Source organism: Staurois parvus, unplaced genomic scaffold (assembly GCF_062004578.1).
Source record: "Staurois parvus isolate SC_StPar_1 unplaced genomic scaffold, SC_StPar_1.0 ptg000414l, whole genome shotgun sequence".
NCBI lineage: Eukaryota > Metazoa > Chordata > Amphibia > Anura > Ranidae > Staurois > Staurois parvus.
Window position 1 is genome coordinate 6567744 of NW_028318210.1, and position 141194 is coordinate 6708937.

The 141194-nt window shown below is 42.2% G+C and overlaps 2 protein-coding genes across 2 annotated transcripts; both read left to right on the forward strand.

Moving 5' to 3' along the window:
* The first annotated feature begins 509 nt into the window (after nucleotides 1-509).
* On the forward strand, nucleotides 510-78192 carry EHD4 (EH domain containing 4). Its single transcript, XM_089686900.1, has 6 exons — nucleotides 510-852; nucleotides 16887-17063; nucleotides 38086-38183; nucleotides 53432-53844; nucleotides 73323-73487; nucleotides 75778-78192. Exons 1-6 carry the CDS (start codon nucleotides 623-625, stop codon nucleotides 76312-76314), a joined length of 1620 nt encoding a protein of 539 aa, XP_089543026.1. The 5' UTR covers nucleotides 510-622; the 3' UTR covers nucleotides 76315-78192.
* An 8492-nt stretch (nucleotides 78193-86684) lies between these two features.
* Nucleotides 86685-94049, forward strand: LOC149454956 (protein NYNRIN-like). Its single transcript, XM_089686827.1, has 3 exons — nucleotides 86685-86738; nucleotides 91346-92611; nucleotides 93132-94049. Exons 1-3 carry the CDS (start codon nucleotides 86685-86687, stop codon nucleotides 94047-94049), a joined length of 2238 nt encoding a protein of 745 aa, XP_089542953.1.
* The last annotated feature ends 47145 nt before the right edge of the window (nucleotides 94050-141194 follow it).

Here is a 141194-nt window from a genome sequence, read left to right on the forward strand (position 1 = left end):
AAGTGCTGGACGTGTGTGTGAACAAATGACAAATACACCGGCCAGCTTGGCCATAGCAGAGTGTATTAGGCTATGTATGTCAGGGTGGTTGGGTGGGGGCTGGGGGTGCAGCATTCACATTTATCGATCATGGACTTGCTGAGTGTTCAGACATCATTATTTGGAGCACAGACATTCAAATCAGAAGATTGCAATAAGAGCATAGAGTGACTGTGACATTCACCAAGCATCCACTGCTGATTATTCATTCCCTGTAAACACAAGCACCAGGGAGATTCACCTGCAGTGAATGTTTAGCGAATGTCACATTCCCAGTGTGAGATATGATAGTAGATCAGTGACAGTGTCAGGTCTGATCGGTGACACCAATGCGGGAACACAGTGATGAGCAGGAAGGTTGGTGGGCTCCTCCTGCTGCTCCTCTGCTCACCACTAGATGTCCCAATAGGTGCAGCCAGGATGAGATGACGTGTGATTGGCAGGTCGGTGCGGTGCAGGGCGGGGTTTGGGCTCAGGTGACGTGGCCCTGTATGGTGATAGGCGGATCCCCGTACACCGGGGATAACAAGGAAGTGATCGCGGTCCATGCCGGAGAGCGGAGGAGAGCTGGCACGGAGCGGACATGTTCAGTTGGATGGGGAAGGAGAGCGGCTCTGGCCGTCAGCAGCAGGATGTTCACCAGACGGTGACGGGCGGCCTGCAGGCTCTGTACACCGGGAAGCTGCTGCCTCTGGAGGAACATTACCGCTTCCATGAGTTCCATTCCCCGGCGCTGGAGGAGGCCGACTTCCAGAACCGGCCCATGGTGCTGCTGGTGGGACAGTACAGTACCGGGAAGACCACCTTCATCAGGTGAGGGACCTGGTGGGAGGGGGGTGTTCAGTAGGTGGCCTTTTGGAGGAGGGGGGTGCTCAATGAGGGGCCCCTGGGGGGAGGGGGTGCTCAGTAGGGGGCCTTTTGGGGGGGTGCTCAATGAGGGGCCCCCTGGGGGGTGCTAATGAGGGGCCCCTGGGGTGTACTCAATGAGGGGCCACTGGGAGTACTTAGTGCTGGAACCCTTGGGGGGAGGGGCGTGCTCAGTGCTGGACCCCTGTTGGGGGTGGGCGCTCCGTGCTGGACCCCTGGGGGTGAGGTCTTTGCGTGCGCTCAGTGCCGGACCCCTGGGTGGGGAGGGAGAGTCGGGGCGTGCTCTCAGTGCTGGACCCCTGGGCGGGGGGGGGAGAGTCGGGGCGTGCGCTCAGTGCTGGACCCCTGGGCGGGGGGGGGGGGGAGAGTCGGGGCGTGCGCTCAGTGCCGGACCCCTGGGGGAGGGGAGAGTCGGGGCGTGCGCTCAGTGCCGGACCCCTGGGGGAGGGGAGAGTCGGGGCGTGCGCTCAGTGCCGGACCCCTGGGGGGGGGGGAGAGTCGGGGCGTGCGCTCAGTGCCGGACCCCCGGGGGGGGGGGGAAGTCGGGGCGTGCGCTCAGTGCCGGACCCCGGGGGGGGGGGGGGGAGTCGGGGCGTGCGCTCAGTGCCGGACCCCCGGGGGGGGGGGGGAGTCGGGGCGTGCGCTCAGTGCCGGACCCCGGGGGGGGGGGGGGGAGAGTCGGGGCGTGCGCTCAGTGCCGGACCCCGGGGGGGGGGGGGGGGAGAGTCGGGGCGTGCGCTCAGTGCCGGACCCCGGGGGGGGGGGGAAGTCGGGGCGTGCGCTCAGTGCCGGACCCCTGGGCGGGGGGGGGAGAGTCGGGGCGTGCGCTCAGTGCCGGACCCCTGGGCGGGGGGGGGAGAGTCGGGGCGTGCGCTCAGTGCCGGACCCCTGGGCGGGGGGGGAGAGTCGGGGCGTGCGCTCAGTGCCGGACCCCTGGGGGGGGGGGGGAGAGTCGGGGCGTGCGCTCAGTTCCGGACCCCTGGGGGGGGGGAGAGTCGGGGCGTGCGCTCAGTGCCGGACCCCTGGGGGGGGGGGAGAGTCGGGGCGTGCGCTCAGTGCCGGACCCCTGGGGGGGGGGGGGAGAGTCGGGGCGTGCGCTCAGTGCCGGACCCCTGGGGGGGGGGAGAGTCGGGGCGTGCGCTCAGTGCCGGACCCCTGGGGGGGGGGGGAGAGTCGGGGCGTGCGCTCGGTGCCGGACCCCTAGGGGGGGGGAGAGTCGGGGCGTGCGCTCGGTGCCGGACCCCTGGGGGAGGGTCGGCCAATTAGATGTTGTCACCTATATGTAATCGTACTTTGCCACTTTCCTGAAGTTTAAAAAAGGAACGCAGACGTTTCGGCTTCATGAAACCAGGGGGGCCCCGATCTGAGGAGCGCTAAAAGTATATACATACATCAAAGGAGTATGTTGGGGGTCAGGCCATGCGCTCAGGGCTGGATCCCTGGGGGGGGGGGGGGGCGGGGTCGGGGCTTGCGCTCAGTGAGGGGCGCCTATGATGAGGGTGCACACTGTGGGGCACCGGGGGGGAGGGGTGTGCCACCTCTGCCTTACATACCATGTGCCCTGTAACATCGTTGTGTGTGACTACTGTGGCTCTCGCCCTCACTGTACCTCCATGCATCCCACACACCCCTGTCCTGGTATGCTTCCTTCTGTGAATAATGTGTAACTGGAATGTGTGGTTTTTTTTTTTTTTTTTAAACTTGCTATGCCCTGAACTGCCATGTTCTATGATTGTCCCCCTCAGTGTGCCAGGGTTTTACCGCACCCCAACTTTACATGTGAACGAACCCTAAGGGTGCCGCTGCAGAATGCAACTAAGGGCTCATTCACAAGTGCAACAGGCACTGTCGCTCCTCTGAAAAGCGATCCAAGTGTTTGACAAGTGGTGAGGAGGCGATACGATGCCTCCTCACTCTCTGATTTAAACTCCTGATTGCTGTTCAGTGCACATGATTGCGACATGCGGCTGTGACCTTTGACTTCTCCCATGTTGTTCAGGTAGATCTTCCCTCTTTAAGGTTGCCTACCTCTTTGTTTTCTAAACATGATAGTGTTTTAAAGAGAGAAACTGAGAACAGAGTTAACATTCGTATTTGATTTATTACAGGCATTTATATAGTACCGATAATTTAGGTAGTGCTTTAGATACTGTACATCCACATCAGTAAACCGGATCAAACTGCGCAAATCTCCAATCACCTTATCCCACAAAGCTGCAAATTTAGAGGATATCCTCTTTTCAAAAACTATGTATAATATATTGCGCTATGTAAAACAGTAAACCTCATTAAACATGCATGTGCACTATGAAGGCCCTCATACCTATAAAAAGCGATCAAATCAGTAAAAACAAATGAATATAAAATGTGTGAACTTCACTAGTTATATACATACATTATAAAGACACTCAAATCTGTGAAAAGTGATCAAATTAAAACCAGTGACATATAGTCCATATAGATACATAATAAAGTCCATATGAAGATAGAACCCCACAACCAATGATACCACTGTATGTCAGTGCTGTTAGTATCATGGATAGTCTTCCTCCAGATAATTCACCAACGTGTGCACCACCACCACTTGATTAAATGGAGGCTTTACCAGAAATAGAGACCCCTTAATTATAGGGGGGTCTCAAACAGCATTTCAGTATAGAATGTTAGCAGATTCTCCTATGCATGCCTGAATCATGAATCTTCCAAACATCCAAGACCCAAATGTGAACTCCAAAAAAATCCTACTTACAGACTGTAGAACAATAAAAAGCATTCAAAAAGACCACTTTCAAAATAGCCAACAGCATGATGACGTCAGGAGGAGCTTACAGTCTAAGGAGTTTCTCTCCTTCTCCCGGCCAGGATTTGAACAGAGGCCCCCAGTTCTCCTTGAGTTGCTGTCTGTGTCTCTCATCCTTTATAACGCACAATGGGAACTCTCCCTAATGAAGTCACAAATGACAATAAGGTCTCAATCACATGGGCATACTTAAGCGTAAGCCAGGGCCATGGCTGAGTTTGCCTTCATGGGGGTGCACAGGTGTTCTGCACATGCCCATGCAGGCAGTCCGATACTTGCCAATTGGGATGCAGCGGCTGCACAGACACAGTCACTGTTAATAATTTGACAGCCGTGTGGATGCAGGTGTTCTAATTCATGCCAGCTGTATTCTCAACCCCCAAAAGGAAGTCAGTTCCACTTTGACCCTGCAAGCAGGGTTTTCTGTTTTTAATTTTTAGCTCTGCCCCATTCCACCCTAGGTCAGAAAGACATTTACCTGGTCCTGCAGCAGTTACAGTTTTTGTAGCTGATGACTTTTATTTTTTGACAGCGTGAGTTGAACTCCGCTTTAAGATGGCAGGGCAGGACCCACTGTCTGGCTCCCACAGGGGGAAAATGCTGCATTTGCTGTGGATGAGTATGTGCTTTAAACAATGTCTGAGTTGGTTTAAATTAGGGGTGTATTGAAATTTTGGTGGCCGAAACGTTTCAGTCAAAAACACCCCTATTGGCCGTTGGCCAATGTAAAAAAAAAATGCACCTATACAGGTGCTGAAAATAACCCCACCCCCTTGCCCCTGCCACCCCTCGCCGCCACCATCACTGGCCTCTGCTCAGTAGTTCTCAGCCTTACCTGAGAAACCACTTAACGATCCTGGAGCTGGGCATAGAGATTAGTGAAGGAAAGATATCCTCCACTTATCTCTATGCTCTTGGAGGACCGGAGCGATGTCACTTCCGTTCCTTCGCCTTTTTTTTTTTTTTTTTTAAGCACTAGATCAATGCTTTTTTTGATCTAATGCTTTACATTGTAGGAGACATATGGTTTCTTATTATCCCCATATCTCTCCATGAAGAGGACCTATCAATACTTATTTCTGTCACAAGGGATGCATGCGTTCCTTGTGATAGGAATAAAATTGATACTTTTTTTTTTTTTTTGTAAAGGCACAGTGTAAAAAAGAAAAATAAATAACAATAAAGTTTAAAGTGCCCCCCTGCCCCCCCCCCCCCCCCCCCCGTGCTTGTACATGGTGCTGAACACATATGTAGGCCACGCCCACATATGTAAATTGTGTTCAAACCACACATGTGAGGTGTTGCCACGAACATCAGAGCAAGAATTCTCCTCTTAAAATTTCTACAGGTTAGCAGTGTAAAATTTCAAAGCGTCGCCTATGGAGATTAAGTACCATAGTTTGACGCCATTCCACGAGGGTGCGCACTTTTAAAGCATGACATGTTGGATATCTATTTACTCACCGTAACATCCTCTTTCATATTTTACAAAAAAATTGGGGTATATATTGTGGGTTGTTGTTTGTTTTTTTTTTTTTTTTTATTATAATCCATTTAAAGTGTGTTTTTTTTTGTTTTTTTTTTTTTTTTTTCCAAAAATGTATATTTAATTTTTTAAAATTGCCCATTTCGGTTTTTGGCCACGTGCATTCTGAATTTTTGGTTTAAGCACCAGAATTTTCATTTCAGCGCACTACTAGTTTAAATGTACATGCTGCTTGCATGCTCTGTTATCCTCCCATGATCCTTTGTACAACATTAACCAGGCTCAGGGTAGGAGTGCTGGCACTGCGATTTGTCTTCTTAGCAGGTTTTAGAATTGGAGATGGAGGTGTTCATGCAGACAAATGCATAGGAAGGAGCCCAAAGCAACTCCAGGAGTTTTTAAAAAAAGTGTCCTTGCAATGGGGCCCATCTGCACTGCAAGAGTTAAAAGCTTATTATGGCTAAGGCTTGCTTCACATCTGTGCGGGGGGGGGGTACTGCTGCGAGACCCACACAAATACCTGCAACCGCACCACCCACACAGAGGAATGAGGGACCTGCAGGTGGGTGCCGTTAATTCTAATGGCATGCTGCCCGCACTGGAAATTGCATCCGTACTGAGAACCTTGGTTCCTGTGTGGGCTGCGATTTCCCAAGTAGTGCAGGGACTTCTTCCCTGCGAGTCCCGGGCATGGGAGTCCATTAAAATGAATGGGCTCTCGTATCCGTGCAATTCGTGACTGCACGGCCGCACATGTGTGAACCAGGGGTAAGATTTAAAGGACAAGTTTACTTTTTGGAGTATGTTACACCTATATTTAGGGTGCAACATGCTCCAGAACATGTTCTCCACATCCCCCCAGCATTATGTCAATACAAGAACTACAGTTCTTGTCTGCCAACTTGGCAAAGCACTTTTTGATCCCAATGAACTTTTGAGGGTGCCAATGAGCATGCTTGTACTTCATTCACAAGCCTAGCAGATTTTAAACGACAGCCCATACAGAGGTACAGGCTGAAAGCTATAGGGCTTGTCTGCAGGAGCCTAACATTGAACCCCGATCCACTGATCACGGGTACAATGCTTTGCTGACCCCTGTAGAAAAAAAAATAATAATGCACTTTATTTTTTTTTTCAAAATTTGTGCATTTTTTTAATATTTTTTCCCAAAAGGCAGTACAGGCTGTAGTGCTTGACCTAACACAGCCACTTAGGCCCTATCCTCCTCTGCCTGAAGCTCTGGTCTGTGGTCTTACAGAGCAGACTCTGTGGGACTGTTCACAGTGCTGGAGGAACCTTGCCAGAGTGAGAAACAAGGTATGTATTTACTTCCTCATGCACCCCCAGACATGACAAGCCTCACTGCATGGGTGGATTTTTAAGAATTTTGTGAAGTTGGGCTATAAAGTGTACCTGTGCCCAAGGTATGGTCATGCAATACATTTACATATAGCAAGCAAGCCCTCACAGACCTCTTTAGCTGTAGGCACTGTGGAGTAATTGATACTCAAATATCACAGCAGAGACTCTGAAGTTTGTCTCCTAATGTAAAAAATGGCTATATGAAACAGGCGAAGACTAGTAAGCTGCTAAGTCCCTGCTGCCACTGAAGATGCTTTTTTTTATTTATGTATTTTATTTATTTTTTCAATAAGTCCGTGCAGCTACATAGGTCAGCCATGGCTTGCTTTAAAGCTCTATTGCTGCTTGTAAAAAAATATCTATAATCCAGGCATATGCGCTTGTAGGGGTGTTGGTGCTATTTTCATAATCCAGTGAGCAAGCCGAATGCAGAAAAGTGACTGAGGAAGGTGCAGCACTATATGTGCAGAATATTGGTATGGCTGGGCAGTGTTTATAAATACCTTGGAAAATTAAAAAAAAAAAAAAAAAAAGTTCACAGATGTATGTTAGTGGTATTTTCCTATTTGGCTTCAAGTTTTGACTGGAAGGAAACCTGTCACTGAGGAAAGAACACTGGAACATACAAAAGTAGCATGCTCCTGCCAAGTCTTTCTGTGAACAAATGAATGTTTCTGTGTAATACTAAATATCTTGTAGGTACAGACTTCTTAAAGTGATCCGGTACAAAAACAAAACTGCTGTCGGGTATAATGTGCAGGCAGCTACAGCTACACATACTTGCAGCAGCCTCTGCTTCATGTGAATTCTGGGCTATTCTGATCTTCAAAGATCTGATATTTCCTGGTAGTGCCAGAGATTTGCCATTTCACCATTACTCCTACTGACCAATCACATTGACGGGCTGCCTCAGTAGCCAATAACAATGTGTTGGATCAGCACCAGGAACTGCTTTCTAAGCATAAGTTCACTGTAAGTACTGAGTAGCAATGACGTCCTTGCAGTGCTGCATAGCAGGTCCACAGGCTGTGTGCAGAAAATACAGGAGGGGGCAGATAAAAGACCAGTTACCCTGCAGAAGGAAAGAACAGCATTGAATGGTCTCTTTACAGGAAATTCCTACACAGAGGTAACATTTCATGCTGTATTACTGCACAGATCAGGAAGAAATGCACAAAGCAAACAATCGAATAAAAAAAAAAAAAAAAAAAAAAAAAAAAATACACATGCCTTTTGTATTTAGAAAATTTGTTTAGCCTGGAGCTCAACTTTAAACTTTTTTTTGTTTAAAGTTCCTGGTGCTGTTTTTGTGATTATTAAAAAACCTTTGCACCTAAGAAATGCCCAGTGGGGTTGACTGTTGTCCCCGGCATTTGATGAATGAAGGTATGCAAACACAACCACCAGGAATGTACAGAATGCAGGACGGTTCTAACACCATCAGGAGGTTTCAGTGCTTTGTCTGTAAGGATGGACCAGAATTTGGTTGTTGTAGTTGCCTTAGGGCCCATTCACACCAGAAACTGTGCATTTTTGACTGCATGTTTACATGCATTTGAAGCACGTTTGTTGCACGCTTGACTTACATTTGCATGCGTCTTGCACTGCATTTATCACGCAGTTGCAGTGCATTTTTCTATGTGTTGGGCTTGGCTTTCTTCTGTTTCCTCTGAGGTCCCCTTTTCTTCATAGTGTATAGAGAGAAGCATGTCCCATCATTGGTACAGGCAGAGGAAGGGTCTGTGTGATCCCTGCATTCTGTTCTGGAACACTTCATGACTGATACGACTATCCTGATAAACACATGCAGTAATCAACTTACCAGTGAGTGTTCTCGTTTCTGTGTGTCCATTTGTTCATGATATGGGTACATTTCTTGCTGTAATGTTCACCCAGATGAGGCCTTTTCTTCTGTTGTCAGCATAATGTTTGTCTGGGGTCACAGAGCACAGGGTACTCCTGGAACATTGTGATGATGTCCTCTGCAGCTATGGGTGACCTGTATGCCATTATGGTTTACACTGCTCGCCACATGCACAGATCCAGGAAGTGTGTGTGTGTGTGTGTGTGTGTTAGTGCAGTGAGGTGCAATGCATTTGGAGTGCAAAAAAAATGCAGCATGCTCCTACTTTCCCCCTCCCTAACTGCACAGCATTGCAATGATTGATGTATATGTTATGCCCATAGGATTACATTGATTTTGGACTGTCCATGAAGTTGAAGTGCAGTCCAAAATGCAGCCAACTACATCCTACTGCATTGGGTGTGAAAGGGCCCCTGACCTTAACTTAAAGTGTTACTAAACTCACAACAGTAAAACCAGTCTGTATACGCAGTAAAGTATACTTGTGGAGCCTAAGGGGTTAATCCTGCGCATTGTGTAAACAGGCTGTTTGATCCTGTTTTCTCTGATCCTCCCCTTCCTCCACAGTCCCCAATCCATCTGCTGATAGTACAGAGCACTAGGAGGCACTTTGCACATGCTCCGTTTGGTGTGTATTGCTAGAGAGGTGTATGGGTTGTGTGTTGTTTTTTTTTTTTTTTTTTTTTTTTTTTTTTTTGGGAGGGTGCATGTAGTCAGCACAGGGCCAATCGGCGCTGTCCAGACAGAGGGTCATGGGTCATGCTACTCATAGGACAGTAAGAGGAGAATGCAAACTCCTCCTACAAGCTTTAACCTGTGCTCGGCCAGACACTGATAGAAGTCGCAAGACTGTTATTTAATGCTGATCAGAAAAGGTATTCAGCAGTTTAGATTTACTAAAATATTTGCATTCCCATGTTCTATGTACTGTGGAAGACCGAACATGGTGAATACAGGGTCCTGGGTTTAGTAACACTTTAAAAGTACTGCTAATCTGCTGCCCCCCTACACACGTACACGCGCACCTATTTTGGGAGCTGGTACCCCCCTCCCAAGCAGTGCTTGCAACCTCCTGTGTTCATTGTAATTCCCAAACCTAACTGTGTACAAAGCAGCAAACACACCAAGAGGATATCCCCTCTAAATCATAAATCAAAATAAATACCTAGTGTTGTGCTAAGTGAAATTATAAATAGTATACAATTGATATATATCCATACATTGGAGGCTTACCAGATCCTGTAACCCCTTAATTATAGGGGGTCAATATACACCTGATATGTATAATTCCATCCAGACCCATGAATCAGATAATGTGTATCATCTGACGCTCCTCAAACCGTCCTGGTCTTATGGGGTTGACTTAAGCTCATATAAAAATAATAAAGTGCCTCTCATAGTGCAGTAAGTTGAAATACCATTTATTAAGTAAATAAAATCGCCCTTACAAGCATTAAAAAATAAAAAAAGCAACCATAGACCATCAATCAGCACAAACAACGGTAGAAATGGCGATTCTTGCATGATGATGTCAGAAGGGAAGCTCTGCCCGATGTTTCGTCATAGCAGACGTCTTTCGGGGCTAGGAGACCGCCATCGCGCTTAAATAAGATGCAACCAAGCCTCGATTTGGAATAATTCAGCCCCCATCTTCGTGGCATAGCCGTGAATAAACCCGTGACTAGAAGTAAGAGAGGCCGCGTGAGTAGGCAGTGACCTCATTGCGACCAAGCTTCTTTCGCATCCATACTGAGAACAGAAACCAAGCCTCGCTCTGTGGATGGAATCTCAAACATAACCCCGGATAGTGGGGAAGAGACTCGGAAGCGAGGACATTATTTAGCCTAAACTATTTAAAACCTTGGATACAAATCAAAAATGTACTAGTATCAAATTGGGTATATTGTAAAATTAATCCAATTGGTATATAAGATGGATATTCCAAATTGATTACAATAAACACAATGGAACAAGTCCTCATGCACACTGGACTTTTTTACAGCGGCTGTTTTTGGCTTTTGGCATTTCTACAGCCAGTAATTTCCCCAGCATGTTACAAAGACTGTAATCAGCGTTTTTTGGCTGGAAAGACCCCCCCGAAATAGTGTTTCTAGAGGTGTTTTTAAGATGTAAAAGTGCTCTAATGCTGAAAAACGCGGCAAACTGGCATTTTTGGACTTTACGTTTTTTTTTTTTTTTTTTTTTTTTTTTTAAGCAAAAAAGAAAATGTTAAACATGAAATGCTGAAAAATGCACGTTCTTAACATAACTTTACACAGCTAATGTTACCAGCATTAATAAAATGCCCCGTGTGCATAGAGCCTAAGACTTCCAAAGAGCCATCTAGTGGCTGACATACCTCAATGATCATTCATTGACAAAACTGTAATTCTAGTATATAATCTAAATCTATAATGGTAGATCTATAATGAATAAATTAAACATAATGATAAGCCATGAAATAAGTAGCAATCTAATATGAAAAGGGAAAATTATATTCATTCCTGCACTCAATGTACAACCAATTGACTATAGAAAGAGAGGGTGACCAAAATGGGGGAAATACTCCTAATTAGTATTGTTAACCCTAAAATGATCAATTCAGTAAGGGGCCAAGTTTGTAGGACTAAGCATTGTTGATAAAGGAGGCTGCATGACCAATTTGACAGCGCAGTGCGATCTTGCACATGCGCAGTAGGGTGCCGGCTGTAAAACAGCAGGATGTCACGGCTGGCTTCCACAGCCAAAAGGGCAGTGCCATGGATCCAAAGACTGGTGAAGACATCACAGGACTCCTGCGCTGGTGATTGTCTGAAAAAAATGGAGCTCCTTTTTCAAGTAAATTTTTCCTGTCCAGGCAATGGAAAATCACAATCGGAGTAAGCACGTGTTTTTGTGTGTGCAGTATTTAATTTATATATCTTATAAACATTCTATATATACATATGTGCACATCTTTGTTAGCCATGTCTATTATTAGTTATCCCCTAATAATTTGACTTGGCATACCAAACCATTCCAACTAATAATTCTTGGACTCTGATCTTTGGGAAGGTGTATTTTCTCCCTCTGAACTTCCATGCACCCTCTGGGCAGGAATAAGCATTGTTTTTGGTTGACAGTTGCAGAGGACATGTTTAGATTAATAGAACTGCGGTGGAGCAGAGGAAGCAGAACCTTGTGTTGTGGAGTTCAGACCTAGGACATGCTAGTTCACATGAGTCTGAAGTTTTTTTTTTTACCAGCGGACAGGGATTGCTAACACAGGCAAGTTTTAAAAACTGCACACTCTCTAAAATGCTTCTGTTGAATAGCCTGTGTGATGTAGTTTCTACTAGTCAAAAGTTCGTTTCATGTGACTAATGTGGGGTTTAGGCCAGGCGTTTGTTTTACCAGCTGAAATGGTTAGTACCATCATTCAGAAAAGTTCAGTTTTTAAATAAGTTTTGGATCTCCTGTATAGAAATGGAGCATAAAATGGCAACCCATCGTATTACCACTATCTGCTTGGTAGGGCAGAAAATGGAAGCAGGGTTCCGATTTAATAGGTAAAGGAAGCCCAGACATCTGCCTCCATATTTACAAGGGCTGTACCGCTTTGCTTTTTTGCTGCAGCTTTTAGATTTTCAACTGTAACAATGGAAATACCCAAAAAATAGGTGTGCAATTGTTTCCTGGATATCCTGGCTCTGCCTAATCTGCATATTGCAGAATGTAGACATGGTTCAGAGACTCTTGTCTGTTGTGATGTACAGAGGATCTTAATGGAACATATGACTGCAAGAGGTGTTGGTAGCTGATGTGATGTGTTGCAATGACTACATGAATAAGTGGGTTCAAGCTGTGGAAGATACACCTGCTCACTGCTTTCACTTCCTTGATAGTCCGCCACATCTGTTCTTATATACAGTGAGGAACAGAAGTATTTGAACACCCTGCGATATTGCAAGTTCTCCCACTTAGAAATCATGGAGGGGTCTGAAATTCACATTTTAGATGCATTCCCACTCTGAGAGACAGAATAAAAAAAAAAAATTCAGGAAATCATTGTATGATTTTTAAAGAATTTTATTTGTCTTGCACTGCTGAACATAAGTATTTGAACACCTAAGAAACAGCAAGAATTCTGGCTCTCAAAGACCTGTTACTGTGCCTTTTAAATATTCTACCTCTACTCCACTCATTAATCTAACTTAGTAGCACCTGTCTGAGCTCTTTAAAGACACCTGTCCACCCCACAGTCAGTCAGACGCCAACTACTACCATGGGCAAGACCAAAGAGCTGTCAAAAGACACCAGAGACAACATTGTGGACCTCCACAAGGCTGGAAAGGGCTATGGGCCAAATAGCCAAGCAGCTTGGTGAAAATAGATCAACTGTTGGAGCAATTGTTAGAAAATAGAAGAGGCTAAAGACGACTGTCAGTCTCCCTCGGACTGGGGCTCCATGCAAGATCTCACCTCGTGGGGTATCACTGATAAGAAAGGTGAGGAATCAGCCCAGAACTACAAGGGAGGAGCTGGTCAATGACATGAAGAGAGCTGGGACCACAGTTTCAAAGGTCACTTTCGGTAGAACACTACGCCGTCATGGTTTCAAATCATGCATTGCACGGAAGGTTCCCCTGCTCAAGTCATCACATGTCCAGACCCGTCTGAAGTTTTCCAATGACCATGTGGATGAACTAGAGGAGGCATGGGAGAAAGTCATGTGGTCAGATGAGACCAAAGTAGAACTTTTTGGTCTAAACTTCACTCGTTGTGCTTGGAGGAAAAAGGATGAGTTGCATCCCAAGAACACCATCCCTACTGTGAAGCATGGGGGTGGTAACATCATGCTTTGGGGGTGCATTTCTGCGAAGGGGACAGGACGTCTGCACTGTATTAAGGAGAGGATGAATGGGGCCATTTATTGTGAGATTTTGAGCAACAACCTCCTTCCCTCAGTCAGAGCATTGAAGATGGGTCGTGGCTGGGTCTTCCAACATGACAATGACCCGAAGCACACAGCCAGGATAACCAAGGAGTGGCTCCATAAGAAGCATATCAAGGTTCTGGAGTGGCCTAGCCAGTCTCCAGACCTAAATCCAATAGAACATCTTTGGAGGGAGCTGAAACTCCGTGTTACTCAGCTACAGCCCCGAAACCTGACAGATCTAGAGGAGATCTGTGTGGAGGAGTGGGCCAAAATCCCTGTTGCAGTGTGTGCAAACCTGGTCAAGAACTACAGGAAACGTTTGACCTCTGTAATTGCAAACAAAGGCTTCTGTACCAAATATTAACACTGATTTTCTTAGGTGTTCAAATACTTATGTTCAGCAGTGCAAGACAAATAAATTCTTTTAAAAATCATACAATGTGATTTCCTGAAATTATTTTTTTTTTTTTTTAAATTCTGTCCCTGAGTGGGAATGCACCTACAATGTGAATTTCAGACTCCTCCATGATTTCTAAGTGGGAGAACTTGCAAAATCGCAGGGTGTTCAAATACTTCTGTTCCTCACTGTATTAGGGATGCTGGTACCTAAAAATGTATGTGATCTTTTAAAGACTAAGTTTAGTCGGTAAATAAATGTAAATTGGCACAAGGAACTTGGCTTACTATCAGTCCAATATATCCCTTGTGCTACTGGCTCCTTGTGCATATCAAGAGTGAAAGCTATGCTTGCCCTTTCCACCCACCTTCTTCATTCATAGAAGCTGTACAGTTGCTTCTATGAATAAAAATACTACCTAATGGAAGATGAGCAGAGGAAGGAAAAGTCCACCTCCTCCATTCATAAGTCATTTTTCATTCATAGAAGCAACTATACAGCTTTTATGAGTGGAGGAGGTGGTCGGAAAGGGAGGGCACAGTCGGTACTCTTGAGTGTAAATGACAGGTCCCTGAGGAGGAATTCAGCTGAGAAGCCAGCACAAGGGATTTATTGAATTGATAGTCATATTCCTTTAAACTTTTTAATTTCTGTGTTCACACTACCAATTCAACATAAGGGCTGCTCACATTTGTTGGATTTCTTGCAAATTGCTTAGTGTATGGCCTTCATTACTCTTTTCCCAAGTGTTCTAAAATGCAGTTTTTCTGCAACTTGTCCTGACAGATGAGTAATGTGAGAGCTGTAAAGTCAGGAGCACTGAGATGTTGTGGTTACTACAAAGTCATACTTGGTCATGCATCCAGTATCCTTAGTTTTTGGACCACAAATGCATCTCCCCATTGAAATTATTGGAAAATGTGGCAAAAATATATCTGCACTAGCGTTGCGTTTTTGGTGTGGTTTTTGAGTCACATGTCCTTTTTTTAAAAAAGGTGGCAAAAAAGCATGTGCATTTTTGCCTGCCCATACCTTGTGTGGGTGGGCAGTTACTGAATGACAGGAAGAATCAAACTACCTAGAGTGCTTATCAGCACCCTGTTAGTTCATTGAGAACTAAAATCTGTCAGCTGCAATAGCTGACAATTGTTGTAGTTCTTCCATTCACAGAACTCTGTCTATCAGTACCCATCAGTGCCAGTAAGTAGTGCCCATCAGTGCCATCTGGCAGTGACGCCTATCAGTACCACATAGTGCCCATCAGTTCTGCCTTTCAGTGCCCATCTATGCCTGTCTGTACCACCCAGCAGTGCCCATCAATGATGCCTGTCAGTACCCATCAGTGCCAAATAGTGCCTGTCAGTGAAGGAGAAAAATTACTTATTTACAACATTTCATAAAATTTTTTTTTCAAAATTTAGTTTGTTTAGCAAAAAATAAAAATCCAGTGGCGATTAAATAGCACCAAAAGAAAGCTGTCTCAAAAAAAAAAAAAATTAAAGTTTTCGGTAATGTTGCATGACCGTGCAATTGTCAAAGTGCAACAGTGCCGAAAGCTGAAAAATTGGCCTGGGCAGAGAGGGGGTGAAAGTGCCCAGTAGGCAAGTGGTTAAAGTATGGAAGAAAGAGGTCAGCATGACATTCAGCCAAATAGCATTTGCAGTATGGGAAGTCTGTTTCTTTCCTTTAAAAGGGTATGTTCACCATTCTTAACATGTTACCGATGCAAAAGTCCCCACACCCCCATCAGATCCCCCATTGTGATAGCAGGCCGGGGATCTTCTCCCTGCACCGTCACAATTTTGAGAGGGGGAAAAAAAAAAAAAGGGGGAGTGTAGGGCGCTGCCCACTCGGCCGAGTCATTCATTCACAGAGTTCTGTGAATGGAAGAACTACAACAATTGTCAGCTATTGCAGCTGACAGATTTTAGTACTCACTGATCTAACAGGGTGCTAACAGGTTGCTAAAAGCAACTTCTTTTCCCTTACGCATGTGACGGTGCTGAGCCAATTACCAAGCTTCAGTTAGAACTCTTTTTGTCTTTTGCAGCTAACATGACATTTCATCTTTATTGCATAAAAATTGAATTCTCACTTTTTAGTGGATCTGCAGTGGCCTAGGAAGGCAAATAACTTTTTGAGTTTCATGACTTTGTTTTCCATTTGTTTTGTTATCGGCTATGTAATTTAACCTCCCTAGCGGTCTGATCATGTCCATATTTCTGTGCTCAAAGCAGTACATTTTTTTTTTTTGCATGGAAATATTATTATTTTTTTTTTAAATTGTAGGCCTGTCATTTTTAGGAATAACTCACTGAAATCTGTCCGAACAAGAGTCTAGTAAACATCTGTGGTAGGATAAAACTTGAAACACAAAATCATAAATTATTATTTAATAAATAATATAATAAATTTAATTCAATAATATAATCAAACCAAAAACACTGAAATTTGAAATGGAGCACCAAGTTAGCACATCGCTGAGCAAAGTCGCAAAATCGTTTTCAGTGTCTGATGACGAATTTCCTCACGAATCATTATCACTCAATTCTGCAAGTAGTTCTAATTTACTGTCGCTGTTCTCTAGCTGATCTAAAACCGCTTTTGACCTAAAGGGACACTTTTTGGATACCATGGATGTTTCTCAGTTTCCAGGCAGAAAAAACAGTAAAAATGTAGGCAGGACAAAGCAGTAGGGACAAAATGTATGTGAAATGGTTTGATACAGTAATGGAATACTATGTGATTTTAGTGAATGTCACTTTTTGTCATTTTCAAATTTCCCGCCGTTCCGTCCCCCGTACGTCCCGACGCTTGCAAGGGACGGGACCCGGATGACAGATGCCGGATTACATTGCCAGGGACACTGCAGGAGGGACATCGCAGGAGCGCAGGACAAGGTAAGTGATCGAGGGATCGTGGAGCAGGGCCGCATGGTAAGCCTGAGTGTAGCTCGGGGTTACCGCTTGTGGTACTGAAACTTTACCCCGAGCTACACTCGGGAATACCGCCAGGGAGGTTAATATGACTGCCCTACGCAACACTTCTTTTTTTTTTTTTTTTTTTTTTTTTTTTTTTTTCTTCTTTTTAAGACTTTTTACTGAACTGTTTTTTTGTATCAATAAAATGTAATTGAATTCTCCTTATTTACAGATACTTACTAGAACAAGATTTTCCAGGAATGCGAATTGGACCAGAGCCTACAACAGATTCGTTCATTGCTGTCATGTACGGTGAAAAAGAAGGAAGCATTCCAGGAAATGCATTGGTTGTCGACCCAAAAAAACCCTTTAGAAAACTAAATAGTTTTGGAAATGCCTTTCTGAACAGGTAAGCTCCCTTTACTGTTAAACAATTTTACTGTAAAATGTACAGAATACTCCAGAAACATTTATGCTTTTATACTGGATGTAAGTTATTTATTTACTTTGGTTTAGATGTCCATGTCCAACAAATGTTCTAACTCCATAAGCAGCTTTGAACTACAATGCAAGTGACATTTAAGGGATCACATGATGGTTAATGGAAGATTCCTCTAAGATGCTAAAGAAGGATGTTTTTTGTGGCATACAGTTTGTAAAGTCTGTAATTTTGTACTAAAGCTCAGCTGAGCTCAATTTTTGCAATATGTAAAAAAGATAATTTTTGTTTCGCGTTTTATTTTCCAATTTCTTGCAAATATTCTAAGATGGTAACCTAGGCAACTTAAACAATCTGCAATCTTCCAGCAGACTGTGGCTACTGTAGTGTGTAAGGGGGAGTACATTTGCTTAGCTTTACTACATAAAGTGGTTGTACGACATACAATATGAACAAAGCATATCCCTCTACAGTGTGTACTTGTCTCAATTAAGAGCCCTAAGTGTCATTTCTGCCTTCTGCTTCATTTTCTCTTCTATCAGTATGAATCACTTCTGAAAAGTTTTCCTGACACCAAGAGAAAAATGGTGACGGGGAGGGACCTCCCAGCTAATTGGCAGCCTCTGCTCTGTTCCTGTGAGCTGTGTGCAGGGGTGTGTGTCCCTTCCCTCCAGTCAGCTCTCTGAGCTTTCCTTACAGACTTCTACAGAGTAACTTCATCTCTCCACCCCTTCTTCTTTTTTTTTTTTTTTTTTTTTTTTTTTTTTTCTGAACTCCAGCCAAGCTTTATAAATTCTGCATTGTGAACGGTTGTAGAGAAGACTGCAGACAAACAGGTACAACTTATGTAGGAGAATTTGATTAATCTCTGTATATCACCTGAGGCTGGTTGATTTACTGGGTATATTGTAGGGGATTACAACCACTTTAACGTAATTATTACTGCTGGGTGAATTAAAGTAGTCATGCGCTCACAACAAGCACTGGCTGGCCTCTCTTTTCTTCTTGAAAGTTTTCGTGGATATATTTGGGGGCTTGGTGATCTTGGCAGTACTGATGTTTTCCAAAATATTGTTTGCTCTGAGCATGGTCATGTTTTGTCTTGAGCTTGGTGCGTGTTCCATGGACAGATGTTGTTCTCTGTGGATGTGCCCAGTGCACGTGCAACATTTTGGTGAAGATCAGTACACCACTGCTTAGTGGTGCACCGAAATGAAAATTCTGGACTGAAACCAAAAATTCAAGATGCACTTGGCTGAAAATTGAAACTGAAATGGACAGTGTTGTTTTTTTTTTTTTTTTTTTTTTTTAAATTTAATATCATGAATTTAAATGAATATGAATTTAAAAAATACAATCCAGTAATGTAAAATAACTATTGAAAGTAGCACACAAAAATTGGACAGAAAATAAAATGAAAGCTCGCTGAAAACCCTACTTGTCAGCCGATATATCAGTGCATCACTACTCATAAATGCATCCTCTGTCCCAGAGCTGGTTGGGCAGTGAGAGGAATGCTAAAGACTCATTACCTTTAGCTAAAACACTGGTAATTTCAGTCTTCTGACTGTTGTGTTTTATTCCTCTTAGGCCTCATTCACACTGCAGCTCACAAATTCCTGTTTTACAGGCGTTTAGAAGCAGGAAAAAAAAAACCTGTCACCTGCACATTCTGAAGAGGAGTGTTTGGGCTGAAAAAATGCATAAACGTGCGTTAATACATTCTTATGGCCAGAATAGATTAACATTTTGACCAGTACAATGCATTAACACCAAAGGCACAAACACTCATGCAAAAATGTGGCTTTTACTGCATGTTCCTGCTGCTTTTCTCCTAGGCGTCCTTTGGAGTTCAGTGTACATGGAGGCTTAATGCTGAAAATAAGGGTTGTTCTAGAAAATGCCAATCATTTTAGCTTGGTGAATTAAGGCTTAAAGCAGGGCTCGACAATTCCCAGGTCGCCATGGCAACAAGAAAATGCGTCCTGGCGCCTTGGCTGTAAGCCCATTTACTGTTCCGCACCTGCCGCCCGACTCCTGAGTGTGCTGTGTGCTCTCTGCCTGTCACTCCATGACTGCGCTCCCGGTTTCCTTTTGTTTGGCCGGCAGCAGCGGGTTGGTGGGGGCATTGGGTCACAGGACCGCTGGTGGAGCACTGTTCACTCAGACTGAGAGAAGGGCTGCATCTTGTATCACTGAGCCAGGGTCGGCGCGTAGTTGGTCGGTGGCGGTAAAGAGGAAGGGGGGAGCTTTCGTGGACTGGACTACCCATTGAATGTGTAAGTGCTACATTGCTGCTGCACAATTCCCATACCTGTGAGCTGAGTTTTATGATCTTTGCTACATGGGGCTGTCTCCCTCCCCCTGCAGTGAAATAAATGGTGCCATCATGTACGTGCTTTTTTGCTGTTTATAGATGTGCCCTCCTTTTGACCTCCCAGATATAGATGGAAGTAATGTGAAAGATCCTTCACTAGGGCCTGTTGCACAGAGAGGACCATATAAAAACTCCCCAGCAAGACCACTATATGGAAAGAAGACACTTCAGAGGCATGGCATTGTGAAGTTAATTTGTTTGCTGGAGCCTGGAGTGTAGTGATTTCTTTCTTTAATGATCAACTCGCCAGAGGGATTTTGCAGTGGAGGCTATGCGGCAGGGATGATGGTATTCTGCCACTGCTTGTTTATCTGAAAGTTGCTGGAATTACTGCTGACTGGAGCTGATTTGCCCAATAAGAGTGGCGCCATTGAAAAACTGCTTGAGGTCCTGCTGTGTTGCTACTTCGCTTTTCTCGGGCAGTAAAAGGCAGTTTGCTTGGTTTGGAGGTGGAGGTCCTTCCTTTGTGTGTTCTATCCCTCTGAACAACAACTATGGCTTATTCAGTAGGGATCTCTATGGATTGTCAGCTCTTCTTAGTTTATTTGCACCATCTTTTTGGACCATTTTATGTTGCACCTTTTTATAAGGAGATGCTTATGGACTGATGTTATGTCTGTTTTATAGTTAGCACTGCACCGCCACTTTGTATATTCTTGATTTATATTGTTACCTTCAATGCTGTAGCTGCTTTCCTTTTTAGGAGTGGAAATTTGTTCCCTAGTGTGATTATTTTTGTTTATCTCTTGGCTATATTGAAATCTCTATTTGCTGGATTGCAATGTCTCTTTGAGTATATATGAGGCTGTCAACTTGCTGTCAAATTCCTAATGCCTGATGTCCCGAGCATGCAATTCCAGGTGCCTGGCTCCTAGATTCAAAGCAAATTCGTCAAGCCCGGCCTTAAAGTAGATCTAAAGCAAAGGTGTCAAACTCTGTTTCATTTGTGGGTTACATCCGCATTATGGTTGTATCTGTAAGACTATAGAAATAGATGTACTCTTTATCACATTAAATGATTGCCTCTGCATTCCATTGTTACTGGTTTTAAATAATAACTTGGGACGTTAGCTGTGAAGGGCAGATGCAGTCTGTCACAGAGCTCATTCACACCTGTAGCAGATGAGGCAAGTCTGAAAAGGAACGTCGCACATTTCTGGCATCATCCACAAGAAACGTCCTTGGAGACTGCTTAGACAGAACTTATTTATGTGATCGTGTTCTGTCTTATCAGTCTCCAAAAAACTATTTTGTGGATGATGCCAGTGGTGTGTTACCCTCCATTTTTGAAACTGGCATAGCATTGTACAGTGCCTTGAAAAAGTGTTCATACCCCTTGACCTTTTCCACATTTTGTCATGTTTTGCAACCAAAAACGTAAATGTATTTTGTTTGGATTTTATATGATAGACCAACACAAAGTGGCACATAATTGGGGAAGTTTACGGTAAATGACAAATGGTTTTCAAAATGTTTTACAAATATCTGAAAAGTGTGGCTTGCATTTCTATTCAGCCCCCTTTTATTGATACCCCTAACTAAAATCTAATGGAACCAATTGCCTTCAGAAGTCACCTAATTAGTAAATTGGGTCCACTTGTGTGTAATTTTAATCTCAGTATAAACATAGCTGTTCTGTGAAGCCGTCAGAGGTTTGTTAGTGAACAAACAACATCATGAAGGCCAAGGAACACACCAGGCAGGTCAGGGATAATGTTCTGGAGAAGTTTAAAGCAGGGTTAGGTTATAAAGAAAATATCCAAGATTTGAACATCTCACGGAGCACTGTTCAATCAACCATCTGAAAATGGGAAAGCGTATGGCACAACTTCAAACCTACCAAGACATGGCCATCCACCGAAACTGACAGGCCGGGCAAGGAGAGCATTAATAAGAGAAGCAGCCAAGAGGCCCATGGTAACTCTGGAGGAGCTGCAGAGATTCACAGCTCAGGTGGGAGAATCTGACCACAGGACAACTATTAGTCGTGCACTCCACAAATCTGGCCTTATTGAAGTGTGGCAAGAAAGCCATAAGCAGTCCTGTTAGCGAGAAGCCATGTGAGGGACACATCAAACATGTGGTAGAAGGTGCTCTGGTCAGATGAGACCAAAACTCAATTTTTTGGCCTAAAAATAAAACGCTATGTGTGGTGAAAACTACCACTGCACATCACCCTGAACACACCATCCCCACCGTGAAACACGGTGGAGGCAGCATCATGTTGTGGGATGCTTTTCTTCAGCACAGACAGGAAAGCTGGTCAGAGTTGATGGGAAGATGGATGGAGCCAAATACAGGGCAATCTTAGAAGAAAACCTCTTTTAGAGTCTGCAAAAGACTTGAGACTGGGGCGTAGGTTCACCTTCCAGAAGGACAACAACACTAAACATACAGCCAGAGCTACAATGGAATGGTTTAGATCACTGCAAATTCATGTGTTAGAATGGCCCAATCAAAGTCCAGACCTAAATCCAATTGAGAATCTGTGGTAAGATTTGAAAATTACTGTTCACAGACGCTCTCCATCCAATCTGACAGAGCTTGAACTATTTTGCAAAGAAGAATGGGCAAAAATATCACTCTCTAGATGTGCAAAGCTGGTAGATACCCAAAAAGACTTGCAGCTGCATTTGCAGCAAAAATTGGTTCTACAAAGTATTGACTCCGGGGGGGCTGAATACAAATGCACGCCACACTTTTCACGTATTTATATGCAAAAAATCTTAAACCATTTATCATTTTCCTTCCACGTCACAATTATTTGCCACATTTTGTTGGTCTATCACATAAAATCTCAATAAAATACATTTACGTTTTTGGTTGTAGCATGACAAAATGTGAAAAATTTTCAAGGGGTATGAATACTTTTTCAAGGCACTGTATTATTCCCCTTACAGCAGATGTAAGGGAAGGGACTCATGATTTTTGATTGTGGGGTCTCTTGACATCACAGTGCCCTTACCATGTGCTGCTGGGGGAAAAAAAAAAAAAAAACTTGGGGAAGAGTGGGAAAGCAGAAAGTGCAGGGCCTGGAGGAGGAGGGCTGGAGTTAGCTGAATGCTAAGACCAGCCTCTCTACAGCCGCACGGAGGTGTGTGTGTTTGTTTTTATTAAAGTTTTTTTTGGATAGAGTGGATATGGATTAGAACACCTGTCAGGTTAGTATTGATGTCTGTGCTCTGTTAGGGAGATTCACAATTTCTATTGGTACTGTTTATCGCTATTAGTCCAGGTAGCTACGATAATCCAGACACGCAATAGGCAGTCCGAGCAAGTATTAGTCCCGGCACACCATAGGGGCAGTTCAGGCAGCAATAATCCGAGCACACAATAGGGGCAGTTCAGGCAAGGGTAATCTGGGCGCACAATAGGGGCAGTTCAGGGCACTCCACAACATGCGGCTTGTAGGGAAACTCACGGTAGGCAGCTTGCAGACACTCAGCAGCAGGTGGCTTCCAGGGACACTCATGATAGGCAGCTTGCAGACACTCAGCAGCAGGTGGCTTCCAGGGACACAGTGATCAGCAGACAGTGACCCTCACGGTGCTCAGCTTTCTAGGGACTCAGCGGTCAGCAGGCAGGGGCAGCTCCCCAGGGACACAGCGATCAGCAGACAGCGACCCTCGCGATGCTCAAACTTCTAGGGACACAGCGGTCACCAGGCAGGGGGCAGCTTCCCAGGGACACAGGGACCCTCAGCGGTGTCTGGGCTGTGGGGGTCTGACCTCAGCTGTGGGGTCTGGCCTCAGCTCAGACCTCACACAGCACCCTGTCCCGAGCGGGGGACAAACACACGGGCTGGGTCCCACTCCGGCCTTCTTAAAGCCGGAGCAGAACGCTTCCCAGTTGCCCTGGCGTCGTCCTTCCCAGCGTCTCATTGCCGGGGCAACAAGGCACGCCCCCCTGACGCGGGCCGCGTTCTCGTGAGCGCGGCCTTTGTCTCCGGGCGCAGAGCACGGTAAGTATCATGCCCGCGCTGCGCCCGCCGGGGGGGATGCGCTGAGACATCCTGGCGGCCTGCGCTGGAGGTCTCCTCTTGGGGCGTCGCAACTCTCCAGCGACATTGCCGGGAGAGGTGCAACCCGCACCACAGGGGCCGCTTCCTCCCATCCTGCACAGCCTTTGAAGTAGGTTGTGATAAGATGTGAGGAATCTGCAAGGGGGGGGGGGGAGGGGTGAAGGGACAAGCAGAGGGACAGCAGGCACAGCTTTTAAGCTTGTTCAGTTAGGCTTTGACAATAAAACTAGAAACTATGCAAAGCTGCACTGGATTTTGCACTCTAGTTTTAGTAAATCAATCCCAACGTATAGCTGTTTGTTATTGTGATTCTAAGGCAGGCCATAGACGGGTCATTTATCAGCCGATAAACGAAAAATCGGTCGGCCCCGTTGACTATGCTGCCACCCATGTCTGCGAAAAACGGCTGTTTATCGCGGATTTTCCAGCATGGCTAATAAAAATAAATGAGATCCATGAAAAACGGCCGACGGGCTGGCCCCACTAACTGCGTGATTATCGGCCGATTTTTCGTTTATGGCCTGCATTTGGCTAGCCTTAAGAGTATGAGGGAGCAGAAGACCAAGAGGAGCAGCAAGTGTACATCCAACCTTCATAAACCAGAAGACCCTTCCATGTGTGATCAGCTGAGAAATGACAGGGGTCAGTCACATCCTTTTAAGTCCTACATTAGACCGGTTTGCTAAAGTTTTGATTAGTGTTAGAAATGTGTGAGCTTCAGCAAATGCTCCAGTGATCTTTTCTTCTGACTAAGCTGCTTGTCAGTCTGAGAGGTTTCCTCCGTTACTCATTACCAAGCTATATAGATGACCATGGAAACCGCAATGTGGAAACTTTTTTTATTTGTTTTCCCTACTATGGTTTTACTTTTGAAGGAGTTCTGCAATAATCACTCTTCATATCTGTTGCATGGCTTTCTCCTTCTTCAGGGAGAGGATGTTACATTAAAATATGTTACCTTTGCAGACTGGCCTTTAGAGAATATAACTTGCATTGTATTAAATGACCGTGGCCTAGTTGTTAGTTCGTTCATTCATAATGTTCCCAGACCGTGGGAGGAGTTAACATTCTGTAATGGAGCAGATAGTATTTTGTAATGATGATGACGTTCCTTCTATCTAATGTTAGTGGCAGTAAAGGTGTGTCTGTCATGTGCTTCATGTGCTTCATGTGTATGAGTCAGCCCAGCGGTTACTTCAGTGAAATAGTGACTCTTATGTGCATACACTGATGAGTTCACCTTTGTTACTTGATCACATGGTTTGCTATATAAATTCAGTTAATTATACAGATTATCTTTATGTAGCGTGTGTGTGTGTGTGTGTGTGTGTGTGTTTAATCCGATCCTTCCACCACACCACTGGGAATGATTGCACACCTTGCTTTTGTTGTACAGGGACTATACAAGACCCACAGGTGCAGATGTGTTGTATTTTCTTCCAAGGTGATCACCTAATGAGCAAACTCCCTTCCCTTTTTTTTTTTTTTTTTTTTTTTTGTCTTTTAGCATATTGAATACATTACTGTATATCTGATTGCACCCAACTCTTCCTTTTTGGTTGCTGTTGGGACATGGTTTTATTCTTTCGTGTTCATGCAGTCATCACTGTGTCCACTTTGTGCCTACCCTAAGGCTTATAAATAGCATTGTTGAAAGCTTAGTGGGCATCACTTCGGGTTTAAAAGCACAACAGACTAAAACCTGTCGCATATGATGTTCTATACTTGCCTTTCCAGTGGCTCGTGTGTTAAAATCCTGCTGTGCTACTGATCTCTGGCTGCTGCAGGTATCCACAAGTGAGTGTGCGTGGAATACCTGCCCACCCCACTGTACACGGATTCCTCCAACCAGCTTCTATATTCTGTAGCAGAAGAAATTGCAACATTGTGTGAAGTAATAATTTTGTGACTTGCAATATGCAAGGATGTCATCTGCCACTCTGTCTAAAGTAGCTTGCTGATGTATTCTGCTTAGAACCAGAAGAGGAACGCAAAGTGCCCATCTGAATTGGCTCAAAAAATCTTTCAGAGTTTCTTTGGAAGTGTATGTTTGCTGACAATGCTGGATTCTTGGGTTTCATTTTCTTTAGAACTTCTCACTTTACTGATTATTTCTGGGGTGGAGACTTGATGTCTGATTAAGCAAAGAGGTACAAGGGAAAATTGCAAAATATGAACTTAAGTGACACAATATTTGTTTAAAAGCTCAACTCCAGGCATATTGCTAAATATAGATGAAATGCATACATCAGAGCTGGTTTAGTTGCTAAAGGATTTGTATTTCTGTCCAAGTTTTTTGATTAATACAGCTCTGCTACAAAGCACGGCCCTATATGGTAGGGCAGGGGACTGGTGTATTTTGTGTGTGTGTAAGTATGTTACTTGTGATGCAAAACAGCAGTTCTGTGTTTGTCTGGGCAACGCTTTCTTCCCACCCCTTGTGTGTGATCAGATGTGCCACAGGGCTCGGTCCCAAGAGAGCTCGGTGTGCAAGTGCTGGGGTCCCTGGCCATCTTGCACATGCAGGGGTTCATACTACCAGGTAAGACTGAAACCTTCCCTGTCTTTTTGCATGCGTGGAAAACACCCCGCATATGTGCTGATGGGCTTTGCCGAGACCCAAAGGCTGGGTAAAGCCCATGGGCGCCTCTTCGTATGTGCCATCTGAGTGGGAGAGTGAAGCCACCTAGGAGGCAGACTGAAGTTCTTAGACAAGACCTATAAGTCTGAGAAGCTGCCCCTCCCTCTGTCTGAAATCTGCTGTATGGAGACTGCAAAAGGCAGATTCCAGGTCAAATTCCGGTATTTAAACTGCTTCCATTAAGAAAATACCTTTTTAATAATTGAACACAGAGCCTCATTAGGGCCTTATGAACAACCGGGGCTTTTCTAAAGGCTTTTCTCCTGGTAGGGGAAAAGCACCTTCAAAAACGTGCCTAAGCTGCTCTTGCTAAGCTCAAGTGCTCCCTAAACGCTCTATGTACGGTTTTGAGCGTTAAAACCACATCACAAACGCCTATAATGAAGTTAAATGGTATTAACACTCCACAACCACCTTGCAACTGCGTTGCAAATGCCTGCCAGGCGTTTGAGGAGCGGCACCATAGACTTGAATGGGAGGCTTCAACTCCTCCTGACTCAACAAGAGGCGTCAGTTTTGACATGACGCTAACGCTTCAGTGTGAACAGCACTGTGTGCTGCCATGTGCAGCATTTTCATAGGCGTTTTGAGAAGCTTTAAAAACGCTTCCCAGACTCCTACTGACAAAGCTAGTGTGAACTGAGTCGTAATGACACCCCAAGCATCTCAACCCGCAGTGGGTTTGCGGGTGCGGGAACCACAGAGGAATCTCATGGTGCAAAAGCGACATGTGATTTCCCTGCTGCCGCATTTTTGAAAGGTTAATGTAATTTTTTTTTTTTTTTTTTTTCCTGTAGGAAATGCAAACACAGCAGCCTATTCGGATGATCAGGCTGCTGTACCCACACAAACACAGGCCACAAACCTGCACGGGTATGAACCAGGCCTTGTTCTATCTGCCTGGAGTTCAACTCTTTTTCACAATATTACATTTCCTCATAAGGCCTTGCAGATTGGCTTTGAATTTTAGAGTGTAGCATGTCATCTCCCCATAATGGGGGCTATATGTGTGAAAGGCTGAATCCTTAGATATACTAAGGGCTATAGTGGAACAAGTTTTTGCACATTCCTGGGCTGTAGCTTGTAAATGAATTCACCTTCTGCTAACCCCGTGTAGGGAGAGTCCAGACCAGTGACTTCATTCTCTGCTGTAATTGCACTGCTTCTATAGTGTGTTCATTCTCTGCTCCCTTAATCTCTATACAGAATGCCTGTAAAAGTAAGAGAACTGTCACCTGATCTAAGGAATATGGAGGCTGCAATTTTTATATCTCATTCTGTATATGCTGCTTCAATACTTTTGTGTCACAGGAAACCAGTATTCAAATAGTGATGTCTGCTTTATTTTCACTCTTCTGATTTGCATGCTTGTTCCTGTTCAGTAAATCATACCTTGTTGAAGCCAACGGGTCCATGTAGTAGCCAGGCAGTTAGTATCTTCAGAAGAAGGTTGACAGTGGCAGCCCCTATGTGGCTCTTGGTTAAGCCTGAACTCCAGGGTTTATTGAAATTTAAATAGTTTGCTTGGACCAAACAAATCATTTCCTTTCACTAACTAACTGATTTGCATGCTGTATGAACTGTATGTGTAATTGACTACATACAGTGCTGTGTTCTGGTGGTGGGGTGGAGACTTCTGTCCATCTCTGGGAACAAAGTAAAGTCCTGCTGAGCACGACTTTTCTATTTTCGATTAAGCTTTATATTTTCTAAATCAATGCAAGGCCTTCTCTGATAGGCTGAGGTAGAGGGGCGGGCAGATGTCACTGTCTCTACTTCAGCTAATTAGAGGAAGCCTTGTATTCATTCACAAAATGCAAAGCTTTCTGTGAATGGCTGAGTAGCCCTCAGCCAGACTAAATTTTGTTCTGGAAACAGAATGAAAAGTCCTTGTACTGCTGCTGGAAGACCATGCTGTATATAGCTGATGTTGTATACGGTGCTCACAGTTTGTACACGTATTCATGAAGGAAATGGTTCACTTGGTCCAAAAAAATTACAGTGAGGAACAGAAGTATTTGAACACCCTCCGATTTTGCAAGTTCTCCCACTTAAAAATCATGGAGGGGTCTGAAATTCACATTGTAGGTGCATTCCCACTCTGAGAGACAGAATTTTAAAAAAAAATCTGGAAATCACATTGTATGATTTTTAAAGAATTTGTCTTTCACTGCTGAACATAAGTATTTAAACGCCTAAGAAACAGTAAGAATTCTGGCTCTCAAAGACCTGTTACTGTGCCTTTTTAAAAAGTCTACCTCTACTCCACTCCTTAATCTAACTTAGTAGCACCTGTCTGAGCTCGTTAAAGACACCTGTCCACCCCACAGTCAGTCAGACGCCAACTACTACCATGGGCAAGACCAAAGAGCTGTCAAGACACCAGAGACAAAATTGTGGACCTCCACAAGGCTGGAAAGGGCTATGGGACAATTGCCAAGCAGCTCGGTGAAATAGATCAACTGTTGGAGCAATTGTTAGAAAATAGAAGAGGCTAAAGACGACTGTCAGTCTCCCTCGGACTGGGGCTCCATGCAAGATCTCACCTCGTGGGGTATCACTGATAAGAAAGGTGAGGAATCAGCCCAGAACTACAAGGGAGGAGCTGGTCAATGACATGAAGAGAGCTGGGACCACAGTTTCAAAGGTCACTGTCGGTAGAACACTACGCCGTCATGGTTTCAAATCATGCATTGCACAGAAGGTTCCCCTGCTCAAGTCATCACATGTCCAGGCCCGTCTGAAGTTTGCCAATGACCATCTGGACGATCCAGAGGAGGCATGGGATCAAGTCATGTGGTCAGATGAGACCAAAGTAGAACTTTTTGGTCTAAACTTCACTTGTCGTGTTTGGAGGAAAAAGGACGAGTTGCATCCCAAGAACACCATCCCTACTGTGAAACATGGGGGTGGTAACATCATGCTTTTGGGGGTGCATTTCTGTGAAGGGGACAGGAGGACTGCACTGTATTAAGGAGAGGATGAATGGGGCCATTTATTGTGAGATTTTGAGCAACAACCTCCTTCCCTCAGTCAGAGCATTGAAGATGGGTCGTGGCTGGGTCTTCCAACATGACAATGACCTGAAGCACACAGCCAGGATAACCAAGGAGTGGCTCCGTAAGAAGCATATCAAGGTTCTGGAGTGGCCTAGCCAGTCTGCAGACCAAAATCCAATAGAACATCTTTGGAGGGAGCTGAAACTCCGTGTTGCTCAGTGACAGCCGCAAAACCTGACAGATCTAGAGGAGATCTGGGTGGAGGAGTGGGCCAAAATCCCTGTTGCAGTGTGTGCAAACCTGGTCAAGAACTACAGGAAACGTTTGACCTCTGAAATTGCAAACAAAGGCTTCTGTACCAAATATTAACACTGATTTTCTCAGGTGTTCAAATACTTATGTTCAGCAATGCAAGACAAATTCTTTAAAAATCATATAATGTGATTTCCTGAATTTTTTTTTTAAATTCTGTCTCTCAGACTGGGAATGCACCTACAATGTGAATTTCAAACCCCTCCATGATTTCGAAGTGGGAGAACTTGCAAAATCGCAGGGTGTTCAAATATGTCTGTTCCTCACTGTATTTAAAGTTCAGTCAACCCTGGAATTGGGGATTTTTCACATCTAAATCACACAGAAACACGGTCCCCCTTCCTTTGCATTCCTGGGAGATGCGATTTTTGATTAGGCTGCAGATTGCACCAGAATGCTGTAAAAGTAGAACATGCACTTCTTTTCAAAAACCTATGACCTCAAATTGCATGGATCTACGTTTGGGGTGCCGTGAACAATGTATTGGCACCCGCAGCAGATTGCTAAAACAGTGCATTTTGACCACAATGCGGTAAACGCACATAGAATACACTTTTCCTGCACCGTGTTCTGCCGTGAACTGGCCCTTGGGGTACTTGGCTTTTCATTAATGTTTGTGTGCCTGAAAATCCCCATTCTCCCTTGACATCTTGTAGGTCTTTCATGGTGCCATGTGGTACTTGGGAGGATGGTTCTGCTCCTAGAGATGACACCTCCATTCTACTGTAATAGTAGTGAGAGCTTTGGAAAATATCCTGTACACCTCCTCTACATACCAGTTATAAGTTGAATGTAATAGTTTTCCACAAGCTTTGCTGGCTGTAAATGGCCATTATAAAATTAAGTGAAACTTCTGGTTTGGCAACCCTCTTGGATCCTGTATTGATGAGTTCTTTGGAATGTATTTTATTATCTTGAGGTGTAGTTTACATGACCCCATCATAGCGTTCGTTTTTTCATTCAGATGGCAACATGTAGTGCTAGCTGACACCGTTGTACCCTGAAGGTCAGCTTGAATTTGTCTGGGAGTTGATCAAGGTTCTCTATCCACCATTCGATCAAAGGTTTGTTGAAATCTTTGATTTAATTTTTGTCCATGTCCAGGACTACAGTGCCATGGCATGTAAACTTCTTGACGATGTTGCGCACAGTGGACACAGGGACATTAAGATCTCTGGAGATGGATTTGTAACCTTGAGATTTGTCCATGCTTTTCCACAATTCTTGTTTCAAATCCTCAATCAATTCTTTGCTGCTTTTTCTCTTCTCCGTGCGCCATGTGGCATACAGACACAACAGAAAGGTTGAATCAGTTTTTCAACCTCAGTCATTTTAACTGGTGGCCAGTGTGATTTCTATATATTCGGCACCTGTTAATTGATATAGGTGAGTTTTTAATTACAATTTACAGGAGCATGACAAACTTGGAATGCAGTTATTTCTAACCATTTTGAGAAGGTGCCCAATAATTTTGTCCAGTCCATTTTTGGGGTTGTGTGTGGGATGTGTCAGATTTGGCTTTTTGTTTCTCTACTTTGTGTCATACCAATACAAGCAAAAGAAATAAACCTGAAAATGCTTAAACATTTTGTAATTGCAATAGTTTTCTTGGTGAAGTGGTGCATTATCTGACAGAAATGCAGAGGTGGCAATATTTTTGGCCATGACTGTGTACAGTGAAGGAAATAAGTATTTGATCCCCTGCTGATTTTGAATGTTTGCCCTCTCACAAAGAAATGATCAGTCTACAAATCAAATGGTAGGCGTATTGTAACACTGAAAGACAGAATAGCAACAAATTCAAAAGAAATGCATGTCTAGCAAATTATGCACTGATTTGCATGTTCATGAGGGAAATAAGTATTTGATCCCCTGTCATGCAGCAAGATTTCTGGCTAACAGGTGTCTTTCATACAGGTAAAAAGTTGAGATTAGAAGCAGTCTCTTAAAGGGAGTGCTGCTAATCTCATTTTTTTACCTGTATAAAAGACACCTGTCCACTTGATCAATCAAACAATCTGATTCCAAACTCTCCACCATGGCAAAGACCAAAGAGCTGTCCAAGGATGTCAGGGACAAGACTAGACCTACACAAGGCTGGACTAGGCTACAAAACTCTCCCCAAGCAGCTTGGTGAGAAGGTGACAACAGTTGGTGCAATCATTCGCAAATGGAAGAAACACAAAACAACTGTCAGTCTCCCTAGGTCTGGTGCACAATGCAAGATCTCACCTCGTGGAGTGTCAATGATCATGAGAACACTGAGCAATCATCCCAGAACTACATGCGAGGATCTTGTCCATGATCTCCAGGCAGCTGGGACCACAGTCACCAAGAAAACAATTGGTAACACACTACAACGACCAGGGTTGAAATCCTGCAGTGCCTGCAAGGTCCCTCTGCTCAAGAAAGCACATGTCCAGGCCCATCTGAAGTTTGCACTGAACATCTGAATAATGCAGAGGAGGACTGGTTAAAAGTGTTGTGGTCAGATGAGACCAAAATTGAGCTCTTTGGCATCAACTCAACTCGCTGTGTTTTGGAGGAGGAGGAATGCTGCCTATGACCCCAAGAACACCATCCCAACTGTCAAATGTGGTGGAAACATTCTGCTTTGGGGGTGTTTTTCTGCTAAGGGGACAGGACAACTGCACCGCATCAAAGGGACGATGGATGGTGTAATGTACCGTCAAATCTTGGGTGATAACCTTCTTCCCTCAGCCAGGGAATTCAAAATGGGTCATGGATGGGTGTTCCAGCATGACAGTGACCCAAAATACACAGCCAAGGCAAAAAATGAGTGGCTCAAGAAGAAGCACATTAAGGTCCTGGAGTGGCCTAACCAGTCTCCAGACCTTAATCCGATTGAAAATCTGTGGAGGGAGCTGAAAGTTCGAGTTGCCATACGTCAGCCACCAAACCTTAATGACTTGGAGGGGAGCTGCCAAGAGGAGTGGGCCAAAATCCCTCCTGAGATATGTGCAAACCTGGTGGCCAACTACAGGAAACATCTGACCTCTGTGATTGCCAACAAGGGATTTGCCACCAAGTACTAAGTCAAGTATTTGATCCCCTTCACAAAAATCATATTTCCGTCATGAACATGCAAATCCGTGCGTAATTTGTTAGACATGCATTTCTTTTGAATTTTTGTTGCTGTTCTGTCTCAGTGTTACAATACACCTACCATTCGATGTTTAGACTGATCATTTCTTTGTGAGTGGGAAAACATTCAAAATCAGGGGATCAAATACTTCCTATGTATGTAATTGCTCACCCCCAGTAATTTTTTTGTTAAAGAACATTAATTATCAAACTGTTTAAGTTCTGCTTAACCCACAAGCACTAATAAGCTCTTGCATGGATTGTTGTTCATTTTGTTGCACATGGACCTTTTTCAATAAGTTCTAATATTAAAAAAAAAAGTTGGATAAAACAATCAGAGCTGTTTGAGTGAGGACAGGATGATCTTTTACTTCTGCCATCTTGGTGGGATAGCTCACTGATGTCCAGGCTAAACTTTTTCTGTTTCATCGGTTTCTTGTCACTCTGTGACCAATATCTGTTGATCCTGACCACTTTTTTTTTTTTTCTACGGTGTATAGTCATAGGCACATGGTGCTACATGATCCAGTCTTTTTCAGATTGGGAGACTTGTAAAACTGCTCAAGAACAGTAAACATCAGAGGACAGTAAAGCATGGAAGAAATGCTGTAATATTATGGACACACAGTGCAGGGCTCACATCATACGCGGGGTTTCTAGGTAATTTCTTCTGCAGATATTTGCTGGAACAAGAATACTGAAATAAGATTCCATGATTATGTTCTAAAATTAACTGTTGAAGGAATGTTTGATACTGTAGACTGCCAAAGCATATCCAGTCCAAAACCCATTTCAGCTCATCTTTTGTATGAGTCCATAATTAGAGCTGATTCACGAGGACTCAGCAGAATAAAGAGCACAAAGAAATCCAGACCTGCCCAGTTAATTTTGTTTGTGAGCTTGAAATTACATCAAGCAGAATAAATGAGCTTGCTGATGTTGTTAGGAAGAGGCAGTTATTTTGATCTCGGGGTTTTGCTGCTCCTGTTGTATGAGATGTTGTAGACCGCAGAAATACTATAGCTATATTATCATGCAATGCTTGGAGACTGTAGGGTGTTATGTGGAGTCACTACATTCTGCTGTCTAGAAGTGGTGTACACTTTCCCTAATGGGTACTTAATTAAAGTGAACTTGCCATTGGAGAAACATGGGCCACCATTTGCTGACTTCTACCTGAAAATACTAGCTGACTGACTTTTGCTGACCAACTGATTTCAGTAATTCGAGTTACTGACCCATACTAAGTGCAGATCAGAAAAGTTAGAGAATAATCAGAACTCCTTATATTCATACATGTTCTGGATTATTGAATCAAAGATTTTAAGAAACTGTGCCAGCATGTCCTCCAGAGCTCCGCAACAAAGGTTTCTACAAAGCAACAGTGCACTACAAGTCCCAGCCTTCACAGGTTATATCAAATCGGATTCACGTTCAGTGATGGGCTGAATGGGCCATGCAACATAGGATCCTGAAGCTCTGAACAGTAGATCCGGGTAGATCAGCAGAGTTCAAACGATAAAAGAATTAATGGTTTGGGATCTCCATTAGCATGTAAATTTTATTTATTACAAATAAAAACATGGCACACTTACTTATACAATTTTTGACCTCCATCATAGGAATTGCCCCTTGGACACAGTCAGCCAGTAATCTGCAGCAAAGGAAGATGACTCATGCCGGCATGTGTAAAATCTGACACTGACCGCTGTTGGCAGACCTCCTGAGTTCAGTGCCCTGCAGTACTATGCACTGCCTGGTGGCAATCCCTAGGTGATACTGGGATGTGTGGGTGGTGTCAGTGTCAGATTATACACATACTGGCATAAGTCTCCTCTTCCTTTGCTACAGATTACTAGTTGACTGTGTCCAAGTGGCTCTTCCTATGCCGATGTCAAGAATTGTATATGTAAGTGTGCTATGTTTTTATTTGTAATAAATGGAATTTACATGCTAATGGAGATCCCATGCTATTCTTTTATCGTTCGAGCTCCGCAACAGCTGCCCCCAGACCAAGCTGTGTTGGCATTGATATGGAGGCTGGGAGCTCCCTGATCACTGGAGCACTGTAGGTGAGTGGATTTTCTAATTGTACCTGCAGCAATAATTGTACAGTACTGGTAGAGAACATGGTTACTGAAGAGAGAGTGAGTTGGAGTAGAAACAAGTGATATAGTGTAAATCTACTACCACCACCAATGCTACCTTTCATCTACTGCCTGAAGCCTGTATGTGGTGAAGTTGGGGGCGATCTGCATTGAACTACTGGATGGTGAACAAGGTGATCAGACTTCCACCACACAGGAAGCGGGCTGAGGTGAGTGATCTTTCTAATGAGGTAATAGATGCCTTAGAATGGCAGAGGACAACCTATTCAGTGACTTTATGGAACACATGGGTGTAAGGTGTGGGGAAAAATGAAGTGCAGGCCTACATTTATGTCGCACATCATGAAGCTTCATGCACACTTGAGCTTAACAACGCTACTTTTACAGGCATTTTGAGCTTTTCTTCACTTTTTTTTTTTTTCCCCGCGCTATGCCTCGAAACATTCCTCCATGTTAACTTACGGTGCATCCAGAAAATATTTGCAGCGCTTAACTTTTGCCACATTTTGTTACAGCCTTATTACAAAATGGATTAAATTCATTTTTTTCCTCCACATTCTACAAACAATACCCCATAATGACAAAGTGAAAAGTTAATTTTGAAATCCTTGCAATTTTATTAAAAATAAAAAGCGAAAAAAAAAACACATACATAAGTATTCACAGCCTTTGCCATGACACTCAAAGTTGAGCTCTGGTGCATCCTGTTCCCACTGATCATTCTTGAGATGTTTCCACAACTTGATTGGAGTCCACCTGTGGGAGATTCAGTTGATTGGACATGGTTAGGAAAGGCATAAACCTGTCTATATAAGGTCTCACACTGTGCATGTCAGAGAACAAACCAAGCCGTAAAGTCCAAGAATTTGTCCGGACCTCCGAGACAGGATTGTATCAAGGCACAGGTCTGGGGAATGGTACAGAAAAAGATCTGCAGCATTGAAGGCCCCAATGAGCACAGTGGCCTCCATCATCCGTAAATGGAAGAGGTTTGGAACTACCAGGAATCTTCTTAGAGCGGGCTGCCCGGCCAAAATGAGTAATTGAGGGAGAAGGGCCTTAGCCAGGGAGGTAACCAAGCACCCGATGGTCACTCTGAAAGAGTTCCAGCGTTCCTGTGGAGAGAGGAGAACCTTCCAGAAGAACAACCATCTCTGCAGCACTTCACCAGTCAGGCCTGTATGGTAGAGTGTCCAGACGGAAGCCACTCCTCAGTAAAATGCAAATGGCAGCCCGCCTGGAGTTTGCCAAAAGGCACCTGAGGGACTCTCAGACCATGAGAAACAAAACTCTCTGGTCTGATGAAACAAAGATTGAACTCTTTGACCTGAATATCAAGCGTCATGTCTGGAGGAAACCAGGCACCGCTCACCATCTGGTCAATACCATCCCTACAGTAAAGCATGGTGGTGGCAGCATCGTGCTGTGGGGATGTTTTTCAGCGGCAGGAACTGGGAGACTAGTCAGGATTGAAGGAAAGATTGAATGCAGCAATGTACAGAGACATCCTTGATGAAAACCTGTTCCAGAGCACTCTGAACCTTTTAGACTGGGGTGACTGTTATTTGGACTCTGTGCTTAGGGTCGCTGTCCTGTTGAAAGATGAACAAAGGAGTGGCTACGGGCCAACTCAATGTCCTGGAGTGGCTCAGCCAGAGCCCCGACTTGAACTTGATGGAATATCTCTGGAGAGATCAGAAAACGGCTGTGCACCGACGCTCCCCATCCAACCTGATATTCATTTATTCTGGCCATTGAAATGAAGAAAAACATCCAAGTGGTTGACACGCCTAAACGTGTTTTTTGCCGCTGCTTTACTCTTGCCTGTAGAAAAGCCCCAGTGTTCATGAAGCATAGAGGACCAGTTATAGCAGGACTCGCAGTAAGGCCCCTTTTCACACAGGTGATCCAATTATTTGGGTTGGTTTTTCAGGCAGACCTGATCGAATGGTCCATGCATCCCTATGAATTGGCGGGTGTAAACTGACTTGTCCATTTACACCTACCTACCTCAAATCCAATTTCAGTTCGCAAAAAAAAAACCAAAACTGAACGGAATCCACCCCCTCCATCTAGGCCGATTGGATCCGGATGGCAGTCGCATGTAACCAGACAGCTGAGTATTGCCTGTCAAACTCCGCATGCCAAGTTAAATTTGTCATGGCTGTGGTATGTGTGCAGTTCCCCCTGGCTGCAGTGTTTGTTTTTAGGTGCAAGATGTTAAGCCCTAAATAATTATCATCTTCCTAGGACAGAATATCTTTATAGTGTTGGTAGGTAGGTAGCTTGAGTATACCACATGGAATATTGCTCTTCGGAGTCTCCCACATGCTTTCCAAGAAAAGAAAAAAAATAAATAATAAAAAGCGAAGCGTTATCTGCTGTCATAGCTGAGCAGGTCTGGACTAAGTGGAAGAATACAGCTGACAACCCAATTTTTACTGATTGGTACACTGACATTTTAAATCTGACTTCAAGGCTTCTTGCAGATGTATAGGAATGGTTCACAAAGTATATGTCAGTAATTAGGAGTTGTATTTCTGAAATTTGTCAGTCAGGTCTTCTTCAGACCTTCGTGTGCTGGGAGCACATGCAGAAATGTGCTTCCCTGGAAATGTGTGTAAGATGCACATTGTGCATGTGGTTCCTTTTTTATTTCTTAATGACACCTCAAACAAAGCGCAGCTTGGAATCTCGCATTTTGCAGGGTGACACAATTCGCTGTTAACAAACATGCCAAGATCTGCTCCTGAAAAAGCTACAGGAGCTACTTTGATGCGCATAGGGCAGCCCATTCATTTTGGCGTGCAATAGAAACACAAACGCGCTAATGTGCATTGTGCAGGTGGAATGGGGCCTTTTTTTTTATTGTAGCCATTTTAAATGCAGACAGTGTAGTAGAGTTTTTCACTGAAATGTGGGTATTACTGTACAAAGTTGTTGCAGTGCTCTTCTTCCCCTTGTTACCAATCAGAAACGCCACTGGTTCCAATAGTTTAGGCCTGGTTACTGGAAGGTCAGTTTGCTTTTAGGCAACTCTTCAATGAGTATTGGCAACAAGTGTGCCAGGTCTCATGTAGACAGGTATACAGTGAGGGATGTGCCAGACAGTTTTTAGAAAGACCTGAAAATCGGTTTTATTTAACTGTGCATTCAGTTGCAGCCCACCCTTATGTAGCACTGCTTCTCCCATTGTCTAATACTTGCATTAATGATGCTACAATATGTTTCCACTCTACACATGCAGAAAGCTTAATATGCTCCCGTGATCATAGTAGGGTACATTTACAGATTGATTAGGTCATGTCTTTACGAAATAAAAATCCATGGCCACACATGTATTGGCAGTTCTGTATTTGCTGAAATCTAGATATCAGTTGTTGGGTAAGATTGTCACCCTGGTTAATGTTGTTTTCTTCTGTCTCACAGGTTTATGTGTTCACAGTTGCCCAATCAGGTTCTCCAAAGTATCAGCATCATCGATTCTCCTGGAATCCTCTCTGGAGAGAAGCAACGTATTAGCAGAGGTTGGTACAGATAACTTTGGGTGATCACACTAGACTGCCGAGTTGAAACATGACCATAAGTTGCCATCACTTTTGGCAGGACTCGCCTGCCTAGGCCAATACAAAAGCATTTGCATAGTTGGTTAAGTTGAAATTAGAAAGTGTGTGTGTGTGTGTGTGTGTGTGTGTGTGTGTGTGTGTTTTTTTTCAGTCATTCTGGCAGGGGGAGCTTAGCATTATTCTCACCTGCTTACTGCTGCAACTCCTGTTTTTTGGAAGTTTCTTTCTACAAGGTCTTTTGTAGGCCTGCTTTGCCTTGAACAGATCAAGGACTTGTGGGGTGGAGGACTGCTTCTGTAGGACCGCTGCCTGGCTACGTAAAGTAGATCTTTGGTCTGTCTGTGTGTATGTCTGGTGAGTCTATTTGGCTTGCTACATGCCCATGTTGCATCTCCATGGCTTTAAGTTTGTGAGATGAGCTGTCCTGGATTGATGATGCAGGAGGCAGCCATACACCTGAGGCAAATCATAATGTGCTTTCATGTCTTCCATGGACCTAGTTTACATAGCATGTCTTCATCCTCAAACCTGCAATTTGGAATTGTGACTGGATCTCCTGAAAACAAATCCAAATGCAAGTAAACCTGATACAGGTGCTTATTAATCATGCTGTCAAAGATTTAACTGGCTACAGATTGGCCTGTCTCTTTGTGTCATAATATTGCTGGTTCAGGCTAACACTGCGTTACTTTTTGTAACAAAGAGGTTTGCTTCATATTGCAGAGATTTGTTTATAAGTGGGTCTTTTAGCAACAGGGGCGTGCCTGCCACATATTTCAGTTAAAGAAACTGTTGTCACTGTTTGGTTTCACTTTGTACACGCCTTCTTTCAGTGTAACATTCTCTGCAGTCTTTTAAATAGATTGCTAATACACCATATTGCCAAAAGTGTTGGAACACCCCTCCAAATCATTGGATTCAGGTGTTCCAATCACCTCCATGGCCACAGGTGTATAAAATCAAGCACCTAGGCATACCGACTGCTTCTACAAACGTGTGAAAGAATGGCTCGCTCTCAGGAGCTCAGTGAATTCAAGCATGCTACCGTGATAGGTTGCCACCTCTGCAAGAAGTCCATCCGTGACATTTCCTTGCTACTAAATATTCCTCGGTCAACTGTTTGTGGCTGAGTTGCTGTTGTTCCCAGTTGCTTCCACTTTGTTATAATACCACTAAGTGGTAGGCCATGTAAAATGACAGAGCGGGGTCAGCGTATGCTGAAGTGCACAGTGCGCAGAAGTCACCAACTGTCTGCAGAGTCAATAGCTAAACACCTCCAAACTTCATGTGGTCTTCAGATTAGCACAACAGTGCGTAGAGAGCTTCATGGAATGGGTTTCCATGGCCAAGCAGCTGCATCCAAGCCTTACATCACCAAGTGCAGTGAGTGTGTTCTAATTGGATGGTCTATCTACAAAGTACCAAAATCATATTTATGGAAAACAATATCGGTTTGGCTGTGGGTTGATTGGTCAGCTCTCACCCCAGTACACACCCTACAGAGCAGATACTATGTACTGTATATGTACTGTCTGATGCTTTGCCAGCCTCTGACTGCAGCGGTCTTCAGTTGTTCTTTATGGGTCTTTCTGCCTTTACTTTTGCCTTCAGCAAGTGAAATGCATGCTCAATTGGGTTGAGATCAGGTGATTGATTCGGCCATTGGAGAATATTCCACTTCTTTTCCTTCAAAAGCTCCAGGGTTGCTTTTGCAGTGTGTTTTGGATCATTGTCCATCTGTACTGTGAAGCACCGTCCAATCAATTTTGCTGCACTTGGCTGAATCTGGGCTGACAGTATATCTCTAAATACTGCAGAATTCATCCGGCTGCTTCTGTCTTCGGTCACATCATCAATAAACATGAATGACCCAGTGGTACTTGCTCGGACCGGATTTTTTTATTTATTTATTTATTTTTTTTTACTATTCATATATTTTATGATTTTTTTTTTTTTTGGGTTTGTCCTATCTTTTGCAATTTGTTTTTTTTTTTTTTTTTTTTCTTTCAATTTTTTTATATTTAATAAGTTCTTTTATTATAGGTGTTTTTTTTTTTTAAGCTTTGGCCGTAAGCCACATAGGTTTACTTTTTAGCCTTTTAAACTTGTTACATATGGGGTATTTTGCAGTGTGTTCACATAGTCCCCTTTTTTTTTTTTTTTTTTTTTTCTGTGTTTGTGTTCATCGATGCCAATATTCCTCCCAGTCTAAGTGTTGGAAAGCAGCTCTCAGCCTTGGAAAATTAGCTCTCTTAAAGTTGAGCATTTTTTATTCCGGTATGCACTTGTTTACAGCAAACAAATTACACCATGTTATGGTCCCTGCTACCCAGATGTTCCTTTTTTATATGGACATTAGTATTAAGCTCTGCATGGTTTGAGATTACCAGGTCCTGCAGAGCATCATTCCTAGCTGGGGCCTCTATGAACTGTACCATAAAATTGTCCTGTAGTAGGTTTATACATTTATTTTGCCCTTTTAACTGTTGCTGTAGTGCCATTACTCCCAGTCAATGTCAAGGTAGTTAAAATCCCCCATTATTATCACTGTCCCAGCCCTTGCAGACCTTTTTGATCTGTGCAAATAGCTGAGTCTCCACCTCATTAACAGTAAATGGCTTATAACAAACTCCAACAATTAGCTTTTGTAGTACACACCCCCCATGTGCAGTTCCACCCATAATGCTTCAACCTCATCACACCTTCCATCAACTAGGTCCTCTTTCACACTCGCTCTGAGATCACTTCTCCACATAGACAGACACCACCACCTTTCCTTTTTACCCTGTCTCTCCAAAAGAGAACATAGCCAGGAATATTAATGGACCAGTCATGTGAAGAATAAAGCCAAGATTCAGTAATACCAATTAAGTCCTAGTTCTCTCCATGCACCAAAGCTTCCAACTCACCTATTTTTGCTTGGCAGACTTCTGGCTTTGGTGGACAAACCTTTTAATTAATTGACACCTTGTGCACACGCATTTTGCATATTTGTTTTTATTTTCGTACAAATGTTACCAATTCCAGTGGTTGTTTGTAACATGGTCACCTTCTTATCACCTGTCATAGCCCTCAACCCATCTTTCTCCATTCCACCCACCAATAAGGACCCGTCTGATCTGTCTGCCCCATTAGAATCTAATTCTCCCTCCCCCCTCTATCCTAGTTTAAATACTCCTCCAGCCTTCCCATAAACCTCTCCCCCAGCAGAGCAGACCCCCTTCCATTTAGGTGCAAACCATCTCTAGCATACAGGTTGCACCCCAATGAAAAGGCAGCCCAGTGCTCTAGAAACCAGGGATGCACCGAAATTTCAGCCACCAAAACATACCGGCCGAAAATAGCTCTATCGGCATTTAGCCGATACAGGGGACTGTGTGTACTGCAGATGTGAGGGGGGGGGGCTGAGAAAGGAAGGAGAGGAGCAGTGTATACAGTGACTGGCTGTCACTATCTCAGTGCTGGTTTTTAAATGTAATTACCGACTTTTTTTTTTCTTCACTATAGCTCACAGAATCAGCTGTCACTTCCCCCCCCAGCTAAAAGAAACTGTTTCCTTTTAGTTTATTTCCGGAGATAAAAAACAAAGCTCTGAGGAAAGTGACAGCTAATTCTGTGAGCTATAGTGAAGAAAAAAAAAAAGCTGGTAATTGCATTTAAAAACCGGCACTGCTCCCTCACTGTATACACTGCTATTCTCCTTGCACACATTGCCCCCCACCACCTCCCCCTACAAAGAGGATCTGTCACTCATATGCTATCACATAGGGCACTATTGGTCCCCTATGTGATAGCAATAAAATCATAAGTAAAAAAAAATAAAAATACACATGAAAGTAGAAAAAAAAAATGGAGCCTCCCCACCCCCACATACATAGAAGTTTCTGTTTTCGGCAACATGCATTCTGAAATTTCGGTATCTGTTTCGGCATCAGAATTTTTCATTTCGGTGCACCATTACTAGAAACCCAAATCCTTCTCTCTTACTCCAGGCCTTTAGCTATGCACTTAGTTCTCTAATCTACCTGTCTTTCCTGAGTTGCGCATGGCACAGGTAATATTTCAGAGAATATCACCTTGGAGGTCCTTCCCTTCACCTTGCAGCCTAGTTCTTTAAATGGATTCTTAAGGAGCTTCCACCTTCCATGTTTTCTGTCATTGGTTCCAACATGGACCAAGACAGCTGGGTGATGCCCAGCCCCTCTCAGTAATTAACCCGATCCAGCACATGCCAAACCCTGTTCCCAGGGAGACCGCAAACCATTTGGTTAAGGCGATCCTGGCGACAAATTATTCTGTTGGTGGTAATATTCCTTCTGATTATAGAATCCCCTAACTGTCTAGGCCTTCCTACACTACCCTCACCACCCCTCCCAGATGGTCTGCTCTCCCGGCTGTTAGGACTTCGATTTGACTTGTGCCCATAGAAGTAGTACAGGAACCTTTTCTAAAGTCGGAGCAACTTCAGTAGTGCTAATTAAAGTGTTACTAAACTCACAACCGTAAAATCAGTCTGTATATGCAGTAAAGCATGTCTGTTATACTCGCTGTGGAACCTAAGGGGTTAATCCACATTGTGTAAAAAGGATGTTTTGATCCTGCCTTCTCTGATTCTCCCCTTCTTCCACAGTCCCCAAATCATCTCCTGATAGAACAGAGCCTCAGGGGCAAGCTGCATATGCTCAGTGTGGCGTGTATTGCTAGAGAGGTGTGTTTTGTCAAAAAAGCGGGTCAAGGGTCTGTAGCCTCATAGGGGAGAATGAAAACGCCTCCTACAAGCTTTAACCAGTGCTCTGCTGCACACTGTTAGAAGTCACAAGACTGCTCTAACTGCTGATGAGAAAAGGTATTTGGCAGTTTATATTTACTAAAATAATTGAATTTCCATGTTCTGTGTACTGTGGGAGAGCAGATATAGTAAATGCAGGTTCCTTGGTTTAGTAACGCTTTAAGACAGCTCTCATTGACGAACATGGGAATTCACATGTTATACGACTTGGGGTCTTACAAGTCAGATCCCAAGTCGTGGCAGTGGGAATCTTGGGTGAAAGTTGGGTAAAAACATTTATAAATAGACCCCCTGGGTGTGTACACTTGTTGGCTAAATTGCAGAAGTTGAGACGTTGCAGGGATTTTCCATTATCATTGTATTTTCTTTGAGAGGAAGTAGAATTTTATAGTTTCACACCAGTAGAATATTGCAATATTTTGAGAAATTTTTTGTTTTGCAATCCATTAAAAATAGTATTCTCTAATCTCCAAACTCTTGGGTTTATTTTCTCTTTTTGTTGCATTATGATTCATTTGTGTGCTGCATTTATGTATAGACGTATGATTATGGCCTTTAAAACCCCACCTTTCTGACACATTTTATGTTCTAAAACAAGGCAATGGAGACACAACTTGAAACTTGGTGAAAGCCTGCAAACAGTGTTGTTTTTTTTTTTTTTTTTTTTTTTTTTGTGTGTGTGTGCAGTCGGCACTCCCGTTTAATGTGTTTTAATATTGCCAAAATTCAGCCAAATAAATTCTTAAAAGAAATAAGCTCACAGCTTGCTGAAAGCTTTGCAAATGCTTACTGTACAAAGAGATGCTGGAACCCCATGGGCACAAGGCCAGTAGTATTAGGTTTAGTCCTTTTCAGTTAATCACATTGTAAGATTTGGGACTTTGTACCTTGAGAATGTCAGGAAGAAATATCATTAGCCAAATGGAAATCAAACACATTTTATGAAATAATTTTGATTTTCTCTTCTCCATCTTCCCTTCCAACAGTTGTCTTGCTTTGAAGTTTCCAGTTGTATTAGACTGACTAGGATCAAACAGGCTCTGATTACTGTGCTGTTGGCTTCCTACCTTAAATCCCTCTTACTGTACATGCAGCTGTTGGCACTTGGAGGCCTTGATTTTGTTATTTCCCAGGATTTCCCAATCAGGTCTTTTATTTCCTGCAAACATTGTTGCTGGAAATAATCTTCAGGATAAGTTCACCTTTTGTAACAAAAAAAAAACTAATTCATGCACATTTTGTACTTGCAAAAACACATGCATTATAAAATGTTTAAATTTTTTTTTTTTTTTTTTTGCCAGGAGCCTGCAAAGCACTGCACCCGCAATCAGCAGACCACGGGTGCAATGCAGGGCATTTACAGACTGTCAGTGTAAGCTGTCTGCTTGTAGGGGCAGGCAGTTGCATGCTGACAGGAAGAATCAATTGATCTCTTGGAGGGCCCTGCTCATTAGACCTTACAGTCTGTTTCCTCTTGTACCAAATTGTATTGTAACTGTAACATCTACCTTCATTTTGTAAAGTGCTGCACACACTGTTAGTGCTAAATGAATCCTGTATAATATAATAACTACCACAGCACTCAACAGAGCTCTGGTAGTTACAGTTGTGCTCATAAGTTTACATACCCTGGCAGAATTTTATGATTTCTTGGCTATTTTACAGAGAATATGAATGATAACACACAAGCTTTTCTTTCACTCATGGTTAGTGTTTGGCTCAAGCCATTTATTAACAGTCAACTGTTTACTCTTTTTTTTTTTTTTTTTTTTTTTTTTTAAATCATAATGACAACAGAAGCTACCCAAATGACCCTGATCAAAAGTTTACATACCCTGGTGATTTTGACCTGATAACATGCACACAAGTTGACACAAATGGGTTTGAATGGCTATTAAAGGTAACCATCCTCACCTCTGATCTGTTTGTTTGTAATTAGAGTGTGTGTATAAAAGGTCAATGAGTTTCTGGACTCCCAACAGACCCTTGCATCTTTCATCCAGTGCTGTACTGACGTTTCTGGATTCTGAGTCATGGGGAAAGCAAAAGAATTGTCAAAGGATCTGCAGGAAAAGGTAGTTGAACTGTATAAAACAGGAAAGGGATATAAAAGGATATCCAAGGAATTGAGAATGCCAATCAGCAGTGTTCAAACTCTAAGAAGTGGAAAATGAGGGGTTCTGTTGAAACCAAACCACGGTCAGGTAGACCAACTAGAATTTCTGCCACAACTGCCAGGAAAATTGTTCGGGATGCAAAGAAAAACCCACAAATGACTTCAGGTGAAATACAGGACTCTCTGAAAACATGTGGTGTAGCTGTTTCAAGATGCACAATAAGGGGGCACTTGAAGAAAGATGGGCTGCATGGTTGAGTCGCCAGATGAAAGCCATTACTACGCAAATGCCACAAAGTATCCCACTTACAATACGCCAAACAGCACAGAGACAAGCCTCAAACCTTTTGGCACAAAGTCATTTGGAGTGATGAGACCAAAATTGATCTTTTTAGCCACAAGCAGAAGTGCTACATTTGGAGAGAAGTCAACAAGGCCTATGATGAAAGGTACACCATTCCTACTGTGAAACACGGAGGTGAATCGCTGATGTTTTGGGGATGTGTGAGCTAAAAAGGCACAAGAAATTTGGTTAAAATTGATGGCAAGATGAATGCAGTATGTTATCAAAAAATATTGGAGGAAAATTTGCGTTCATCAGCTCGGAAACTGTGCATGGGACGTACTTGGACTTTCCAACATGACAATGATCCAAAACACAAGGCCAAGTCCACCTGTCATTGGCTACAGCAGAATAACGTGAAGGTTCTGGAGTGGCCATCTGTCTCCTGACTTCAATATCATTGAGCCACTCTGGGGAGATCTCAAACTTGCAGTTCATGCAAGACAGCCGAAGAATTTACAGGAACTGGAGGCTTTTTGCCAAGAAGAATGGGCGGCTTTACCATCTGAGAAGATAAAGAGCCTCATCCACAAATACCACAAAAGACTTCAAGCTGTCATTGATGTTAAAGGGGGCAATACACGGTATTAAGAACTGGGGTATGTAAACTTTTCATCAGGGTCATTTGGGTAGTTTCTGTTGTCATTATGATTTAAAAAGAGTAAACGCAGTTGACTGATAATAAATGGCTTCAGCCAAACACTAACCATGGGTGAAAGAAAAGCTTTTGTGGTGTTATTCATATTCTCTGTAAAATGGCCAAGAAATCATAAATTCTGCCAGGGTATGTAAACTTATGAGCACAACTGTACTTTGAGAACTACAAAGGCTGTTTGTAGTTGTAGCTCTCCCATTCACAAAGCTCTGTGAACGAATGATGTGGACAGTCAGGCGAAGCCCAACATGGCTACCGCACTCTGAATAGAGGTGTAACATGTTACAAAAGGTGAACCTATCATTTTAGGACTTTTTTTGACAATGGTTTGTAGCATTTTGCAAATGTAAATTTTTAGTGTGTGTGTGTGTGTGTGTGTGTGTGTGTGCGTGTGTGTATACAGTTGTGCTCAAAAGTTTACATACCCTGTCAGAAATTGTGAAATGTTGGCATTGATATTGAAAATATGACAGATCTTGCCAAAAAATGCTCTTTTATTGAAGGATGATGATCATATGAAGCCATTTATTATCAAATTAGTTGTTTTGGCTCCTTTTTAAATCATAATAACAGGAATCGCCCAAATGGCCATGATCAAAAGTTTACATCCCCTGGAATGTTTGGCCTTGGTACAGGCACACAAGGTGACACACACGGGTTACAATGCCAATTAGAGGTTAATGTCCCACATCTGTGGCTTTTTAAATTGCAATTAGTGTCCGTGTATAAATAGTCAGTGAGTTTGTTAGCTCTTACGTGGAAGCACTGACTAGGCTAGATACTGAGCCATGGGGATCAGAAAAGAACTGTTAAAAGTCCTGCGTAACAAGGTAATGGAACTTTATAAACATGGAAAAGTACATAAAAATGTCCAAAGCCTTGAATATGCCAATCAGTACTGTTAAATCACCTGTTAAGAAGTGGAAAGTTCTGGGATCTCTTTATACCAAGCCAAGGTCAGGTAGACCAAGAAAGATTGCAGGCATAACTGCCAGAAGAATTGTTCGGTATACAAAGGGAAACCCATAGGTAACCACAAGAAAATAGTGGTGATTAAATACTCGCCAAAAGTGAGCTCTATTACATGCAGTGTTGCATGACTGCGCAATTGTCATTCAAAGTGCAACAGTGCTGAAAGCTGAAAATTGGCCTGGGCAGGCACATGGTGGCAAAATATTTCCTCTTCACAACCTGTCAAGTGCACTCAGATTGCTTTTCAGAGGAGCAGCAGTGCCTGCTACACATGTGAATGAGCCCTTAGTTGCATTCAGCAGCGGCACCCTTAGCGCTCATTCACACGTAATGGGTGGGTGGTAAAACCCTGCAGTTGAGTCTCAGATTTACTGCCCCCACTCCCAAACTACTTCAGCTGCTGAGACAGCAGTGAAAGGTGTACACATTCCGCAGCAGGAATGAAACTCCCTGTTTCCTTTGGTGGGTGCAACTGTTTGCCAATTGCAACCCATTCAAGTAAATGCAAGCGCCCTGCAACTGCATGCTTCTGTGGGGTCCAACAGGTTAAAGCAGGGGGTGAGAAGGCAATGCAACGCTGCCTGCTGTAACCGCTTGTTTGCTGTACTGTAAGGGCACTTGCAGAGCAGCCTCATTCATTTGAATGGGTCATGCTTGTTAGGTGCGTATAACTCCTGCAAGATGTGTCCACACCTGGCAACTGCAGCTGAAGGGGGTGCGGTTGGAGCAGGGTGGCAAAAACACTTAACTATGGGGTTTTACCACTCCCGAAACTGCAACTGTAAATGAACCCTTACTGTTCTGATCCCCCTATAAGGCTGCTTTCACACTGATGTGCTGTGGTATACCTGCACTACGGGTGCAGTGCAGTGAATCTACAACTTTCCTGGGTTAGCTGCACTTTGCCATAGACTTCTATTATATCCTGCAGGTGTGGTACACTTTCTGAAAGTACACCAAACCTCCTGCATTCAGAAGGTGCACCAAACCAGCAGGATATAATAGAAGTCTATGGCTAAGTGCAGGAAAGCTGCGGGTACACTGCACTGCATCTGCGGTGTTCGTAAATCGCAGCACATCAGTGTGAAAGCAGTCCTATACTATAATGCCCTGTGTATTGATTCACACTGACCGAAGAGCTCTTCTTCCCTGCTGCTGCCGCTACTCTGGAGACCGCTAGCCGGGTTAAGAGGTGGATGCAGTTGGCATCACTCCGCATGGAACAGGAGCCAGCTGTACAGAGGAGGCATTGGCTTGTGTGGCTCCCGCTCCCTACTACAGCTCCAACTTTACAAATGGTCCCTTTGCATTGAACTATGATGCTCTGAGATGGGGTCAGCAAGTCCAGGCTGCGATCTACCAGTCACCTGGCCATGCTCTACTGGTAGATCACGATCTACAGGTTGCGGACCCTGATATATAACATTGGATCACAATTTATTGCAGTGACTGGAGCTGACAGCTCATTCTACTGGTCAGTGTGGGTTGCTCTATTTCCCTGGCTGTCAACTATAGTGAGCCGTTACTTCATACTGTAAGGTCAACAGTCTGCTTTACATTCATGTTGTAGAGAACTGTATTTAGATTGTGCAAAATGGCTAGGAGATCACACTGGTAATCATGGGATCACATATAGATGAAATCAGCATGTGGTCTTTTGGGGACATTGGAGTCTTTGTAGTCCATGGAAATTTAAATAGTTTGTGCCCATCACTCCATGCACAGCAAGTTAAACATAGCAGGTAGAACCCATTCACACCACTGAGGTCTTTGCGGTGCGTTTAATGTGTGTTATGTCACTGGTTAACTTTTGTTGTGTTAAGGCAGCCCAGCTGCATGGATGTAGCATGGATGTAACCTCCGACACTCTGAGGTGGTTATAAATATATAAGCACTGTAATACAGTACAAGTGATAGTGGGTAGTGAAATTGGGGCACGCTGACTTATCTGTGAGCACATTACATGCTATGTTTTGCCTTACATAGGGTGATGGCAGGGTTCCTCTTTATTCCAGCTTCATACAGTCAGCTCTGTGACAATGCACATTTCTACTATTGCCACCAGTGCACCCCCACATGGTGTTCTGTGTCCGTCACAGGCTTCTATGCCCACTGCCACTGCACAAATGCACCGATATGTGCCCTCTGCCACTGCACCATTGCATATGCCACATTCAGTTTCTGCAACAAACACTTTTTTTTTTTTTTTTTTTTTTTTTTTTTTTTTTTTTTAGCAGTTTAAGTTCCTGAAATCATCTCTGAGCTCTGTTGTACAATACACCAAGACAAAGAGGGAGAAGAAACACAAAGCTAGCCAGGTGTGCTGCAGTGCATGGCGTGTGCTGAAAGGAGAGAACAGTCCGATTTAGTGTCAAGCCAGTTGGTATGATGTTTCTTCTTTTCACTGTCCTTTCACAGGGTGGTGAGGAGGAGACTGCAAGGAAAGGTCAGCTCCCCTCCTCTGCTAGGTAGGACTTCATTGTGCGGACGAGCTGTGTATATCTCAGGAAAGAGACAGAAATACAAATCCTCTGGCAGATAAAATGGCTCCCATATACAACTCCAGTTCTAAAAAAGTTGGGATGCTGTGTAAAATCTATATAAAAACAGATGCAATGCAAATCTCCTAAACCCAGATTTTATTTGAAATGGTAAAGCGAAAACCTATAAAATGTTTAAACTGAGAAAATATACAATTTTATATAAATAAATAAATTATATATATATATATATATATATATATATATATATATATATATATATATATATATATATATATATATATATGTTTTGGGTTTTTTTTTTTTTTTTTTTTTTATAAAAAAGGATAATTTTAAAATTGATGGCAGCAACACATCTCAAAAAAAGTTGGAAAGGGCAACAAAAAGCTGGCAAAGTAAGTGATACTGCCAGGGAAGAACATTTTTCAATGTATCAGGTTAATTCACAACAAGTCGGTAATATGACTGGGTTAATAAGTGAATGTTAGAGTATTTTAAAAGTAAAGTTGGGCAGAGGTTCACAGATCTGTAAAAAGCTGCGTCTAAAAATTGTTGAACAATTTCAGAATAATATTCCTCAATGTAAAATTGCAAAGACTTTAAATCTATCATCTACAGTATGCAATATCTAAAGATGCAGAGAATCTATAGGAATCTCTGTGGGTGAGGGACAAGACAAACTCCATATTGGATGCCCATGATCCTCAGATGGCACTGCATTAAAAGCAGACATGCATGGGCTCAGCAATACTTCTAAGAATAACTGTCTGAGAACACTGTTCACTGTGCCATTCAAAAATGCAAATGGAGCTCTATCTTGCAAAGAAGCAGCCATATTTGAATGTGATGCAGAAATGTTGTCCTATCTGTACCAAAGCTCATTTACATGGTCTGTTGCAAAATGAAAAACTGCTCCGTGGTCAATCAAATTGAAATTTTGATGTATTTTGTTTTTTTGTTTTTTTTACCATGGGCACTGCATCCTCCAGGCTCTTTCCAGCTTATCAGTGCTAGTTCAAAAGCCTGCATCTCTGATCGTATGGGGGTGTATTAGTGCTTCATCTTCAACATTTTGGAAAGGCACCATCAATGCTGAAAGATATATCCAGGTTTTAGAGCCGCATATGCTCCCGTCCAGACTATGTCTTTTTAAGGGAAGGCCTTTCATATTTCAGCAGGACAATGCTAAACCGCATACTGCATCTTTGACAAGTTCATGGATTCAAAGTAGAAGAGTCCAGGTGCTTAACTGACCTGCCTACAATCCAGTCCTTTCATCAATTGAAAATACTTGGTGCATCTTAAAACTAATAATACAACAAAGAAGAATCAAGACAGTCAAGTAGTTAGAATCCTAAATCAAGCAAGAACGGGACAACAATCCTCTCACAAAGCTCCAGCAACTGGTCTCCTCAGTTCCCGGATGTTTACAGAGTGGTGTTTAAAAAACAAAAAAACGGGATACTACATGGCCATGTCCCAATCCTCATTTTCAAAATTTACCTTTTTTTTTTTTTTAATTGTACATTTTTCTTAGTTTTAAACATTTGAAACGTTTTCAATTTTCTACTGTGGATGAAATATGGGTTTATGCAGTTCAGATTTTAGTGTGTGTTTTTTTTTTTTTTTTTTTTTTTTTTTAATGGTGCTTGGCTTATTCATTCTTTTAAACATGAATACACACATTCATTTTAACAGTGCTGCTTGTATGGCTAAATGGTAATCGATGGGGGTGAAATATCTTCCTTCATCACATGACTAAAATCCAAGGCATACCTCATCTGAATGTGAGGATTTTTATTAATGCTGATGTTGCAATGCTTTAATTTCAGCCAATTCCTGCTGAATCCGCTTGAGCTGTGAGTGGCCATGAAGGATTGAAAAATCAATGGAGCTGGGTGAAAATTTTTGGAGAGACAGGGACATTGAATCGGATGCAGTCGCTGTTTGAGTTTCTAGATAGCCACAAGTCTGAATACAACAGCCGTCAGCTGATGCTCCTTCATCCATGTTATTTAGTGTGGAAGAAGAAATTGTTTCTCTAATTCAGCCCTCAAGGCTGAATAATGGTAATCTAGGTGCACATGACTAGCCTAAGTATGACTGCTTCTGTCCTTCAGCAGAGGTCATGTGATAGATTATTTGGCAGGTGACCATTATTAATCTCACTATAAAGTAGGTTTAAAGGAGTTGTAAACCTGACCTGAAATACAAACAAAGTATATCCCTCCATAGTGTGTACTTGTCTCAATGCAGAGTGTTATTTCTGTGTTATGCTGATAGCAGAAGGAGGCAGCAAACAGAAATGATTGTGGTTATCTGGACACTTCCCATTGATGGAGACCTTGCAGATCCTGAGTGGGGAGGGGGGGGGGGGGGGGAGTCCAGATTGCAACACTCAATCGTCAGCCTATAATGGAAAATCCACCAGCCAGGGACACATAATGACTTTAGGGGCTTTTTTTTTTTTTTTAAATCAAGATGGGAGATGTTTGATTTTGATAACATTTGATGATTGGTACTCTTTAGAGGGGCTTGATTCTATCATGTGCACACCCACAAACCCCAAAAGGGCAGTGTAAGCAGTTTATCAAATATGCGTTGTTCCTACTAATGTATTTAGTAGGATGTTTTGTTGATAATGTCTGAATTGCTTTTGCTTGACTGTCATGTGTTTTCCAGAGATAAGGTTTTTTTTTTTTTTTGCTGTGTGTCAAGTAAAAGGAAAAGGAAGTTTATGCTACACCCAGTGACATTAGACATTATTCAACAAAACGATCTGATATTATTTAAAAAAATATAAACTGGAATCCAAGTGTGTAGGTCCATCTGAAGGAGATTTGTTAACAAACCAACTGACCATCTCCATAAGATAACCGATATTCCGTAGTAGTACAAATGGGAGCAAAGACAAAAGGTCATTTATACTGACTTTGTGTGTTTTTTGGCTAGGAAAAGTTCCTTGTGCTTTGACCACATGTATGCTATGCCCAAAAAAGCGATTTCTGCTAGTCAGAAATCAATGGGGTGCCATAGCTAAAAGTGCTGAGAACATTGGCGCTACAGACCGCTACACAGCTAGCGCTTTCAGAAGGGGGTTAACATTCAGTATAGGTTTAGCTAGCTATTGGATGTAAGCTCCTTGTACAAATCACAATGTTCAGCTAAATCACTCTGTCCTGCCAAAGTCCCTGATTGTTCTAGTTTACAAATTTGCAAAACCTCTTTAAGTGCTCCTCAAACTGCTGATAAAACCCATCAATCATTTTTTTTTTTTTTTTTTTTTTTTTTTTTTTCCTAGATGTATTGCAGGTTTGAGCCTTATGTCTTGCTGCATGACAACAAGGACAGATTTTGATTTCACACAATGATGCTTGATTTCAGGTGTCCCACAAAGGTGCACGCTGACCTACGTGTGACCATCGCAGCAAAGTAGCTCCTCCTTCTTTTTTAACATTTAGCTTCGCGTTTGTCTTGTGCTTTTTCTGCATGCTGCTTGCCGCATTTCGGGACCCATTACCAATGACTGATATCGCAAATGGAGCAAGCATTTTTCCATGTTGCGTGAATGCTGGCTAAATCGTGATTATTTCCCCCCCCCCCCCCCCCCCCCCCAAGTATTCTGATGGCAAGATTGCATTGTTTCCCCTCTGCTACCATTCTAAGAGCCTTAACTTATGTTCCTGAGCCCTCATATTCCCAGAGCCTGGGCCCTGCCACTGTTGTACTGCAAGTTGGGTTTCTTTAGCACACAGGGATTTGACAGTCTTGTGGTCCTAAATGAAAAGTTCATGTTTGGAATTCTAATTACCATTAATATTTTTTACCCTTAGGGTATGACTTCAGCCAGGTCTTGCAATGGTTTGCAGAACGGGTTGATCGGATTATTCTTCTCTTTGATGCCCATAAACTGGATATATCTGATGAGTTCTCAGAAGCTATTAAAGCCTTTCGGGGTCAAGATGACAAAATTCGTGTGGTGCTCAACAAGGCTGACCAAGTGGATACCCAGCAGCTGATGAGAGTCTATGGTGCCCTCATGTGGTCGTTAGGAAAGGTTATTAACACCCCAGAAGTGGTCCGTGTTTACATTGGCTCATTCTGGGCAAAGCCTCTGCAGAATACGGAGAACCGGAAACTCTTTGAAATGGAAGCCCAGGATCTCTTCCGGGATATCCAGAGCCTGCCAAGAAATGCTGCCCTCCGAAAACTAAATGATCTGATTAAGAGAGCTCGCCTTGCTAAGGTAGGATTATTGTATGTTACTTTTTTCAGAAATATAGATTTCTGATGTCTGCAGATTGGTAATGGCTACTTACAGATGCCTGGGTTTTATTATTGTATGCCCTTCTTTGGATGGGTGTGAATACTTTTTGCAGGACCTCTTGTAAGTTTTGAAGTCTGTTTCAGATAGTGTTCTAATTCCGTATATTGGAGTCACATGCTAGCCATCCCTAATGAGCACAAACACATTTTGGATTTAAAGCCTAACATAAACCAAAATATATTTGTTTTTATATTGAGCAGGTGAAGGTTTAGAACCTCTGTTAGGCTTTACCACCCGTCATCTGTATCTCTAATGGAGAGCGTTCTCATGTCCAGGCTGGGCAGGAAGTGGTGGTAAAACACTAGAATTGGGAATATTTGACCCTCTGACAGTGTGTGTATATGTCTGCCTAGGCTTCCTGTCCCAGTAACTCCTCCCCCTATTTCTTTTATGGGCACCACAGGGACAAAATGTGAAGAAAAATCTTTTTCCGTTTTTAAAGTAACTTCAGATATTTTCAGTGGTGCTTCTTTACTTTAACAAAAATGTGCCGTGCTTCACTAAGAATGCTCAAAATAAATAATATATAACTGGTGCAACCAAGTGCTAATGTAGATATCGGGTGGCAAAATAGATATTACAAAATAGAACCAATATCCATTTTGAAAACCAATATTCATAAACATATAAACAAAAAAAATACCAAAAGTAATGTCTATATCAAAAGATATAATAAATTAAAATTATGTAGAAAAGTCCATAGATATGTGCTTCTTCAATCATGCCTAATTCCTTTTAAAATAAAATATCCCGTGCTTTTGAATTGATTTCTTATGTGAAAAAACTTGCATTTATTGTGCTCCCCTTCCAGATGTGCTCTCACCTCAAATATATGACCAAACCGTTCAGTGAGGTCATATCACGCTTGTGTCCCTTTTTGAATGGGCCAAAATGGATGGGATGGTATCCTGCTGTTTGGGGTCCTTCTCCACTCAAGCAATAGACTCCCCTTCCACGATGGTTAATAGAGGAATTATCAAATCATAGTGTATTATCTTTTTTAAAACCATTTTATTAATAAAGTAAATCACTCACATATATTGTTTTAAAAACTGAGTACACAAAATGTGTCCTCTGGAATTTTTTTTTAGTTGTGAATATCCTGAAGTATCCAGCTGGTGTCAGTATGGAACCATCGAGCGTCGTGACGTCAAAGCCCCTCCCCTACGTGTTACGCCACCGGTCACGTGGCTTCATCATGGGGAATGATTAATTGGCACACTAGTATGAGTATGTGTTGGGTGCAGGCGATTCACAATTAGCATTTCGTATCAATTACCATTCACATAGCAGCTCACAAGCTTTCACTTTTCATTTGCTTTCTTACTTTAGCTCCCCCTCCCATTTTAAAAGGGGGGATAAATGCAGGATATGAAAAGAAAAACAAACCTACATAATCACCTAGGTGGATGTAGCCTCAATCTGATGCTACATATGTCCCCTGCTGGCTCTACACGGAGAGCTGAGGGATCAAAGATCGTCGATTACTTAGTTCATAGTCATCCGTGAGCAGAGCGCCGATGACAGTCACTCTGTTCTTACCCTCCAGTGATCACTGGAATGCCAATCAGTAGAGGGAGTAGAAGCAGCTGGCAGAGACACTGGTGTACGGAGTTGGTGAGCCAGCTACTGGTTGAGAATCTGGGTGGCTCCCGACATTAAGGTCGGGATCTCTCCAGAGTCTGGATTGGCTGAGTGACGTCAGCCAGCAACAAATTTTAGGCTGAATACGGGTCATAGGAGGGCAAAATGAAGTGCCTTCCTGTGACCTACAGGAGAAATGGCCCAAAAGAGCTTTGGCCCTACTTCTAGTATTTTTACAAAATATACGGCGTCTAATTTATGAAGTGTGTGATTGACAAATAGTTTCCTGTTTCCTTCTACCAACGAATCATTTTTTTTCCCCCTCTTTTTTTGCTGTTGCATGTTAAAACAAGTAATGGAGATCCGGATTGGTTGTTAGGAGGTAAGCACCACATGTTCTTAAACATGAGGCCTTGTGGACTAACAGCTAATCCGAGGGTCCTGCACATCGCCAAAATCTCAGAGAGTCCTGCGGACTTCCTGAAGCTAATCTGTGTAATCAGCAATGGCCCGCTTTGTGTTTTTTTAATATATATTTTTTGTGTAATATTGATCCAAATTTTTTCTCTAATAGCTTCACAAAAATGCATTGTGTTGTGTGTTTGTTTTTTTCATTACAGAAACCTCTGCATTGCCAATAATAACACAGCTAGAAGCCAAAGATGTATTTTTGTTATATACAGTTTATTTTGACTAGTAACAATAGTGACTGGTATGATTAGTATGGAGCCTGGAAATATGATATACATCACTAGTTCCTGTCCTTAAAGGAGGTCAGGAGCAGAGCCATTAGACATCATTTATAAAATAAATGACATGAATCCTCTTATTGTGAGATCACTAGACAGGGTACCAGTTCATGCATAACATTGATCTTTGCTGTTTCCTGTTTCATACTCTTGTCTGACCTTGAAAACCTGAATAACCTGTTTGGATTTGATATAGCTTTAAGAGCCTTTCCAGGAGGAAACGCCCTGTATTTTCCACCCTGAAGTAGTCAGTGTTGTATCCTGTGTTCTCATAATCACTGTGCGCTAGTGCACGGGATTACTTTCCTGAAGGGCCCATTCATACTTTAAAGTAAACCTGTGCTTTGCTTTTACTGGAGAAAACAGGTTTGTTTTAATGATTACATTCTGCTCAAATTAGTGAAGAACATGGACAGACAATGTCGTGTTTTTTTTTTTTTTGTGTTTTCTGAATTTTGTCTTAAATTGTTACTAAACCCAGGACCCTGCATTCGCTATATCTGGTCCCCCACAGTACACAGAACATGGAAATGTGACTTCTATACTTGTCCAGCTGGGTACTGGTTAATCTTGTAGAAGGAGTTTTCATTCAGCTCTTCCTGTCCTAGGAGGCTGCATAATCCTTGACAATCTGTCTGGACAACATTGATTGGCCCTGTACCGATCACATGCACCCTTCCAAAGAAAAAAAAAAAAGAAACCCCTCTAGCAATACCAAACTGAGCATGTGCAGAGTGATTCCTAGAGCTCTGTACTATCAGCAGATGGATTGGGGAAGTAGAAGGGGAGGATCAGAGAAGTCAGGATCTGCCTTTTTACACAATGTGGAGGATTAACCCCTTAGGTTTCACTTTGCGTATAACAAGTATGCTTTACTGCAAATACAGACCGATTTTTAATGTTGTGGGTTTAGTAACACTTTAATTTGACCATAAGTTGTCATGGTATTGTTTTATATTGCACTTTTTAGGTGTCAGTCGTATTGTACAAGCACGGTTTTTCTTTGTCTTGTCATGCACTGCAGTGCTGAAAAATTGTATTCAGTAGACTTTAGTGGGACCAGTGGAGCAGTGCATCGGAGGTCATGCAAAGCTTTCCAAACATAGCAGGTCAGCTGGAATGAGTCCTGTAGAAAACAATAGATTTTAAACTGTTCTTGCCATTTTCCTGCAGTGCAAATTGCTGCAAAATGTGGCGCCTGTGATTTATCCCTCACAATACATGTCAAGGACCCTGGTAGACATCGAATTGCAAAATCATGAAAACTAAATTCTAAGCTGACTGATAAGCAGACGTGTTGATTGACTGTGGCCTTTTTGTTTCCATAGTGCTGGAGAAACAATCTGTATGGCATGCGGTCACATCTGTGTTCCTATCAGGAATACCTTTCTTGCTGTCACTTGTCATTTTGATAGGACCACATTATAATCCTTAACGATGAACTTTTAGCATCTGTGTTCTTTCAACAGAATGTGAAAAATTTCTCTTCATATCTCTTCCAGTCATGAGACATTTGAATGCGGTATTTCTGCTGGCAAAGGAAACCTGTGCTATAAGAGATATGTCGTCTAACCTCCTTCAAAAAACAATAGCGGTCTGGCCATCCTGCTAATCCAGTGACTCCACTGCTTCAGTCTTGGAGCCTGAACAAGCTTGCAGACGAGGCATTCTAGCTTAAAGTGGAGTTTCACCTAAATAAATAAAAGTCAGTAGCTATAAAAACTGTAACTGCTGACTTTTAAAATACAGACACTTACCTGTCCCTCGGTCCAGCGGTGTCCTCACCATGGCTGGTTTCACTGGCCGTCTTCTCTCCCTGGCGCCGGCATCTTCAGTGTGGGCCCCCAGCTGTGACAGCTTGCGGCTTCACAGCTGGGTGCCCAATGCGTATGCGCGAGAAGCGCTGCGCTTTTTGAATGGCCCCGTAGTCTTCTGGGACCTGTCACGTGTCCCAGAAGACTACGGGGTGGGGGACAACTTCCGCTTCCGAGTGCCTAGGCAATCGCAGCGAAAGTGGGAGCGGGTACCTCTCAAATTCGGGTACCCTCTCCCCAAAGGTGCCATCCTTAATTGGGAGTGGAGGGACAAAGGCTTAAAGCGGAACTTCCCCTTTTGGGTGGAGCTCAGCTTTAAAGGGCTGCATGCTTGAAAGTAATAAAGGCAGAACCGGTTGGGCACATAGAATTGCGAAGGTCTGCAATGGTGGTCTCTATATTAATTCCTTTGACTGTCCACTAACAACGCCAGTACACAAGACTGCAGCCCAGACACCAATCAAATGAGCACATGAAAAGGGATCTCTTATAAGTAACCATTTATCTCCTGAAAATAATATTTATTTTGTGTATGTTTACATTTTTTGTAACTAATTTTTTTACTGTCACTAAACAATCTTCTAAATGATAGAATTAATGTGCAAGTGTATGCAGGCAGCTAAATATAGTTGAAGTACATAGTGTGTGAGCCTCCTTACTTATAACCAAAAAAAAAAGTTTGTTCCAGCTCTTTAGAGCAGAACTCTAGCATTTTCCTCCATTACATTCTTCTTTCATTCCCTTCCCCCAGCAGGGGTGTGGAAATTTTTGCAAAAATTACTTGTCCAGGGACTAAATTAGGGCCCCAATCTACTTGTCCCTCATGACAATCTACTTTTCCTGATCAAAACTTTTTTTTAACCAAAACCGTATTGCAATCTGAGCACTGTAGGAATGTCTGGGGCTTTTAAAAACAAAAAGGGGCTTTATGGCGACTTAAACATTTAATATTTGTAACATTGCGCTGTTTATCTCCTGTTCCCCTCCCTGCCTGTATCCAGCACCGCACCCGGGGACTAGCAGGAAGGAGAGAGACCTTGCAGTGTAATGAGCACCGAAGTAAAGGGTAGTGTTTGGCTTATCCTTTATCCCTTTTGCTGCCAGAGCCATTTTTGCATAAGTTAAAAAAATAATTTTAGGCCTGAAGATTATATAAAACCCCCAAACATTATATATTTTCTGAAAGCAGATACCCTAGAGAATAAAATGGTAGTGACAATTTTTTATGTCACATGATATTACTGCAGAATTTCAGTAAAAAATACAAGTAAGTTAATTTTAGGGTACAAAAAAGCAATACATTTCATTACTGTAAAATAAAAAAGATGAGGCTGCACCGAGGAAATAGATATCTAACTTGTCAAACCTTAAATTTTGTGCACGCTCGTGAAATGGTGACAATCTTCAGTACCCTGTATTTTCTATATGTGACACTTTTAAAGCCCCTGATAGGTCGTCAATTTAGCATTACTGGTGCTAGAATTATTTTGCTATCATTCTGGCGTGTGCGGCGATATGTAACGTGTATTGCAATTTTCATGCATAGGGGACAAAGTCGGAGAGGCTGTCACTGTGTGTAAGCAATCTGTGGCAACGCTGCCGCCCAAATGCTTCCACCTGACGGGAGTCCTGCTGCTTGCCCGCAGCAGGGCTAAAGATTGAAAAAAAACGAAACAAAATACAACCTACCTGCAACGGCGTCCGGAACTACATGTCCCAGGCATCGGGCGATACAAATTCAACATCCCTGCCCAGTATTTAAAAATGATTGTGTTACCTACAGTCTTCCAGTCAGTCCTGTGATATCCTGACCACATCTTCCCAAACTGCAGGGGATGTTTGATCCTGTAATACTGTGAGCCCAACCTGCTCAATGATGCACGCTCATAGTGAGTTAACATAGCGGGCTGGGCTCACAGGAAATAGGCCCAATAACGTGACTGTCGTTCTTCCTGAAGAGGACTGATGGTGCTAGGCTGAAGATGTTGGTGCTGGAGCGTGTAAAGAGTAAGTAAAACGTGGAACTTGACAATAAAAACAACTTCCCCCTATGGCGTTAAGGCAGATGACAGAACTTCACACTTGGGGCCCCTTTCACATTGACATGTTGGTGCGTTCAGCTCAAGCTGTTGAGGCGTGTTTTTACCTCCCCTCGGCTGCATGTCAAAACCAGACAATGGCTGCCTGACAGCCCCATACACATTATTGCTGCAAGAAAAATGCATGTTGTGTTCGCCAGGTGATACTGCCTTTGTATCACTTCCCATATAGGTGAATGGAGCCGCGCTATGCAACAATGTTCGGTGGATGCAGTTGCGGTGAAGAGAAATTTCAATGTGAAATCTGTTTTTGAACAGGCATGCATGAGGCAGCGTATCTCCTCCTGATCCCCTGCTAACCACCTGTCAGTCACTGCTGACAGTCCAGTCCACTAGTGATTGCGAGTCAGTACCTAGGCCCACTTGAACGTGGCCTTACTGCGGCTTCTTTACTTTATAAAATAATGGAATGTCAGGATACAAGTGAGAATTTGAACACATTTCACGCCAATAGGTGCTTACTCATAATTGCCTATTGGCATGAAACCGGTTAGAATTCTCACGTGTTTGTTGTAGTCTGACATATTATTTTACTAATAAAGCAAGGAAGCCATATTAAGTTTGGAGTGCTGGCAATCTGTTTTTTATAATATATTGGTCAGCAATGTGTTGGACGACCACCCAACAATCCAGCAGGTTAGACCAACCTGGAACAGCACTCCCGAAATGGTTTACCAGAATGGGTCCCCTGACTTTATAACCCCCATGTACAGTACTGTGGAAATGTTTTAGGCAGGTGTGAAGAAATGCTGTAACAATGCTTTTCAAAAATATATTTTTACAAAATGCAAACTGAGCAAACAGAAGAAAAATCTAAATCAAATCAAGAGTTGGTGTGATTGCCCTTTGGCTTTAAACCAGCACCAATTCTTACACTTGCACACTTTGTATGCTTGCACAATGGCCAAGATATTTTGTAGAAATAGTGTCAGGTGTGTGATTAATAAATGATACCAAGCACTTGCTAATCGTCCATTTCATATGTAGGTTGAAATAGTCATTAACTGAAACTGGCTGTTCCTCACCCAGTTTTAAGCCTTCTACATAGCTCTAACTGTGCTATTAAGGTGAGGTTGTAGAACACAGTTTCATGTCGCAGGTCATATATGATGGCAAGACAGAGCACAGCAACAAGACACAAGGTAGTTATACTGCATCAGCAAACTCTCTCCCAGGCAAAGATGTCACAACAGACTGGGGTTTAAAGATGTGCTGTTCAAGCTCTTTTGAAGAAGCGCAAAGAAATGGCCAACATTGAAGGCCGTAGAAACAATGGTTGGCCAAGGAAACTTAATGCAGCAGAGGAAAGACACATAATGCTTCCCTTCGACATCAGAAGATCCAGGTACACCCATCTACATGAAAATGTAGGAACTGGGGTGCAGAAAAATGGCAGCAAGTGCTATTGGACTTGAGTCAAAAACTGAAATATTTGGCTGTAGCAGGATGCAGTTTGTTCGCCAAAGGGCTGGAGAGTGACACGAGTATCTGCAGGCAACAATGACGCATGGTGGAGGAGGTTCCTTGCACGTTTGGGGCTGCACACATTCTACTAATAAGTTGAGATTTGGTCAGGATCAATGGTGTTCTCAATGCTAGGAAACACAGGCAGATACTTCTCCATCATACCATCAGAGAGGAGTGTGATTGACCCCAAATTTATTCTGCAGCAGGACAAGGACTTCAGACATACAGCCAATGTTCTTTATCTTCAGTGTAACAAGAGTCCTGGAAGTGATGGTTTGGCCCCCCACAGAGCCCTGATCTCAACTAAAGCAGGCCATAGACTGGGAGAAAACCGGCCGTTTTTTAAATTTTTTTTTTAAATTTTTTTTTTTAAAAACGAAAAATTGGTCGTTCAGTCAGCCGACATTACCACTATTGGTAAAAAAAAAAAGGTCGGCTGATTTTCAGCCCGTCTACGGCTGGCAATTATATAGAATATATGCAGAAGAAGAAATAGAATATGAAGTAGAAGAACAATGAAATAGAATATGAAGAAGTAGAAAAAATGGAAAATCAGTCCGATTTTATTATATTTGACCTTTTTAAAAGTATAGCAACATTATAGAATCCGAATAAAAAGAAGAAATAGAATATGCAGAAGAGGTAGAAATAAAATGACTAAATAGAAGAAATAGAATATGCAGAAGAAGAAGAAAAAGTTGCAACATCTGTATCTATTTGTATCCTTTTCGGATTATATTTCCATTTGGATACAAATAGATACAATTTTGCTATAATTTTAAAGGTCAAATATAATATCGGACTGATTTTCTATTTTTCTTCTCTTCTTTATATTCTATTTCTTCATATTCTATTTCTTCTTCGTCTTGATATTCTATTTCTTTTTGATATTCTATTTCTTCTTTTTCTTCATATTCTTTCTTCTTGATATTCTATTTCTTTTTCTTCATATTCTATTTTTTTTTAATCAGCAAAAAGGTTGGCCGATTTTGTCCATAATTGCCGTGAAAATCGGCCAACTATTTTCCAGCAGGGCAATTTTATTTTATTTTTTTTTTAATCGGCCGAAAATTCGGCCACTTTATCGCAAGTCCATGGCCCGCATATGAGTCTGTCTGGGATTACATGAAGAGAAGGATTTAAGGCAGCCTCGGCCACAGAATATGTGGTGTTAGTTGTACAAGATGTTTGGGACAACCTACCTAATTGAGTTCCTTCATAAACTATGTACCTATTGTGGTAGGTACAGTGTATTCTAGTTCTGAAAGCTTTTTTTTTTTCTTTTTTTTTTTTATTTATACCTGCCTAAAATGTTTGCACAGTATTATATGTATGCATTTGTTTAATGTCAGGAGGATTATTCTCAGTGATCTTGCATGCTTGCATTTTTCTCAGTTTATATGCTGGCACTTTCATTTCAGGTAAAAGAGCGATTTTTGCCATTTCTACAGTTTAAATTAACTTTTTTTCCCTCATTAATCTATACTCTGTATCACATAATGACAAGTGAAAACAGAATTTTAGAAATGTCTGAATTTATTAAAAAAGAAAAAACTAAATATGTACTTAAGTATTCAGACCCTTTTACTCAGTACTTTTTTTTTTTAAGCACCTTTGGCAGCAATTACAGCCTCGAGTCTTTTTGGGCATCACACAACAAGCTTTGCACACCTGAATTGGGGGATTTTTTGCCTTTTCTTTTTTGCAAATCCTCTCAAGCTCAGTCAGGTTCGATGGAGACAGTCGGTGGGCAGCCATTTTCAGGTCTCTTCAGAGATATTCAATAGGGTTCATGTCAGGGCTCTAGTTGGGCCATTCTACGGCATTCACAGAGTTGTCCCTAAGCCACTTCTGTATTGTCTTGGCTGTGTGCTTAGAATCCTTGCCAGTCTGAGGCTCTGAGCGCTATGGAACAGGTTTTCATTAAGGATATCTCTGTACTTTGCTCCATTCAGTTTTCCCTCAACCCTGATCAGTCTCATTCCCTGCTGCTGAAAAATTCCCACAGCATGAAGCTGCCACCACCATGCTTCACTGCTGGGATTGTATTGGGCAGGTGAAGAGCGGTGCCTGGTTTCCTCCAGACATTACTTTTAGAATTGAACCCAAGCAGTTCAATCCTTGGTTTCATCAGACCAGAGAATCTTGTTCCCCACTCTGAGTCTTTCCGGTGCTCTTTTGCAAACGCTGAATGGGCTTTCATATGTGTTTGCACTGAGGACAGGCTTCAGTCTAGCTACTATGTCATAAAGCCCAGATCAGTAGTGGGCTGTGCAGTGATGGTTGTCCTGCTGGAACTTTGTCACATCTCCACACAGGATCTCTGGAGCTCAGTCAGAGTGACCATTGGGTTATTGGTCACCTCTTACTATGGCCCTTCTCCCCGGATTGCTCAGTTTGTCCTGGCGACCACCTCTTGGAAGAGTCCTGGTTGTGCTAAACTTCTTCCATTTCAGAATTATGGAGGCCACTGTGCTCTTGGGGATGTCGGTGCAGCCACAGTGTTTTTTTTTGTTTTTTTTTTGTTTTTGTTTTTTACATTCCCCAGATCTGTGCCTTGCAGTAATCCTGTCTTTGAGCTCCGCAGGCAGTTCCTTTTTGACCTCATGACCTTTGCTCTGATACCTTATGCATTGTGCCTTTCCAAATCACGTCCAATCAATTTAATTTACCACAGGTAGACTCCAATCAAGGTATAGAAACATCTCAGCAATGATCAAGGGAAATGGGAGGCACCTGAACTAAATTTCAAGTGTTGCGAAGTGTCTGAATACTGACTGCCGGTGTGATATTTCATTTTTTTTTTTTTTTTTTTTTTTTTTTTTTATACATTTGCAAACCTTTCTAAAATTCTGGTTTCACTGTGTCATGATGGGGAACTGAGTGTGGATTAATGAGAAAAAGCTGGAGTTAAATAACTAGTATCAGGCTGCAATAATACAAAATTGAAAAAAGTGAAGGGGGTCCAAATGCATTATCCGCTTCAGTGCTATAACAAGGGGGTGAGTCATTCCACAATCCTCCCCCCACCAATTGCCTTAACTGTGGAAGTCCTGGAGGTCGAGCAGCTTTGTTCAGCTCCGTCAAATAGTGAACCAAAAGCGATGACCTGACATCACTTCCAGTTTACTCGGAAATACACAGCACCATTTTAAAAAAAAATAAAAGCATTCGATTACACTGATCTTGGTGTTATGAAATTCTTTGAAGGGCAGAGGAGGGATTTTGGGTCTTATTGACCCCAGATCCCTTCATAAATAGTACCTGTCACAGGCCTATTGCTGTCACAAGGAATGTTACATTCTTTGACAGCAATAAAAGTAATTACACATTTTTTTTTTTTTTTTTTTTTTAAGGGACAGTGTAAAAAAAAAAATAAAGTGCCCCCGTGCTTGCATGCAAATGCGAACCTACGTGTTCATCCCGGTGGCGTTCATCCCTCAGGTGAGGTATCACCACGAACATCAGATCATGGGCAGTAATTCTAGCACCAGACCTCCTGTGTAAATCTAAAGTGGTAACCTGTAAAGGCTTTTAAAGAGTTGCCTATGGATAGTTACATTTTTGCCGTTTAAATTACGCATACTAATAAATTGTGACATGTTTGGTATCCATACATAAACAATAAGTGCAGCGTTAAAAGATTAATATGAAAAAAATGTGAAAATGGTGGTTCAAATGAATAAACACAAGTGATAAATTGAAAGTACTTCGCTATAATAAGTGCAGATAAACACGTGCAACTGTGAAAATCGATAAACAGAAAATGTTCATATAATGGTGAAAGTTTGACAGACACCGGTCAGAGAATTGTGCCGCATAGAGATCTTGTTGCACAGGTGATATCAAAGGATTTCATGTGACTTTAATCCATGTGACTTTAAATCGTGCAGGGAATATGATAAAAATGCGCACTCACTAGATGCGCATAGTAAAAGCACAATATGTTGAATCATATAATGATTGTAAGGTGTGCAGGAAGCCCCCTTTAAGTGCACCAGACAAGCAGCATAGGAAGGGACTCCCTCCTCTGGATCTGGGACTGCTCTGCAACTGTTCTCCGGATAGAGTCCACTGTCTGATTCTATGCAGGGATTCACGATCGATCTGACAGTCCTGAAGATACCAGTCTCACAGCGTCCTCAGCACCATATTCCTATGTTTGGTATCCATTTACTCAGTATAACATCTGTATGCAGGTCATAATCAGCATTATATCCATAAATTTAGAACTACATAGCTTACACCTCCATATATATCCCATACATTTAGAAATAGAAGGGTCACTTACTGTTGTGGTCTATGTAAGGAATATACCACTCCAGCATTTTTTATACTATATGGGGGTCAATTAATTAGACATGGGACCTGGAAGAGGGGGGAGGAGAATACTTTTAAAAATGGGAATTGAAGCAGATATGTAATGTGCTCAGAAGTTCGTTGTTCTCTTTGTTGGGGTTATTTTCAGACATTTCTTCTTGTACTCTGATCTCCAGCAAAGTTTTTCTTGCTGTTAGAGCACCACCATGTGGTTATTTTGAAGAGCACATCACAAGGACTGGGTGCAGGTCCTCTGTAATTATAATTCATTTTTTTTAAAAGCTGTTTTGGTTATTCCATGTAATCTATTTTTTTATTTTTATTTTTTGGTGCGCTGAATTCGAAAATGACCTCCATTTTGTCATAGGACATCACGTTTCCTGACCATTTAGGTAACTATGTTAAATAAGGCAATACCTCAAAATAAATGGAAATAGACTTCTAAAATTTAAGTTTTATTACAATTTTTTCATGAAAATCCTTTTTTGAACTGAAATGAGCTCACCTACACACACTAAACTCGATTCGTCTTCCCTGTGAGGCTTCTCTTGGTGCATTTACGCTTGTGAGCAGCATCTGGAATGTCTCTCTGAAGCATCCAACAGTAGTCTGCCATCATTGTAATGCTCCATTTTCCCTGATATCTCCTTTCCATCTCTTTAATGTCTTGGTGGAATCGTTCACCTTGTTCCTCACTCACAGCTCCCAAATTTTCAGGAAAGTTGTCAAGGTGGGACTGGAGGAAATGCATTTTCAAACTCATCAGGCTACCTAAAGCTTGAAATGCTTTCAGCATTCGTCCGATCTTTTTGTAGTGAGGATCTTTGTTCTTGCCTAAAAATTTCTGTACGACTTCTTTAAATGCAATCCACCCTTCTTTTTGAGGATCCGTCATGGTATTGACAAACTCTTGATCAACTATAAGCCTTCTAATGTCTGGTCCAACAAACACACCTTCCTTCAATTTTGCCTCCGACAGGCCAGGAAACTTGGTGACCAAGTATTTGAGGCATTCTCCATCTCTTGGAAGGGATTTTACGAATTGCTTCATCAATCCCAATTTTATGTGGAGAGGTGGTAGAAGAACTTTATGGGAAGGTACCAAAGTTTCTCGGAGGACATTTTTTTCACCGACTGTTAGCACCCTCGGCTGCCAACTCTTCTTGGTCCAGTGATTTTGTCGGTCTCGACTGTCCCATAGACACAGAAAACAAGGGTATTTGGTATCCCACCCACTGGATTCTTCAGGAAAGATTAACCCCTTCTACCATTAGAAGCACAGACTCAGGGCTGAGGCTTACACATACAGCATGCTGCTAAGTATCCCAGTAGTCAGACATGTCACTCAGAGCAGCACTTGTATTCACCCCCTTTGCTGGGGGGGAGGGGCAGAGATTGTTTACCTGCAAATAACAAAGGGCCAGAAGAGAACTAGGGAAATGAGGAAATAGAATTTTTTCCCCTAAAACGTGCTTAGCTTGTGTATATATTGTTGACCATCAGATTTACAGTGCTATATTTTTTTTTTTTACATAACTCGGACAACCCCTTTAAGGTTTTTTTTGGCATTTTATATCTTAAATGCACTTATGTGAATTAATAGTAATTTGGACTTTAAATTTGGTTAAAAACCCAAAATATAAAAAAAAATACCAAAAATAATTTTTTTTTTATAAATTTGAAGACAATTTTACATTTTGTGGCAAATCATGATGTCTAGGAGTTTTTTCAATATTTTATTTGTTTTCAGCACACCAAAATACATGGAAATTAGATGAAAATAATCAAACCGCTTTTTAGTCGCAGACCTGTGTTATCTGTCATCAGTCCTATTTCAGCACGCATACAAGGATGGCAAATGATTACTGATGTTGCATATTTTAAAACTAGTTTTGCTTTTGGTTGTGTGTTTAGTAATCTCCTAGTCTCGGACCAGAAACTTACTTGCCCGTTTGGTAAACTTGGTTACCACTGGCAAACTTCACCTGCCTCCCTGACTTTGATGTGAAATTGCTACTAAATGGCCCAAAAGTTCGAAGAACTACCTTTGAAATCACAAATTAAACAGAGTGTCTGAGGAGGTCAGAGAGTACCGTGACAACAGGAGAGTTCTGAGGAAAAAATCTATAAGAGGGCTAGCCTGTGGAGTTCCTTAAGTATTTTGAAGCATACTTTATTGGGATGGTTGGTAAGGGTACCCTTACTACAAATAGAAGTGCGCACCAAACTTTGCTGTGGTGTTGATGTGGCACTGCTGAGTGTTATATACACTTATTTTTCACTGATTCACGTTTGTTTCACGTTTTTTCACCATTCTTTTCACGAATATTCACTATATTAACTGTATGAAATTTTTATTTATTTATGAAAGGTAATGCACTATGTGAATTTTCTTTTTTGAGGTGGATGATTTTTGGATATCGTTGGAAGAATTGTTTGGACTTTTTATTTGGTGGATTGTAAAGAAATTTCAGTGGATTTTATTTTGTAGTGGACTTTATATAAAAAATATTATTTATTTTTATTTGGGGATTAAGGCAAATCGTGATGGATGATGTAGATATTACATTTCACAGTTATTATGTTATAGGATGAATTTATAAAAACACTGTCACTTTATATGACCGTTTGGTAACAAGCCTGGACTTTAGACATTGCAGGGACATAAGCTGATTATAAATCGGTTTCGTTTCTAAAGATATATATTCTTGGAGTCATGGTAACAGCCAAATTGCAGGCAGATGAATCTACCTAGTACATTGGTTGTTTACAACGTAAAAAGTTCCTCAACATTCTTGCCAATTAGTCGGTATAAAAACAAAGTCTTTAAGTTACTTGTGTGTAAAACCTTTTTTTTTGCACGCTTTTGCAAAAACATGTCTAGCCACACTAAGGAATCTATGCAAAATGTGGTTCCTAACCCTGATGTAACAGAGCTCCCATCTTGGATCGTATATATAAATGAATACAGTGGGAGCAGTTATACCTTTTTTGGAGGCAGACTCTTCTTACTAAAAAGGTACAGAGACGCACCCGCAGCCCAAACTCCCTCAACAGCAGCTGAAGGCCTCCAGTGTGTACCTGCACTAAATCCCACTTACCAAAGTAAAAATATTACTTTGGTATAAGTTGATCTGAATAATTGCAAAGTGCTCATGGGCAGAACAATTCACAGAACAATGCAATGTTAATTAATTTCAGGTACTTGTATAGTGCCGTCAATTTACAAATCACTTTACAATATATACATATATAGCGTACAGTCACATCAGTCCCCAACCCTCAATCTAAGGTCCATAACTTCCATGCATGCATACATACACATATTAGGGCCAATTTTAGACTGGGTACAATTAACCTACCAGCATGTCTTTGGAGTGTGGGAGGAAACTGAAGTCCCTGGAGGAAACCCGCACAGGGAGAACATGCAAACTCCAGGAACTACTGATGCCCTGGCTGGGATTCATACCAATGACCCTAGTACTGCCAAGCGGGAGTGATAACCATTTAGCCACTGTGCTGCCCTTCCAAAAGTATTCATACTGCTTTTGAAGGCAATTGGTTCCACTAGATTTTAGTTAGGGGTATCAGAGTAAAGGGGGCTGAATACAAATGCACGCCACACTTTTCAGATATTTATTTGTAAAAAAATTTGAAAACTATTTAATTTTCTTTCTACTTCACAATTATGTGCCACTTTGTGTTGTGCCACTTTGTGTTGGTCTATCTATCACATAAAATCCCAATAAAATAAATGTATGTTTTTGGTTGTAACTTGACATGACGTGAAAAATGTCAAGGGGTATGAATACTTTTTCAAGGCACTGTATGTGTTCAGTAAAAAATAGGAGATGTAACTTTTAAAAGTACTGGCTGGGTGGTTCTGTGGCCAAGCTGTATTGCTTAAAGTGGTAGTAAACCCTTATATAGCGGGAGTGCTAACCATTTAGCCACTGTGCTGCCCTGTTAAAGGAGGCATTAAAGGAGATCTATAATCACTACGTACTTTCATTTTATAACCACAGCATTGTAACAGCAATGCAGACGGTAGTTATTTTGACAATACAATAAAGGCAACACTCAATGTTGTGAGTGCTGTCTGTCTACTGGCCATCTTTCCACAACTTCCTGGATTCCCTGCATGCTTTGCAGCTTCTCCTCGCCTATTTACTTTTAAAGTGGAACTATAGGAGAAACTTTTTCTTCATTTTTGGATTGAACAAGGGAGGAGGGTTGTAACCCGTCAGATTTTTTATTTTTTTTTTCATGGTGTCCCATTGCAGAGATTTCACTTAATTTCCTGTCCCATAGCCAAACAGGAAGTAAGACGAAATCCCTGCAAATTAACCATTTTCAGAAGTACTGCCACAGGGTGGCAGGGCTACACAAAATCACGTGTGTGTATATATACGTGATTTGCATTTCTGGGTAGGGTGCGTGCGCGCCACCCTACCCGTGCCGACATTGGTGGCTTGAGATGTCGATCACTGGATCCCGGGCGGCAGTTCCTGGCCAGCACTTGGAGATCGTCAAGTAAAGCTGAAGGGGAGAGACCTATGCGTAAACACAGGTCTCTCTCGTCAGCATGGACATTCTTTTTTTTTTTTTTTAAATCTCTCGGCACAACAGAGAGATACAAAACAGCATGCCTCTCTAGTAAAACGCAGCACACAGTTAACCCTTTGATTGCCCCAGATGATGACCCCTTCCTGCTCAGTGTCATTAGTACAGTGTCATTGCTTTTTATTAGCACTGATCACTGTATTGTCACTGGAGATGTCAGTGTCAGAATGCCTGTCGCAGTCCCGCAATAAGTCGCTGATCGCCGCCATTACTAGTATTTAAAAAAAATATAAATTCCAGTGTGTGTGTGTATATAGACAGTCATTTTGTAGATGCTATAAATTTCATGTGAACTAATTAATTTACAGTCATTGGGATTTTATTTTTGTGTAGCAGAATACATTTTGGCCTAAATCTTATGAAGAAATTTTTTTTTTTTTTTTTTTTTTTTTTTTTAGATTTTTATTTTATTAATTGGATGTTTTTATAGCAAAGCTATATTTGTGGGGGAAATTTACCTAAATTTCATTTATGTACAGTGTTGCACGACTGCGCAACTGTCAGTTAAAATAACGCAGCGCCGTATTGCAGAAAATTGCCTGGTCAGAAAGGGGGGTAAATAACCTCCCCACCCCAAAGTCACCAGAACTAGTGTCCCCATTGGAAGATTTTTCCTGTTACTTTTCTAGGGATAATCCAATATTATGGATTTTCTTTTAGTTTCAATGATCATGGTAAACAGCACAAATCGAGAGGATGAATCTCCTTAACAGTGGGCACAGACAGAAATAATACCTGAGCAAGTGTTCTAATCCCTCTGCACTGCATTCAAAACGAAAACAAAGTTTTATTGGTTTTTTTGTGTTTAGTTCTACTTTAATTTGTAAGGGCTACATATCCTATGGTACCTTTCTGCCTGCAAGCAGTGATTCCTGTACTGTGGCTTCCTAAACCCCCTCCTCCCAGCACCTCTGTAGTTCAGAAGGTAGGCTCTGTGCATTCTGTGATACAGCAGTGTCTACTTACAGGGCATAGTAAATGTCACAGAATTCAACAAAGTAAATGTGTGGGGTTTTTTTTCATCATGTTTACCAACAGATTAATAGGAGTGGACCAGAAATAATTGAAATTCAATGTGGAAATGAATATATGATTGTAAATGTTAACTATATATACCCTTTAAATGTTTGCAGCACTTTTTACCAGCTAGTTAGGACAAAACAAAACCCCCCAAAAAACTAAGGCTGGCCATACATGGGTCGATTTTCTGAACTATTTTTCACAAAAAAATTGGACATAAGAATAATCGACCGATTTTTTTTTTTTTTTTTTTTTTTTTTTTTTTTTTTTTTTTTTTTTTTGCTCTGTTAGTGGGGCACTGGCACTGGCCGATTTTCGTGGTTCCTCCCCATTTCGTTTATTGGACATGTTGGAAAATTTGTGAAAGGACCGATTTTATATTTTATTTATTTTATTTTTTTAAATCATTGGTGGCATCATTGGATTACAGAGAGAACAATGTTTTCGTTAAAAAAATTGTTTGGAATTCGACCCATGTATGGCCTGCTAAAGACCAAACTATCTCAATTTGTGTTAAACAGCTTTTTGTTGCATGCATTTGTGAATATATGGAAAGCCACAATGCTGCACCAAGGCACCTCTGACATGGTAGATCTACCCCTTCAGTTATAGAGCATGATGGGTCCTGCCCCTAAACCCCGCCCCCTCTTTTTGTAAAAAAAAAAAAATACTTTTAGAAGTAAATCCTTCCCCTTATCAACCCCTAGTTTTCCCATGCTTGGTCAAGTCATGCCCCACCCCTGTTCCAGAATGTGAAGCTTGTGATTATTTTGCTAACACCAGGAAGGTATAGGGAGCTACTGTATGTCACATGTTATGCGACATGTAAGATCGAATGCTTTGGCCAAGTGCTCAATTAAATTCTTATTTAACCAGAAAGTTTCCTCTGTGCTCCTGTTTGCTTAATAAACAGCATTTGTACCTTCATAATGCATCTCAGCAGCTTACAAGGTTTCTTAATGCGATGCTTCACTCGGGGGGGAACAATTCGGTCAGCAGCTAAAAATCCTTTAGCTGCTGAATTGTAATAAATCGACGCTCGCCTGTCCAGGGATCCAGCACTGTCTTCATTTAGGGCTCGTTCACACTAGGCTGTTTTGCCAACGCTTGCCAAACGCCCCTATAGCGTTTGGCAAGCGTTGGTCCGGTGTTTGCGGAGCGTTTTTAACGCTCGGCAAACGCTCCGCAAACGCCGCATGCGCGGTTTAGCGGCGGTTGCTAGGCGTTTGCCGAGCGTTAATAACGCCCCACAAACGCCTATAATGCATTTGAGTGGTGTTACCGCTCCGCAAACGCCCCGCAACCGCGTCGCAACCGCACCGCAAACGCCGGGCGTTTGCGGAGCGGCACCATAGACGAGAATAGGAGGCTTCAAAGCCTCCTGACTCGACCAGAGGCGTCCGTTTTGCCGCGACGCAAACGCTCCTGTTAGAACAGCACCATGTGCTGTAATGTGCAGAGTTGGCAGAGGCGTTTGGGAAGCGGTAAAAACGCCTCTCTGCCGCCTGCACACAAGGCTAGTGTGAACGTAGCCTTAGTTAGTTCTTCACTAGCCTCAGGGTTCCCATCATCCTAATTGTGGGCAGCTGGCTATGCTGCTTTCAGCTGCCTACTGCACATGCAATAGAAGTTTGTGGATAGAAGTTTCATTATTAATCACAAAATTATAACTGTTTTTTGTTTTGTTTTTTACGCTTTGTACTTTTGTTGTCTTTTAAAAGGTGCATGCTTATATCATCAGTCACCTAAAGAAAGAGATGCCAGCCATGTTTGGAAAAGATACAAAGAAAAAGGAGCTCATTAACAGACTGCCTGAAATCTTCCACCAAATTCAGAGAGAACATCAGATTTCCCCAGGGGACTTTCCTGATGTCAAGCGAATGCAGGTAGGTAGTAGTTCTCTGTACTCTGGAATGCCATGCTGGATCTAATAGTAGCAACAGGAGAAATATAGGCCTATTAATCTAGAAGACCTTGGAAAGTGTAATGTAAGTAGGCGTGTGGAAATTGTTGAAAAAACTACTTGTCCAGGGACTAAATCGGGGCCTCAATCTACTTGTCCCTCATGAGAATCTACTTGTCTTGATGCAAAAAATTTTTTTTTTTGTACCAAAACCATATTTAAAGGGGATTTTAGGAATGTCGGGGGGGGGGGGGGGGGAGTTTAAAAAAAAAGAGGCTGTACGGCAACTTAAACATGTAATATTTTTACCATTGCGCTGTTTATCTCCTCCTTCCCTCCCTGCCTGTCTCCAGCACCGCACCCGGGGGCCAGCAGGGAGGGGAGAGACCTTGCATTGTGATGAACACCGATCGGCTGTTTGTCAGGAAAGGGGAGTGTCAGGCTTATCCTTTATCCCTTTCTCTGCCAGAGCCGGTTTTGCGTTTTTTTGCACACTTTTAAAAGATCATACAAAACTCCCAAACATTCTATATTTAATGAAAGCCGAGACCCTAGAGAATAAAATAGTGGTAGTTCCAGTTTTTTATGTTGCACAAAATTTTAGTAAGAAATACAAGCAAGTTAATTTTAGGGCACAAAAAAGCAATGGTACCCTATTTTTTTGTAAAATATAAAAGATGAGGTTGCAGCAAGTAAATAGATATCAAACTTGTAAAACCTTAAATTTGTGCGCTCGTGAAATGGCGACGAGCTTCAGTACCCTATATTTTCTATAAGTGACACTTTTAAAGCTCCTGATAAGGTCATCAGTATAGTGTACGGAGGTGGTCTGGTGCTAGAATTATTGCTCTCATTCTGGCGTGTGCGGTGACATGTGTATCGCAATCGACGGTTTCATGCGTAGGCTCCCCAGTGTGTGCTTTTACGTTTGTATGTGCGTATATGTGGGGGGGTCTCACTTTTTTTGGGGGGGGTGGTATATCACTTCCCGGGTCAGCACAAGAAGGGGAGTAGAGTGGACTTGTCCGCTCTTCTCCCTCCTCTCTAGCCGACGGCGAGCCGGGCCCGCAGATGGGCAAGCTCGGGAAACTTGATGCCGGGGCACGAAGAGGCTGGCACTGTGTGAAAGCAATTGGTGGTAGTGTTGCCGCCGATTACGTCACCTGACAGGTGAGCCCTGCTGCTCGCTCACAGCAGGGCTAAAAGAGGAAAAGAACTACCTGCCTGGCGCCCTGAACTACATGTCTCGGGCGATAGGCATGAACACTGTTTTGTATGCTGCTAGGGTATACTGACACAGGGATGTTTGATTCCTATCTTTAGCTATGGGAAATTCTTGTTTGTTGTATCTCAGTCCACAAACAAGAACTAAGTAAACAACTCTGGCATGCTTCTACTTCAGCATTTCCTAGTAGATGCTTTGGCTGCTCAGAGGCCCTCGTATTGTGAATTGCTGGGGCAGCAATAGCAGAACTCTGACTTGAGGATTATGGGTAATGATTGTGAAATGAGCACACTCACGGTTGGGAGCTGTGAGAATGCACAGAAATAGATTTACATATTACTGTAGTTGCAGGTTATTTGTGACATCTTTTCTTAAAGATTAGTGTTGCTAAACCCTGGACCCTGCAATCACTATATCTGGTCTCCCACAGTACACACAACATGGAAATGCAATTATTTTCATAAATATAAACTGCTAAATATCTTTTCTGACCCTCTGTCTGGACAGCACTGATTGGCCCTGTGCTGATCACATGCACTCCCCCAAGAAAAGAACAAAAACTCTGCACATGCTCAGTTTTGGTTTGTATTGCTAGAGTCTCCAAGTCTCTGTTCTATCAGCAGATGGATTGGGGAGAGTAGAATAAGGGGAGGATCAGAGAAGACGGGATCAAACATCTCTTACACAATGTGGAGGATTAACCCCTTAGGTTCCTCAGTGAGTATAGAAAGCGTGCTTTACTGAATATACAGACTGATTTTACTGTTGTGGGTTTAGTAACACTTTAAGTTGGCTGAACATAATTTGTTTGGCCCTTCCCCTTTTAAGTTGCCATATATTTAGTCTAGAGAAGTGATTTTATATAATTCAAAAGCCAGAGCTACAAGTGATTTGTCATGCTCAAAACCGGGCCTGTCTTTTATTTATTTTACAGTTTTGTGCTGCAAAGGTTTTTGCTTGATGCTTTTATTAAAATTAAATAAATATTAAGTTAAAATATGCTTGGGAAAAGATGACCTAAATGTTGTCCTTTGTTTATCATCCACAGCAACAGCTGGAGTTATATGACTTTTCAAAGTTTCACGCTCTGAAGCCCAAGTTGATTGAGTCTGTAGATAACATGCTAGCCAACAAAATCGCTCCTCTGATGAGTATGATACGGGAGGAAGAGAGCAGTATGCCACCACAGATGGTGCATGGTGGCGCTTTTGAGGGCACCAATGAGGGTCCTTTTGGCCAAGGTTATGGAGAAGGAGCTGGTGAGGGTGCTGGAGAAGAAGAATGGGTGGTGGCCAGAGATAAACCTGTTTATGATGAAATCTTTTATACCCTCTCACCGATAAATGGCAAGATCTCCGGAATTAATGCCAAGAAAGAGATGGTGAACTCAAAGTTGCCAAATACCGTTCTGGGAAAAATCTGGAAGTTGGCTGATAATGATAAGGATGGAATGTTGGATGAAGAGGAATTTGCCTTGGCAAAGCATCTTATTAAGATTAAACTGGAGGGCTATGAGTTGCCCAACGACCTACCTCCTCACCTCATACCTCCATCTCAGAGGAAGCCAGTCTATGACTCTGAGTGAAAAGCCCTACAGTGGGAGAGGAACCATACCTTTGTGACAGCCAGAGAACTCAACTATCTAGAGAAGTTTTACAGCATAGCATCAATATTTTTTATTATGTTCACTGAAGAATGTGTCCCTTCTGTACTCCTCTAAATCAGATATTTTTTTTCTAAAAGATAGAATGTCTTCTTAGATTGCAGAATGTGAGCGATGCCTTCTCTTGGTTTATAAACCCTAAATTTAAAAATTTACTTTACAGATCATTCTGTATAACTAGGCAGACCTACAGGGAAAGGCAAATTGAACATAATAATGAGATCCTTTCCATTATTCAAAATGCACACAAATGGAATTTCTTGGTAGAACAATGTGCCCGGTGCAGTAACCCATAGCAACTAGTCTGCAATCATCTCTGCTCCTAATTGGTAAAAGGAGAAGCCTGGCTGATTGCTATGGATTACTGCTCATCTTTACCCCTTTGTGCATCAAACAGAGTAAAATGGAACTCTAGGTAAACCACTTAAAAGAAGTTATTTTGTTTTCTTTCCCCGTTGCCTAGGTGGATGCAACATTGGTCCCATGCCAGCTCTAAGACTGAGCTTTTTATGGGATCAAAGACTGCTGTTTGCTCAGTTCTCAGTGCTCCATGAGCAGAGAGATGGTGACTCTCTGCTTTGCCAAACCAGCTTTGGCTGTTGTTATCCTTTACCCCCAGTTCACATCTGCGCGGGTGGTGCCGCTGCGGATCCGCACGAAAATGCGTGCAGCCGCACCACCCGCACAGAGAATTGCGGACCCGCGGGCGGGTGCCATTAGTTCTAATGGCACGCCGCCCACACTGGGAAACGCAACCGTACTGGGAACCAAGGTTCCCGTGCAGACTGTGGTTTCCAAAGTAGTGCAGGGACTTCTTTCCCTGCGTGGCATGGGAGTCCATTCAAATGAATGAGCTCTCGTGCCCGAGCAAAACGTGGCCCGCACAGCTGCATAGTTGTGAACCGGGGGGGTAAATGCAGAGCTGGATTACAAACATGTGAATGGTTTTACCTTCTGAAGGAATTGTAATTCTGTTCACATACCTAGGTCACCCTCCCACAGCCAGCTCTATGACTTCCTGATCAGCTTTACTGCAGCCTGGGTTACCTCCCTGCTAATTGAACAGATTCTGACTCCTAGTACATAGAGGTGAAATAGAAACCTACAAGATCCTACAATTTGGAGGAAGTGTGAGCACCACAATACTAGCTCAACAAAATTATAAATGCTTTGAAATAGTCTATGGAAATGTATTTCAACTGTGTCTTTACTTGGAGTTCTGTTTTAGAAGCCATTCTCAGATCTGAGCTGGGGCAGCAGATTTTGAGGTTGTAACAATTTTAAACGTAAGTGGTTTGTCTCTTGTTAAAACAAGTGTAAACACCCTCTGTATAGTATATTTTGCTCAAGCTTCTTTATTTGTGCAGAAATTGCGCCATTCCAGTTTCCAGCATGGTTTATGATAGCCATTGTAGGTGTTAAAAGAAACTAAATAAATAAATCACTAGATTCTCACAATTAATATAATAGATCAGTGTATATAGAGACAATGTTTTAAAGGAATTATTAAATAAGTAATATTTTTAAATGTTGATGGCTGTTGTGAAGTAAGAAATAACTGGAACATCCTAAATTGCAGGTGGGACCAGCCTTATTGTATACATATTTTTCTTCTGTATTTAAATCTTTTGCACTAAACATTGCTTTTTATGGGTTTAAACATTTTTTTTTTAACTTGTACTGTATCTAATATAAATATATAATGCATAAAGATGTTTGTCATCTGTACACCTGAAATGCCTAATTTGATCAAGTGTTTTTTTTTTTTCCAGATAGAAAATAAAATATTTGTTTTGCTAATTTAGTGTGATGACTTACCCTAATCATTTTTTTTTTTTTTTTTTTTTTTTGTTCCCCCCCCCCCAAGGAAACGTGCTTTTTTCTTCTTTCACAATGTCCATGTGCAAACACTCCTTCATATACTAATGCGAAGTACAATGTGCAGAATGCAGCTAACCTCACACACCTTTTTATAATAATCTCAGACTAGTGAAAGATTTAAACACAGATGAGTTTGTTTTTTTTGTTTAAATCAGCCAGCGGGCTGAAAGCAAAAAAAATAAAAATAAAATAAAAATCCATCCAACATATTCCTCCATCCACACAAATAAGGTAGGTGAAGGAATCCGCCAACTTCCCCTAAACCCCCCCCCCCCCTCCCCAGGTCTGCTAGAGAACACTGATCAAGCAAATTCTGTTGAATGAACAAGTTAGAAAACTTTTGCTGAACAGTCAACATATGCTGAACAGGTATGGCCTTAGCTGTCAAATTTTTTAAAAACATGGCTGTGCGGGGCTCTGCCCACATGGGCACGTCGCGCATTCGCAGTCATCTGTGAATGAGAGACTACAAGCCCGACAGCCTTATGGGCTTGTAGTCCTCAAACTGCACAGCGCTGTGGTAGTTCTTTCATTCTTCCTGTCAGTATATCTGCTTGCCAATATGGGATGTATGGGCAAGCAGATATACTGACAGATCTGCAGGAGGCCTGCATGGCACCAGTGATCTGCTGATTGCTGGTGCAATGGTTTACAGGCTCCTGCAGGCAAAAATAATAGATGCACTTTTTTGTTTTGTTTTTTGTTTTTTTGTTACCTGCAAAAAAAGTGCATTTATACTTTTTCTAAAAGTTGAACTTATCCTTTTAAGTAAACCATGCCTGAGTTCAAGTCTCCTCTGTCCCCATTCCCCTGCTGGGAAGTGTTCTTGGGCGCTCGTCCCTGCTATCCAGACCAGGGATCCCTATTTTACTGCACAGTTCTTTTTGCACTGCAGCAAACCATTATGCTCCATAGGTGGACTGAGTCCAGGACTACCGGTTCCGACTGGGTCAGGGCGTGGTTCAGAGAAATCTCACTGCACAAACTGCGCCAAGGAGCTGAACAGTGCCTGGGACTGGTTAAAAGTGCAGAGAGTGAGGGTGTACTCACTGGCAAAGTCCCAAAAATACTTGTTAATACTGCCAGTGAAGTCCACCTCACCAAATTTCCTCCCATGGGGTGATAATGCTGCTGCACTGCTAGTGACTTCAGAGCAGAGTTTTCAGCCAGGTGCGTTTACAAAATATAAACGTGCAGTGCTAAAATGTGATGAAACTACAAATCCATCAAGTCAATTAAACTCCTGGGATACTGATCTGGTCAGTTAAGTAGCAGAGGGGGTTGTTAATCAGTCTCAGCTGCTTTTGGGGTAATGAAATTAACAGGTGCACTAGATAGGCAACAATGTGATGACTCCCAAAACAGGAATGGTTTTACAGGTGCAGCCACTGACATTTTTTTTCCCTACTCCTCTTTTCTGACTGTTTTTCACTAGTTTTGCATTTGGCTAGGGTCAGTGTCACTACTGGTAAAATGAGGCGATACCTGGACCCTACAGAGGTTGCACAGGCAGGCCAACTCTTCCAAGTGGGCATACCATTACGTGCCATTGCCAGAAGGTTGGCTCTCTCCCAGCACAGTCTCAAGAGCATGGAAGAGATTCCAGGAGACAGGCAGTTACACTAGGAGAGCTGGACAGGGCCGTAGAAGGTCCTTAACCCATCAGCAGGACAGGTATCTGCTCCTTTGTGCAAGGAGGAACAGGATGAGTGCTGCCAGAGCCCTACAAAATGACCTCCAGCAGGCCACTGGTGTGAATGTCTCTGACCAAACAATCAAACAGACTTCATGAGGGTGGCCTGAGGGCCCGACGTCCTCTAGTGGGCCCTGTACTCTCTGCCCAGCACCATAGAGCTTGATTGGCATTTGCCATTGAACACTAGAATTGGCAGGTCCACCACTGGCGCCCTGTGCTTTTCACAGATGAGAGCAGGTTCACCCTGAGCACATGTGACAGATATGAAAGGGTCTGGAGAAGCCGTGGAGAATGTTATGCTGCCTGTAACATTGTTCAGCATGACCGTTTTGGTGGTGGGTCAGTGCTGATCTGGGGAGGCATATCCATGGAGGGATGCACAGACCTCTATAGGCTAGCCGCTAGACCATGACACTCTGACTGCCATTAGGTATCAGGATGAAATCCTTGGACCCATTGTCAGACCCTACACTGGTGCAGTGGGTCCTGGGTTCCTCCTGGTGCACGACTATTCCCGACCTGATGTGGTGCGAGGTATTCAGGCAGTTCCTGGAGAATGAAGGCATTAATACCATTGAATGGTCCCCACACTTGCCTCACCTAAAATCCTATAGAACACCTCTGGGATATCATGTTTCAGTCCATCTGAAGCCACCAGGTTGCACTTCAGACTGTCAAGGAGCTCAGTGCCACTCTAGTCCATATCTGGGGGCAAATACTGCATCTCATCTCATTAGGAGCATGTCCTGACGTCAGGCATGCATACAAGCACGTGGGGGCCATACAAACTGAGTACTAATTTGAGTTGCAATGAAATTTCATCAAAATTGACTAGCCTGCTGCATCACTTTTTTACTTTGATGGAAATGAAAATTCGTGACCTACAACAGCCTGAATTTAAACAATTGGGCCTCCTTACATTTCTAATACATTACCCAGTCCATATTAGCATACTAGAAATCCAGCAATTAAATTTTTCTCCGTTGAGATCTGATGTGTTTTCAATGTGTTTCTTTAATTTTTTTGAGCATGTATGTAAAAAAAAAATACACAATGACACTGAATGGAATAAAACGTAGTGTAAACAGGTGAAAATGAGAACAATTCCTATAGCTACAGTATATACAATTCATGTGCAAACACATACAGTACAAAAGTGAAAAAGTTCCATGCATACATATTTCTTATGTGCAACAACACTACTTCTGATGAAATGGTGATTCCACACTCATATTAAAGCTCCTTTTACATGGGGTGGACACTGCCTACAATCCACTTCCTCAGTGGGAGATCTGACTGGATCCCCCATGAAGAGGGTGAATGACAGGTCTGTGTCTGCTCAGTTTATGCATGGAGGACATGGACAGAGCTTGCTATGCTCTATGAGCAGTCTGATGTAAACAGACCGGCTGCCCATTTACACCTGACTGCCATCTGATCTGCCCAGATGGCGGGAACGGATTCCTTTCCGAGTTGCGTTTTTTTTTTTTTTTTTCTTTTTCTATATAGAAATGGAGGTAGGTAGGTGTAAACAGACACAAGGCTGTTTGTACCTACCACTCCATAGAGCAGAATGAAGGGTCCGATCAGGTCCACCTGAAAAATGGACAAGCTGACCCGATCAGAGCAGGGGCCTATATGTGTAGCTATGGATTTATGGAACCACTGCAGGAATCACTTCATAGTTGCCAACATCCCAGGAGGTATCAATAAAGATTTTTTTTCCCCCCCCCAAATGTGTAATGGGACTGTTAAGGCAACATACACAAATGTAAATGTACAACTTTTTATTACAAAAAATATAGAATCATCACAACCGCACATATGGCTAAAACCAACATATATCAGTGGCTAGATGTGGAGATGCAACCACCCTCTCACAACATCACCCTATCATGATGCCAAGAATGGCTCCTTACATGAAAAGGTCGCCAGCTTTGACACTCTTCCTGCTGAAGTGGTAGTAATGAAAGAAGCCACCTCCCAAAACAAAGGATTAGGTTTCTTTAATTGCTTCCAAAGGCAGCTTCTGCAAGGACAGCAAAAGTCACAAGTACACAAGGGTGATCTGACAGATGGGACCATCCATGTTACACCCTGCACAAAGTTCCAATCCAGGAGTGAGAACAACGGTTTCTGAGAAAAAATAGATAAAGACAAAATCTGACCTTAAATGGTACTCAAGGTAAATTTAATTTGCACCCTCCCGACTGGAAAAAGGATTAAAAAAAAAACCCCTTACAATTGCCCACTTACACGGGTGCAACTTCCTGGCCTTCCACCAGGCCTTGATGACGGTTTTCTAGCACTCTAACATAGAGTGAGAAAGATCCAAAATGTCAACAGTAGCAGAAACTAGATCTAATCTTATTGCTCTCTAGTGCTTTATGGCTGCTGCATGATGGTCTTACAGTTGTTTCTATTAGGAAAATAGCCTCAGCTTTATCAGAAATGCCTGTCCCTTGCCAGCATACAGCAGAGCTCATTGTGTGGAAACAAGAGTCTCTCTGTACAGGTACAACCACTGCTGAGACGGACATAGAGCAATTGGCAAAGCTCTCTGTACACTGACACAGAAGAGGGTTTATGTCAGACCTCTGCAAAGAGACAGAGGCTTTTTTTACACAGATTGTCGCTGCTTTCTAAAGAAAAAAACCCCCAAAAACTATTAGACTGTGCACAACTTTTGTTATCCTGCACCAGGAATACTTCACTTAGCTGATTTGAACTGAAAGTTCATTTGGGCTTTAACCGTTTCCCGACCTCCCTATAGCAGAAATACTGCTACAGAGCGACATGGGTGCGCAAAATCACGTATATATACATGCTTTTGAATTTCCAGGTAGGGGGTGTGTGCGAGCCCTAACTGCGCCGCCATTCGCGGCCATGGCTGTCAGTCACCGGGTCCCGGACGGTGATTACTGAGGATCTTCAGCGGGGAGAACTGTTTTGTTTACTAACGGTTCTCCCTGTCAGCTCGGGCACACTGCTTTGGATGACTGTGAGAAGCACAGCTATCCAAAGTAGTGTGCTTACAGTGAAGCACACAGACACTGCCCCTTAGTAATTACGCCTTGCACACAGTTAACCCTTTGATTGCCCCTCATGTTAACCCCTTTCTGCCCAATGCCATTAGTACAGTGTCAGTGCTTTTTTTTTTTTTTTTTTTAGCACTGATCACTGTATTGGTGTCACTGGGGATGTCAGTGACACCAAGTCAGTTCCCCCCAGTGTCAGAATGTCTGCCACAGTCCTGCTATAAGTCACTGATCATCGCCATTACTGGTAAAAAAAAAATAAAAATAAAAAATAAAACATTCCAGTATATATACCGCCATTTGTAAAAGCTATAACATTCACGTAAACTAATTAATTCACACGTATTGGTATTTTTTTTTTTTTAGCAAAGACATGTAGCAGAAAACATTTTGGCCTAAATTTATGATGAAATTTGATTTTTAACATTTTTTAATGGATATGTTTAATAACAAAAATCAAAAACATGTTTTTTTTCTCAAAATTGTCGGTCTTTTTTTTCATAGCGCAAAAAATAAAAAACACAGCCGATCAATAAACAATAACCACTCCATTCGTGGGAAAAAAGGACATCAATTTACTTTGGGTGCAGCGGTGCATGACCGCATATGTCAGTTAAAATAACATAGCGCCGTAACGCAAAAAATGGCCTGGTCAGGAAGGGGGGTAAATCCTCTGGAGGGCAAGTGGTTAAATAATGCATGGACATAGCATAAATAAAATAACTCACATTTACTTCTATGATCCACAGCAAAGTGAACAACAAGACATCAAAGGAGGCAAAGAGGCAGAGGGTTATTCGGATATCAGATATAGCTTTCTTCCTTGTGCTCTCATAGGATTCAAGACTGGTTTCACGTACCTGGTGATGGAGGCCAATGGAGAGAGGGTTTCCCTTGCGGCTAAGTTCTGGACTCCCCTGAGAGTGGGACAGCGGGAGTCAGGACCAAAGTTGCATAGGTCGCCTGTAGGAGTGCTGGTTGGTGGTCCACTCAGAAGCACAGCTGGTGCACGGAGATAGGTCTGCAGACAGGAGGCGCCTGTGCGTGGTATGCAAGCCCTTTCAGGATTTGGATGTTTACTGGGTAGTCAGTTCAAGCCAAGGTCAGGTACCAGGTGGGAATCAGAGCGGACGTAGTCAGATGGGAAAGCCGAGGTCATTCACAGAGGAGCGAGAGGAGAGTATCCGTAAGCCAAGCCGAGGTCAGATCAGGGGTAAGCCGAGTCGATAACAGGAAATCACAAGTCAGAATCACAGGAACCAGGAACAGGGCATGGGGAGCTAGAGATCATCCAGCAACCAGAGGAAGTGATGAGCCTCCTTATAAAGGCCGTCTGGCACCAGACTGAGGCTGATGTGTATCTCTGCGGCCATGTAGAGTACTGGCAGAAATGCCAGATCTTCCAGAATGTCTGCCATGGGCAGGACCCTGACAGTGCCCCCCCTAAAGGGCAGCCTCCGGATGCCCACCTGGGCCATCTTTTCAGGATACTTGGAATTAAATTCTTGGAGAAGCCTGGGGGCATGTACATTCCCTTTTGGTTCCCAGGAACTTTCTTCAAGTGGGTACCCCTTCCATCTGACTGTTGACTTATGAGGGGTTTATGTATAATGTTCATCAGCAACTGTAAATAGATATTTTTCTAACTATATAACCAAGTTAGAAAGCTGGAAATATCAGAGCTTGGTTTGATAGCGGTGTGTTGTACATAGACATTGGAACAAGTGATCAAGTTGTAGAGATAGCTTTGTATTGTATTGGAGGAATGTTTGATGTGTAAACAGGTGCATGCCACAAGGAATGTTCTATTATGTGAGAGGGGGCAACCACTAAATTAACTACCTTATCTCAGACTTTATGGGGCCCACATAACGATCTAGACCAGGCCATTTAAATCTCTTTGTTGGTATGAGGGCCACTTCAAAGTACCCTCTCTTTAGATATGCAATGGTGATGGCTATCTGGGGAATGTAGTTCAACCAGGCTATGACCTAAGGTTCCCTCCAAACTCTCAATAATGGAGGGAATTTTGATGAGAAAGCCTGGATCCAGACGCCTCGGTGCCATGACCTGGCATATGTAATTTTATCACTAAAAGGGGAGGCTCTGGAATGGGGCTGAGTTATGTAAGCGATATGGGATGGGGAAACTGTCCAATCCTGGATGAGATGTGTCAGATATGGAAGATGGATTGGATAGTTCTACCAATCAGGATGGCCCCATGCAAGTCTATGGGAGATAAGTGTATATCAGGGTAGGTTTTGGAGGAAGACAGTAGAGAAGATACACCGATCCTGGGGGCCCCCATGCTACACCATTGGTAAATATCAGGACATTTCTCTGGCACTTATATGTATACATGATTGTTGTATGTGTTGTCTGTCTTGCTGTTTGTGGGTTTAGGGTATGAATAGTATATGCTTTAATTCATTGGGTGAATCATATACATTTTGTTTCTCTTTTTCTTATTGTTAAATAGATAGATTGTGGTATGTTAGTTTAGACCTCCCTACTATTCACCAATAAATTTTGGTTGTTGTGTTAAACCTTTCACTCTTGGTCAAAGAACTCTCATTAAGGTTAATCAAATCATATCAGAGAAATATTATATTTCATATTCCATAGATTTGGTCAACATAATTGGCGACCACTGCGGCAGGACCCGAGACTGAGAGTATTTAATACAACAACCCCGAGATTTGCGTAATGCAAGTTAAGGTTATTGGGGTGGCTTTAAACTGAGTCAGTTTGCCGGTAGTTTGGAAGGTTACAGCAACCCTATCTAGTTAAAAAAAAAAAGGTACCTTTTACATTTTTAAGTGGATATTAGAAGAACTCTAAAAAGAGGGAGGATACTCCACAGAATTTTTTTTTTTCTCTTCTTCATAAATGTCCCGCAATTATACTGAAATAGTATGTTAGAAGAACCATTAAAAACCGGTCAATTTAATGGGGAGGATGTACTGATGGGACCATATTGTTTTTATTTGTTTGTTTCTTTTGAGCTTACCAAGCTTCATTTCTCTTGAATTATATATACCAAACATCTCTCCCCAAAGGGGCATTTTCCGATCGAGAAAGTTAAATGGCTTGGACAGTCTAATTGGGTCCATCCCGGGACTTTTTGGATCGGGTATGTCAATTTGGAACCGAGCCGATTTAGCTGCGATTCGCAGACATATCGGTAATTTTGAACAGAAAGAGGGTCGGCAAGTGCTGAAACCAGCTCTGCAGGGTATTGAGGGGCTGGCAGAGGAAGAAAGGTTTACAGTTTATAATATGAATGACATTGCCCAGTTGTTTGAACGAACTCAGCAGAAAATCAACGAAATCATAACAATAAATAATCAAAGGGCCAGGGAGAACCATATAGGCAAGGAGGTAATAGGCACTGCATATGAGAACTTTGTTTTAACGAAAGTCACCAATGTTATAAGAGACATCCAAGTGGGCAAAATCCCTGACATTTTAAGAGATAAAGATCTTACCCAATGGTACTGTACTCACACTAATATTAGTGGAGGAATGAATGTACATCCAGGAGATGCAAACCTTTGCCAGTCTCCACAATTAGGAATCTAGGGTTAGTGACATCACACCCAAATAGAGGTCCGTTGGATTGCATGAAGAGCCAGTCACCGTGTGCCTACCGTGACCTCCTATATATATCCTTCACCATGTCGCTGCCAGTGTTCCATCCTCAAGATGACTACTTCGACAAGATGGCGTCGGTACACTCCCTTGGGTACCTCGAGAATGACGTGTACAAAGAAAGGTTGCACCTCCCTGAAATGCTCATTCCAAGAGGGATGGAAAGCACCTCACACTGCCTGCTGCACTGTCAAAGAGAATAGGTACCTATGTCGTTGTGATGTGTTTGAAATCGACACTCCGGTCTGTGGTCTGAGCAATGACCAGGATCCCACAACAGAAGAATCCAGGGAGCCTCATTTACAAATTCAAAAAAAGGGGGGTTTGTGAAAAAGAGATTCACAGAAAAGCGGCTACATAATGAACAGACCGTGACACTCAGAAAATTTTCCAAAAATTATGCTTTATTACACAGATATAAATATGACATATGGGCATTTGCCCTGGTTTACCATCACCTCAGTATGAGACAATAACACACAGACCTAAAACCATATAAAATGACATCAAGACCGGTCTAAATGTATGTGCAACAGAAAAAGTGACTGCAAGAGTCTAATATCTCTGTAGTACAAACACACAGGTAAACACTTCCCTAAAGAGGTGTATCCAAAAATTATACCATAGGTATACCATAATATTAAATAATGAATTTACACCAATATCATAATGGTGAATCCCGAACAGGGAATCCAAAAATTATACTATGGATATACGAATATCACATGTATGAAATGCGGTAAGCACAATAAGCGCAAAGAGGGGAACAGTAAGCCTCAGGCCTGTTTGGAAAAAGACATAAATGTCACATATATGATGCAATACATTCCTGTGCATTATATCGGCGGATGTCAGCGGTGGTTCCTGGGCCTCTGTGGCCGTGTTTGGCAATATCCATGAAGGACTTTCCTTTCATTCCCTTTATCCACGGCACAGGTGGTGAGTGGATTGTTACAGGACATTAGATATACGGTCCTCTGTGATCAATATGACCTACATATCTTATTGAGTGCAAGCTCTGTCAGTGACTTCCCACATTATTTGTTTCACTACAGGATGGGGACATTATGGTGCTTTGTATAGGATACAGGACATACCGCATATAGCTCAACAGGCAGAAGATTCCTTGGGATATGTTTTGTTTTTCCTACAAAGGGTGGTGTGTAGTCCACATACAGTGGTGAAGACACCATTTCAAGCAGAGTGCTGCAGTCTGCACCTTTTCTCCCATCATGGGAATAAATGGGGCTTATTTCCATTCAAGAGTTTTATGATACAGCTGTTCACATAACAGATGAACGGGCCCCAACCACGTGTGCCGGCACAGGAATGTAATTTTTGGATTCCCTGTTCGGGATTCACCATTATGATATTGGTGTAAATTCATTATTTAATATTATGGTATACCTATGGTATAATTTTTGGATACACCTCTTTAGGGAAGTGTTTACCTGTGTGTTTGTACTACAGAGATATTAGACTCTTGCAGTCACTTTTTCTGTTGCACATACATTTAGACCGGTCTTGATGTCATTTTATATGGTTTTAGGTCTGTGTGTTATTGTCTCATACTGAGGTGATGGTAAACCAGGGCGAACGCCCATATGTCATATTTATATCTGTGTAATAAAGCATAATTTTTGGAAAATTTTCTGAGTGTCACGGTCTGTTCATTATGTAGCCGCTTTTCTGTGAATCTCTTTTTCACAAACCCCCTTTTTTTGAATGCCTTTTTTGGCTACTGAATGGAAACCAAATATTGGGTGACACGATAACTTAATTAACAACCTCTTAATAACTATCTATAATATAGCCTCATTTACAAAGCCCACGCCAAGCCAACCAAGAAACTAGTCCCAGTGAGATGGAAGCCAACTGTCCGGTGAAGTTGACGAAATGGAGAGCACCAAGAACAAAGGTCACCTACAACATGGATGGACTGTATTGTGTTGTTACCAATCATAAGACATTCCTCTATGGGGGTCAGTCATGTCCAATACCCTATCCAAATTTTTGCTTCGTTCCACACGAGTACACTATTATTGGGGAAACCGTAGTAACTCCAATACCACAGCTGAATAAAGATTATGTTGTAGATAGTGCCCCCGATGTCCCAGATCCTACACCATACATACCCTATTTTGATATTAAAATTGATAAACTATCAGTAAACCTTCACTACTCTTAATCAAATGGTTAAAGCCTCCCAGAAGGAAAATAGTAAAAATTGCAAATTAGCTCAAAAAGAAGTAATACAATATAAAGACATGCTAGAAAAAGTTGAGACTGAACGGGACCACATAATTAGTGCATACAAAGTTGTCCAAGATCAGTTACAGGAAACAAAAAAAGGAAAAATTATAGATCATACACAGTGCAAACAAAGAGAGGCACATCTGCTACAAAACATGTCAATCCTTAAAGGACAGGCTGCTGTGGCAAACAGATTAGGACACATTAATGCAACTGCACCTACCTGTGCCTATGAAATTGGGGAAAACTATGATGAGCATTGGGGAGAAGAAGATATGGATCCAAATTCTCCTTTTCCTGTGGCTATGGGAGAAATTGCTGACTCACGGGAAAATAGAGAGTTTACCATTGTTATAGACACTGAGGATATTGGGGATTAAAGATCCACAAATGGGGATCAGGACAAAGTACCCATCATGGGTAGGACCCAGATCTTCTCCTCTCCTGAAAGTAACCAAACATTTCTAGGATTTGACAGTGAAGGAAAGGAGGTAATATCTAATGTATATCCTACTCAACCTGTAAAAACCCTTATGAGTATGGCTGATTTCATTGGCAAAATTAAATCTAATGAACACATTACTTCACATGCAACAAATGTACAACAAAGGTGTGAGCTTCTAGGTGTGAGAAGTCCTAGTGACCAGGTTAGGTGTTACAATTAACCCTTGACGCCCACACCTGGAATGCACTCCCAGATTTAATTAAGGAAGGAAAAGGGAGTTACAAAGAAACAGTGGCAGAACTGCAGAAGGTTATAAACCCCTCAGCAATAGGTTTGATGGTGGCATATCAAATTAAACAGGATACCGAGGAAAACCCTCTACTTTATGCCAATAGATTGTGGGCAGCATATAACACTAGTAATGGGAAAGCAACTCGGGAGGATATAGAATATAAAAACTTATTGATTCATAATGCCCATCCGGCTATTTGAGTAAAATGTGAACATTTGATAGATCCCAGAAAACACAGCTATGAGGAAGTGATCGGATTAATACATAGATCATTTCAAGCAATCCAATCATATAAACAACACAGGCTTAAAGAAAAGGAAGATAAACAATTGTTCAGGAAGGTGGCAGCATTACAATGTAAAACTACCACCATAGAAGGCCCCTATGCCCCAGGGGAATCCAATCCTCCATACAACCCCAATTGGAACAAAAGCTTACAAGGTAGGGGGAGGGGATTTAGGGGGAAGTTTGCTTATAGAGGCAGGGGAAGAGGAAACCCTCATAGCCATGCATCAGAAGGCAAGCAGATCAGTGAGACACAAAGAGCCCCTACTTATGCAGAATTACAGCAACAGTTACATGCATTGCAGGTATGCCCCAGAAAGGAAACACAAGTAACACCCCAAAAAGAGGGGGAAAGCCTTCAATGTTGACAATTACAAGGACCCAAAATTTTGGCACCTATTTCTCTGGATAGGTGCGCGCGCCCTCAAGTGTCAGCATTGATTAGGGGCTGTCAACGAACTATGGTTTTAGATACAGGGGCTGCCATTTCCATTCTGCATGACAAAGACCCATTAAAATCAACATGGTCTTCAGGAAAGCAATTAAATCTCCAGAGCTTTGCTGGGCACACTGTCGAATCAGCTCTGTCTAAATTACTGACAATCCAAATTGGAGAGTTATTAGTAAAACAGCCACTTGCATTAATGTCTTTGCCAAATGAAACCAGCCTCCTGGGGTCAGACTTCTTAATTCCCAATGGATGTATGTTAGACTTGACCAATCTGTTACTATGGCAAGGGGTTCCAAACAATCATTCAAGCACCATAGTGATACCTGATTCACATACAATTGCAGCTATCAAGCGTTACGATTCCACATATGACATCTTACAGATCATAAAAGATCATCCAGACCATGATCTTCTGCAGCCCATGATAGAAAGGCAGCAGGGAGCTTTTGCAACACATAAGCATGACTGTGGAAAGGTAGACACAGCAATACACATTAGTGGGCCAGATGCAGCTCCACAAAAGCAATACCCCTTTCCACAGGAAGCTATCAGTCACATTCAGGAAACAATAGATTCACTTCTAGACCAAAGGGTCATCAGACCATGTGTATCCACAACAAATGCGCCAATATGGCCAATTCGCAAAAATTCTGACAATTCGTGGAGATTAACAATAGATTACCGCAAGTTAAACAGTGTTACCAACAATTGCGCCCCCACAGTTGCATCTGTCCCCGACGTCTTGAGCATGTTGAATCCAAATCACAAATATTTCACAGTGCTTGATATATCGAATGGTTTTTGGTCACTCCCCTTGTCAGAAGAATGTCAATATAAATTTGCATTTACGTTTTTGGGGAAACAATATACATTCACATGTCTTCCGCAAGGATTTCATAATTCTCCTTCTTTATTACATGCAACCATGAGAGATATTTTAACTGATTTTTCTTCTCCAAAGAATCTTTTTCAGTACGTTGATGATTTATTATTAGCCACGAGTGACAAAGAAGAACATTTGCGGCTATTGGAGGAACTACTGCGGATCCTACAGAAGGCGGGACTGAAGTGTAATCCCATTAAGGCACAATTGTTAAAAGAATCTGTGTCTTTTCTGGGGATTACAGTAACCGCAAACGGTCGTAAGATAGCAACCGAGAAGGTAAAAACCATTCTACAATTACCTCTGCCTGTAAGCATCCCCACTCTGAGATCTTTTCTAGGATTGGTGAATTATTCAAGGGCTTTTATTCCTGAATTTGCTGAAAAGTCTACACCATTATATGATCTGTTGAAAAAGGATACCCAATGGCACTGGACTGAGCAACACACCAATGCAGTGCAGGAGCTCAAAGAAGCATTAGCGCAAGCACCAGCTTTAGCCAACCCAGATTACCAACTGCCCTTTCACATTGAGACTGCAATATCTGATACAGCCATGTCAGCTGTTATGTCACAGGAAATTCATGGGCAACAGAGACCCATATCATATGCTTCTAAAATATTATCTCCTGTGGAGATGAAGTACTCTCTATGTGAGAAACACCTCCTTGTTACATTTTGGGCAGTGAAATACTTCACATACATCATAGGGCCCAACCCAGTCATCTTGCATACAACTCACACTCCTACTAAATTTTTACTAACAGACAGAGTGAAGGATGGCAATGTATCCAATGCTAGACTGGACCATTGGGCTCTGTTGCTCCAAGATGGAGACATCACAGTAAAACACACAAATAATCCTTCCACCAGGGCCCATGGCCTTATTTACCAGGGAGTACCACATGAATGTGATATCACCCCACAGTCATATGCCCATCAATTCTTTAGACCCCTTTCATCAAAGGAAGAAGTCCCAGAAGATGTAGTCCAAATTTTCACAGATGGATCATGTTTTTATGTGGATGGTTCCCCACATGCAGGGTTTGGCATCTTCATTAGTGATCCAAAAGGAAATACACAAATATCCATATGTCGATCATGCCAAGTCAAATCAGCACAATTCGCTGAGATGGCTGCAATCGCGCATGCCCTAGAATTATTAAAAGGAGACAAAGAAATTGTCTTATACTCTGACTCGGCTTGGGTGTGCAATGCTCTCACAGAATTTCTGCCCTTTTGGCACACCCACCAGTACATGTCCTCAGATGGGTCTCCACTTAAGCATGCATCCCTTTTGAGATACATTGCCACATTGGTGCAAAAGTTGCCAGTCAAACCATGGGTATGTAAGGTAAAAGGACATTCCACTAGTGCCCCCTACTGGGAACAAAATGAGGTGGCAGATGGCTTGGCCAAACAAGGAGCACAAAGGGGAGATTTGGGAAATTCCCTCCACTTTACAAGATCCAGCCTTGTGCCCCAGTGTTTGCGCCTTCACAAAATCCTGCATTGAAGTGCCTGATATTTCAGACATACAAAGGCAGGATGACAACATTAAAGAAATAATTCAGAAACTGAAAAATGAGACTCAGGAACTATCTGAAGGGAATACTTTGGCAAAATGCATAAAAAGCCTCACACTGTCAGAAGACCAAAAAGTATTACTGCATCATGGAGAGGAAATAACTTGGGTGGTTCCGGAAAATTACAGAAATTAAATGATTTACTTAGTGCATGACCTGCCTACCGGGGGTCATCAAGGGTCAGGAAAAACATTGGAGAGACTCAAGAACATAGGATGGTGGCCTTCTATGATGACAGATGTGAAACAGTATTGTGACAGTTGTATTGTCTGTGCACAGGTTAATCCCGCACCAAGGAAGATCAATGCCCCTTTAAGAATACGATTGAAAGAAGGGCTCTGGAATGCCTTGCAAATGGATTACATGGGACCCTTGCCAGTCACTTCCAAAAACAACAAATACGTTTTGGTAGTCACAGATCTGTTCTCTAAATGGGTAGAGATCTTCCCAACCAAAAGTAACACTGCACAGAATACGGCTAAGATTTTGGTGGAACAGGTATTCAGTAGATGGGGGCTCCCGTCATCCATAGAGTCAGATCAGGGGTCCCACTTTACTGGAAAAGTGATGAAAGCATGCCTAGAGATGTTGGGAGTGGAGCAAAAATTTCACATCCCATATCACCCAGAATCTTCAGGTCAGGTCGAAAGAGCCAATCGGCAGATTAAAACGATGCTAAAGAAATTTGTCCACATCAACAGTAAAAATTGGGATAATCTATTGCCTTTACTGGCCATGGCCATTCGAGCGACACCCTCATCCGCTACCCGGTTGACACCCTTTGAAGTGTTGACAGGCAGGCAGATGAGACTCCCAGAACATCTTTGGCTAGAAATGCATACCCCTACCATAGACAGACTTTCTGTGGATCAATACCTCTTAAAACTAGAAAAGGCGGTAAAGGAGATCCATGTGTTTGCAGCAGCACACATGGGTAAGATGCAAAAGAAAGCAAAGGCGTATTTTGACAAAGGGATTCGAGAATGTACTTGGGCAGTAGGAGATAGAGTCATGTTCTTAGAACTCCGTCCACTGGACAACTGCTTAAGCCAAAAATGGAAAGGGCCATTTCCCATTATTGACAAATTAAGTCCTTCAGTATATAAAATCAGAATAGATGAGGGCAAAAAGACAAGAGATAAATGGGTTCATGTGAACCAACTGAAGCTATTCCATGGAGTCAAGGACATCAACTAAAATGTTGTGTTTTCTTTCCTTTTAGAGCCATGAAGTCGATTTGGATTATTCTCATGCTCCTTCTGTTCAGACTTACCAAGGAAGAGGAGAATGGACCACTTATTAGCGTAATCGTTGATGAAAATCCGGTCCACTGTCGAGAGGGGGAATCCGTGTTACTGCCAGTGGCAATTAAGGGGACTGAGGGGAAACAAGTGTCCTGGTGGAGTCCCATCAATAATCACCTAGTCTGGGTCAATGGCGTTGCTGGGAATGTTATGGACTACCGGGATAGGATAATGGGTTTTCCTAATGGTTCACTGTTGATTCGAGATACACGGTTAAGTGATGCTGGAGAGTGGAAATACTCCTTTGTCATTTCAGTCCCTTTGTCCAGCAACACTCAACTATCCACTCTTCAATATGTCCCAGGAAAAGTTACCTTGTATGTGTCCCCAAAGGCCGAAACCCCTGCTTTTACAACCTTGACAAAAAGCTCAGCTGCAATCCCTTTTTCCGCAGAACTAACATCCTTGGACTGCCCATCACTGCATGAGGGACCACCTAGTGGCCTAACTGCGACATCAATCCCCGGAACACTCTTTAATAATGTTAAGTTTATTCATGTGCCCGTTGTGCTTAATTTGTCCAAGTGGAACATGGCCGAATTCGGCTCATGTGCCCGGACAAATGTGTCACTATTTTATTCTTCCTTGCTGGTAGATTTGATTGCCTCCCATGCCAGCCGAACTCAGGATCCTTTTGCAGAACCAAACATCTCTCCCCAAAGGGGCATTTTCCGATCGAGAAAGTTAAATGGCTTGGACAGTCTAATTGGGTCCATCCCGGGACTTTTTGGATCGGGTATGTCAATTTGGAACCGAGCCGATTTAGCTGTGATTCGCAGACATATCGGTAATTTTGAACAGAAAGAGGGTCGGCAAGTGCTGAAACCAGCTCTGCAGGGTATTGAGGGGCTGGCAGAGGAAGAAAGGTTTACAGTTTATAATATGAATGACATTGCCCAGTTGTTTGAACGAACTCAGCAGAAAATCAACGAAATCATAACAATAAATAATCAAAGGGCCAGGGAGAACCATATAGGCAAGGAGGTAATAGGCACTGCATATGGGAACTTTGTTTTAACGAAAGTCACCAATGTTATAAGAGACATCCAAGTGGGCAAAATCCCTGACATTTTAAGAGATAAAGATCTTACCCAATGGTACTGTACTCACACTAATATTAGTGGAGGAATGAATGTACATCCAGGAGATAGATGCAAACCTTTGCCAGTCTCCACAATTAGGAATCTAGGGTTAGTGACATCACACCCAAATAGAGGTCCGTTGGATTGCCTGAAGAGCCAGTCACCGTGTGCCTACCGTGACCTCCTATATATATCCTTCACCATGTCGCTGCCAGTGTTCCATCCTCAAGATGACTACTTTGACAAGATGGCGTCGGTACACTCCCTTGGGTACCTCGAGAATGACGTGTACAAAGAAAGGTTGCACCTCCCTGAAATGCTCATTCACGTCCAAGAGGGATGGAAAGCACCTCACACTGCCTGCTGCACTGTCAAAGAGAATAGGTACCTATGTCGTTGTGATGTGTTTGAAATCGACACTCCGGTCTGTGGTCTGAGCAATGACCAGGATCCCACAACAGAAGAATCCAGGGAGCCTCATTTACAAAGCCCACGCCAAGCCAACCAAGAAACTAGTCCCAGTGAGATGGAAGCCAACTGTCCGGTGAAGTTGACGAAATGGAGAGCACCAAGAACAAAGGTCACCTACAACATGGATGGACTGTATTGTGTTGTTACCAATCATAAGACATTCCTCTATGGGGGTCAGTCATGTCCAATACCCTATCCAAATTTTTGCTTCGTTCCACACGAGTACACTATTATTGGGGAAACCGTAGTAACTCCAATACCACAGCTGAATAAAGATTATGTTGTAGATAGTGCCCCCGATGTCCCAGATCCTACACCATACATACCCTATTTTGATATTAAAATTGATAAACTATCAGTAAACCTTCACAATCTACTTGCAAGGAAGGATACACATATAATACAAATTAGTAACAATATGGTAAAGACGGGAAAACAGTTAAATGAACTTTTACATGATGGGGATTTTAGCTTAGTTACCACTAGGACCTGGGTGGAGATAGGAATAAAAGGTCTCCTTGTGTTACAGGGTGGGTTACTGTTCATCATGATGGTTATGGTAATATATCTGAGTAGACTTTTAAGATGGCAGAGGGAGAAACTCAAATTGCTAATGGAGATTAGACATAAACAGTTACTTGAATAGCGTGAGTGTGGCCTAGCCTCACTGGCCACAAGGGGGGATCTGTTGACTTATGAGGGGTTTATGTATAATGTTCATCAGCAACTGTAAATAGATATTTTTCTAACTATATAACCAAGTTACAAAGCTGGAAATATCAGAGCTTGGTTTGATAGCGGTGTGTTGTACATAGACATTGGAACAAGTGATCAAGTTGTAGAGATAGCTTTGTATTGTATTGGAGGAATGTTTGATGTGTAAACAGGTGCATGCCACAAGGAATGTTCTATTATGTGAGAGGGGGCAACCACTAAATTAACTACCTTATCTCAGACTTTATGGGGCCCACATAACGATCTAGACCAGGCCATTTAAATCTCTTTGTTGGTATGAGGGCCACTTCAAAGTACCCTCTCTTTAGATATGCAATGGTGATGGCTATCTGGGGAATGTAGTTCAACCAGGCTATGACCTAAGGTTCCCTCCAAACTCTCAATAATGGAGGGAATTTTGATGAGAAAGCCTGGATCCAGACGCCTCGGTGCCATGACCTGGCATATGTAATTTTATCACTAAAAGGGGAGGCTCTGGAATGGGGCTGAGTTATGTAAGCGATATGGGATGGGGAAACTGTCCAATCCTGGATGAGATGTGTCAGATATGGAAGATGGATTGGATAGTTCTACCAATCAGGATGGCCCCATGCAAGTCTATGGGAGATAAGTGTATATCAGGGTAGGTTTTGGAGGAAGACAGTAGAGAAGATACACCGATCCTGGGGGCCCCCATGTTACACCATTGGTAAATATCAGGACATTTCTCTGGCACTTATATGTATACATGATTGTTGTATGTGTTGTCTGTCTTGCTGTTTGTGGGTTTAGGGTATGAATAGTATATGCTTTAATTCATTGGGTGAATCATATACATTTTGTTTCTCTTTTTCTTATTGTTAAATAGATAGATTGTGGTATGTTAGTTTAGACCTCCCTACTATTCACCAATAAATTTTGGTTGTTGTGTTAAACCTTTCACTCTTGGTCAAAGAACTCTCATTAAGGTTAATCAAATCATATCAGAGAAATATTATATTTCATATTCCATAGATTTGGTCAACACTGACCAGGTACTGGATTTGTCTTCCCCTCCTTCTGCAGTCCAGAATTGCTTCAACCTCGTATTCTGTCTCCTCCCCAACTGTTATCGGTGGAAGAGGTGGTTTTCTCTCCCTGGAAAAGGATAAGGAACAGCTGGCTTGAGTAGGGAGACGTGGAAAACTGGGTGGATCTTGTATGATTCCGGAAGGAACAGCTCAAACGCCACAGGATTTATTTCCCTCTTGATCCGGAAAGGGCCAATGTACCTTGGACCCAACTTACGTGACGGGCACGGGAGTTTTAGATTGGCAGTTGATAGCCAAACTTTGTCTCCAATCTTCAGAGGAGGGTTTCCTCTCCGTTTCCTGTCGTTGTGTTTCTTATAATCAGCCTGGGATTTCAGTATAGACTCTCGGAGGACTTAACAGTTGTTCTGTAGCATGGAGAGTCTGTCCTGTACTGCGGGTACCGAAGCTTCAGGAATCGTGTCAGGTATGGAGGAAGGGTGGAATCCATAATTGGGCCAAAATGGTGACTGGTTTGTGGCAGAATGGACTGAGTTGTTGTAGGCAAATTTTGCCAATGGGAGTAGAGATGCCCAATCATCCTGAGAAAAGGCAGAGAAGCACCGTAAATATTGCTCCAAAGTCTGGTTCATTCGCTCTGTTTGATGGACGATGGTAGGTGGACGATAAGCAGAGTTCCACCTTCAGGGCTTTGCAGAGGGCTCTCCAGAACCTGGACGTAAACTGCACCCCTTGGTCTGAGACGATATTACTGGGCAGACCATGTAACCTGACAATCTCTTTGATGAAGGTTAGTGCAGTTTCTGGTGTCTCTGGCGTACCCAACGTTGGTAAAAAGTGGGCCATCTTGGATAGCCGATCCACTACTGCCAGAATGGTACCCCTCCAAGGGCGGCAAATCCACAATGAAGTCCATTGCAACCATCTATAAGGAATGGGCAGATGCCTCAGCAACCCCCAGGCCTTGGCTTTGTTTCCTTTGTTCCGCAGACACACTGTGCACAACTTCATATAAACTCTACAGACATGATTCAGGTTGGGCCACCAGAAGGATCGCTGGATTAGTTCCATTGTCTTACGGGCTCGAAAGTGTCCAGCCAGTTGATGGTCATGAAAAGCCCTTAACACTTGAGACCTCACTTCTTGGGGTACAAAGATTTTTTCCTTGTGCCACAGAAGACCATCCTGCCTTCTAAGCAAATTTTATTCAGGTTCAGGGCATAGTGCAGAGGCTTGCTTGATCAAAGACTTTAGGCTGGATTGGTGTTGGGGGGAGAAGGCTCTTCTGGGTCCGGGAACATGCGGGAAAGGGCATCTGCCTTTCCGTTCTTGGATCCTGGGGGGTAGGTTATGTGGAAGTTAAACCTGGAGAAGTATAAAGCCCATCTAGCCTGTCTTAGGGCTTGGCGGACCTTAGACACTCCAGATTTTTATGATCTGTGAAAATCATAATTGGGTGGCTGGCTCCTTCCAAGAGATACCTCCATTCTTCGAAGGCTATTTTAATTGCTAAAATTCCCTATCTCCCACATCATAGTTCCTCTCGGCTTGGCTCAGTTTTCTAGAACAAAAGGCTACTGGATGAAGCAGAGCCTTTGAGCCCTGGCACTGGGAGAGTACGGCTCCTGTAGCAACTTCAGATGCGTCTACCTCCAGGATGAAGGGGAGTGTTGGATCTGGATGCTGTAACACAGGAGCAGAGGTGAATTGATCTTTTAATTGCTCAAATGAACTTCCTGGCTCCAGCAAAATCGTGTATGCTGGAGGGTGAGTTGAGTAATAGGGGCAATGATTGTGGAAAAGCCCTTCATAAATTTCCGATAAAAGTTGGCGAAACCCACAAATCTTTGGACCCCTTTCCTGTCTGAAGGTGCAGGCCAATCCAGGATAGCAGATACTTTCTGAGGGTCCATGGAGATCCCTTCGGTGGAAATTATGAGCCCCAGGAACTGAATGGACTGCTTCTCAAACTCACACTTCTCCACCTTGGCGTACAAGCCATGCATCCTTAGAGTGTTTAGCACTTTCCTAACGTGATCACGATGGAGTTCCAGTGAGGTAGAGAAAATTAGGATATTGTCCGGGTAGACGACCACAAAAAGGTTTAGGTATTCTCTAAAGATGTTGTTCACAAAATGTTGGAACGTAGCAGGGGCATTACCTAGCCCAAACGGCATCACTAAATATTCAAAATGTCCGAAGCCTGTTCTGAAGGCGTTCTTCCATTCATCGCCCTCTCTTATACAGACTAAATTGTAGGCCCCCCGTAAGTCCAATTTAGTGAAGACTCGGGCACGAAAGGAAGAGGATACCGTATTTTTATGGTAATTTTATTAAGTTCCCTGTAGTCAATGCACAGTCTAAGAGACCGATCTTTTTTTTTCTAGAAAGAAAATACCAGGCCCTGCAGGAGAGGAAGAGGGGCGGATGAATCCTTTAGTGAGATTCTCGTCTAGATATTGCCGGAGGGCTTCCAGTTCAAGTTCGGATAATGGGAAAATTCACCCAAATGGTATTTCTGCTCCTGGGAGTAACTCAATTGGGCAATCGTAAGACCGATGAGAAGGCAATGTGTCGGCCTTCTTATTATCAAACACATCGAGGAAGTCATGGTAGGTAGAGGGAACTAGTTGACTGGCCTCTGGTGAAGGTTGGACTGAGAGACATATGGAAGAATTGGTGGGTGTAGGGGCACCACAGTGTTGTAGACAATATTCCGAAGAAAAGATGATTTCCTTCTTGGGCCAATTGATCTGTGGGTTGTGGGTTGTGGGCTTGCAACCAGGGTATTCCTAGGATGGCTGAAAACATGGGGGATCTGATCACATCAAAACAAATAAACTCCTGATGGCCAGAGTCAGTGGTTGCAAGAATAGGAATGGTTTCCTGGGTAACAAGTCCGGAATTCGGAGTAGTGCCATCCGCAAGTAAGACGTCAAGTCTCTGTTTCTTAGGCAGAAGAGGGATGTGTAAGTCCTTGGCCAATTGGATGTCTAAGAAACAGCTACAAGCTCCCGAGTCAACGACTGCCCGCAACTTGACGTCCCTTCCAGCCACCTGCCAAGACATGGGGAGAATGACATGGGTGGTTAAAGTCCTGGATAGCTGAAGGTACAAAGGATGAGGCTGGCTGGACTTACTTGGGCGTACTGGGCAGTTACGCAAGAAGTGTCCCGTGGCCCCACAGTAAAGACAGAGGTTGCTCTGCTGTCTGCGTAGCCTTTCTTCCAGAGTTAGGGCAGGTTGGAGAAGGCCGATTTGCATAGGTTCTACCTCCGAATTGTTGATGGGTTGTGGAGCAAGGGCAGGAGCCATTGGCCTTTGAACTTTTGGCAGAACCCAAGTGGGCCGAAATGTCTGAGTATGCTCAGCGCGTCTTTCCCATAGATGCCAATCCAACCGGTTAGCGAGCAGGATAAGGTTCTCCAAGGAGGAGGGATCTTCCACCCTAGCTAACTCGTCCTTGAGGGATTCAGGCAGGCTTAGGTGGAACTGGTACTTCAATGCTGCATCGTTCCAACCGGTGTCTGCAGACCATTTATGGAACTCCACTATGTAGTCCTCCACAGGCCGACTCAGCAGGGTCTTCTGGGAATCGTGGTAGAGGGCAGCCATGGCTTCAAAGAATTCTCTCACTGATTTGAGTACTGGGCTCTTTTGTTCCAGAAGACTATGTGCCCAAGACTGAGGTTCTTCAGACAAGAGGGAGATGATGAACCCGACCTTGACTGCTTCCAGAGAAAAGGTCCTGAGTTGCAGAGCAAAATATAATTCACAGGCATTCTTGAATGCTCTGAACTTACGTCGATCCCCGAGAAAACATTCCGGAGTAGGAACTCCGTAAAAATGGGTCTGCATCTCTAAAAATAAAATACACAATCAACCACATTACATGCACTAGCATTTTGTGCAATAAAAGTACATTCTTCAATCTCATAATTCTAAAAGATAAGTTCACCTTTGTGAACATGTTACAACCATATTTAGGTAACATGTTTAGCATCTGCCCTCTCCTAACCAATCCCCCCTCCCTGTAATAGCGGGCCAGGGATCCTCTCCCGACACCCAGTGTCACAATCCAAAAAGCACACAGCCTTGCAGGGTTCCTCCCACACAGTCCTGTCATTCATCCACAGAGTTCTGTGAATAAATGCCTACAAGTACTGTCATCCATTGCGATTTGTAGGTCTCGATGAACTACCAGGGTCCTGATGAGTGCTCTCGTAGTCCATTGATTCTTCCTGTCATTCAGTAACTGCCTGCCTGTATCGGAGGTATAGGCAGACAGTAACACGGACAGTCTGCAAGAGCCTGACATTGCACCCGCGATCTGCTGATCACAATGCTTTACAGGCTCCTAAAAAAAATAAATGGCTGCAAGTAAATGTGCATTTATTATCATTATTTTTGTTATCCACAATAAAATATAATAATAAAAACTTGAAAGGTAGAGAGTGGCAGTGGGGCACCGGATCATAGATGTTACAACCAAGTAGCCTGCAACAGAGAGAGAATAATAGGCAGCTCTCCAAGGAGTAGTAGCTGAGGGTCGGCTTATATCGCAAGTAAAACTAAGTATGCGAGAAGCTAATCAGCAGAGGAAAGTCAGGTAGCGCCTAGATTATTTTATTAGAAATTATTTTATTCAGAACTGTGTACTTTTAAAATCTAATGCAAGTTGGGGCTCAAAGGATCATCAAAGGAAATACCTTTCATGTGTGAGAATATCTGTGTGTGTAGCATAACAAGGGTTATGTAGAAAACGTAGAGCCTGACATCCTTAAGATTTACTGTTGCTCAGGGGCTTTGGGCTTTAGCAAAATGGCAGTCTCCAGCAGGAAGGAATAGGAACAATGCAGGATGCAATTTACAGTACACACTCATTTTGGTAGAATGATTTTTAATGTGGAATGTATGTTGCTTGCTTTTTTTTTTTATCAAGTTGTTATAGGTAACATTCTGCTTTAGAGAAGGGCTAAGGCTTGCTTTTTTCCATTTTGAAGGGTTATAACCCTTGTCAGGTTTTTGGTTTTTTTTTTACCATCAGTGTCTCAATGGGGAGATCAGTCTTCACTCCTTTCCCCATAGTCATGATGAAATTCCTGGTTGCCTTGAGTGGGGATTAGCTGAGATGTGTTTGGATCCTAGTCGGAACCCACTAGTGCTAGCCCACCAGGAAGCTGTCACTATACAGAGCCAACCATAAGCAGCCAAGGCATTTCCCACCCTGCAAGCTGAACATACAGGGACAAATAGGGTGATTCTCTCAAACATGGACACAGACAACAATCAAAACCTGACAGATGTTCTAATTCCTTTCCACTCTATCTAATCGTGGCCTTACATGCTTCATATTTATTATTGGATTGATGTGAGACACAATCCAAATGACTGAACCAGCAAACAACCAAATAAACATAACTTCCCCCCTAATCTATTTAGATCGGATTCAATCAAGCAGTGTCGATCGGCCAGGGCAGAAATAAATCAATTGTGTTGAATTGATTAGCAGCACTGAGATGCTTTTTTCCATGAATTTCATTGTATTTCCGCTAATCAGATTATGAGATTGCAAAATAAAAACAGAGATGTACTCAATAGCTTACAATCTTATCTTCCAACTGTCAATCAAAATCCACTTCCCTGTGTGTGTCATATCGATTAAATAGCTGGTCAACTATAGATGGATTATTCCTGTAAGTAGAGAGAAATCAGAAAAGAAATCAATCCTTTATCGAAGAGTGTATGGCCATCATAAATCTTGCCTTCAGTTCTGCTTTAATGACTTATATTTTGTATTTGTCCATTTATTTCAGACCCAACACAGATTTGTTTCCAGTTATTAAGTTTAATTTGCAGCCCAAATCAGGATCATATTCAGACCCACTGCTTAAGATTTCACAGCATATTTTTTTTGGGGCATTGCAACCAATTATTTTGAATGAGCTGATGATGCAGCAAGCCACAACATTCACCAAGGCAGCACAAAAATTGTGCTGCAGTTGTGGTGTGATCAGGCCCTAAGGCACCATGCACAAGGACAACTGGGGCCATATGATGTAAAATACCTGGGAGCTAGAGGTGCTGCATACAGATACCCAGCAAAACCAATGGCTTAACAAAACTACACAGCAGTTGTGGTTCCCGGGTGAGGAAATATGTCCAAATTTGATGTATGAATATGGCCCCAGGCGCCTGTGTTCACACAGCCTAAATCAGCTTTGGTCAACTCACTAGAATACAGGGGCCACAAGTGTATGCCCTGATGTCTCCAAAAGGTGGTGTATTTGCTTTGGAAGAATAAATCACCTCGTGTGAGGTTGTTGCTGCATTGTTTAAAACTATTGGGATAGCTTTTTACATTTCAGAATAGGATGCCTCGAGACTCTCCATAATTTTAGTCTCAAGACTGTCCATATTTTTAAGGGGTACCTTGAGACTGTCCATATTTTTAAGAGATACCTTGACTGAAAAAAAGGTTGAGAAACACTGACCTAAGGGACATGGACCAATTGGTTTTGTGTCATTAATTTTATTTGCTATTTGGGCTCTTTTACAATGGGGCAGCACAGTGGCTAAATGGTTAGCACTTCCACCTAGTAGTAATAGGGTCGTTGGCTCAAATCCCAGCCACGGTACCACCTGCCTGGAGTTTGCATGTTCTCCCTGTGCCTGTGTGGGTTTCCTCTGGGTACTCCAGTTTCCTTCCACACTCCAAAGACATGCTGGTAGGTTAATTGGATCCTGTCTAAATTGGCCCTAGTATGTGTATGTATGAATGTTAGTTAGGGACCTTAGATTGTGCACCCCTTGAGGGTTAGGGACTGATGTGAATGTACAATATATATGTGTAAAGTGCTGTGTAAATTGACAATGCTATATAAGTACCTGAAATAAATACATTTTACACAAGCAAAACTCCCTGAAAAGTCATTTGGAGTGGATCTCTTTTCATGGGACTATAGAGCAAGATAGGATACCTGTTTTTTTTTTCTTTTTTGCAACATCAATTTTGATCTCTATTCCAGTATACAAAGATCACTCCCTGGTAACCATGTCACCAGCGACATCTGCACTCCTGCACACACAAACACTACTTTCCCAATATTCAAGTCACCATAGGATTCACACTCCAGCACATCCCCATACCCATTGCACCAGAGAGACTCCAGCAAACACATTGGACCCAAAAATATCCACTCATGCATTAAGATCTGCACTCCACACAACTCATAGTATTTTTACTCCTGCATATCGAGCACGCTCCCATCTATGTAGATCACCATATACAGTGGTGCACAGAATAATAGCAGTCCAACACCACTAACCAGATCAATCACTTTTTTTGGTATTAATTATATTTCTACATGGCAAGTAATTTACTAGCAGGTGTAGTAGAGTAATAGAAATCCAACAGACCCAACAGTCATGACATGCATGCTGCTGATTCTATGTAGTTGAATCATTAATTGAAATAGGCAAAATAATAGCAGTGTGGAGTTCAGTTGGTGCGGTCATTCAGTCTGTGAAAAAACAGGTGTCAAACAGGTGGCCCTTATTTAACCTCTTGCCGTCCGCCTGCTGTTTATAAACGGCAGGGCGGTGGCAGTCCAGGGGCGGGTTGCCGTTCATAAACGGCCCCCGCCTTTTCTAGCTGTGCGCGCTCCCTGGGAGCGCGCAGCACCATGATCCGGTGTCCGCTGTGTCCTCCGGACACAGTGAAACACCGATCGTTGGACGAGACCTCTGTACGAGGTCCCGATCATGTGATCTCTGATTGGCGAATCAGTGATCACATGCAAAGTAGTAAGCAAGATGTCACTTGTGACATCATTGCTTACTACGTGTGAAATCTGTGAATGATCACAGAGGTCACATGGTACAAGGCTATTCACAACAGCCTTGTACCATGTGACAAGCTGTGACCAATCACAGCTCACTCAGTACTTCTCAATGACTGCAAGAATGCAGACAGAGAGAAAGAGAAATGATTGCTTTTACATCCTATATGGGTGTAAAAGCAATCAGTGTAAAAAAAAAAAAAAATCTTCATCACCCCCCACAAGTAGTACAGTGTCACCATGGTGACACTGTACTGCTAGGGTGACAGTATGTAAAAAAATAAATAAAAATAATAATATAAAAAAAAATAAAATAAAAATGTAAAAAAACATGTTTAAAAATTATAATTTTTGGTTATAAACTAATTTGGATTTTTTTTTTCACTAAAAAAATTACGGAATAAATTTTGGCCAAGATTTATGATGGAATATTATTTATTTGCAAAATTTTATAAAAAAGAAACACTTTTTTTCAAAATTTTGGGACTTTTTCATTTACATAGTAAAAAAATAAAAATCCCAGTGGTGAATAAATACCACCAAAATAAAGCTTTATCTGTCTCAAAAAAATGGTAAAAAATTAATATGGGTACAGTATTGCATGACCGCGCAATTGTCATTCAAAGTGTGATAGCGCTGAAAGCTGAAAATTGCCCTGGACAGGAAGGGGGTAAAAGTGTCCGGACAGGAAGTGGTTAACCACTTCCGCTTCGGAAGATTTACCACCCCTTCCTGAGCAGGCCATTTTTTACAATACTCCGCTGCACTATTTTAATTGACAATTGCATGATCATGGAATTCTGTACACAAAATAAAATCTATGTCCTTTACCCCCCCACAAATAGAGATTTCTTTTGGTGGTATTTGATCACCACTGCAAATTTTTACTTTTTGTGTTATAAACAAAAAAGACCAACAATTTTGAAAAATAACCCATTAAAACACAATATTTTTAATTTTCTACTATAAAACATATCCAATTACAAAAAAATAAAAAATTGAATTTCTTCATAAATTTAGACCAAAATGTTTTTTGCTACATGTTTTTGGCAAAAAAAATCCCAATAAGCGTATATTGATTAGTATGCGCAAAAGTTATAGCGTCTACAAACTATGGGACATAGAGTGGAATTTTTTTATACTAGTAATAGCGGCGGTCAGCGACTTATAGTGGGACTGCGATATTGCGGCACTTTGTGGAAACTAGAGACGCTAATACAGTGATCAGTGCTAAAAATATACACTGATCACTGTACTAATGACACTGGTTGGGGAGGGGTTAACATCTAGGGTGATCAAAGGGTTAAGTGTGTGCCTAGCTATGTGCTTGGTATGCACTAGGTGGTGCTAGTACAAGGGGAAGTGATGGATTGTGTTCCCAGCTTTGCTCTGACACATGAACGATCACTCCGCCCTGTCAACATAGGCAGAGCTCTGTTCTTCCTTCTTGCCTTGACGATTGGCGGGTGCTGACAAACATCCATTCTTTGGGACTCGCAGTTCAGCTTCTGTTGTGGCAGTTCAGAGTGATCCTCTGGCAAAATCACATATATATATTGCCAAAAGTACTGGGACACCCCTCCAAATCATTGAATTCAGGTGTTCCAATCCCCTCCATGGCCACAGGTGTATAAAATCAAGCACCTAGGCATGCAGACTGCTTCTACAAACATTTGTGAAAGAATGGGTCGCTCTCAGGAGCTCAGTAAATTCAAGCATGGTACTGTGGTAGGTTGCCACCTGTGCAATAAGTCCAGCCGTGACATTTCCTTGCTACTAAATATTCCACGGTCAACTGTTTTTTCGGGTCTGTGGCAGGAATCGTGATTGAAATTGGATCCACTTCGGGGGACATTCTTTTAGTTTTTTCTTTTAATAAATGACTTGTCAAAGACCATGTCCTGTCTTTTTTTCACACTACACTTTGTTTTTTTGTGAATGAGTAGCAGTACCATGTACCCCATACTCATTTACATGGGGGGGAGGGCTGGGATCTGGGGGCCCCCTTGTGAAAGGGGGCTTCCAGATTTGTATATATAGATGTATATATATAATGATGGAACTTGTAGTCCTGCAACAAATGGAGAGCCGCAGGTTGCCTACCCATGGTCTATATATTCCAGGTGTTCAACTACTAGAACCAGTCCTGTTAGGCCTATAGTGCCTGCAGCTGCTGCTCTCTTCTATATGCAGACAAGCTAATTGAAATAGAATTGTCAAATAGTTTTATTTCAGCTATTCTGTTTTCTAATGCTTGTTTAGCACTTATATTCTAGCACTTATTCCAATAGCTAATTTGCACTAGTCCAGCAGCCTGCTAATTAGTCTTAGTTCATCAGCTTTGCTTCTCAGTTTTTTTCCCCAGTGGCTAATAAGTTTTAATGCAACAGCTTTCATGGCGCTTTGCATGATTTAATAGCCAATTAGTCTTTTTAAAACAATTTGGCTTCCTAGTTTTCTTTTTCATCTTTTCCATTAGTTTACTAGTCTTATTGCAGGAGTATGGTTCTTAGCATTTTTTATTTATTTCAACAGAAGTTATTTAGTCATATTTCAGCAGTTTGGCCTCTTAGGCAGCTCACAGACGATTCATTTGCTTTTGTTCCACCTGTAGGCTGAAGAAAAAAAAGTGACTAAATTCCCGCATCCACACATTTGAGGTGGATGGGGGACTCCTCCCCACTGAGCCTTTCTATTCTGACAGCAGGGACACTTCCCTGCTAATCACAAAGAAAATGTGCAAAAAAAGTAATGAAAAATCAAGCTGCTTAAATAGAAATAATAGGCTACTAGAACAAATACTAAAAAAGTACTAAAACACGTCAGGAGACCGCTGAAATAAAACTAATTGACTCCTAGAATCAGTTAAGAAAAATTAGAGACAATGCTGCTGATATAAAACCAATACAACCATATAACTAATAAAATGAGAACTAAAAAAAATACTAAAGGTGGCCAAGCGTGGATTGAAATTTGGCCAGTTCAGCAGGGACTGAACAAATTTTGATCCACTTATCAGCAGGGTGGTTATATAGAAAGTGTGAAATAAATAAATGCATCATTTGCAACTATAAATAAAATAAAAGTAATTAAAAATAATAGTTTTGTCAAGTCAATGAGCCTGTAATCTGCACCTGAACCAGACCGCACTGCTCAGAAATTGGACAGGACTCTTATCATCTGCACTGAATCCGCACTGCCAGTTCACCGGATGTATGTGAACATGCACCATAGGAAGCAATGTTATTTCTCATGTCATGTGGATTGGATGCGGTTCAGACCACACCCAATCCGCATACACTGTATGTGAATCGTCTCTAAAGCACAGTTTCAGTCAGTTTCTAACAGGTTTGAGAAGCCTGATATTTGTTTACATTAGAAGGCTGGTAAGACTGTTCTCCATAGAAAATGAAGGGGAAAGTAATTGTGATTATAGTGTCTTTGTTGTGAATTTAGAAGATTTTTTTGTTTAAATAACAAACAGGTTTATACTCACCTGCTCAGCGCAATAGTTTTGCACAGAGCAGCCTCGATCCTTCTCTTCAGGGGTCTCTCACCGAAGCTTCTGGCTTCTCCTCTTCTCAGAGTGCAACCAATAGCCTCCGCTGCTGTCTCTGAGCCAGTGAGAAGAGAGAGAGAGACAATAACTCTGTTGCTCTCAGGCACAGTGCTGGATTGAGATCTGGCTCAGGTATGTATTTGGGGGGAGGGGAGGTTAGCAAAACATGAAAAAACCAAAAAACTTCTGCCTAAAATACAACCACTTTAATTTCTCCATCCCGACAAATGTTGTCTGTTGCTACAGCAGTTGCCAAACACTCAATTATCTATTTGCTACCTGCACAATTTGTTTTCAGTGTGTGTACAGTTACAGGACAAGCCCTTTTTATGTAGCAGATAAAGGAGGATCCTTTTTAACTACAGAACTACTGCTGCAGGGCTGCGCAAAATCACTTGTGTGTATATACATGATTTTGAATTTCCAGGTTTGGGGCCGCCATTGACGGCTACAGCTGGTGATCACTGGGTCTCAGACGAAGATTCCCCGCCGGCACCCGGCGATTGCCAAGGAACACTGACAGGGGAGAGGTCTGTATGTAAACAATACAGATCTCTCCCCTGTCAGCACCAGCATGCTGCTTTGTATTGCTCTGCATATCTGAACAATACAAAGCAACATGCTTACACAGTAAAACACAGACAGCACAGTTAGTGAACTCTTTGATTGCCCCAGATGTTAACCCCTTCCTGCCCAGTGTCATTAGTACAGTGTCAGTGCTTTTTATTTGCACTGATCACTGTATTAGTGTCACTAGGGATGTCAGTGGCAGTTATTCAGTTCCCCCCAGTGTCAGAATACCTGCCGCAGTCCCTGATTGCCGCCATTACTAGTATAAAAAAAAAAATACAGTATATATACCGCCATTTGTAAACGCTATAACTTTCACGTAAACCAATTAATTTACATGTATTGGGATTTTTTTTTAACAAAGACATGTAGCAGAATACATTTTGGACTAAATAATGACGAAATTTGATTTTTAAAATTTTTTACTGGATATGTTTTATAGTAAAAAGTAAAAAATATTGTTTTATTTTCTCAAAATTGTTGGTCTTTTTTTTTTGTTTATAGTGCAAAAAATAAAAAAACACAGAGGCAATCAAATACCACCGAAAGAAAGCTCTATTTGTGGGAAAAAAAGGACATACATTTCATTTGGGTGCAGCGTTGCATGACTGCGCAATTTTCAGTTAAAGTAACGCAGCGCTGTATCGCAAAAAATGGCCTGGTCAGGAAGGGGGGTAAATCCTCAGGAGGACAAGAGGTTAAAAGGAACCAATAATAGAAAATTTGGGAGATTCCATTACTAACTTGTTTTTGAAGGTGCATGCTCCACAGCAGAGAAAATTATTTTTTCTTTGATACTTTATGAGTTGCTGACCTGGAACAAGCACATGGATATCAGGCATTGGGACATCTAATCCTCTGGCACCCAGGGGCGGACTGACCATTTGGAAACTCAGGCACTGTCCGAGGGCCAGGGGTCAGTAGGGGGCCCCATGAGATGCCCCTGGTACCTTTTTCATAGGCTTTTTTGAGTTTGGGCAAGGACAAAGGGGCCCCATGATCCCCTATTGCCCGGGGGCCCCATGAGTTGTCAGTCCACCCCTGCTGGCACCTAAGGTGATGATACCAAAGTGTGCTGCCCCTCACTTTTTTTTTAATTTTTAAAGTCTTTTTATTCAAACTGACAGCTCAGTCTGTCACAGTGCAGAAGACAGCTGGACAAGGCAAGAAAGACTCACACCCCAGATACACCCCCTACAGCACAGCACCCAGGCCAGGTGCCTCTGCTTCCTATGCCTTGATCCAGTCCTGCATTTAATTAGCACGGACTCGCTCTTGGTTATTCCCTCAAGATCATGATGAAAGCCCTGAAACATGCTCCTCTAAGGCCCCATTCACATGCGTTTTTCTGCATTCTTGTCATTTGACACCCATTCACTTGAATCAGCTACCCTATGCATGACAGATGTGTCAAAGTAGGCCTTGCTGTGCATCTCACCTGTTCTTGTAATGCGTGTTTTGGTGCGTTTTTTGTGCATTTTTGTGGCACAACAAAACATGCATTGGCAAGCAGCGTTCAGGGTTGAAGACCAGCAATGCAAGTGTGTTGCACATTTTCAGGAATGTGCGTAAAAATATACATAATATTCTGGAAAATTCAGTTTGACTGATGCTGGAGGCTTTTATACACCTGAGTGCACATTACTGCAAGTTGTAAACCCCTGCTCTACCTGATCATTATTAGCTATATACAGGCAAAAAAAACAAAACAAAACAAAACAAAAAAACAGACATTGATTGGCCAGTCTCAATATTTACATGTGCTGGGTGAAATTTAAGGAATTTTTCCTTGCTTTGTGTATTGCAGCAATGATATACTTATTGGTGGGAAATTATAGCTTCACATTAGTTGTTTATTTTGTTGCAATGATCTCAAGGTTGAAGATCGCATAGTTTCCTTACTATATTTGTGTTATTTTTGTCTGGATCTTTTACTTAATCTGATAATACACAGTCTTCCACCAACCCAATACTTTTACACAACCTAGTACTAGAGATCTCAAATTTCTGGAAAATTTGAAGCCTTAGGGGAAAAAAAACTTTTTTCCCCGTTTTTTTCACGAAAAAATGGAAATTTGTGGAAATTGCAAAATTCAGTGTGAAGGAGTTTTACAATTTAAAAGTCATTTTGTTACACTTGGAAGGTGAAATGCAGTGTATAAAAAAATATGCTTGAAATAAAAGTACAGCTTATTTGGTAAATAAACTAGACCTGCTTTTTAAATTTTTATTTTTTATTGCAAATGAAATAACAAGGACTGTATCTAAGAACTTTTCAACTATACATGAGAATAGGTAACCATCCCCTTTCCCTCAAAGCAACAGAAAAAAAAAACAAGAAACCATAAACATAAAAAAATCAGATATACCCCTTAGCACCAATAGAGGAAAGAGTGTTTCTGGAATGAGAACTCCGGAGGGAAAAGCTACTTAAACTTTCATTATGGTCCTCATCATTTCATTCCATGAAGTACAGTGCCTTGAAAAACTATTCATACCCCTTGAAATTTTCTACATTTTGTTATGTTACAACCAAAAACATAAATGTATTTTATTGGGATTTTATGTGATAGACCAACACAAAGTGGCACATAATTGTGACGTGGAAGGAAAATGATAAATTGTTTTCAAAATAGTTTACAAATAAATATCTGAAAAGTGTGGCGTGCATTTGTATTCAGCCCCCCTGGGTCAACACTTTGTAGAACCACCTTTTGCTGCAATTATAGCTGCAAGTCTTTTTGGGGATGTCTCTACCAGCTTTGCACATCTAGAAAGTGATATTTTTGCCCATTTTTGTTTGCAAAATAGCTCAAGCGCTGTCAGATTGGATAGACAGAGTCATAAATATCTGAAAAGTGTGGCGTGCATTTGTATTTAACCCCTAACTAAAATCTAGTGGAACCAATTGCCTTCAGAAGTCACCTAATTAGTAAATGGAGTCCACCTGTGTGTAATTTAGTAGTATAAATACAGCTGGTCTGTGAAGCATCATGAAGGCCAAGGAACACATCAGACAGGTCAGAGATAAAGTTGTGGAGACGTTTAAAGCAGGGTTAGGTTATAAAAAAAATAGCCCAAGCATTGAACATCTCACGGAGCACTGTTCAATCCATCATCCGAAAATGGAGAGTATGGCACAACTGCAGACCTACCAAGACATGGCCATCCACCTAAACACACAGTCCAGGTGGGAGAATCTGTCCACAGGACAACTATTATTCGTGCACTCCACAAATGTGGCCTTTATGGAAGAGTTGCAAGAAGAAAGCCATTGTTGAAAGAAAGCCATGAGAAGTCCCGTTTGCAGTTTGCAAGAAGCCATGTGGGGGACGCAGCAAATGTAGAAGAAGGTGCTCTGGTCAGATGAGACCAAAACTGAACTTTTTAGCTTAAAAGAATAACACTGTGTGTGGTGGAAAACGTAAAAGGATCTCCTTGGGGGGAGGGGGGGGGCTCACAACAAACGAGCCATCCTCTCCGTGACTCTCCAGGAGAGTCACGGAGAGGATGGCTCGTTTGTTGTAAGCCCCCCTAAGGAGATCCTTGGAGACCCTGCATTACCTGCGTTTGTGGTTCCCCCTGGTATTGAATGAGTGTATTTCTGGTGCCTGGATATCCTGATGGCGTGCTACCTGCCTATCTGATGCTTGCCAGATGACCCCCATTGTTCCAGCTGCCAGATGGTGATGACCAGGAGTTGGTCTTGATTTACTCAAATTATTATTATTATACAGTATTTATATAGCGCTAAAAGGTTTGCTCAGCTCTGTACATTATAGTGGGGGACAGTACATGAGACAATACAGTAACAGAACAAAACACGAGGGATTCAAGGGCCCTGCTCTTTCGAGCTCACAATCTAGGAATGCGCATTAATTTGTGCTTTCTGGTTAGTTCAATCTACACTCACCCCTTTTAAAAAAAATGAGGAAGGGTTGTAACAGCGCAAACACTGCAAAGTCCTGGGAAATGGTAGTATGGGGTGATCGTGGTATTAGTGGCTACTGTATGAAGAGCGTAGGATTCCGTGTGGCACTGAGGGCAAGGCTTCCAAATAAGCTGTAGCAACTTCTGTAGATGAGAAAAAGGAGAGAAGCGCCTCTAAGTGCAATAAGTCTTTTAATTCAAGTCTAAATGTAGAAACACTCACATGTGTGAAGTAATCATAAGCTTAAAAACCGTGGTTAACAATAGTTAACGGTGGGGTGGTAACCCGGGTGAAGAGCCGTCATCTTACTGCGATGTGGGGAGGTCAGCTCTCGGCTGGAACAGCGTGGTGGCTGGAGGGGAACAGCGGTGAGGCCGGCCTGCATGCACGTCCTCCCTCAGAGCCGGATGGAACGCATGCTGGAACGTAGCGGCGGCGTGGCCGTGATGATGTCAGATCCCAGGGTGCACTGCGACGCGTTTCGGAGCATGCACTGGCCGTGGAAGGCTGAAGTGCACTCCTTTTTCAAGCAGCTATTGTTAACCACGGTTTTTAAGCTTATGATTACTTCACACATGTGAGTGTTTCTACATTTAGACTTGAATTAAAAGACTTATTGCACTTAGAGGCGCTTCTCTCCTTTTACTCACCCCTTTTAACACTACGGTCACGGATTCTCACCATTATATTGTTATTGAACTTTGAATTTTTTTCACTTTATGCACCTTATGACGCCAATTCTGGACGTTTTCACATGTGAATTTCTACAACGCCACAGAGCGCTTATCTATAAGTTTTACATGCTTTGATTGCTGATGCTGTTCATATTATAATTATTATACCATCACCCATTTTAGCGCAACAGAGCGCAATATATATGACATACTGTTATTGTTATTACCATTTACTATATGTTTTATGCTTATACTGCGTTATTAGTGCTGCATGTTCATATTTTATACTTGAAAATTGCTGTTCAGACTCTGTCCATCCAATCTGACAGAGCTTGAGCTATTTTGCAAAGAAAAATGGGCAAAAATATCACTCTCTAGATGTCCAAAGCTGGTAGAGACATTGCCAAAAAGACTTGCAGCTGTAATTGCAGTGAAAGGTGGTTCTACAAAGTGTTGACCCAGGGGGGCTGGATACAAATGCACATCACACTTTTCAGATATTTATTTGTAAACAATTTTGAAAACCATTTATCATTTTCTTTCCACTTCACAATTATGTGCCACTTTGTGTTGGTCTATTTCATAAAATCCCAATAAAATACATTTACGTTTTTGGTTGTAACATGATAAAATGTAGAAAATTTCAAGGGGTATGAATACTTTTACAAGGCACTGCATTTGTCAATGTCTTTAGGGGACCTCTTGCCTGCAAGGATGTTTTTTGTCATCCTTATTGTGTGAAGAAATATTATTCTCCAAATGCAACATTTGCAAATTGCAGCTTTGGTTTCAGCAGAAATTGCACTGTGGAAATGTCTCCAAACTCTGGATGTTGATCTCATCATCTTACTTAGAGGAGGAACATAAATTTGCTGACCATACTATAGGGAAACATTATGCTGTGATGGTGGAGAACATTGAGGTGGATCTTCACTCTCTTAATCAACATGGACTATTTCTAATCCTTATGCTGCTAGCATTAGTAAATAGATAGGAAAGTATATCATATTTACTTGTTTTAAACTTCTTTTTTTTACATTTCTTTAGTTACTTCCGGGTTTCTATGCCTAGGCAAATGATGTCCTACATCCCAGCAGTCTTCAGGAGGGGAGGGAGATGTGCCCTTGTCACCAACTTGTGACCGAAGGACTAGCCAATCTAAAACCGTGCTGTCACGTGCATAACAATGCCACGCTCAGCTGCACCCTGCACAAAGATTTTCCAGCTAATGGACCACAATCTATGTACTTGCAGCCTGAGAGCGATTGTTACTGGGTCAGGTTAATTACGCAATTAACCCTTCACACTGCCACCAACGCCTTTTTGTAGAGAGAAGGAGGAAACTCGGCAATATTAGCAATAACATTATGATGTTTGAATAAGCGTCTGTATACACACTGTCACCACATATTTCACTATTTTAGCTAGAACTATATATATCTGCTCTCCTGTAGACTTCAACTAGGGGTGTAAGATATCAGGTGACTCGCATTAAACTGAGCTATCCGAATATATGCTTTGTTCGATTGTAATTATTTCCTATCTCCAGATATGAAATTATATGGAAAAGTGGGTTTTAAATGTGATGTCTGTTTTACGGCTATCCAGGAATGTGGTAGAAGTCCAGTGAAGGACTGGTTTATGGCTTTACGATTAGCTTCAGAGCAAGAGTCTCACAGACATACTGGGCCTAGGCTAATTGGGGTTTATAACCATGAAGCTATCCAGCTGGGCCTGAATGAATTAAAAAAATTATTTTCACAAAGTGGGTTTTAAATGTGATGTCTGTTTTACGGCTATCCAGGAATGTGGTAGAAGTCCAGTGAAGGACTGGTTTATGGCTTTACGATTAGCTTCAGAGCAAGAGTCTCACAGACATACTGGGCCTAGGCTAATTGGGGTTTATAACCATGAAGCTATCCAGCTGGGCCTGATGCCTGTGATCTCTCGGCATACATACAGACCACTTTCCTGAGGGAGGGGGGATTGGAGGGAGAGAGAATGATACAAGATGGAGGATCCTTAGCAAGATGGATGACTGCATCCATCTCTGTACGCACAACTGCTACAGAAGAGTTCCCAGCTCAGCCTATGCCTCAGCTAAGGGCAAATGGATTCCAGGAAGTAAATGATACATGAATCATGTGGCATAACCACGTAATTGTCATTCAAACTGTGACAGCGCTGAAAGCTGAAAATTGGCCTGGGCAGGAAGGGGGTAAAAGTGCCCAGTAGGCAAGTGGTTGAAGAGACCCTGTCACCACATGTTCCAATATCGAATAATAACAGTTTGGCAGTCTCCATGATATTTACCTTCACTAGCCCCACTAATTAATTAATTCATGCAACCTATGCAGAATAATGATCTTGCTTATTTCACAGTAAACACACATTTTCGTGGAGTGTTGAAGCCTTCTACTTTCAGGCTGCCTGCACTATCAATACACACATGTAGCACTACCCCTTTCAGCTCATTGTCTTTAACCACTTCAATACCAAGCACTTATACCCCCTTCCTGCCCAGGCCAATTTTCAGCTCTCTCACACTTTGAATGAGAATTGCGCGGTTATGCAACACTGTACCCAAACTAAATTTTATCATTTTGTTCACACAACTAGAGCTTTCTTTTGGTGGTATTTAATCACCACTGGGGTTTTTATTTTTTGCTAAATTAACAAAAAAAGACCAAAAATAAATAAAACCCCAAATTTTTCTTTGTTACTGTTATAAGAGTTTGAAAATAAATAATTGTTCTTCATAAATGTAGGCCAAGATGTATTCTGCTACATTTCTTTGGTGAAAATAACCCAAATCAGTATTTATTATTTAGTCTGTAGGAAAGTTATAGAGTTCACAAACTATGGGATAAATCTGAAAATTGATCAATCCTGAAGTACTGACGGCCAATCTAATTTCTTGATGCCCAAAAATGTCAGAACAGTACAGATATCCCCCAAATGACCCTTTTTACAAAGTAGACAGTTCGACTTATTTCATAAGACATAGCGAGTTTTTTGAAATTGTAATTTTTTTACCACTATCTGTACCACTATCCCCTCCCTCCTAGATTGTAAGCTCCAAGGAGCAGGGCACTCGAACTCCTTGTGTATTGTATTGTTACTGTATCGTCTCGTGTACTGTCCCCCACTATAATGTACAGCACTGAGCAAACTTTTTGGCGCTATATAAATACTGTATAATATTAATAAATAATTTTTTGGAAAATGAATTAAAAAAATTATTTTCACAAATTTTTTTTGCATATTGTCACCAGTGCAGCACAGCGTCATCGTATAACTGGTATGACGGTGATCAGGGACAGTACGAAAAAAAAATGTATCACTTTTTTCAATTTTTTAATGATTTTTTTTATTTTTTATGACTTTTTTGAAGATTTTTTTTTCATATTACACTATGACCAAAGTATATTATGTTACCACAGTAACATTGTACTACATTGGGGAAGTAATCAGTATTTTGTTTTTTCACACAATTTGATTGCTTAGAGCAAATCATTTCTTTGCTATAAGCAAGCATTTAACTGAATGAAATCGATTCATTCAGGTTTTTTTGTTGTGATTAGCCACGGCTAATCACATGACGCAGATGGGCTGTGATTGGCTCAGCCTGTGCATGTGATCACTGTGACCATTCACTTGTATACAATGGATGGTATGAAAGGAAGCCATGCATTGTTTACAACTGTCATGTGACCTGCTGTGATTGGTTACAGCAGGTCACATGGTACTGGCAATGGGGCCGGTACACAGATCTGTCATTGTCCAAGGTACATGCCCGGTGACAGATCTCGCCACAGTGCGGCCCTACGGGCATGCACAAGGCATGATCTGGGAAGGATGCCATATGACGCCCCCCCGGATCAACAAGAGTCCTGCCTGGCCATCATTTTACTATAGGCCGGGCGGGAAGTGGTTAATGACCAGTCTAGGGGATGTTTTGTTTCTGGAATTTATTGTAGAACTGGGGATAGGGATGGGGAATGTAGTAGGATACTCCCACTGAGGACATCTAGCTGATCTCTTAGTTGGGCACTGTAGAAGCCCTGACTGACAACAGATAGCAGACTTCCCTTTGTCACATATTGCAGCAAGTGATTTAGGAGTGAGCAAAGTCCCTTCAGCGGTAGTAGTAGTTACTAGAGATGAGCGAATTATTCAAAAATTCGATTCGGCTGATTCGCCGAATTTGCGGAATAAATTCGATTCGATGCGAATTTATTCGCTGCGAATTTAACTTATTAAAAGGGTTTCTAGGCTTCAGAGAGCCTTTATATTAGTGCAGAACACTGTACCTTTAATTTAAATGCCCTTGGAGTCTGCTGGGGAAGAGAAATAATACTGTCAGTCAGTATGACATGCAGATGAGTGCCGTCGATCTTAGAATCACCGCACACTTCACTCATTTGGGCAGTCACGGGGCACGACGAAGAAGATGAAGAAGAAGAAGAAGATGAAGAAGAAGAAGAAGAAGATGAAGAAGAAGAAGAAGCTGAAGAAGATGAAGAAGAAGATGAAGAAGATGAAGAAGAAGAAGAAGATGAAGAAGAAGATGATGAAGAAGATGATGAAGAAGAAGATGATGAAGAAGAAGATGAAGAAGAAGAAGATGAAGAAGAAGAAGATGAAGAAGAAGAAGAAGAAGAAGATGAAGAAGAAGAAGATGAAGAAGAAGAAGAAGATGAAGAAGAAGATGATGAAGAAGAAGATGATGAAGAAGATGATGAAGAAGAAGATGATGAAGAAGAAGATGATGAAGAAGATGAAGAAGAAGAAGAAGATGAAGAAGAAGAAGAAGAAGAAGAAGAAGAAGAAGAAGAAGAAGAAGAAGGAAAATAATAATAAGAAGAAGAAGATGAAGAAGAAGATGAAGAAGAAGAAGAAGAAGATGAAGAAGAAGAAGATGAAGAAGATGAAGAAGAAGAAGAAGATGATGAAGAAGAAGAAGATGAAGAAGAAGAAGATGATGAAGAAGATGATGAAGAAGAAGATGATGAAGAAGAAGAAGATGAAGAAGAAGAAGATGAAGAAGAAGAAGAAGAAGAAGAAGGAAAATAAGAAGAAGAAGAAGGAAAATAATAATAAGGAAAATAAGAAGAAGAAGGAGGAAAATAAGAAGAAGGAAAATAAGAAGAAGAAGAAGGAAAATAAGAAGAAGAAGAAGAAGAAGAAGAAGAAGGAAAATAATAATAATAATAATAATAATAATAAGAAGAAGAAGAAGAAGAAGAAGAAGGAAAATAAGAAGAAGAAGAAGGAAAATAAGAGGAAGAAGAAGAAGGAAAATAAGAAGAAGAAGAAGAAGAAGGAAAAGAAGAAGAAGGAAAATAAGAAGAAGAAGAAGAAGAAGAAGGAAAATAAGAAGAAGAAGAAGAAGAAGAAGAAGAAGGAAAAGAAGAAGTAGAAGAATGAAAATAAGAAGAAGAAGAAGAAGAATGAAAATAATAATAAGAAGAAGAATGAAAAGAAGAAGGAGAAGAAGAAGGAGAAGAAGAAGGAAAAGAAGAAGGAGAAGAAGAATGAAAAGAAGAAGGAGAAGAAGAAGGAGAAGAAGAATGAAAAGAAGAAGGAGAAGAAGAATGAAAAGAAGAAGGAGAAGAAGAAGGAGAAGAAGAATGAAAATAAGAAGAAGAAGAAGAATGAAAATAAGAAGAAGAAGAATGAAAATAAGAAGAAGAAGAATGAAAATAATAAGAAGAAGAAGAATGAAAAGAAGAAGGAGAAGAAGAATGAAAAGAAGAAGGAGAAGAAGAAGGAGAAGAAGAATGAAAAGAAGAAGGAGAAGAAGAATGAAAAGAAGAATGAAAATAAGAAGAAGAAGAAGAAGAATGAAAATAAGAAGAAGAAGAAGAATGAAAATAAGAAGAATTCCAGTACAGCAAAAAGTGTATCTGCAGAGAGCTCCGCTATTTCTGACAGTTCTTTGACAGTTCCTTCACATTTACAGCGGTTGAAACATTGTATCTATTTGTTTCCGAATAAAAACATCTGTATCCTAAATGGAAACAAATAGATACAATGTTTCAACCGCTGTAAATGTGAAGGAACTGTCAGAGAACTGTCAGAAATAGCGGAGCTCTCTGCAGGGACACTTTTTGCCGGCTGTAGAAGGGATGAAAATCGGCCGATCGGGAAAAATTAGATTCGTGCATCCGAAGTTTGCTAATTTTCGGATTCGATGCGAATCGAATTTTTCCTAATATTCGAAACGAATTCCACTTCGCCAAGTTCGATTCGCTCATCTCTAGTAGTTACAGATAAAGAAAAATGTAAAACTACAGTGAGCGCTCTCAATAATTAGCAGCTGAACATTCAAGGAAAACGCATAAAAGTCCCAAGAAATATATATATAAGTAAAATGCAGCGCTATTAATATATCATAAATGGTTGTGGTAGTATTAATAAATGGATAATAATAAGACACAGTCCAGTAAAAGGTGCTTGTTGATTCCCGGTGCAAATGGTAGAACTGCGCACTAACCAGAAGCGTATAGGTAATACGCATGTGAATAAATATCCTGAAGATTCCCCTCTCCTTTCTGGTCTGATCACGGGAAAAACTGGAAAGAATGAAGATCAAGTGCCCTCGTGTGGTGAAGATGTGGTCCAGCAGGACATAGTAGAACAGCCCTGAGTGATTTCTGTGTCAGCTCCTGAGAGTCAGAGAAATCTTGGCAAAGATTTCTCTGACCTGCTGGACCACATCTTCACCACACGAGGGCGCTTGATCTTCATTCTTTCCAGTTTTTCCCGTGATCAGACCAGAAAGCAGAGGGGAATCTTCAGGATATTTATTCACATGCGTATTACCTATACGCTTCTGGTTAGTGCGCAAATTCTACCATTTGCACCGGGAATCAACGAGCACCTTTTACTGGACTGTGTCTTATTATTATCCATTTATTAATACTATCACAACCATTTATGATATATTAATAGCGCTGCATTTTACTTATATAAGTAGTACTTACAGGGCTGAGCTCCTCAACTGCGAACCCAGTTACGACAGACTGCGACAGCCCAAAGGTAATGTAGCTAGGTAAAGTCCTTTTACGGTAGTAGCCCTTGGACAGTACTCTTCGAAACACTAGACCCACGCTGACTATCAAGCACCAGGGGGGGTGGCAAGCAGACAGAGACCCAAATTCCTCAATGTCAATACCCACAAAGCTCACGGACAGAATGCTTGACTCCTTCCAATTGTCCAGGTAAAACCCTCCAGTGATACCAGACAGACAACTACCCTCAGTCAGCTTACTGAAGAACCAGGGTCACTCTCTCTGGCTTCAGGCCACATGGCAGCAGTTGCGAGGTAAGGCAGCCTGCCTCCATCCCGGCTGGTGCAATCCACTCCAGGGAAAGACCCAGAACCCATGTGCTCCCTGAATATAAATACCACTCCCAGCATGCAATGGGACTGCCTTCCCCTGCAATTGGCCAGGGCTGTATCCATATCCATGCAGTTCATTTGCCAGGCCCCGTCCCATGTTCTGGAAGGCTCTCATAGCTTTCTGAGGGCGGGCAGAACTCAGACAAACTCCAACAGCACCAGAGCAGCATGAGCACCTGACTAATCCATCACAGCACTCTGTTCAGCAGAACACCACACTGAATTCACCTGACCGGCTCTCTGGTAAACAGAGAAACACAGCTGTGCCTAATCTAACTACAGTGGTACCTTGACCTACGAGTTTGTTAATTTTGTTTCATTAGTTCTGTGGCCGAGCTCGTAGCTCAATTTGCTCGCACATCAAATCAATTTTCCCCATTGAAAATACTTAAAATGCCCTTAATCCATTCCTATCCTCAAAATGCCACCCCATATTTTTATGTTTCGTGTTATTAAATAAGGAAAATACATTTCAAAATAACAAATATTGTATAAAAATATAGTAGAAAGAGTATGTAATTCTCAATAATTTCACGCTTTAATTCAATGGATATCATCCTCCTCTTCTCAGCATTGTCACTAGCATCTACTTTCTTGGGAGACATGGTTACAAGAAAGTTAGAAGAAGGAATTAGCACAAAACACAAAGCAAGAAACCGCGAGCACAACGAATCACAGTGTTTATGAGGTGAACACGTGAGGAGAACGAGAGAGCGTGTTGGAGGCTGGGGGATGCTGTGGCGTCACTGCTCACTACACCATCTAGCAGCGGCGTCTCAAGCTCATACCTCAATTTTTTGCTCGCGTACCAAACCAAAAAATCGACCGAGTGACGACTCGTACCTCGGAAAACCCGTACATTAATTCACTCGTAGGTCAAGGTACCACTGTATACACATCCTAGCACGGGACTAGGAGGGAGCTACACACTTTTAACCCCTTGGCGCCTCCTGGCCCTTAACCACTTCCCGACCAGCCGTTGCATATAAACGGCCGGACGGTGGCAGTGCAGGGTCGGGTGGCCGTTTATAAATGGCCTCCCCGCACCCTGCTTGTGCACGCTCCCTCGGAGCGCGCAGCACCGCGATCCGGTGCCCGCTGTGTCCTCCGGACACAGTGAAACACCGATCGTCGGACGGGACCTCTGTACGAGGTCCCGATCATGTGATCACTGATTGGCTAATCAGTGATCACATGCAAAGTAGTAAGCAAGATGTCACTTGTGACATCATTGCTTACTACGTGTGAAATCTGTGAATGATCACAGAGGTCACATGGTACAAGGCTATTCACAACAGCCTTGTACCATGTGACAAGCTGTGAACAATCACAGCTCACTCAATACTTCTCAATGAGTGCAAGAATGCACACAGAGAGAAAGAGAAATGATTGATTTTACATCCTATATGGGTGTAAAAGCAATGTGTAAAAAAAAAAAAAAAATCTTCATCACCCCCCACAAGTAGTACAGTGTCACCATGGTGACACCATACTGCTAGGGTGACAGTATGTAAAAAAAAAAAAAATAATAAATATAAAAAAGTAAAATAAAAATGTAAAAAAAAATGTTTAAAAATTATAATTTTTAGTTATAAACTAATTTGGATTTTTTTTTTACTAAAAAGATAACGGAATAAATTTTGGCAAAGATTTATGATGAAATATTATTTATTTGCAAAATTTTATAAAAAAACACTTTTTTTCTAAATTTTTGGACTTTTTCATTTACATAGCAAAAAAAATAAAAATCCCAGCGGTGAATAAATACCACCAAAATAAAGCTTTATCTGTCTCAAAAAAATGGTAAAAAATTCATTTGGGTTTGGGTACAGTGTTGCATGACCACGCAATTGTCATTCAAAGTGTGATAGCGCTGAAAGCTGAAAATTGCCCTGGACAGGAAGGGGATAAAAGTGTCCGGACTTGAAGTGGTTAAACGTTTCAGAAGCCAGGAGGCTGGGCGGGGTTTTTAGGGTCATGTGACCGCCGTGATTCGCTGTCACATCGGTCACATGATTGGGAAAGATCCTGATCGAAAGAGGAGATCGGGACCTTTCTGTGAGTACCGAACATGAGTGCTGGGAGCGTGCAGGGCACGCGCTCTCAGCACATATGTTTTTTTTAATTGCACGCAAATGTGCGACCGCCCGGTTCAAGGCCCAGACGCCGGGAGGCCGCACATTGTGTGCAGCTGGCACTAAGAGGTTAATATCCTGAGACAATGTGCAGCACTGTGAATTTTCCCGTTTATCACAAAAGCCATACACAGCTCTGGCTCTGAGCTCCACCTCCCACTAGAAGAATGCACATCATAACAGTGGGAGGTAGTGCCATAGGCTGGTCTCACACACATGTGACAATGCACAACCAATCAGCAGCCTGCGCTTCCTAAGATAACAATGCTACTCCTGCAGAGCTACAGACTCCCACACCGACTGGATCCATAGTTAGAGTGCTATTAAACCCAAAACCAAAAATGTCATTCATTGTATCTTACCAATCCTTAGGTGTGGTGGCTGCATTAGTTTTCTTTTTCAGTCTTTTTTGATGAAGAAGCACAGGGGACAGCATTGTTATTCTGGGGAGGGGAGTGTTAGATGGACTAGCAGATTTAGATACACTAACAAACTGAATCCAGCTTACACTTTATAACCAGTTACAGCAAGCTGTTTTGTTTCTGTTGGTATAAAGGTTTTACAGTACATGAATAACTAAAAACTGATCATTGTAAGCACCCCTGTCAGCGGTAAATGGTTTATCTCATCTCTCTAACATACATTTTGCTGGAGAGCTTGTTCTTTTAAAAAAACAACAGATTTACAGGTCAGATCACCAGATGAAAATAGAAGAAAGAAAGCCTAAATAAGAAAACAAATGCAGCCATCACATCTAGTTGGTAAGCTACAATATAATAAATGTTTGCATTTGGGTTTATTACCACTGTAGTCCCCAATCACACTGCTGCGATTTAAAATCACGCAATTTGTGTGCAATTTCAGCGTGATTTTAGGTGCTATTTCTGAAGACTTTATTGCTACTTGTGAAGGTTTTCAACGATTTCTTGCAATTTGCAGTGTGATTCACATTATATTCTATGTATGTGAAATGGCAACAAAACTGCAGAAAAAGTAAGAACTACTTTAGAAATCGCAGTGCAGCAAGTTGGACATGTTAACACATCATACCTGATGGGCTGTTGGGGAAGCTGATAATCACTGTGGTAGTCTAAGTCGATGTTACTACAGTGATATATGCCATCTTCGGGTTCCTGGTGGGGTTCTGCGTGATCGACTTCTCTGCACAGTGGCCACAAGGGGGTGCTTGCTTGGTATTGGCACTACTTATAGAACACCCTTGTAGTTTTCTTTATCAATATCTGATTGGATGAGGTGGAAAGAAGGTGTGATCTCCATCTCATTCAATCAGAGATTGTCTTGTATTCATTGAAAACATACCAGGCATTCTGTAAGTGGTGGTAGTGCTGAGCAGACGACCCCTTATGGTCAGTGTGCAGAGGGGAGCCACTTGTGCAGGACCCAGAAAATCACAGTGATCAATGTATCAGTGCTGTCTGCTATGGAGATTGACTGCTTTTTCAGCAGACCCTGAAATATGAGATATGCATACTTACATTGTGCCAAGCTGGAGCAATCTGAATATGTAATAAAGGTCATTCCTGGAGTTCAGCTTTAAATTGTTATTAATCACACAACAGTAAAATCAGTCTGTATATGAAGTAAGCATGCTTGTTATACTCACTGTGGAACCTAAGGGGTTAATCCTCTGCATTGTGTAAAAATACTTTTTGATCCTGACTTCTCTGATCCTCCCCTTCGTCCAGTACCCCCCTTTTATCTCCTGATAAGACATATCGTGCGGAGACACTCTGCACATGCTAAGTTTGGTGTATATTGCTAGAGGGGTTTTTTATTTTTCTTGGGAGAGTGCATGTGATCAGCACAGGGCCAATCAGCCCTGTCCAGACAGAGGTCAGGGGTTCTGTATCCTCCTAGAGCAGAAAGAAAACTCCTCCTACAAGCTTTAACCAGTGCTCTTCTGGACACTGATAGAAGTCACAAGACTGCTCTAACTGCTGATGAGAAAAGGTATTTAGCAGTTTATATTTACTAAAATAATTGCATTTCCATGTTGTGTGTACTGTGGGAGACCAGATATAGTGAATGCAAAGTTCTGGGTTTAGGAACACTTAGAGCCTTTAGAGAGAAAACAACTCTATCAGTGGAGGATAAGCAACCAAGATTTTTTTTTGCGTTTACATACATGTTACACTGTTGGAGGACTGAACTTCCTTATATTCACACAAATGATGGTGCATGATGTTGTTATATTAAAGCCCAACTGCGGCAAACTTTAGAATGATCCCTTGCAGTGGAGCTGCGCTTGCACTGTATGGATTATTAGCTCATAGTCTAGAGGAGGGTAAAATCACTTTTACTTACCTGATTCTCTTCTCCCCTCAACACTCCCCGCAGTAGACTGCCTTCTGGCATTATCACATCCAATACAGGTCTATGGACCCTGTGTTGGTCTTGATGATGACTGGGCCATTCAGTTGTTAGACCACTGACGCATTGGGGAGAAGATGCTGTGGGGGACCAGTCTAGCAGCACAGTGGATCAGGTTAATAAATTTACTTTAACAAGTCTAGACCCAAACAAGCCATTAACCCTTGCTGTGCAGACACAGCCCCACTGCATGGGATCATTTTCAATTTTCCTGGGGGTTGAACTTTCACTGCCAGTGCAGTTTTTTTATTATTTTGGCATGAGAATGCAGTTCACAAGAAAGGTGGCTGCAACATTTTGTTGAGAATAATGATGGAGAAATAACAGTATATTTTTTGATAATACATATTTGATATTGATCTGGTGTGCTGGGGTCTAGTGGTAGACATTAGGCAGTGCAAGGCCTAGTTCACACTGGCATTGAAAGTAGGCATTTGAGGGGCGTTTTTAACCCTCCTCAAATGCCTATGCAAATTATACTATGATACAACATCTTTAGTGTGGGAAGCCGGCTGTGACTCTTTGTGGCCTTACAGCCGTGCTGTGAGAGCTCTGTAGTGGCAGTGGATGGGTCTGTCTCTGTTGGACGGGCTGTCTCTTTGCTGGACGCGATGTTTCTTTGCTGGAGGGGCTGTCTGTTTGCTGGACAGGCTGTCTCTTTGTTGGAGGGGCTGTCTCTTTGCTGGACGAGCTGTGTCTTTGCTGGATGAGCTGTCTGTTTGCTGGATGGGCTGTCTCTTTGTTGGATGGGCTGTTTCTGCTGGACGGGCTGTCTCTTTGCTGGATGGGCTACATAGTTAGCCTGGCTGAAAAAAGACAAAAGTCCATCCAGTTCACCGTTACTGTGAGAGCTCTGTAGTGGCAGTGGATGGGTCTGTCTCTGCTGGACGGGCTGTCTCTTTCCTGGACGGGCTGTCTCTTTGCCGAACGTGATATTTCTTTGCTGGACGGGTTGTCTCTTTGCTGGACGGGCTGTATCTTTGCTGGATGGGCCGTCTCTTTACTGGAGGGGCTGTCCCTTTGCTGGATGAGCTGTCTCTTTGCTGGGCGGCCTGTCTCTTTGCTGGATGGGCTACATAGTTAGTCTGGCTGAAAAAAGACAAAAGTCCATCCAGTTCACCGTTACTGTGAGAGCTCTGTAGTGGCGGTGGATGGGTCTGTCTCTGCTGGACGGGCTGTCTCTTTGCTGGACGGGCTGTCTCTTTGCCGAACATGATGTTTCTTTGCTGGACAGGTTGTCTCTTTGCTGGACGGGCTGTCTCTTTGCTGGACGGGCTGTCTCTTTGCTGGATGGGCTGTCTCTTTACTGGAGGGGCTGTCCCTTTGCTGGATGAGCTGTCTCTTTGCTGGATGGCCTGTCTGTTTGGTGGACGGCTGTCTCTTTTCGGGATGGGCAATCTTTTTGCTGGATGAGCTGTCTCTGCTGAACAGACTGTTTCTTTGCTGGACGGGCTGTCTCTTTGCTGGATGGGCTGCATAGTTAGCCCTGAGGAAGTCACGTGGTTAACGAACCGTAACACGTAGGCCAGCACACGGTGACGCACTTCCGGCATGGACGCCATCTTGCTACACCTAATGTATACACCCATACATATACACCCAGAGCATGAGATTTGAAGGCTTGATGAATCAGGAAAGCTAAGGTGAGTGCAAATTTGGAAATACTTTGCTTACTTTTTGAAATAATAAAAGGTAATACACTATGGGAAGCTGTACTTATGACTTTTACTGAGATATTGGCTCACACCCCAAACCGTATACCTGGAGAGGATATCGCCACCAAAACACATACCCCAGAGAGGGAGATCGTTTGCAGGGAGAGGTCTGAGTAAGAGAGGAATCATATGCATGGAGGATCTGATGTTGTGATCCCATAAGTGTTCACAACCCTTACAGATTGAAGCAATAAGGTGAGAGGCTAATCTTGCCACTTACGGATATATTTTTTCGTGGTTACCCACAGTCACCATACACAGGCACAAGTGTTCATCTGGGTTTGGATTGAGTGGTGCAGATAGCACCATTTTGGACTTTGGTGCACATATTTTCGTGTGTTGCTTCCTGTTGTGCAGTTTTGCTGCAAACTATAAGCTTTATATATTACACAGACTTTTTTCACTATTACATATTATATGTTCCTTTTCTTTGTTTGATTTGCATTTGATATCTGTATATAGATACATCACCTGATACGTGAACATTATAATATTTTTTTTGCATTTGTATATGTACATTTGTTTTTTCACTTGCATGTTCATGCGTTTATTTTGCAGCTGAGTCCAAATTTCTGTGGACTTACCACCTTTAAGTCCCTAGTTGGACTATTATTCACCATCACCATTCTATCCTGCTTAGGATCTATTCACTTTTAATACTTACTTATTGTATATATGGTTTCACATATTGTTTATTGTCATTCGTGTGGTTGTGCGTTTTTCACTTCCTTATCCACCTGTGGATCCAATTAGGCTCATATCACAATCAGGATATTTGGTAAAGACCCCATGAGGATCTCATCACATTTTTTTCTTTTTGCACATTGTGTCACTGTATATATTGTCTCCACTTTTTTTGATTATACCTGTTTAATATGTGACTTATGGATTGTGAGTAGCGCAACATCATTTTGTTCTTATTACATAGTTAGTCTGGCTGAAAAAAGACAAAAGTCCATCCAGATCACCGTTAAAAAAAAAGATATAATCCTATACCCACAGTATAAAGGCAAAAAAACCAGCAAAGCATGATCCAATTTGCTCCTGCAGGGGAAAAAAATCCTTCCTGATCCCCCAAGAGGCAATCGGATATTCCCTGGATCAACTTATCCTATAAATGTTAGTGTCCAGTTATATTCTGTGTATCTAAGAAATAACCCAGGCCTTTTTTAAAGCAATCCACTGAGCTGGCCAGAACCAACTCTTGAGGGAGTCTATTCCACATTTTCACAGCTCTCACTGTGAAGAAACCTTTCCGTGTTTGGCTGTCTCTCTGCTGGATGAGCTGTCTCTTTGCTGGGTGGGCTGTCTCTTTGATGGACGGCGATGTCTCTTTGATGGACTGGGCTGTCTCTTTGCCCAGTTGGGTCCAGCAAAGAAACATCCCAATCCAGCAAAGAGACAGCCCCGCCCAAGAAGGGACATCCCCATCCAGCAAAGAGACATCCCTGTCCAGCAAAGAGACATCCCGTCTTTGCTATATATTTGCTGTGTTGTTAGGGGTTCTGTGTTGTGTTAAGGGCACTGTGTTATGTTAAGGGGCGCTGTGTTGTGTTAAGTGGTGCTGTGTTGTGTTAGGAGACGCTGTATTTTGTTAAGGGGCGCTGTGTTGTAACGGGGGACAGTAATGTGGAGGGAAAAAAGGACACTATGAAACCTATTTAAAGAGGGGACTGTGATGTAGAGGGGACTACAGTGTGAAAGGTATGCTAAAGATCATAATGTAGCGGGGGACTGTGATGTGTTATATCGCTAATGAGATTCAAACCTCTGCTGGAAGGAAATTTTGTTGACCAGACCTCCGTACATTTGAATTCAAGCCCCTTGCCCTAGACCCTATCCAAGTTTAACCTCTCAATAAAATCACAAAACCAAGCTCGAGGACTGTTTACTAACTCCAGTGTGCAAGTGTACGAAATGCATGTTGTCTGGCTGTGCACAGCTTTGGGGACCCAAAACAAATCCAGCAGCCCATACGAGGGTAGTGCTACACTTGAAAAATCTTTATTTTCATTAGGACAATGAGCATTCCAGTGCATTCTGGAGTGTTTCCATGAGGTTTGGTGCATTCTGGACAACAAAAATGCATTAGGTTGTACTTCTGTTCAAAGCACTGGAACTGACTGGACTGGTGTGAACTAGAGGCATTGGAATACATGTGCATGCATTATGAATGTGATTTAAAAATGCACTGGTAAGCATCTGGTGTGAAACAGCCATTAAATTGTGTGTGCCAATGAAATGATGATGAATTTAATACCCCAAATTTTCCATAGGTATCACTTTAAAAGCCCCTATAGGACATCAGGTTAGAGTTCACTGTGAATAATGGCCCTAGAATTATTGCACTCGTGCGTAGCGATATGTAACGTGTCGTGCAACATGTTGGCGTTTTGGTACATAGACACCCCTGGCAATTCTGTTTACTTTATTATGTACATGTTCTTTGGTGGAGGTGGGCTCAAAAATGTTTTGGGCGGGGGGGGGGGGGGGTTTAAGTGCTTGGGTGTCATTTTTTCAAATGACTACATCCAAGGAGTCCAAAAATGTCCGAGAAAAATTTCCTCTTTTTGTACATGAAGACCCTACTGGATGCAGAGTGATGGATATGCGCTATTGTTTGGATATGTGTAGGAGGCAACAGCCATTGAATGTTTTTAAATGAATGCAGTGCTACACTGACCACTGCATTTTTTCTTCTTTCTTTTTGTTTTTTCATGTTTATTTCTTGTGCTCTTTTTAGAAGAGAGGTTTGTGATATAGCTATATCACTAGGTGGCGATAGACCTTCATGCATAAAGCAACATTTTCTCATAATTTCTGTTCAACTAACCTAGTTGGTCTTTAAACTCTTCAGTATGGTGGCCAAATCGTATATTTTAAAAATATTCATGGTCCGGAAAAGGTCACTTTTATAATTGAACAAGCCAAATTTAAATGAATGATGAAGTTTACTTTCCGCTTTTTTATTATTATTACAGATAACAGATGATAACAGAAAAAAAAACTTCAGTAAAACAAAGCAAAGACATTCCAAATAAGTGTAAACCCTTTAGAGTCCCCTCTTAGATCAGAGTCTTCAACAAAGTCCCTCTTACATGGTACTCCCTCTTACATCAGGGTCCTTACCATAGTCTCCTCTTACATAGGAGGACTGGATCTGGCAGAGGGTCAGATTTGACCTATGGGCCATAGTTTTGAGACCCCTGCTCTAACCCACAGAAACACTACACAAAAAGTACAGGCACATTTGCAAGCCAGAATTTCATCTCACTCACTGGCTGCAATAAATTCATGATATTTGTGATGTGAGTCTGTAGTGGGTGAAAAATTTTACTGCTAGCATGTAAGAGTTGTGGATTAAAGCAATACTGAACCCAAAAACAATAACAAAGACTATTCATTGCAGTTTTTATAAACTCTTAGATGTGGTGACTGCATTAGTTTTCCTTTATTTTCACCAGGGGATCCGGCCAGTAAGTCTGTTATTTTTAATTTTCCTTTACCAGACACAGCTATCCAGCCAAAGTGTTAAGGTGTTGAGACAAATCATTAACAACCAAGAGGGGTGATTACTATGGTCAGCTTTAAAGAGGATCTTCACCTTAGGAACAAAAAATTAAAAACTACAAATACTGTAGCTGCTGACTTTTAATATAAGGACATTCACCTGTCCAAAGCTCTGGCGCCATCCTCACCCGGGCTGGTTCTTCACTGGTCTTCGGGTCCCTGGTGCCAGCATCTTTAGTGTGGGAAGCCAGCTGTGACTCTTTGTGGCTTTACAGCCGTCTTCCCACTGAGCATTCGCGAGCCGTGCTGTGATTTGTGAATGGTCCCACAGCCTTCTCTGACCTGCAACATGTGCCAAGAGGCTTTGGAGAGTATATACTTGTCAAAACTAGATACCTGCTCCCCCCAAAAAATCTAACTTAGACAATTGGAACTTCCCCTTTTGGGTGAAGTTCTGCTTTAATCAATAATATAAAACCTTTCCCCCAAAAGGAGATAACTCTTTGTTGTTGCAATTGCTTATAAAGTGTTAGCTGGAGTTTGGCTTTCATTTGTTAGTCAAATCCATCTAAGTCTACTAATCTAACACTACCCTCCCCCAGATTACAATACTGCTCTACAGAGGTGTCTCTATTGCTCTTCCAACCACAGTGGAGACACACTAGGACAAGAAATGTGTTACTGGCCAGATCACCAGGTGATAAATAAAGGAAAGAACTCCTTAAAGAAGAAAACTAAAGCAGGGACCGCATGTGGCAGACCCAACTGGGACAAGGGCTTTTGGAGGGGACTAGGGGCTAGCCTTCTAACCAGGGGTGTATCTACTGCGAGGCAAACAAGGCATTTGCCTAGGGCAGCAATTTTTAGGGGGGGGGATAAGGGACCTGGTGAGCAGCGCAGACAGAGCCATGCAGGGCCACCATCTGTAGGTGGCCCGGACAGCAGGAGGATTGGTGTGGTGGGGGAGACCAGTTGCAGAAGGATGCTCTGTGTATCTCTCTCTCCAGAGGCTGAAAGCCGGTTTGAGGTTTCTCCCCCTCTCCCTCCTGTTGGCTTTCTGCTGCTGGAGGAAGAGACAGACCTGGCCAGATGGAGGGGGTGCCCTGGTGTTCCTGAGTGGCCACTCTCCACTGAGCTCCTTCCCCCATCCACACTCAGAAGTGGCAGAAATGAAAGAGCCCGGAGGAGGTGAGCTGTGTTGCGTTCTCTGGGCTCTTCCTCCCGTCATCCATCCAGCATATGAGACACTGATGGATCGTATGGGACTGCACACACACACAGACACACACACACACACAGACACACACACACACTATAATTTCCACCCCCTGCCCACATTTCCTGCCGCCCGGAGATCAGCAGCCCTTTGAGGAGGGGGGTAAACATACTGTGTGTATACAGTCCCATACGATCTGAGAGAGAGGAGAGAGAAGAGAGAAGGAAGAGAGAGAGGGGAGAGAGAGGAGAGAGAGAGAGAGAGAAGAGAAATGAAAAAGAGGGAAGAGAGAGGGAAGAGAGAGAAGAGAGAGAGAGAGGTAAGAGAGAGAAAGGAGAGGGGGGGGGAGCAGAAGGAAGAGAGAGAATAGAGAGGAAAGAGAGGAGAGAGAGAAGAAAGACAGAGAAAAGAGAGAAGAGAGAGAGAGTGAAGAGGGAGAGAGAGGGAAGAGAGAGAGAGGAGAGGGGGAAGAGAGAGAGAGGGAAGAGAGAGAATCATATATACACACACTCATTGAACTCTCTCGCTCTCTCATTGGGGGGTGCACAATTTTTGTGTTCCCTAGGGCAGCACAAATAGGGGCATATCCACCTCAAGGCAAACAAGGTGTTTGCCTAGGGCGGCAATTTTTAGGAGGGCTGCACCGCCCCACGGAAGAAGGGACCTGGTGAGCAGCAGCGGACAGAGCCATGCAGGGCCGCCATCAGAGGGGAGCAGGAGGATCGGTGTGGTAGGGGAGAGCAGTTGCAGAAGGATGCACTTTGTATCTCTCCCTCCAGCAGCCAGATGGAGGTTTATCCCCCTCTCCCTCCGGTCGGCTTTCTGCTGCTGGAGGGAGAGACAGACCTGGCCGGATAGAGCGGGTGCCCTGGTGTTCCTGAGTGGGCGCTCTCCCCTGAGCTCCTTCCCCCGCCCGCACTCAAAGCCAGGACCAGGAGAAAGCCTGGAGCAGGGAGAGGAGAAGTGACGGAGATGAAAGAGCCCAGAGGAGGTGAGCTGTGTTGTGTTCTCTGGGCCCTCCCTCCTGTCATCCATCCAGCACATGAGATTACCACCCCCTGCCCACATTTCCTGCTGCCCAGAGATCAGCAGTCCTTTGAGGAGGTGGGAGGGGTAATCATACTGTGTGTCTGTATATACAGTCCCATATGATCTGAGAAAGAGAGAGGGAAGAGAGAGAGGGGGGGAAGAGAGAAGAGAGAGAGAGAGGGAAGAGTAAGAGAGAGGAGAGAGAGAGAAGAGAGGGGGGTAAGAGAGATAGAGGGGAGAGAGAGAAGAGAGAGAGAGAGAGAGGGGGAAGAGAGAGGGGAGAGAGAGGAGAGAGGGAAGAGAGAGAGGGGGGAGAAGAGAGAGAGAGGAGAGGGAGAGAGGGAAGAGAGGGAGAAGAGAGAGGGAAAATAGAGAGAAAGAGAGAGGGAAGAGAGAGAAAGAGAGAGGGAAGGGGGAAGAGAGAGAATCATATATACACACACTCATTGAACTCTCTCTCTCATTGGGGGGAGCGCACAAATTTTGGGTTGCCTAGGGCAGCACAAAGCCTAAATACACCACTGGTTCTACCCTCTGATTATCACCCATGGAGGAGTCTGGGGATTTTGTCTGCTGCTCCTGGTCAGAGCTCTGTTCAGCCTCTGTTCCCATGGAGAGAGCAGATCATGGGAGGATTTATACAGCCTCAATGTCTCCTTGGGGAACAACCTGTTAATCGGGAAGGAGCCAGCCCAGTGTAAGGCCTGAAAGCAGCCAGCAACCCACTACGATAGTAGGCGAGGACAGAGAGTACTCCTACACCTCCTGGGCTGAATAAGGGGAGAAGGTGGTCAGGTGCAATACCCAACTAAACTTCACTTGGGACTGCTTAACTGCAAGCTCTTGGGACCCCCTTGCTCAGGGATACCCTCAGCACAGTTGGGTTAAGAGGAGGTACACAGAGAAAAAGAGACAGTGGTTTATTATTTTCCCATTCCACCCTTTTTGTACATAGTTGCTAAGAAATTAGTCCTCAAGTTCTACAGTTCCTTGGGCATCCCATATACCCCTAGACCCTATCCTATAAAAACAACTAAAAACCAGCTCAATTACTGTTTTACTGACTTTCAAAGCACAAGTGTGGAAAATGCATGTTGCCTGGCAGTGCAGAGCATAGGGGGACCCAAACCAAACTCTGCAGCCCTTATGAGGCTAGTGCTAAATTTGTATATGTTGTCCATTTGATGTCTGGGGGGGGGGGTCACAATGCTATTCAATCATATTTGTGGAAACATCCCAATTTTGAACATAAGGGTTGCCAAGGGTATGTTAAAATCTCTTTTGGTTTACGTGTTCTTCAGAGGACAGGTTTCTTTCTCTGACTGGTTCACCGGGTGTTGGTGCAGCTGTCTCATCCTCTGATTGTAATTCTGGCTCCTGTTGAAGTGATTCTGGAATACTTTCTTCCACAACATCTGTGGGTGGCTCCAAAACTACTTCATGTGGCATTTCTTGACTTGCTAATTCTTAATGTGAAAGGTTAGGGTCACTAGGATAGAATTCCTCGGCCACAGGTTGTAATTGAGGAGCTATGCATTGCTCACCGTCTTGGAAGAGTTTGGGACAATACTCATAGTATTCATCTTTGGAGTTATCTGAATCTAAGATCTCAGGGCTATTGTTGTCTTTCACTCTTGTCCTTGTCCTAGTGACATTTTTCTTTGTTTTTTCTGGTGTAAAACCTTCAAAAGGCAAATCATTGACTGGGAGCAGTAAGTTGAGATGAATTACCCTTACTAGTTTGTTACCTTTTTCTGGTTTAACTTTGTAGATATGCTCTTGCCCTGTCTGTTCAACTACCCTGAACACTTCTTTTTCCTAGTATGTTCAGAGTTTTTTTGGACCTCCCCTTTCTGATAAATTTCTTACAAGAACACAGTCTCCAGACTGTAGTGCTACTCCTTTTGCATGTTAGCCATAGTACCTTTGACCTTTCTGAGAGAACCTCTGACTATTCTCAGAAGCAATTATATAGGTTTCTCTCATCTTGACAACCCATTTTCAGCATACTGCTGGGGTGATCTTTTCTTCTTCTCATTATCCATATCAAATAACAGATCATCTGGTAAACTGGGTATTCTACCATACAACAGAAATAAAGGGGCATAGCCAGTTGCTTCATGCCTAGTATAACTATAGACATGGACTAGTTGTGGTAAATACTCTTTCCACTGAGCTTTCTTTTCCTCTTCCAACATATGAAGCATTTGCAATAATGTTCTATTCAATCTTTCAGTGGGGTTGCTTTGAGGATGCTATGGTATTGTTCTAAAATGTGTTATTTCAGACAATCCTCTCAATCTTTTGAAAAGTTGTTTTTAAAATTCTCTGCCCTGATCATAGTGTAGTATTTTCAGGAGATCCAAATCTGGGAATGAAGTAATTGAAAGTCTTCCCTGCTGCAGTTTTCCCTGATTTTTTGCATGTAGGGTAGGCCTGTGCAAAGCGAGTGAAGTGATCAATGACAATCAATATGTATTCATAACCACCTCTGGTCATCTCTAGGTGAAAAAATCAGCTAAGACAAATTTAATAGGCGCATTAGATTTAATGCACCCCAATGGTGCCTGTTCTGCCACTGTTGGATGTTTTTGTTTCAGACAACTATATCTTTTCGTGACATAATCGGTTATCTGCTTTTGCATGAATGGACAGTAAATCTCTCTCTTGCAAGCTGGATTACTTTGTCTGCTCCAATATGGCCCATGTCATTTTGTAGGTGTTTCAGCACTATCTGAATTAACTGTTCTGGAACAACCATTTTGTTGTGCTGTAACAAAATGCCATCTTGTACGATCAGTTTATTCCAGTCATGCATGAGTTGTTTTCCTTTTCTATTTAGGCACCTCTTTTTGACTTTGTTGGGTTCAGTCATTTTAGTCTTAAGGTCAATGATAGCATGTATCACCTTGTCCTGCAACTGGGCAACACAAGGTTTATCCTTTGTGAGAATTTGCTGAATTTCAACATTTTGAAAACTATTTGCATCTTTCGGTTATAGAACTAGTGACAGTGCCGTAACTTCTGGTTGTAGAGCTAGCGACAGATTTGTAAACTTTTCTTCATCCTGAGGACTACATAGTGGATTTCTAGACAAGGTATCAGAATCTGAATTTTTATTACCTGGGTGATATTTAATGGCATCCCAGGCTTTGTCCGCAGGGTTCAATATTGAGTTGGCCCACCCTTTGCAGCTATAACAGCTTCAACTCTTCTGGGAAGGGTTTCCACAAGAATTAGGACTGTGTCTATGGGAATGTTTGACCATTCTTCCAGAAGAGCATTCCTGAGGTCAGGCACTGATGTTTAGAGTTTTTTTATACTTTTTATGATTCTATGTGATCTGAGATGTTTTATTTGATTTATTTCACTGGAATATTGTATGAACACTTCTATTCACATAAGCACTTTAAGATTGCATTTGTCACTTATGCTTTAGCGCTGCACTTACATTTGAATTGATTACTGCCGGTTTGTTATCTTTCCTTTTGTGCTAGCGGCTACCATATTATCTGCGCTCTCCTCATATCTTGTGTTATATTTCCATTAAGCATGTACAGTAACCTCATCAGAGCACAAGTGTTAGGGACATTTATATAAACTTTTTTTTTTTACATCTCAAACTCATCTCTAAGAAAAAAATGAGACTAAACTAAAACAAAAGCCCTGCACTGAACTTTATACTGTTATGTTGATGAATAGTTCTTGATTTGAGACATGGAACCTTTGTATTTAGGTTGTAAATGCCTTTCGTCTATAACTGTACTCAAAGGTCATTTCTACCTTCACCTTCTAAATGTAAGAAACTTCCTTTTAGCTTTACTCAGCTCTGGTCTCCAGGAGAGGCTGAACCACAGGTGACTCTCACAACGACTGGCAACCCGGACTTCATAGAGGTACACTTTGTAGGTTTTTATTGCTGTTTTCTTTCTGCTTTTTTACAATCCTTTTCTACACACTGGAGATTTTATAGAGAAAGCTAAAAGCTGTGAACTGCATGTTGACAAGTTTTTTCTATCAGCATATAAACACTATGATCAACCAATCACAGAGTAAATTCCATTTATATAATTACACTAAGTTGCTAAATGCTTTCTGGTTGCTTTGGGTAATGGGTAAATTTGGGCAAATGTTGGTCTTTTTCATCATGATATTTAGGCCTCATGCACACAGGGGGTTAATACATCAATCTTTGAGGTGTTTTGCATTTTTTTTTCTCCTTCTAAATGTTCACAGGCTTTTTCACAAAAATAGAGCTGTCTTTTGGTGCTGTTTGATTGCCACTGGGTTTTTTATTTCTTACACTTTAAACGAAAAAAGACCAAAAATTTGTAAAAAAACTATATTTTTTGGTGCAAAACATATTCCATAAAAATGTAAAAAAAATAAAATTTCTTTATAAATTTAAGCCAAAACATATTCTGCTACGTCTTTGGTAAAATAAAATCCCCAAAATATGTATATTAATTGGTTTGCGTGAAAATGATAGCAATGATATACAGTATATTTTGGAAGGAAGCCAGGTGAGATCAGAGCCGTAACATCGCCAGTACGTCCGGAGACGCTGTACATTATCAGTTGTAGTTTGCAGCTATACATTTCTGTGAGATTTACTACTGTCAAATGTGAGTGCAATTTTAAGTAAACTATTTGTGTTTTTTATGAAACGTGCTTCACTATGGTGGCTTTATATGGTTGTGAGGTTTACCTACAGAGTCAGCTATGCTGACAAAAGGATAGCATTGAGGATACAGTGGCCATAAAGAGAGGCGGATTATCATCAGAGGAGAGGATATATAGTACCTTATCCCTAGTAAGAGGGGAGATGCCTGTTTGACCTGTCTTTGTATATGGGTCAATACATGAAGGTGAAGGTCCATCTAAAAATCACAGATATTGTGGTGGTACAGACTGTTTGAAAGATTTACAGCACCGGGGGTCACTCACTAGTAGGAAAACATTTTTCACCTATATTTCTGAAGAGACTTTATCGGACTATTATCTCTACTCTATACTGTCAAGTGACTATTTAATGTTTTTGCACATGTACGGTATATGTTTTATGCCAACAGTTTAGTTTTCACTAGAATGGATTAAGATGCCCGGTTGAACAGAGCAACACTATAGACTGGTTTTGCACTATTGATTTATGTGATGAGCACACACTTTATGTGTTTGCAGCAGCTCAATATTTTGGTTTGTTCAGGTATTTACTATTGTTTAATTATTGGGCAGCACACAATTTTCACGTTATTCATTTTTATGTCTATGGCTGGACATACATTGATGCATTTTTGAAAAAAATAATCTCACAGATTCCTCTATCCACACTATATTGACAGCTGTGGGTATCAGAATACCCAAACAGCGGCAACATCTGATTGAATGAAACTGCTGTTTGGGCAACAATTTTCTGCCAAGCTCCTTGACTTTTTAATTGAAGAGATGTTAAATAGGGGGGTGTTGACAGAACGGTCATCAGGAATGCTCAGTGTATGGCCAGCTTTAGAGGGGTTTCCTCTCACTTAAAAAAGTTTTCTCTCACTTGCTTTTGTGCGTCCAGGACAGGTAATGGAGGGAAATCTCTGTAGTTGGACATAGACAGTAAAAACAAGTAAAAAAATCAGTGGTTTTACCATATATATATCTTTGGTACCAGGGGCGGACTGACAACTCATGGGGCCCCCAGGCAATAGGGGATCATGGGGCCCCTGTGTCCTTGCCCAAACTCAAAAAAGCCTATGAAAAAGGTACCAGGGGCATCTCATGGGGCCCCCTACTGACCCCGGGCCCTCGGGCAGTGCCCGGGCTTCCAAATGGTCAGTCCGCCCCTGCTTGGTACAGATATACTCTAAGAAGAGCAATGAAAAAGCCACTAGTATGCCATGTCATCTGACCTGTAAATCCAGGGAGTCGTCCAGTTTTTTTCCTCTCATCTTGTCACCCTGCATGATATACAAATCACCTTTGATTTCTCTCATTTACCAGGGATCTGATCAAGCACTCTTCCATTTATAGTTACCTGTTGCGGTTTATTTTGGAAGGCATTCATATGTGCAAAATGCAGTAAATATGTTTTTTTTTGCTTTAGTTACAGCTTCTTAAAAGATGATGGGGAAGTAGATGGAGAAGGCCTGTCACAGTGAAGTTTTTCTTTACATAGCTTTTGCTCTGGAGTATTTCTGAATATTTTTCAGTATTATAGGATATCTGCAAATATTTTAGTTAAATTAAATGATAATGTATCAAATATACTGAGGCCGATATTGTTTATTGTGGCAACTTGCTCTTGGTCTGAATGTTTTTTTTGTTTTCTGGTTGTTTCTGTTTTTTTGTTGTATATTTGTTGTAAAAAATCTGAATTAAAAAAAAAGGAAAGAAGTTAGATTATAATGGGGCAAACAGATCAGACAGGGGTCAATCTTTATTAATGGGTGGAATGGGGAAAGATGGGGGGAGGGCTATGGCAGGTGATAAGAAGGTGCCCATGATACCAACAACCATTGGAATTGGTACCATTTGTACAAAAATAAAAAGTTTGCAAAATACGTGTGCAAAAGGTGTCAATGAATTAAAGTGTTTGTTCACCAATGCCAGAAGTCTGCCAAGCAAAATACGTGATTTGGAAGCTTTGGTGTATGAAGAGAACTATGATTTAATTGGTATTACTGAATCTTGGCTTCATTCTTCACATGACTGGCCCATTAATATTCCTGGCTATGTTTTCTTCCGGAGAGACAGGGTTAATAGGAAAGGTGGTGGTGTCTGTCTCTATTTGAGAAATTATCTCAGAGCGAGTGTAAAAGAGGACCTGATTGATGGAGAGTGTGATGAGGCTGAAGCATTATGGGTGGAACTCTACATGGGGGTGCATACTACAAAGGTTATCATTGGAGTTTGTTATAGGCCACCCAGTGTTAATGAGGAGGTGGAGACTCAGCTTCTTGATCAGATTGAAAGGGCTGCAAGGCCTGCGACAATGATAATAATGGGAGATTTTAACTACCCGGAAATTGACTGGAGTAATGGTACTGCAGGAACAGTTAAAAATGTATAAACCTACTACAGGACAATTTTACGGTACAGTTTATAGAGGCCCCAACTAGGAATGATGCTCTGCGGGACCTGGTATTCTCAAACCATGCAGATCTTATTACTAATGTCCATATAAAAGAACACCTGGGTAGCAGTGACCATTTGTCTGGGAGGGAATATTGGCATCCATGAACACAACACAGAAGTGGGAGTCCTTCAAAAAGACTGTATGTGAACACACTGCAAAATATATTCCCATGGGCAACAAGTTTAACCGTTTCAATACCGTGCAATTTTACACCTTCCTGCCCAGGCCATTTTTCAGGTTTAAGCGCTCTCACACTTTGAATGACAATTGCGCGGTCATACAACACTGTACCCAAACTAAAATTTTAGCATTTTCTTCACACAACTAGAGCTTTCTTTTGGTGGTATTTAATCACCGCTGGGGTTTTTATTTTTTGCTAAATTAACAAAAAAAGACCAAAAATTTTGAAAAAAAACCCACATTTTTCTTTGTTTCTGTTATAAAAGTTTACAAATAAATAATTGTTCTTCATAAATTTAGGCCGAGATGTATTCTGCTACATGTCTTTGGTGAAAATAACCCAAATTAGGATGTATTTTTTAGTTTGTAGGAAAGTTATAGAGTTCACAAACTATGGTATAGATCTGAATATTGATCAATCCTGAAGTACTGACAGCCAATCTAATTTCTTGAGGTCC

Coding starts and splice junctions, on each gene's coding strand:
- EHD4 (XM_089686900.1), top strand. CDS start 623: ATGTTCAGTTGGATGGGGAAGGAGAGCGGCTCTGGCCGTCAGCAGCAG. Junction 17,064..38,085: donor GGAAATGCCTTTCTGAACAG/GTAAGCTCCCTT, acceptor TCTGTCTCACAG/GTTTATGTGTTCACAGTTGC. Junction 38,184..53,431: donor GAAGCAACGTATTAGCAGAG/GTTGGTACAGAT, acceptor TTTTACCCTTAG/GGTATGACTTCAGCCAGGTC.
- LOC149454956 (XM_089686827.1), top strand. CDS start 86,685: ATGTCGCTGCCAGTGTTCCATCCTCAAGATGACTACTTCGACAAGATG. Junction 86,739..91,345: donor ACTTCGACAAGATGGCGTCG/GTACACTCCCTT, acceptor TCTTCTCCAAAG/AATCTTTTTCAGTACGTTGA. Junction 92,612..93,131: donor AGTTGCCAGTCAAACCATGG/GTATGTAAGGTA, acceptor GTCTGTGCACAG/GTTAATCCCGCACCAAGGAA.